This window comes from Argiope bruennichi, chromosome 7, assembly GCF_947563725.1.
Source record: "Argiope bruennichi chromosome 7, qqArgBrue1.1, whole genome shotgun sequence".
In the NCBI taxonomy this organism is placed as follows: domain Eukaryota; kingdom Metazoa; phylum Arthropoda; class Arachnida; order Araneae; family Araneidae; genus Argiope; species Argiope bruennichi.
In genome coordinates this window covers 126,551,547-126,666,775 of record NC_079157.1, presented here as the reverse complement: position 1 = coordinate 126,666,775, position 115,229 = coordinate 126,551,547, and the positions used below count along the sequence as shown (strand labels likewise).

At 27.6% G+C, this 115,229-nt stretch overlaps 4 protein-coding genes across 4 annotated transcripts; 2 read left to right on the top strand and 2 right to left on the bottom strand.

Moving 5' to 3' along the window:
• Positions 1-4,894: 4,894 nt before the first annotated feature.
• Positions 4,895-31,917, bottom strand: LOC129975138 (protein ERGIC-53-like). Its single transcript, XM_056088091.1, has 15 exons — positions 31,687-31,917; positions 30,630-30,686; positions 25,037-25,134; positions 23,914-24,021; positions 22,750-22,811; positions 22,072-22,171; positions 21,599-21,722; positions 20,596-20,654; positions 12,786-12,874; positions 12,196-12,259; positions 11,918-12,068; positions 9,666-9,789; positions 8,669-8,843; positions 8,112-8,218; positions 4,895-6,690 (listed from the first exon to the last, which is right to left on the bottom strand). The coding sequence occupies exons 1-15, from the start codon at positions 31,832-31,834 to the stop codon at positions 6,654-6,656; spliced, it is 1,503 nt and encodes a 500-aa protein (XP_055944066.1). The 5' UTR covers positions 31,835-31,917; the 3' UTR covers positions 4,895-6,653.
• A 582-nt stretch (positions 31,918-32,499) lies between these two features.
• Positions 32,500-53,939, top strand: LOC129975139 (queuosine salvage protein-like). The gene is made up of 9 exons (XM_056088092.1): positions 32,500-32,654; positions 33,877-33,972; positions 38,138-38,365; positions 38,807-38,956; positions 39,689-39,812; positions 39,892-40,006; positions 43,353-43,423; positions 44,994-45,061; positions 53,605-53,939. Exons 2-9 carry the CDS (start codon positions 33,877-33,879, stop codon positions 53,767-53,769), a joined length of 1,017 nt encoding a protein of 338 aa, XP_055944067.1. The 5' UTR covers positions 32,500-32,654; the 3' UTR covers positions 53,770-53,939.
• Positions 53,940-54,044: 105 nt separating this feature from the next.
• Positions 54,045-99,233, bottom strand: LOC129975137 (xaa-Pro dipeptidase-like). Its single transcript, XM_056088090.1, has 16 exons — positions 99,052-99,233; positions 95,197-95,377; positions 93,316-93,443; positions 91,857-91,920; positions 91,639-91,686; positions 84,798-84,859; positions 82,342-82,386; positions 80,063-80,138; positions 79,264-79,310; positions 79,076-79,144; positions 78,314-78,391; positions 75,804-75,952; positions 74,910-75,094; positions 70,310-70,420; positions 59,823-59,906; positions 54,045-54,333 (listed from the first exon to the last, which is right to left on the bottom strand). Exons 1-16 carry the CDS (start codon positions 99,072-99,074, stop codon positions 54,169-54,171), a joined length of 1,515 nt encoding a protein of 504 aa, XP_055944065.1. The 5' UTR covers positions 99,075-99,233; the 3' UTR covers positions 54,045-54,168.
• A 12,650-nt stretch (positions 99,234-111,883) lies between these two features.
• Positions 111,884-114,442, top strand: LOC129976184 (ubiquitin-conjugating enzyme E2-17 kDa-like). Its single transcript, XM_056089622.1, has one exon. It carries the CDS (start codon positions 112,053-112,055, stop codon positions 112,494-112,496), a length of 444 nt encoding a protein of 147 aa, XP_055945597.1. The 5' UTR covers positions 111,884-112,052; the 3' UTR covers positions 112,497-114,442.
• The last annotated feature ends 787 nt before the right edge of the window (positions 114,443-115,229 follow it).

Below are 115,229 nucleotides of genomic sequence, written 5' to 3'. Positions count from 1 at the left end.
AAAAGTTTTCGTGGCCTTTCTTTAAAAAATTTTTAATAGTGACTTATATACATTTGCCCTTATATAAAAGAACTAGATATAAAAATAAAGATAAAGAACTTATCCTTATCCTAGAAAAATATTCATCATTTAAAAAAAAAAAGAAGAAGAAGGCAGAAATTAGATATTCCACCATTTGCCATTGTCCCACTGATGTTGTCTCAACTGTTCACACGATTGCAATATAGGGACAATTATATAAAAACTTGTTCCAATTGCATTGTGAAGTGATTAACTCTTTCATAAATTTCTCTCATTCTTTATAGAAAAGGTAACAAACTCATATTAAACAAAGTTTATATAGAAGACAAAAAAAAAAAAAAAATGTTTTTATTTCTGGAAATGTTGGCCTATTTCAAAAATGTCATATAAAAGAAGAAAGACAAACTGATATCAATGCTTCCTTCTTTGCACGAGGCATCTTCAATTACCCTCATTCCTATTTCAGGAAATAAGTTGTCAATAGTATTAATTTCAAAATGACACAAGGTGAATATCAATAATTCTGTATCTGACAGTGAACTTATTTCATGTCAAACGAAAATAATAGCTCTTATCTATAATTACTTCAAAAGAGGGAAATAATTTTATATTTCAATTTTCAAATCTGTCTGGGAAATATACATTCTATATCTATGAAAAAAATTTCAAGAAATGAATAAAACTATAATTCCAAGGATTTTAAATCCTGAAACTTGTTCCATATACAACTCTCAGCTTTAAAATGTTTTTTCCGTGTATATTTTTGATACCATGCAGTTTCTATTGAACTTGATCTATTAAAGAGTTTAATAATGAATTTTAAAAATTACAGTAAAAATGTATTATCTACAATTTTATTATATACTGTCATGGCTACTGGACCATTAACATATTTACTGTGGCTCAGACTTTTGTTTTGAGGAATAAGATATGTGATAGATTAAAAATGTATAATTTGTTCACATTTTTTCATTGAAATTTCTAAAACCATTCAATAACAGAATTCAAAAACTTGTATGATTAATGTATACTTGCATACTTCTAAAAATACTCATCAAAAATGATATACAATGCAAATAAAATTATTCTAATCATTATCACTACCACTGCTTTTGCCATACACAAAAATTGTTATTAATAAAAATGTTCTAAATTATTTAATGGGGTTTCTCATCTTGAGTGTTGAAAGAAATTATAAAGTAACGAGCATATATATATATATGTGTGTGAGTGTAGTCTCTTTCTTAGTGATTTTATTAAAATTTTATGTTATTAATATAAACATTTTTACAAGACAATTATTGATAGATGTGTTTATGAGAATATATTTTCTAAAATAAAGTCACATTTCTGTTATTTGTTAGCATGCGTGCAGAAGTTTTCTCTTAATATTTCACCTTTCTTATTTCATGCCATACCATTTAAATTAGTATAGCACATATAAATTTAATTACATTATACAGAGCGCAACAGCTGGCCGCATGTGAACCCACCTTTACTAAATCAATCTGGGATGTATTATTGCACATGTAATTGAAAAATGAAAGGTTAGATGAAAAGACTATCGAAAGATGGTGTCTAGTTCTTAAATGAATATTTTTGTACTATTAAAATATCAGTGTTAAAATGATTATAATAAAATTCTTTATTCAATTATTGTATTAAACAAATAGTACATAGAAAAAAAATTGTAATCCACAGTCTATATCACATATGAAAATAGAAATGGTGAAAGTTGACAAAATCTATAGTATTTTAATCGGCGGAAAGATTATTTATTTTCCTGCTCCTCAATTATTTTAATATTAACTAATCAAGATTTTGTCTGCCCATAAAATTCTTAACCCCAAATGGAAGCTAGATTATTCTTAGCTAAGGCTCTTAACAGGCATGGGTATGTATAACAAGAATTTGACCTTTATTCATCATATGACCTAGTAGAGCCTTTCCTTGTTCCAATATCCAGTCGAGTGTAATCGTAGTATTTCATGTCAACTAATATCCTATGCTGGTAGTGCTCTATCAGACACCTTGAGAAAGGAACTTAAAATTTTGGTCTCTACTCACATTTGCATTATTTTTAGAATTTTATGCACATCCACCTCCTAATGCTCGAGTACGGCTAATTACAGATCACTGCCAGCTTATTAAATTTCATTTAATACAAAATTGAAATGCACTTCAGCTGGGATGAACCACACTGTTAAGAAATTGTAATGCTGCTTCCCGAAGCAATTAGTTCCATCGCAAGCAAGACAATTTTCCATAAGTTTTTCTTATGCACACCGGATCAATGACATTCGGTCTTGGGAACAAACCACTTGACGATAGATTTATTAGAACACGAGCTATAATGAACCTTCTTTTCACTGTTACGGAAACTATAAAGTTTGCAGACAGCTGAAGTCAGTCGAGCATTCAGATAGCACCGATTCGTGAGCTAAGCAGTCGATCAGTAGCCGAGAGTTGTTAAATTCTCCCTATACTGTTGAACTACCGATTTGCTTCTTGTGTACGCTTCGGCTATGTTTTATTGTCTGTGTGTTCATGCAGTATAAAACGTGGTTCTTTATAGACTGTTTTACTGTACACCAACCACATCGAACGAGTCGATTCCCCCCCCCCCGCAGTGCACACAGAATCAATGTAACAGTGCGTGTGTTAGATGTGGTGTATATATAGTAATTATCTCATACTTTTTAAATGATAAAATAAAAATCAATTATTTAAGTCCAAAATAGGGTCAATATTTTGAAAGATCGCAAGAGAATACGGTATTTGCCTCAACCTTGCAGTGTCGTCAGAGTAATTTAGCGCTTTTATTCACTTTATTAGAGCTGTGTATTTGAAGTCATTTTAATTCTTTTATCTTTCTTTTAAATTCTTGTACATTATCCTAACAATATTTCCAATTACTTTGTAAAAGTTTTATAACTTTAAAAAATACCTATGTTGCTTCATAATTTTAAAAAATGACTGATCCAATAATTAAAAAATATTTCAAATGTGTTAAAAAGTTAAAAACTTTTTAAAATAATATAACTGAGGTACTGGTACTCACTGGTGATGGCAACTGAAAATTATACATTTCATTATTTCAGTTCAAAATTTGCTGTCTAAAACTCCTTATATAGTGATTAAAATCAATGAAAAAATATCTTATTCAATAAAGTGAGGAGGTGAAAAGAGATGCCTCAAGTCTGGTCTTGCATAAGGTCCTTTAAGAGTATTTAAACTGACTCTGGTCCAGAAGTAAGATGTGAAAGAATAATGAATTTTTTTTTATATACATTAAATTAATGCAACAATAACAGTAAAAACTAAAGCGTTTAAAAATGGAATCATTTGGTCATTAAGGTTAACTTTAGTCATCTTAAAAGTTAAAAGCTTGCTTTTCAATCAAAATTAAATGCATAAAAATTTATCTAATTATTTAAACAAAACTTATCAAGCAATATACAATCTTATTTAAGGGCTGAAAGACCTAAGACATGCCAACCAGATGCATTAATATTTAAGTTTACTAAGAATCGAAGAAAAAAATTAGTGCCTTGTTTTAGTATAATTTATTTTTTTAGTAAAAATCCAGACCATGTTATAATAACGTTATTAGTTCAATGAAATTTAGTGTTTTGTTAGAATACATCTTAAATAAAGATTTTGTGTATTTATAACATTTTGGAATAAATGCAACAATTTCTAATATAGATACATTTGTATTCGTTATTTCTGAACCTTAGTATAGAATAAAAAAAAGATTTATTTCTGTATGAATTGTAAAAAAATGAATAGAATCGCAAAACAATTTTATGCAAGAAGGACAAAATTCACATCTTTATACAAAAATGCTATTAAGGTAGCATTTATATTAAATTAATAAATAACTCGGTTCTGATGAATATCCTGACTACAGCAATTTAATATGACTTTAAAAAGCAAATCTAAAATATGGTAGACTAATAGATAGAAAAAAAAAAAAAAAATGGCATCTCAAAAAAGAAATCAGAAAGGATGGATAATTTTCTAACTCCACTTTCAACTAATAAAAAACTCACAACAATTATATGGTAGTGTAAACGAAAAATTTGCAAACAAAAATGAAAATATATCTACATAACTGTAAATACATTAATAAAAGTTATTCATTGTTTTACAAAATCAAATAAAAAATTTCTTTTTAATTATCAGACTACAAAGTTTTCACAAAGGGCATGTCAAATTATAAGATACTATTTTGGATTAGAACCCACAGGTTAAGAGGGTTGTTGTTCTTTACCAGAATAATATTGTTTTATGTAGAACATACACATAATGCAATTTGTGCTTTTATATCATCTCGATTTCATGCCTGCAAGTTCCGATAAAAGATTCCTTTCAATTTTTATTAAATATAAGCATGCTGGTACATAAATGAGAGATTTTTCGTCGCAGAATTCAGATCAAAGGTATAATATTACACCTTTTGAAAATTAAGTTAGATATATATAAAAAAATTTAATGCACATTACATTTTTTTTTTTTTTTACATAGGCTTATCAGTTTGTAATTTCTAAGGGCCTGCAGTAATAATAATAAAACTAAATACAAAACTTGATTTTATTTAGGATATTATTCATCTAATTTGATTGATCTTTCTATCTTCTATAGTAAAGAATTTTGAGGAAATTTCGAACTCTCATGGCTTCCAATTACTTTCTTTGATGTTCCCATATTTATAAACTTGGTTAGGATATCTTCCTACAGTCTCTACTCAAGCAATCTTATTTATAAGTCATCATGGATACAGCATTATTCATATAAATAACTTTAGAGGAAGGGGTAGTTTTGGATTCTATTGGATTTGACATATTGGAACATTCCATATTTGTTTAAATTTATGTTTCCTTTTTTTTTTTTTTTTTTTGTAATTTTAAATAGCTTAAATTATCTCAAGATCATGCAGCAGTATATATTCTGAACAATAAGAAATAAATGATTTTTTCTGTAAAAGCTTCACATGTTCAAAAAAATAAATACGCTTCAAATAAATGTGCATGCAAAGGATAAAAGGTGATTGGTGAAGAAATGCAGAATTTCTCTGGCAGTCATATCATGAAACATCTACAATGGCTACGCCCCCAACAAGGAATCTACTGAATATATAACACACAGAAACTGCAGCCTTATTTCTAACTTTTACTCAATTTAAATAACATCCAAAACACAAACAATTCCTGTTGCCTTTTAACTAAGGAATTAACCTGATTATAATTTTATGCAAAATCAATTGAGGTCAATCAATTAAGTCCGTAACAAACTTATAAAACATTTAAACAGCATTAGCATAAAGTCACAATACTAAACAACAGAAAAAAAGAAATTTGATATATAGTTAAGCTGTATTTAAGCTGTCAAAAATTTTTAAATGATCAAACAAACCTTAAATACATATACAGCTAACAATCTAAATAATTTGTGAAAAAAAATAGATGAATATTTTTTATTATTCTAAATGTATTGAACACAAAACAGTTTTTCACAAACATTTTAATAAAAACTTACAATATAAAAATTGGTTTTACAATATTTTTAATCAGCCATGTAAACATTTTGAGCTCATTTTCTTTAACTTTCAACAGCCTATATAAAATGATCACAAAGAACCATCCTTGGAAATACTAAAGAAAAACATTTCACAAGAATAGGAAACATTCTGAATCATTATTTTAATAAGATATGTTAAAAAGAGTAGGAAACGCTTAAAAACAGCACAATAAGATTTATCTAGAGATAATTAACTTCCATTTAGTAGCGTTTCACAAAATAGTATTCAGCTGTCTGACATCAAGTAAACATTGATTTATCAAAACAGATTCAACTGTGTAGTACATAACTAAAATAATACACAGACTCAACAAGTATAAGAATCATGCAAAACTGATCTTTTCTTAAATATATGAAACGTTTTCAAAACAAACTTTGGCACAACAATACCAAGAGAATGTTTATAAATGAAATTGCAATTTTATGTAAAATTTTAAGTATATAATCTTAAAAAAAAGGGGGGAGGGAGGCTTCTATGCTATGCTGCATTAAGTATACATAAAATAAAAATAATAAAAGTTAACAGTAGCATATGAGGGGGGGGGGGAAATAAAAGCTCAACTTTTGCTTAAGTCTTTAATTACCAACAATAACACATAAGAAAATTTTGCACAATCAACAATACTGCTTTATCAAAACTTAAAATAAACCCATCTCATGAGCAAATCCATATTAAAATAACAGATCATCAACAAAGGATAATTTATAAAACTACATTTACAATGAAGAAAATGTGCGTAACCAAAGTATCTGATAAAATAATTCAAATTTTTTATCTCATGTATTAAGATCTTTTTAATAGATACATATTATATAAAGACGTTATAACTGTTCAATTTATAAATATTTTCTGAAATTCATAAGGCAGTTAATTTTGTCAAAAGAAACATTTTTCTCTTATTCCAATTCTTTGAAAAATAATTTTATTAAGAACATGGGTTATTAAAGTAATAAAACACTTGTGCTTGAAGTGTCTGAAAGGATGAATAAATGCAGTCCAAACTGCCATGATAATGGAATGTCTTGAAATTCTTTTTACATAAATTTTTCTAATAAAATTTCTTTGCTTGCGATTCTTTGCTGCTCCTAAAAGAGAAATAACTTACTGTAGCAAAATTTATTAAATAAAATTAAAATGCAGCATAAAATAATAATTATAAAAAGGAAAATACATAAAGGTTATCAATATATTCAAAAGAGGCGACACAGATTCTTTCAACAAAATTATTCCAAAATTCATGAATATTTTAGGGTTCAAAGTATCTCTTAAATATGTAGACAAGCCTCAAAACCGTAGAATTAAACAAATATTTCTAAAAGGCATTCAATTTGTTTTTACAATTTAACAAATGTAAAAAAATTAAGTTATATCATTCTTGTTCACTGATATGCATAAAAGAAAAAATTGCCCATTGGTACAGGCAATTGAGTTCTAATAGATTTGAAACTAACTTGAATATATTTACATATGCAAGAGATTGACTATTTCTTAAAAAAAAAAAAAAAAAAAAAAAAAAATCAAAGCAAATTTTTTTACACCAAATAATTTTTTGCATAATTTAATAGCAATTATCCAATCTAAATGAGTTTACATAATCAAATGAATAGAAAACTATTTTTAAAAAAGGTATATCGTTCTAAATGTGCAAGCTTATATTAAGAATCACTAATATTTTTAACTGAAAGAATAACAGGAGCAATTACTGTTTTCATAATTATAAAAATACTTTAAAATTATTTATAGACCATCAGCAGAATAAGTTATTAGTTAATACAGCTGCATTCAAAACAATGATACTTTGCACTTGTATTTCTGTCAGAAACAAACAGGTGTGCTGGTGATAAGAATGTCTTTGTTGATAAAGCAATCTGATAAATTTGAGAAAAACTTCAAACATAGCATTCTGCACATGTTACTTAAAAGCAAATTCCAAAACATGTATTTATTTTCAAAATGGCTACTTAAAAAATCACCTTTTACAATGATTTTTTTTTTTTTAAATTTTTGACAACAATGAATTCTTTCTGTTTCTAATATCTATATAATTTTTTTAAAAAGTAAAAACATAATCTGAACATTAACATAATTTGAATTACATATTACGTAATAGGAATGTATCCGAGAAAGCTTTCACAATTTCAAGCAGTTCATTTAACAACTTTCAGGGGGAAAATATACACTAGTACTATTTTAAGTACAACAAGAAAAACTTAATTCAAGCAAAAAATAACTGCTATGTTATTGTGCAATAAACCAATAAATAAGAGCTTAATTAATCACTGACAAGTTAATTAACAAACTTGAAAATTAATTCAAAATACAAAAATTAGAAGTGTTGTAATGCATTTTATTGAATAGTAACTTTACAAAATATTAATTCAATTTTAGATATATTTTTTAAGAATTTTCAATATAAAACAAAATCAATTCAATTATAATAATTAAGAATTTTTAAAGGAACATTTCTAAAAGGAGAATTTGATAACAAAATCGAACAAATACTTACTGATAAGTAATATAGCCTATAATAATAATTAATTGTAAGCCCATAAATATAAAGAAATATGCTGGCGTGAGACAGCTTACAGGTTGAACAACTGGACAAGGACCACCCTACAAAACAAAAACAAATATTGTAATTACAGAAACATCAGATCAATAAAAAATTTTGATGCAATAAAATTTCATTAAAAAATAATTTCACAATTTGGGTAAAAAAATTTATCCTAAAGATCACATCTATATATAACAAGAAAAGATCTTGGAATGAGATTGCAAAAACATGGATATAAAACAATTGATAACATTCTCATTTATAACCTTATGTATATTTTCAATAATTTTTTAATGCAAAAAATAATTATCCTCTTAATAAGTTAAATAAGAAAATATTATAAAGCTTTCATATATTCATCTGTATCACTTAGGTTTTAAAAAATCACTAAGCCAGAAAAAATCTGATACACCCCTGTATTATTTAAATATCATATTTTGCAACTTCTTTTTTTAAAAATTGTATTCCTCATCCTTATGCATAAATGAGACTTGGAAAAAATAAATCACCTGATTTTTTGCTGCAACTGCAGCTAGATCTCTTTTTACTATGTTCAGAGATTCTTTCACTTCATTAAAAAGTGCATTGGCTTCAAAAGCCAATCCACCTCCAGAAGGCTTGCCTTGATCACTTTGTTTAGCAATTATTTGTCCTGTTCTTTGATGGATGTCAGTAACAAAAGACCTTTAAAAAAAACAATCCACCTATTTTAACAGTTAGATAAAGAAAGTAAATCATAAATTTTGGCAAACATCAAATTTAAAAGATACACACTTTATCAAATACTTTTCAAGAACATTATAAGACATGAGTCACTCTTCAGTCACTCTTAGTCAAAAAACAATTCAATGACTGCATTAGTTTAAGTGGAGATAGAAAATATTTAACTCGCAAAGAAAAAAAAATTAATCTGACATGAAAAAGACTTTTTTGAATTCCAGTTTTTGGAGGAAGGAAATGATTAGTTCAGATAATTTTTTTACATACTAGTGCATATAGTGTACTAGCATATTGGGTGCATTTATCACTTGCATTTTTTTATATATCATTTATAAGATTTATATAACAAATTCAAAATAACAGTTATTACTTTATTTAATATTTTAAAAACATTATAACTAATTCCTATGTTTAGCAGAATTTCACAATTTTTTTTATAAATATCATTTTTAATTAGATAACTGAGATTTTCCTCATAAAATTTCACCTGAAGTTACAATTCTTTTAGTAGATATTTTAAAACACTTCATTATTTACTAAATGAAGAAAAAAATACGCAAGAGCTGACTATTAATTCTAAAAGGAATAAACTCACTTAAAACAGGAAAATGAAAACCCTAACAAATCATACTTCAGCAATTTGAAATTAAATAGTGTATACTGTATTGAAAATAGTTAATTTAGTTAATCTCCTTCAAATACTATTCCACACTGAGCATTACTAGAATAGTAATCAATAGCAAAAAAGAAAAAAATAGTGTAATGGGTAGAAGGGCAAATACATACTTTATGTCTCGAGCAGACTGAACTATTTCTCGCTGGCCTCCAAGGAGAGCTTCGATTTCATGCCTTCCTACACCTCCTCCTGCTGCAACCTGTGGTGGAGGCATTCCCTGACCTTGAGGTATACCTTAACACAGTTTGCAAAGTTTGTTAAAACATAAAAATTATACAATGTTAATTATTTTAACTGCACAACACGTAAGAAATTAATGAGGAAAAAATACTTCCATATCAAATATGGATTTCGAAAATGACAGGAAGCAAATAATAACATGCAATGTCAGATGGTATACGGAAAAAGGAACATTGCAGCCAACATTCATAAAAAACTTTTTTTGTATTTTAAGTATTGAATTTATATTCATATTTAATTTATTTTCTTAACTGCAATAAATAAATGTTATAATAAAAAATATATAAATAATAAATGTTGTAATAAAAAAATATTTTTTACTATAACATACAATTCATTTTCATAGTGAGGCAAAATATATACATACCATACATTTCAAATTATAAGCCATCTTATGTATTTCAAAGTAAAAACTAACTGATTTATTTAGTTTTTTTTTCTTTCCTTTATTTATGTATTGAAAATTTTCTTTTAAATACTAAAAAGTATAAATTAAGAAAAATAATGCAGAGAATATAACATCTGGTCCAATAGCCTTATCAGAACAAACAAATTATAATGAGGCACCTACATTGATTTTTCTTTGATAATTTTGGCTATCTGCTACAAATTACTACTGCTATAAGTAGAAAGATATGAAGTTCACATCATTCTTCTGTAAAGCATAAAAATAAGCTTATCATACCTAGGCAGAGCTTTTAATACCAACTCTGAGACAGAATCCAAATAATTCTATCTTCAAAAGTGAATTAATTTGTAATGCTAGTTTTGTTTAACTATGAATTTAATTTGGTATATTTTTTTTTTACACATTGATAGTAATAAATAATGAGCAAAGAAAAAAGCAAATTAAATGTTTTTCATAAAAATTAATACACAAATGCCAGAAAATTCACATCTAGGTAAAATCGATGTGGATGCTATAGTATTCTTTGTATATAACTATCAAAATTTGCAAATCACAATCTATTTAAAAATTATCATTTGCCCATTTTTGAAATTCATTGAAATTTTTAACATCATGAATGTGTTAAGAATGTCACTAACCAGAATACTAATTTCAACCATAAATGTTATTGTTCAAATTTTTACCTCAAAGATAGCATTTATCAGCTTTGTCTTGAGAATAGAAAATAACAGTTTTAGAACCAAAGTCTCACATAGCAAAACAGTGATATTTTTAAAAATAAGGAAGAGTGTTAAAATATTGTCTTTACAAAGATTTAGAATACTTAAAAAATTTTTAAATCTTATTCTAATCAAAAATTCAAACATTTTAGCATAAGCATAAATAAAATATCATGGAAGTAAAAAAATTGCAAAACCTTTAATATATTTTTCTAAATTTTTACAAGAGCTATTATTCAAAAAAGGATGGATTAAAAAAATAACCTTTCAGTTTTAAAGTACTATAAAATTACTAAACAACCAAAAACTACTTCAGATATCATTCAGATTTCAAAATGTTTGTTAAATTAAAAGCAATTATATATATTAAAAAGGTTTATAAGAAGCAAAAAGCTAGACAAAGCAGTTTTATGATGCAACTAAAAAAGGCCATTCATACAAATATTCCAAGAATGAAGAAGGTAATATAAAAAAAATGTTTTGATAAAATATTATAATATAAAGTTTCAGAAAGTATTTATCATTAATGAATTAGTCCGTAACAAATGCTTCTTAATAAGTAAGAATTGTAGTAAAAATTTCAAATCGGGAATTGTTTAATCGTCTTCAAAATATAAGGTATCTATACAAGAAATTCGAAGAAATAATGCTCAAGAGAAATCCAAATGAAATAGAAGATGACTAAATGTTTAAGATAATCACATGCATTTTTTTTATTACTTGCAGATTTGGGAAAAGGACACAAATTAGATGGTAATAAAATTATACAATATTTATTTAAAAAGTGTAAGATGAAAAATGGACTTATCTTTCCCACTCGATTTCATAAAAGCTTCTTAAGAGAAACTTATAAATTTGGGAAAATAAAAACCTTAACTGCTATGCTTTGTAGGCACAATTTTTCTACAAATGAAAGATAGTTTTTACTCTTGCATGTATAAAACTGAATTGATAAGCATAAATGGCAAGCCATTTTATATCAAAATAGATGTACCTCCAGTCTGAACAGCAGAAAGCATCGATAATGCCCTTTCCTGACGTCCAATCACTTCATCTATCTTTCGGTGCAGACCTCTAAGGATTTCAAAAATGGAACTTTGTCCTTGGAAAATCTGTTGCAACTCACGTTGTTGGGATGTCTCATACTGAAAATTAATATTTAATATGAATTTTACTATCAAACAGAAAAATAAAAAGTTCCAAAATTTATTGCAACTAAAAGATAAGATGCCAATTAAATTTAACTTTGAGAGCACAGAATTCAATACATACTGCATCATCAGGGTTAAATTCCATTTCCCTTCTTTTGGCTTCATCGGGATGTTCCTTTCGATACCTTAAAAAAAAAATATATTTATATATATATTCCGACACGGTTGCAAATGCACTGAAATACTAGACAAGATTTGATAAGTAAAGCTAAAAAGATTTCAAATTTAAAAAATATATGATAATGTTCTTTTTTACTTGACAGTAACAATAAAAATTGGTCCAATGCTTAATTTACAGTAATAACTTTACGAAAAAAAACAACCCGATATTGGATATTTAATTTTTTCCCCATTGCATTAAGTACATTCACATATCTATTCTATTTTTACATTTGAATAAGAATAAATTCTGACAATCTATCCCAATATAAGAAATCAAACATATTTCATGAGATGAGGATATTTTCATTTTCTTATTGCTTCAAATTTCAACACATTTAATAATTCAAATTTCAACACGTAACTAGTGCTTATGGAAACACTTAAATTTTCACATTGTCACTGAAATTTTCAGACAACACCTAATGTAATTTTGACATTTCAAAACCATCTAAAATTACAAAATTAAAATGACAAGGTAGATCCACTTACTCTTCTTTTTGTTTTTCAAGTTTATCCTTATATTCTTCATATTCCTTAGAGAATTTTTCTTTTTCAGCATCTCCAATATTTTGAGATGTCTGTAATATGGGAGGGAAAAAATAGTAATGCAGAAATTTTATTTTAAATAAGAGGCAAAAGTAACATTCTCAAAACAAGATATATCTTTTAGTATGCTAGAAAATTTTAAAAAGCTTTGATTTCTACAGATATGTTTACAACAAATTATTTGGAAGAGTAAAACATTAAGCTGCCTAAGAAACCTATTTGCAAATACAGAGAAAACATATCTGAATATTCAATTTGAAGCATTATTTTCTAATAAAATATTTGAAATAAAAAATAACATTCATACAGTTTAAAAGTATATTAGAAAAAAAAAATTTAAGCCATTTTTGAAAATTTCAGAATTTCTATAAGTTTTTAAAAATTTTATAAATAATATCCATCATGCTTTTAAGAAAAGTCACAACAGACTTCTTGAACAATTAATCAAGCATTATCATCTGAAACCTCTTTACTGTGAGATATAAATAAATATACTTTATGAAAATAAGGAGCATAAATACATATATTAGTATTTATTAAACACAGAATAGCAGTCAAATTTTTTTTTAATGAAAAATCACAAGTTATTGATGAATAAAGTTCAAAGCTACATAAATAAAAGAATTTATTAAAATTAATTATTTATAATAAGAAATTAAAATTCTTAAACAACATACAACAAACAGAAAAGAATGATATCAGATACACTTTAAAGAATGCAAAGTGATCTTATGTAAAGAAGATAATTCTCCTCCTAATTAATTTTAGCGATTAATCTTAAAAGTTTAATATCTTAAAAATTAATGAGTATTGCAATAATCATTATAAAACATGCTAAAAAGATTAAAAATTTACTCGTCTTGCAGTAAGCAGTAAATTTTTTTTTAAAAAAAAGTAAATCCTACAAGAACATTAGAAACCTCTCAAGTTATTGAGTTTAGGAATCATACAAGGTGAAGCATTTCATAAGTGAAGTGTTGACGTTCAGTGGACCATCTATTAGACACAATTTTTTAAAAAATCCACTACTGAACACGTTATACTGAAAATCAAGTAGAAGATAAAATAATGAAGAGGAAAGCAAAGAACAACGATTGATAGTTACAATGGAAAGTTAATGAAAATCAACACATAGTGTTGTTGACCTGATAACCAATGTATTTTTCTAAAGCAGCAATCGAGCTCACTGAAATGCGTTGTTTCCGATCCCAGGTGGTATAGCGCAGCTATACCACTTGCATGAAACCAAAGATCTCTAAAAAGTCCAAAAACAATAGCAGATTCCTTAAAATCTCAAAAATCATAAAATTTAAACATTTAAAGAGTTGTTTGCTGTTTTCTACAGATATTCAGATGGTGACACCAACCGAGACTCTAACCAAAGTAAGAAGGGTGAGCAGGTGGATCTCTCCAAAGTGTACGCGACTCCACCTTTTTGATAGAGGAGATTTCAACATAAGTTAGTATTGCATCACCATGAAATATGTTAGCTGAGGCAGTCTTAGCTCACTGAAATTTTGAATCATTAATAGCATTTTTAATTTATACAAGATAAGGATATGAAATAATGCATGGATGTAATCTAAAACATGATTTTACAAATGGAATTACTTTTACTAAACGAAGTACTACTGCCATTAATTCAAAAACTGAATCTGCATTTACTGAATGTTATCTCTCGACACAATAACATAAAATTCATGATAATGCAACAGCAAATACTATGAATAATTCAGCACTTTAACATCATTATACTATGCAGCAATAAACTGATTTCTCTTTAATATCAAATAATTTAATAATCAGTTAATAAAAATTAATAACTGTCTTTGATCGATATTAATGAGTTTCTGATAAAGAAATTTTATTGAAGCAATTACTATTTTATAATCTATTTTAAATAAAAATTTCAGGCCTAAGGAATTAAAGCAATAAACAAGGTTAAAATCAACTATATTTTTATCAAGGGAGAAAAAAAACTTTCTTCAAGTCTATCAACAATTTATTTTTAAAATATCAATTAAATTTATTAATTACTTATCAATTATTTCTTAATGATTTACTTATATATAGTCTGTATTTAAGAAAAAACTGCTGGATGCTCAGTTTTAAAATATCAAGTGCTTATTTCATTTCAGCATTTGCTGGCAAGTCTTTTCAAATCATTTGTTAATTTTGGAATCACACATATTCATTACTTAGACTTGCCCACAAATAGTTTATTTTAAAAATTTTATAAAGAGGCTGTTAATTTCAATTGTAATGCACATTAAATTGATTAATTTTGGCAAACTTTCATATTGGTTAAGACTTTCAATTTTACCTTTAACATTTAAAAAAAATTTTTTAACCCATTTTGCTTTCATAGTTCAATCACCAGGTAACAATGATTTATGGCTTTTCAAAGGATTTCAAACTAGATCAGGCAACATACTAAGGGTGCAAGTTAAAATTTTTTGCTTTCTTTGCTTGATAATAATGGTAGCAAAGATTGGTTTAATCTCAGTTATTTGAGATTGAACCAATTGCATTTAGTGACATCAGAAGGCTGTAGTATACCAAGAGTTTCTAAATCAGGGAAAACAATACTATTCTCTACCAATAACTAATAAATTTAACCAGTTAACTTCAGAAATTATTTTTAAACAACCTTCACATGATGCAAGTTTGCAGATGGAACTGGATGTTCCAACAATAACATCGACAATAGTAATAAAAAAGTTTTTAAAACTTACAAATATGATGTTTCAACGAACCATAAATCATTAAGGACTTCCATAGTTCATGCATGTTATTTATCTTTTAGCAATATTATTGGGAAAAATCCCAATATACAAATAAAATGTAGGAAAATCCTGATAAACATGTACGGTACCGGAAATACTTGATTCATTGTCAAAAATACTGAATTCATTTTGTAATAAGCATTGTATTGTATAGAAAAATTATTCCTATACAAAAGAATTTAACCAAATTATTTAAATTTATTGCAGGTTTACCGGTATTTTTTTTTATTTTTAAATACTATTAAATGATATTTTCACTATTCTAACACAAATATTGAGTTTTTATATCAAATGGTATTTTTTTTTTTTTTTTTTTTTTTTTTACACATGTACACACACTAACCATACTCAAATGAAGATTGGATTGATGTGCATATATACTGGATGCAATTAATTGGTTAAACCATGCACTGGTCAAAAAGCATTCACAGTGGATAGAAGAAACGAAACAGAAAAGTGATTGGCACTTTTCACTTTCAAAAAATCCCTTTTTTCATTAACATTTCACCAGCAGCAATTATAAAGAATAGGGAAAAATGGCTTGCTTGCTGACTGGATCACCACAAAATGTGAACAATCTAGGAAGACATTCACTATTAGAACAAATAGTTAAATGTATAGTGCATACTTTAAATAAAGCATCTGTTGCCTTTTCCTTAAGGAACAACTGTTTTCTTTAAGAACTATTTAGAATTATTAACACCTATTCATTGATTAAAATTCATTCAAATGATTCTACTCCAGACAAGAGAATGTGTAATCCATCTTTTGTGAAAATCGATTCCTAAATGTTTTCCTAAAAGCGGAGCAAGAAATTCCAAGAGCATCAATCATTAAAATTAGTTCGAAATGAAGGACTAATCAGTAGGGTGAAACAAAAATGGCCTTAAATTTTTTTTCTCTATTTTTGTTTGAGAATAGTGGGGAAAGTTGCCTTTTAGGTCCATAAAGAATAATTGAACATTTGGTTGAAATATTGCAACATCTTGAGGTGCCGCAAAAAGTTTGAAATTAAAAAGTAACAAATTTTAAAATGCGCCTTTAAATTTATTTTTCCCAGTTTCAGTTTTGTAATAGAAACAAAAAGGTGCCTTTTGGGTTTAAAAAAAAAAATAAAAAATTTGGTTGCAATACTATAGCATCTTAAGGTGCCGCAAAAAACTTAAAGTTTATAAAAAATTGAAAAATTACAAACTTTGATAAAAAGAATTATGAATTTTTTGTGGATATGATGTTACAAAAGATTTAAAATACGTATATAAGCACTACAACTTGAAAAATTCTTTATTGTAAAATATAATATTAAAAAATATATATATATTGAATGTTAAATTTTGTATTTTACTTTTATATCCTTAATGATTACAAATGCTACAGTTCAAAACCTTTTCTACTTCATTGCCACATTAACCCTTTAAAGGGCCATTTTTTTTCAGTCATATTATGTTAAAATATTTTTAGGCTTGAAATTAGAATAAGAAAAAGGATTCATTTAGCTTATTAGATCAATTTAATTTGATTAATTAATATGGTTAATTAATTAAGTGACAAACCAAGACGCATCATTTTGTGTGAGATAAAGAACTGTTTTTTTTTAAAAATTTGTCAGAACTTATGCCAATCTACATAATTTCATACAAAGATTGATAAATTTGGCAGGAAGAATACTTTCCATGGCCTTAGAAAGGGTTAAACTGTTTTTTGTATTAAATTTTGACATATTCACACATGAGTCGATTTTTGCTCTTAGTATCTTTCTGTTGCAACTGAACCACAGACATTTTGGGTCAATTCAGCCACTAGTTTTACAGCTTTTTCCACAGATTGCATGTGACAAGGAAGCCAGAGAAAGTCAATAACCGAGTTCACTATATTATTTGGTTCAACTTCAGATGCCAACAGTATAAAGTTTTCGAGAGAGAGTCACTGGAAACATGTTTTAACAAGGGGGGCTCAGTTGCATCATTTTCAGACCCTGATATCATTTCCGTGTAATCCTTTGCATTAAAGTTTATATTTGGAACTTTGAATTTCTTAACTATATCTCTACTTTCTGCTCTTGCTTTTAAAACACATTGTAAACCAAGTTAACTTTGAATTTTAAGTTCATCACTTAGATTGGATAAAAGGATATTTTCTGGAGCAGTAAAGTACCTATTTCTTTGAATAATCGGTATCTATAACATTTTTGAGATCACCCAAGATATAGTGTGAATATGAGAAGATTAAACAGATGTTTGTAAACCATACATACACGATGGTTTTAACTTAATATTAAACTACACAGGCACATACACTTTCACAATGTACTCAGCCAGAATCTTAAAATTTTCAATTGCCACATACAATCGAAGCAAGTGATTGGTTAATATCAAACACCTGGAGTGAGCAAGTTTTCCAGGGTTTCTTAAAGATAAATCTAGTGAGCATTTTTCACTTGATATAGCGATACACATATCCAATAAATATTTTTGATACATACTTAAATCTTTTTTTTCTCCCAGAAGAGCAAGGTTATTTTTAATCGGCAAGAAGGTAACCACAGGCACACTAGCACAGTTTTCTGGCTGCTGACCTATTTCGCCTTTAAACTCATTGGGTCCTTTCGTTTTATCATCCAAATGACAAAAAGATGTCGCAATGGTAGCTCATTGCAATGGAACAAACAGATTAACCATTGTAAAGGTCTTCCTATTTCTTTTTCCATCAAAGAAATCACACCATTATTATACCCATTGTTTACAACGGTTCCATCACACCCAACAGCAGTAAAGTTCAAAAGTTGTCTGTTGTGTTCTCTATCTAAGAAATTCCAGTATACTGTCTGTTATGTCTTTTTAGATGCCAGACTTAAGTGTTACATGGCCTAAAAACTTTGAGTTTGGTTACTCTATTAGTGAAAAGTGCACTTCTGAAATAACCGTTTTATACAACTTACTATCACTCTTTTTCTTGAACAATTACTATGTCTTTCTGCCATCAAAAAGCAATCCTCTATTTTCGGTTATCTGAATATAACGATTGTCTTTAATGAGAACTCTTCAATTTGTTGATCTTGCTCTTCCAATTTTAGTCCTATTATATGGGTTTTGCCTTTTGTGATTACACCCAATTCCTGTAAAGCACCACTAGCTACAGCTGCAGCAACTATCTGATATGGTCAGCAATGGAAGTTAAAGATGGCAATTTAATATGCATTTAAGTGCTTTTCGCTTCGTTCAGTTTCGAAGGGTCTGGTAGTTTTATCTCTTCTCGTCTATTTGACGGATCTGGTTGGTCTGTCTCTTCTTGTACATGCTCTCTTAAAGAATACTGTTGTTCTTCAGCTCCATCAATAATCATTTCTGATACACTAGTATTTTTTGCCCGTTCTTGATTAAACTTAACTATTCTCTGTAGTTGTTTACTTTTTCTTCCTCATCTCTTCCGCAAAGTGCTTGTGGTAGCTACATCAATGTTACCTATAACTATTTTCCTGATAGAGCATTGATCGTTTAGAAACTCTTGTTCCATAACCGGTACTTTGTTTTCTTTTATGCAAGTGCATATATTGTAATTTACACATTTACAGGCAGCAATATTAAATAAACGTTTAGCTTCTTCTCTAAATTTTCTGAGGTTGGAATCAAACTTATTTGAACCTTCTCTGCTTTTAGACTTTAATAAATTCCTGTATTTAGCATGATAAGGTTTTATCATTTGTAAAATTCTTTTGCTAAAAATAACAGGAATAGAAGCCTTTGACCATATTTGTTCCATTTTGAAAACTAAAGTGTCACATATTTCACTTATAAAATGATCCTTTTCTGAAGCAATTTTGAGGTTATATCTAATATAACAATAGCATATCATAACAGATTCATAAGTAGGTAGTTCAACTTCAAGCAAATCACTAAATTTCCCAAAAATAGGGTATTCCGATATTTGTCTTGTCTTCACTAACTTAACTTGAGCCATTTTTACTAACTACAAAGTACACAAGCGCATAAATTCCCAAATCAGTTACGTTAATCATTACACAACAGACGGAGCGAAGACTCAAACTCAACTGAACTCAGTACCAGCTCTGATCTCGTCACCAAACACAAACATGACTCTGCTTCCCCCCAATAACATCTACTTCAGTGATGACTCAACTTCCTGGATGCCATACCATTGCAAGATAAATTTTTTTTAAATACTTCTATTTATATTATAACACCTATTTAAAATTTTTTATTTCTTAATCAAGGCTTGCAACATCTTTAAAAAGTTGCAAAAAGTGCGTTTTTATGAAAATTTAGCATCCTTGTGGCAGCACAAGATGTATTCTAATATTTTTTATTTGTCTTATGTATACCAAAAGACATTTTTGCTACATTACAAATTAAAAATCAAAAATTGATTATTTCATTAAAAAAAACCCATTTAAAATGTTTATAATTTATTTTATCTACACCAAAAGGAAACTTTTCCACGCTATTCCAAATTAAAAAAAAATCAAAAGTCCATTTTTTCGTTTCACCCTACTGATCAGTTTTCTATTTTAAATCTGATAACATGAAATGATGCACTGACCACACTAATTGATTTTTTTTTTTTTTGTATATATTTGAGTACACTTATTTGGAACTAGAAGTTTTTGATAGTATAAAAAAATGATAATATAAACTGTATTCACATTAAGTAACATTGATTATAAATGCATTACATTTGCAATATTTCTTACTATTATTTATATAGATTTACATGACTGCAGATGAACAATAAAAAAGCTTTCCAATTCCTAAATAAGAACTAAAAATTTTTCATGGTTAACTACCACACCAATACTTATATCATCAGTACATAGCCATATAATACTTACAGTATTATCTTTTTTTAAACATAAATTGCAGTTTATTAAAATGAGTATTATGATCAGATAATTCTTTCTTGGTGTAGATTTCCTTTAATCAAAATAGGCAATACTAAAAAATTTTACTTACTGGTTGTGTACCAGGTGGGTACAGACTATATGTTAGGAACTTTAAAGCATCATGATCATCTAAAATCAAAATAAATATTCTATCAATATTGTCAGGAAATTAAGATCAGATTAAAAAAGTGCTAAAACAAATGAGCTACATTAAGATACAAAATAAATATTTCAATGTAAAATGCAATTTTATATCTCTCAATAAAAAATTTAAAAAACAGCTTCATTGGTTAATGTAACCTTGACTAACAGCACTAAAATACTAATTAGCCAAAGCCAAATAAAATAAAGAATCAATTTTTACATATTTCTGTAAGAGTGTGTGTTTATAAATATAGCTAAAAAAAGTTTAATAATACAGAGGGGGAAAAAATCCAATTACATAGATTTTTTACATTTGGAAAATTAAACATAGATCTCAGAAATCTATTGTTCTGTACAAGTTTGAGAACATCGTGAATCTCTGATAGGGATTAACATGCAAAAGGTACAAAATATTAAAGATTGGAAAGGGACGATACTTAAAAGTAAATATTGCACTAATAAATATCTAACATTTCAGATATTTAAAGAACATTCAAATGGATACAGAAAAACTAGGACCAGGATAAAACTACATAGTAGTGAAAATAAGATTCTAAACAAGATATTATAAAAAAGTTCACAGTTTGTATATATTATTTCATTGGTTAATTATACAGTCAAATAAGAAGCAATAATTGAAATAAAAAAATTACAAATGTTTGTAGATAGCACAATGAAATATACTATAAAAGAAAAAAAAATTCTAACACTTCCCATATCCTGATTTAAATGAATATATCAAAAGAACAGAATTTCTAACTGGTGTCCAGAGAGCAGAATGTTAAAGAACAATTTAAGGCAATTACAAGAATACTGTTAATATAATACAATTAAAATAGTGTTCTGATTTATCAACAATTAAAACTGAATTGAAAAGCATAATTTTTAATTAAAAAATAAGCAAGACAAGCAATTAAATGAAGATATACCAGCAAGTCCACCAGTAGCAGCTGAAAGTCCGAAGTATCCATGCTGTGGCAGGTAAACATTTTCTGCTCTGACACATAGCTCAAAATCTTCATCATTATTCGAATTTCCATTATGAAAAAGTATCTGAAAATTGAAAGTTTAATTTGAAATGCATAACATTTTAAATTAAAAGAATGAAAGCATGTTGGCTAATTTATCAGGAACTATATATCAGAAAAGTAGACTTGTGTAATGATAAATTAGCTTTCAATTTAGCCACAACATTTAATTTAAATAAAAAATAAAATACAAATAAGAAATGTTTGTATAAAATGTTTCAGCTTTTTCAATATAGTCAAATTAAATTCATTTAATCTGAAATGAATTTTTAATAAAAGTTCAGAGTATTAAAATAATACTTTAATCAGATAACTTATTATATATTTTTACATTCTATTGGATTATTTCAGAAATTTTATAAGTTAATACTTACAGTTAGCACATTTTTATAATATTCAATTTTAGCTCGAACTGGGAAGGGCTTATTACGAAAATCACGCTGACAGCCAGCTAATTGTTGAGCAACACCATCACTATAAAATTTTATATGCATCAATATATTAAATTTTTTTACAACTAATAAAATTTAATTCCATTAAAAATGAAATCTATAACATAAATCTTCAGCTTAAACATAAAAATAAACATAGTTGTATAAAGGATGTCAAATTTACTAACCAGTTCAAAATATCTTTATTAAAAATAAAGTGATTTTAAATGTAAAATTCTGATAACTGAATGCAATTAAAAATATTTATAAAAATTGATTTGGAATAATAAATTATACTAAAATTAACTATCTAAACCAAAAATTAATTTCCTCTTGAACTCTTCTTAAAACTTCAAAGCATAAAATTTTCACACAAATAAATTTTGATAAAGAATTCAGGTAAAAAATTAAAGACAAAGATATTAGCCATTTTTAACTAAATACTCTATTTTATTATAAATTAACTTTTAAACAGAAAAAATACATAGTTTGATTAAACAGTTTTTTGTTAAAAAGATTTTATTAATAGGATTTTAATTGTATCGATACACACATATAAACATGAAATGTTTGCTTTTGAAATATAAATTGCACAGAAAGGGTGAAATAAATAATTTGTACCTTTGATGATCAAATGTTTTAGATCCATCATTATACATAGCCATAATATAAGGATTATTCCCCTAAAAACAAAGCCACAAAATTTTATTTACATAGATATTTGCATATGTTGTTAGACAAGAAATTCCAAAATTATTCAATATAAAATGATAAAACAAACATTTTTTTTATGTGTGTATGTTGATTATAAAGCAAGTTTTTTTTTTTTTTTTTTTTTTTTTTGTGTGTGTGTGTGTGTGTGTATGTATGTTAATGTCTTGAAGTCTATTTCTTAATAAAAATTTCAGCTAGTAATTATTTTTAACGATATTAAACTATTTTCATATAATTAATATATAAAAATAAGGAATCAGCATTATTAACATCAATATTAATTAGAAAATAAATGTAATGTGACAACACTTAAAATGGGGATGATTTGCAGCATACAAAATTTACATCAGCTCTTTTTCACAGCCATCTAGTTTCTCAAATTTAAATCAGTATTATAATATTTTTATATATTTCATTCTAAATAAGTTCCAATAATATATTTTCCATATATAAAATATTACATTTACGTAATAAATACATAACTGTTTCAATTCTTCTATAAAATCTCAAAAAGTGCAATAATCTTAGTGTGAAGTTGTCTATGGGGGGGGGGGAGTATAGCAGGATATACACCATGAAGCTATAAAATTTCTCTACCCATTAATTTAAAGACCCTCATCATCAAAAAAGTACATTTTAGATTTAAAGATGTCAATGAAAATGAGAACATTTTTTTAAAAATTAGCTAACAAACAATCTACATAACAAAAACGCCTTTAATGAACTGCACTTGAAGAATAATTCCATTCAGAGATGAATAAGTTTTTAACCCACTTTTCTAAATTTTAAGAAAATTCTTTGTTGCATGTAAAGAGGGAATAGGATGTTATCATCAATAAAAATTTAAGATAATGAAAAATTTTATTGAATTTTTTTGAAGAAATATGTAGATACCCTATATCTGTTAAAAGAATTTGAAGAATTTAAAGAAAATTCTAATAAACAAATATGTAATATTTTCCTTTAATTAAGTCAATTTTTATATACATTAATTAGACAAAAATTCTTGAAAATACATATTCTTCAATAAATTTGTAAATACAAAATATAAATAATATATATTTTACTTACTCTGTTGTCATTATCAAATGAATCAAAGAAAACACCCAATCCCACCCAATGGTCATTGCTTCCAAATACAGGACCTTCCACTCCTTTGTTCTCAGTATACCAAAAAGCCTGAAAAGAAAAATAATAATCAAATTGAAAACTTTTTTCCTAAAAATATTTCATAAAGATTTTATAACTTTGCAATTTAAAAACATAACTTTAAAAAATAAAATAGGGTTTCATTCGAATATTAAATAGGATTTAATTGTTTGTAAAATTAATATTTTATATCCTATAAACAACATAAAAGGAAATAACAAATAATGCAAGTTACAACAGTTAATTTTTAATTAACTTGCAGGGGTCCTCAGTTCCATAAGCAGCCAAACTGTTTTTATTTTTTAACACTCAGTTTAAAATTTTAGTCTCTTGCAAATTTTTTGAATTTTTTTTTCTTTCTTTCCTTTTATGTTAAAATTTCCTGCGATTTTAAACGTTTGACTGCATATCAAAAATTCATCTGCTTCAAAATCTTATTTCTAGGAGTGTAAATTATTCAATCAAAATAATTTAATAATAATTTTACATCCTGGATCGTATCCACAACAAAGGTCAAGTGTATAAATTTGGGAGTCGTAGACACATTGACAAGGAATGTTCAAAACCAGTGAACAAAAATAATTATAAAAGGAAATTTTAAATTTAAAATATACATTCCACATTTCAAAGTATACACATGTTAAATTCCTTTCAGTTTATCATAAAGTAATTATAATTTTTCAACTAAAATAATTTATGGATAGATAAAATTTAAGAAAGGTTATATAAACATATTGGCATGAGTACAAGAAAGTTTGATAATCATACAATCATCACAAATTTACAAAATCAACAAAAAGGATAGATTTCTATTTTATAGTTGATGAAGAATCTTTAAATTTTCTAATTAAAGATAACAGCCAAATGAAAAATGATTATCCAAGTAAAAAATAAGGATTTAAAAATATTTTCATAAGCTAACAATCAAAATTATATCTAAATTAATACTTATAATAGACCAGGATTTTAAAAAGAAATTTTATATTTAAAAAACATCAAAGTGATATTCTAATTAAAATATGGAATGAAGAATAATAAAACTTACGAAACCGTCTGCTCCGAGCCTTCCTCGTCCATTTACGCGAAAAACTACTTCTACCTGCCACCAATCAAAATTAGTTTTGTTTTTGGTCCATATGGAACCTATATACAAAATTATTAAATATCAATAAGATATATGTGTTTATTATATAACTTATAATAAAGATATACGTGTTAATGCGAGTTCCACAGACAAACCATTTGACTTAAAGTAGCAAATTTGACACAGATATAATTGAGGGTACAAATGTGCATTTCACTGGGTTTTTTATTTAACTTTAATTACAGTTATAATTATAAGTCAGTTACATCTTAATATTTTTTCACAATAATGTCCAAAAAATATTTCTGCTCAAAAATGATTTTTTTACACTATTTTATAGATGATTTGAAAGTTACCAATAAAAAAAAGTTGATATGTATAGTCATGGTGGAAAAAATGCCAATCAGTTTTATACTAGGTTCATTTAATCGCACAAGAGTGTCTCACAAAATGAATTCTTAAAAAATTTACACTTCAAAAGTTTTCCAAGGAGCAATCTAGATACCGAAATAAGGACAAATTAAAAAATTTCTAAGAGCAACACCCATTTTTCTTATCAAATTATAAGACTGCAACAAAAGTTCATCCGTCTAAGTTTATTTGTTCAAAATTATGAGCTAATAACATTTTAACCTTCCTATATTAAAATGTAATTTTAGACTTCTATTCATATCATATATATGTAATGATATTTTAAACTTTAATTTCAACTTAATTAATTTCCAAGTTTTTATCTTAATTTAGCCCATAGTAACTTCATTCTAAAAATATTCTCTTATTTCGTGATCCAATTCCACTTTCTCTACTTAATTAATTCAAGATAAGCTTTATAAAACTGCTGAATCGGCTAAACGCCGATATTTTCACACGCTCGGCGTGAAGGGGTAAAAAATGTCCAGTAAGCACATTCTTTCTTAAAAGATCCCTGTGCTTCCCTTACATGTGATTGACATGCGTTAGAAAAAGAAATATTTTCTCTGTCAAAATCTAAGGTTATATAAGGCGAGGGATAATTTATTTCGGCCCTTCTTCCCTACTTCTGCTTTTGCAACGCTTTGTGGTGGACGCGCAATGTCCGCGTCTTTGCTTGTAAATAATTATGCTTTCCTGATGGATTAAAAAGAATTTAAAAAGATAAAAAGTCTCTTCACTGTCATCAAAATTACACCATGCTTCACATAAAATAATGTTTCATATTAAAAAGCCGACAGGATTCGAATTTGTTACACACACACATATACATACATACATACATACATACATACACTCACAGAAGTCAACACATTTTTTTGTTATGAAAATATAAGATATTCTCCATATTTTTAGCTTGTAAAAAATATTCAAAATTAGAGTTTCTATATTTTTAAATAGCAACATATAAATTTGAGCATAAAACAAAACCCATTTTATAAGAACATACAAAATTTCAACCCTTTCCAATAAGAAGTTTTGCTTTTTGCATATATTTAGGGATGCATTCACAAATTTTCAAACATTGATAGCATTTTATTTGGTGTCCACATTACCAATGCATTCCTTAAATCAAATATTTTCCAGTTGCTGCATTGTAAAAATATAAAATATTAAATCAAATCAAAGTTAACAAATTACTGAAAAATGAGAATTTTATTTCCAAATAAATATTTAGAAGATAGTAACTATTTCATTTTACAAACATACTGATCAAATTATTCCCTTTTATAATTTATGTAAACGGATATTTTGTAACAAGAAAAGCAATTTCTATTTAAAGCTATAGATATTTATTTATGTGCTCAATATTTCTTACAAAATTCTTAAGTTTCCTAAAATTAATTTATCATAATCATTATAATGCTGTATATAAACATAAATGGAGTTAACAAAATTCAGAAATCAAAATGTTATAAGATAAACCATTTTGTATTAATCACTTAATGCAAAATACATTTTTTTCCCTATACAAGTGGAGGTGAAGAATTCCATGTTTCATAACAAGCAATTAATGATTCACAAAGCACTGATTAATATTTTAGTTCTCTACTATTTAAATAAGAGAAAAGCAGATCAAATAAAATTTTAAAACAAGTTTCAATTCACTTGAATGTTAAATAAATGAATTTCTTGGAAAATAAAAAGTTTTGCAAGTGTTTTCCCCCCCTCCCTTGATATGCAAAAATATTTTATGATAAATTCACAAAACTCTGAATAAAATTCATTTTGTAGCTATTCTTCTTCTCAATGTTTGATATTTACAAAGAAGAGATTGTAAGCATTTTTTAAATAAAATATTTGCCACCATTTTTTATTTGCTTACATTTATATGAATAATCACTAGTTGACAAATAATTCTACTTACGTGCATTGAAGTGCTGTTCTTATATTCTTTTAAAGAGAATTTTAAACTTTTAAGGATAAATTTAAGAATTTCTATATGATCTAAATTATAAATTATTCTGTTCTGGATAAATTACATTCTGATATATTACAATTTGTAACTTTTTTTTTCTCTAATCAAATGTAATTAATCCCAGTATAAACTTATTAGAATGGCTACTCTTTTTTTACTCTATGCAGCATACTACCTTTTAAATTTTAAACTCAAATTAAAAAGTTGTAGATGGTTTATTTAAGCCTAAAGGAGTAAGCAAGTAAAATTTTGTGAAAATTTTACTAATTGTTTAGATTCTGTGGGTGTTCACAATAACCAACAGAATCCAAAAATTACAGGTGTACACATCTACAGAAAAATTACCCATATATATTTAAATAAGAAAGCAACCCCTTAACAGAATATGTCAAATATCTCCTGATGTAACTATAATATATTAACTAAAATGTTTATTCTGGAAATTTTTTCCCCACAGGGAAATCTATTCATAACTTTTTAAAAAGTTGCCACAAGAAATTTCAAAGTTTGTACAATTTAAAATATGCAACAATGCCCTACTAATATTTTAGACATATCTTTTAGTATACATTACTAGCCTTAAAATTGTATTTTAAGTTTTTATACACAGGGATCGACAGCTGAATAAAACAGGATGGCTCCTTTTTTCTTTCCCCACAGATGTATAATGAATAGAATATATGCAAGAGTATTAAAATAATTTTAATGCCTGGCAATTTGACGGAGTCAAGGACATACAGTTTTATCCAAATTATTTGACTAAAATAAAATATAACCAATATCTCTAAGGAACCAGCCAGTCGCCACAGGCAATTAGTGACAATTAAAATCTTTTGAATTGGAGAATTATGTATCTACAAGACAAATAGTTAATACTTGGGGAATGAAACAAATTTATTTGATCATTAACTACTACTACTACTACTATACAACTGCAGAATACATTACAATAAAAATCCTTATTTCTTATAATTTAATAAATTCTGAATGGTTAATCAGACAATCTTCAATCAACTTCCCCTTTTAATAATAAATTCCAACTTCTGAAGCGAATTCTTCCTAGGCAGCTGTGATAGTTGAAAAGTTTCAATTTCTATCAATATTTTACAAATTCTTCAAATATGACATATTAAAAACCAATAATTTTTCCTCTCTACTCTTTTATGACTCTTCAATTACTATTACAGGGGTGTTTGTGGGACCCCAAAAAATCCCCTGAAACTTTTACAAACTGTATACCGGCATTTTGGAGTTTCAAGAAGAGGGGGGGGGGGAGAAATGAAAAATTACAATTATGAAGTATTGAATGACCTAATTATAAAAGTTCAATGAATTACTTTTTTTGCAAAATTAATAACCATAAATTTTCAAACATATAAACTACTACATTTTATGCAAATATTTAAATTACCTGAATTAAGTCTTTAAAAAAAATTATCTAATTTCTGCTGCTTTTTTTTTTTTTATTTTCTGATGTTTGTGGGCTTGTCTTTCTTTTGTGGTGAACTTCATAATTGCAGGAAGGTTGACTTTTATTTTCCTCATTTACAGTTGAAGAAATTTGCATAGAAGAAGCATATGCAGAGGTAGAAGCAGTTTGCTTTTCTGCTAATGTAGAAGGTTTTTCAGAGACTTTTATAGGCGACTCATCTGAAATACATGTTTTTAAGTCCTCTTGATATGTTTTCCAACTTCTGTTCATATTCAGTAAGAGATCTTTGTGAATTGGATCAGTCATTGGATTTTTTTAGCCATATTTTTCACATGAGGTTTCTTTAGAAGCCATTAAATCATATTTAATAGTCTGCACTGCATCTAGGGAATCAATCTTAAGAGAGGTTCTATAGTCAGTGACAAGTGTATCCATTAAGTTGAATGCACTTTCCACTAATGGGCCATGGAAGCAGCTAAGGCAGGCTTTGACCAATTTAGCCAATGTAGGATACTTATAATCATTTGTGAAATCATCTTTTAAATTAAAAACTTTAGACCAATATTTATCAATTGTATACTTGACTTGATTTCCACTTTCATCAGATGTGTAGAGCATTTCTTTGGCAATATCAATATCACTCTGGTATAACCTTATTTCAGCTTCTACTTTTGACTTTTCATTATCACTAAAAATATGGGACATAAAAGATGATAATTTTTCAAAAGCTAATATTGTACTGGTTTTACCTCTTAGCTCTGGATCTAATGCTGTAAAACTAATTAGATATGAATTTTTAAGGGGTAATTTCTGTTTCATATGCTGAAATTTCAAAGTGAAATTCTCTTGAGTACATAAATAAAAAAATATTTCAATAAGCGAAACGAAAAATTTACACGTGCATCAATAAATGAAACGAAAATTTTACACAGCGGAGAAAAAAAAATTGCGAAGCGATCAATGACAAATAGCTAATACGGCGAAAAATCCCCCTTCTCTACTTATTGGCGCCACGCCAGGAGAGATAAGACCTTTGAACACAGAGTCACGTTATCGCACATCTGGTCGAACGAAGTCTCTCCCTTTTTTTTCTGCCACGCCTACTTGCCGAAAAGAATCCAGAAGAGAATGTCCGAGAACCGGGGGAACGAGTCATAACTCGCAATAAGGAAAGAACAAAAAAGAAGTTTTTTCGACCTTTTCACGCATTATCACTGCCTTTGGAGAAAGAGAGGAAAAGTTTTCACCACACACACTGACCTTGCGTTTTCTGCTTTCAAAGCAAACAAAATTACCCAGATCAAAATAAATAATTCATTATTATTCCTACTTCCTTTTGAACGACGATCCCCGGAATTTCCGGGTATCGAAGTTCAAAATCCCCGGAATTCCGGGGTTTCCCCGGAGCACAAACACCCCTGCTATTAATATTAAAAAATAAATTTTCAATTTCCTGAAAAAAAAAAAAAAGTAGAAAAAGCTTTCAATCTATTTTTGTTGAAAGATTTCAATTTGTAATTAGTAGTATTTTAAGAATTACCAAGACTTTCCTTATTGTCATTTTAAAATTTTCTATGGTTATAAATTCAAATATTTTGAAAATCTTTCAAAATATACCAAATGTTAAAAAAAATACTGAATTCTTAAATTCAATAACTATACAATAATTTAAGATATAAATATTTTTAAAAAGCTAATCAGCAAAATAACAGCAGATTAAACAAAATTCTCACCTTTTTTGCTACGGAGAGAAGGTGTGATTCTGACCATCTCTTCGCTGGCAATAGCATCTTAAATATAAAAATTTAAAGACTTTAATAAATTTACAAAATATGGTAGATGTTAATTAAAAAAATATTAGATATACACAATTCTGAAATAAGAATTTCCAAAGAAAGAGGTACCGTAAAATCCTTATACAATTTTGAAACGACTTCTAATAAAATAATAATCTATAAAGCAAAAATTTAAAGTATCAAAGAATTAAAAGACATGAAATACACTACACTTTATGATAAATTCAAGGCATAATTTATCAACAGATAAATTGATATTTCAAAGAAATTTATTGTAATTTTTTTTAATCAAAGGTGAACAAAGAGGATTTGAAAATGATAACTCAAAAGAATTTAAAATATTATTTAAAAATACTAATTAACAGACTTTAAAAGTAAATTGTATAAAACAGTTCGTTTAATGCAACTAAAGTGTAGATTTAGCAATGGTGGAAATTTAAAAAAAAATTTACATTTAGTAATCCTCTCTCATCTATATCTGATTAAATTAAATACATTCATCCAATTACAATCAAAGTTATTACAAATAATGTTTATAACTAATTAGAAATTAAAAACTTATTAACAGTAAAACTAAATGAAATTTACATCAAAAGTAAATATTTTCACTTAAAAGAATATTTTGATCAAGATGTCAGCATGAAACTTCCAAGTTTTCTTTAAGTAGAAACGCTTGAATGGCAAATAATATAAATATTAAACTGCAATTAAAAAATAAACATTTCTTCACTCTGCCAATCTTGAAAATAGCGAAAAATTGCAAATAGCAGGGCCCAATGTAAACTTATAACATATGGATTTCAACAAAAATTTAACACTTAACAATAATTCATAGGTTATACACATTAAATAAAATTATCATATTAATGAAGTATAGAATTAATTTAATTCAAGAAAACAATTTTTTAGATAAAATAAAAGAACTAATAGATTTAAAGGCCACGTGTACGAATATACGGGTCATTACATATAATCATGATTCAATATTACTTACTTCCAAAATGTTCCCAAAACGGCACAGTTCCATCCTTTTGAGCCAAATATGGTCCTTTAAAACTATATTTATACTCAAACTTTGAATGAGGAAGTTCGCATAAAACCATATATATTTGAAAGCATATTAGCAAAAATATGTACAGCATTTTGACAGCATGAAATGCACCGGAAAGATGCCGAAGGCCGCAATTGAGCTGGTCGCAGTTTCTGTAAGTTAAAAACCAAACTAACCTATGAGCGTGTTTTACGTCAGCACAGAAAATCCTCTGATAAAAAAAAAGTTACAAGTTATCTGATAAAAACAATGAGGAGAATCCACTGAACTGAATAGGATTTTCCTCCAATTTAATCAATCTTTTATAGTTCACAGATTTAAAGCATAGGGGCTATATTATCAGAATATAATAAGAGAAAGAGGAAATAAAGAAACTTTGAAAATGTAAAATGCCCATCTCACTTTTAAAATTTTCTTTAAGAAGACGCCAGACTTGTAATATATATATATGAAAAAAATCCTTTAAATTTAATTCTCCAAAAAAAAAAAAAAAGGAAGCCTGTCTTGGATATTATAATCTAATCTACATTTTCAAATTACATGCGCTAGTATTCGAAAGGGAAGAAATTTATAAGAAAAGTTTACTCAACAACAAAGAGAACATTTTAGGCCAAGCATTAAAAAATAATGAAAAGTAAAGTTAAAGAATTTGCACACATTAGTTCACAGTGAATGATGTCCCTTTTATTAATTGCGCAGACGATTGTCGTTTGGGATCGCTGGCTTACAGTCCGCAGAAAAATACAATACAAATTTTCTTTCAAAATGGCAACAGAACCAATTTATATATTTTCAGTAAAATTTTGGCGCTATGGCATTTTGAATAGAGCCATTGTTGCTGTACATCCTAAACTTTCATTCATTATCTATTACTACTTCAAAGTCCAACCAAAAATTGTCTGCTTTTGAAAGTACGCAAAATTTAATAACTTTAAAAATAAAATGCCTAAGTTATCTTATATATCATGTATTCTATTTATTTCAGAAACAAAATAAGTTTAAAAGATGATTTTTGTATGACTAGCTTAAAATCTTTTCTTAATTTTTTTAATGTCATACATTTTATTTTACTCACTTTGTATTTTAAGAAAAAAATCCTGTCTGGAAAATAATTAATGCTTTTTATTGCTGATTACATTACATTGCCTCATTTTTGCATAAATTTTATAATTTTGAAACTGTCTGAATAGCAGGATAAATTTTATTCCCTTCCAACAAATATCGAGTTATTATTTTCTTAGTTCATATAGTTAGAAATTTCGAATTCATTAAAAACTTTTTTGATGAAAATGTTTACTATGTTTTCTGGTCTAAACAATTATGCTGATGTTAAAATATTTTCAAGCTTCAAATTGTAATAGCCATTAAAGCTAAGATACTGTAATAGCCTTGCATCTGTTCTATTTAATGTGTATTTGAATGTTCTATTTAATGTGTATTGAACGGAATATCTTCTATGACATTATAGTATCTTAAAAACTTAACTATTTTGGGAATTGCATGTTATCATTCATGATATTGTAATTTCACTTTCTTATTTCTCGTCTAAGCTGTGTAGTTAATAAACAGATTCTTTTTAACATTTCAGCAGTTAAAGATAATAATGCTATTATTTGATGAAACAATGAAAGCATTAATTTCATTGCAGCAGTGAAAACAGTGATGAAAATTGTGCTAACAAATATTTTTATGATATCAAAATTCTAGAAAAAACAACAAAATTAATATTCTTTTTTGTGTTTTGAAATGTCACAAAAATTATACATGAATATTTATGAAAGTTTTGTAAAGACATATTAAAATGTTACTTAATTTTTAAGTTCCCGAAATTCTTATTAATTTTCTTAAGAAAACAGTATGATATACATATTCACTTTTATATATTTTATTTGTGCAAGATTTGATAACAGAAGATCAGTTTGGCCTATAGGATATTGATCATTCTGCCCTGTAGGATACTAACAATTAGACATGCATTCTTTTATTATTTGTGGAGACAGGGAAAAATATGAACTACATTATTATTAACAGTTTCTTTAATTGGAAATTTAATTTTTAACTAATTGTGCTTTATAATCAGTTGTATGTAAAGTAATGGGACAGATTTGATTTTTTTTTCATTATTATTTTCAGATGGTGTTATCACCCAGAGAATCTGGTGAATTTATTTCTAGTCATGCAAAGCATGTTATATTACCTCCTGAAGGCATAGAAAAAGCTGCTGAAGTGGTTTGTTATATCATATAATGTTTTATGAATTTTTAACTGTGTTTTCATAATACTGTTTAAATATAAATTATTTTTGATAAACTTTATAAATTTATAATAGATACTATCATTAATGGGATATAATTATATAAATTTTGGATTTTTATGTATATAATAATTTTATTTTATTATTTGTTAATTACTTTGAATTATATTTATATATTTTTTCCATTTTTTTTTCTTATAAGTAAGCATTAACAAAAAATATACAGTTTATAAGAATTTAAAATAAGAACTCTTTTTTAATATTTTTATTCAAAATTTATTTTAAAATATTTTTTACACTGATTTTTTTACACAAAATCACTTTTAAAATTGATAGAATGAAACTAATGTTTTAAGTTAGGAAATTATGTTAAATAATAATCAGATTTTAATTTCTTAGAGTGTTAATGTCTATATCATTAATAGTTCAATAAAGCATTCTGATTTTAACATAAGAACTTTCATTTGCTAAATGAGAAAACTAGAGTGTTTCTTTATTATAGTTGCTCACCATCTTTTTTGACAACCTTAGGATTGCTTCAAGATTGCAACTATAAAACTGCACCACAAATCTTGCCAATATATCTAGATTATTTGGGAATTTAATCTCTACTAATAATCTGTAATAAAGGAAATATCAAACTATCATTTTTTCCATGGAGCCTTGTTTGTTATTTTAATGCTTTATTTTATTTCCATTATCTTAATCAAATTTTCAGATCAATAAAAGTGTCTTAGTTGTAAGCTGGATAAAACAAACAAACAAAAATATATGATATATTACTCTCTGGAATCAACATTTTCATCATTCTTGAAATTGCTTTATAAAATTAATAAAATGTACATTTATTTTTTAAATAAAAAAATCAAAAGTAATTTATGACTTGATTTTGAAATTTAAATTCCTCTGAAAAAGATTTAATATGGGAGAACTATTAATCATCAATCTCTGCAGTTTGTGCTGTTTATAAGGGAGGGGGCAAGCAGTATTATTATACAACTATAAGAAATCTTGAATAGATCCATATGCTTGAGAGAATGACTATTAGGCCACTAATCAATGTACACAATACTTAAATGCATGGCTTCATAATATCTTGATACAGAATTTTTATGGTCTTTGCTGTTATGAGTAAAGTTATTATTCTTCAAACTTCTTTCAAGAAATGTTCCCAGATTGCATGTTGCATACAAATTCTTCAGTAGTGTAACAAAATACTCTTATTTAACTTCATTTAGCATTGTTCTTAAAATAATATATATATTTTTTAAATTGAAATGTTTGTTTGATCTAACCTTATGCAGATCCAAATGTTTGATGAAACATTCAGCAAATCTTTGAAAATGAAGCAAATAGATTAACACATTCAACTTTAAAATAAAGTAGAAAAGAAGAAGAAGAAAAAAAAAAAAAAAACCCTCTGAGGTTGGAATTTAGTATTCAACTTTCATGGACTATTCTACAGCTGAAGTTATTTTCTGGTACTTATGTAATTCTGTGAAAAAACGATTTGAGAAGATTTTTATCCATTCCAATGGATCAACTGTCAATAAATTGGAAGTTTTTGACTTTTTAAATTATGTAATCTGAATTTTTTTTCAATATTGCTATTAAATCTGACTGGTTGTAGCCTGTACATTGTCAACAATTCATTTAGACATAGAGCAATAGTATAAATACAGGATATTTAATCTCTTTTTATCTAATATGTATTATTTATTCAATTGTTTGTGGAAAGGAGAATTATCTGAAATTTTTATAGAATAGAAAACTTTCTTAAGAAAATTTTTTTTAGAACTAGAGATCTAGAAAATGCAGCTGCTATTGAAAGAGCCATTGAAATAAGAAACAGTGTTATATGCTGAGAATGTTTTCTACATCAATATCTAAATCATAAATTTATTGTTTAAGTATAGCAAAGATCCTGTCCTATCTGATTTTTCTTGTCATTGACCAAATTATTCAACCATTTTTTGCATTCTACTAAAGAGACTATTGAGCTTTACCATTTTTGCATAAGTCATTAAAATGATGTTTAGTTACTGTTTGAAGACTTGTAATATCTTGTAAGAAATGATGTTCCTATGGCCAATGTCAATGGTAGAAGTTTGATTTTTCAAGCAAAGATTTATTTCTGCTATCAGTAAAGTTAGTATGGGGTTCTTTAGAAAGAGGATGCCACAATGCCTACCAATGACAAAAATATTTTAGAATAGCCAAAAAATTTGCAAGATGATTATCTGAGCCTTATATATACCATCATTCATAAAGTTTTGAAAAAGTCTCTTTTCCACTATTAACTTCTCAGGAGTATGAATTGGTCTAGATCTGAAGATATTGGCAAAAAAAAAGCTGATTCCTGCTTATAACAAGATTGAAGCCATTCTTCCTGTTCTTATGAATTGCAGGCTACTACAAGAAAAAGATGCGATTTTATTTTAATAGAATTTAACATTTTTTTTAATTACATGATTTACAATTCAGTAGAATTTGAGGTGTAGGAACTATTGAAAAGTCAAATTGATAAGTTTTTATCAAAATGAGTAGGGCAGAAATCGCTTGAGGTAATTAAGATTTCAATAATAGAATATGGGATAGTGTGAGGTTCTGTACCCAGATTATGCTTGAAAGATTTTCCTTAAATAAAAATATTGATATTTGATTTAGAAGTATTGAAAAAATATGGTGGAACAGAGAATTTTGAATTAATAACAGAATTTAGATTATATGCAGAAAATCCTTTTTTTCAGTCTGTCAAATTTTTTTATGTTACAATCTGAAAATGATAAGAAAAAGAAATACATTACTATTAAACTAAATGATTTAGAATAGAAAAATGTGAAAATTGAGGAAAATAGATTTCTACCTAGCTGAAATCTACAATTAAACTAGTTGTAATCAATAGAAATTTTCAAAGCATAACAAATTCAAATAGTTTAGAAATTAAGACTTTAACTGAGTAACATGAAATATAAATTTACAATACCTTAATGGTTCATTGCCTTCAACTAATTTATTTAAATACAAATAAAAGTTTTCTGATTTATTTCTGTCTTGCATCCCCCCCCCTATTCATTCTGATAAGCACTGATCAAAAATAAGAAAAAAAAGATCCTTTTGGGATTAATTTTTTTTTTGGGGGGGGGGGGGGAGAGATTTTGTTTTATCTAAAGTGTGAATGTGAGCTAGTAATTGTAATTTAAAAAATTAGCATCTAATAGCAATCGTATATGGGGCTGAATTGAGCATTGTTGGAGCCCCTAGACAATACAATTTTTAAGTTTGCTTTTTGCCTCCTCAATTTCCAAAACCATATAAAAAAATTTGTTGATAGTATATTAGTTTTGATGTAAATAGTTTTTTAAGAAAAAGGATATTATAACTAATCAACATAATAATATATTTCTTTCTGTATTTTTAATTGGTATTGCTGAATTTTAATGTTATTTAAGAAACAATTGAAATAAAAATATCAGCTTTCTGGAATATTTATTTTAACACCAAGTTTTGATTGTGATATTACTGAATGTAAGAGGAAAACCATATGGCCACATTTGAATGCTTACCACTATTTTTAGTAATGCTATATGCAAACTTGGCTTTAATCGATTTTTTATATAATTATAGGCATTACTTTCTTGAATAAGGAAATTGACCAATTGAAATGATTTAAATGTTTTGTAACACAATAAATTGTTTCTAGTGAAATTCTTCCATATCTTTAGCATTTAATTAAAATTTTTATTATTTTTATTTTTAAAATATACATTGTTACGTGGTGTAAACCAATGCTTTTTTTATACATTATTTTGGATAAGGATTGGTTTTCATCAGAAAAGAATTTGTTGATATAATTTTATATATAGTGGTCCATATCTAACTAAGTTAATGCACATACTTTTATTTTTATAGAATTAAAACTGATGATGGTAGAAAACATAAAGCATAATTCCTTGGATACTCCAACATTAATTACAAGGTTTTTAATAAAATTTTATTAATCTTAAAATTTACGCTATTGGTCTTTCCTTCACCTTAAGAATTATAAATAAATCTAGTATTTTTTTTTATTATTTTATTTTTTTTATTTATTTTTGTGTGTGTGAGTTTACATAATTTAAGAAGTTATTACGATTGCAGGTTCTGAAATGTTTACAGGAAAAGCAATTCACTATAACTGGTTGGTGGAAAAGCCATGAATTGAATCCTCAATCATCCTCACCTTTTGCTCTTGACTGGGTATTTTTAGCAGATACATTAAATTTTTCCTTTTGGGCTGAAAAAGGAAAAGCATATAAAATAACATTTAATGGTAAAACTTACACTGGCTATTGGTCCTTGTGTGCAGCTATGAATAGAGCAATGCAGGTAACTGTTTTATGGAATTTTTTTAAATAAGTAATTAAATTAAAAATTAAAATATACATCTAATTTTTAAGAAATTATTTTGCTTTTCTAAAATGTAAAATGGCATGTGTACTTTTTCATATAGCTATTATTACTACATTAATGTGCTGCAAAAACCACTTTTTTTATGTTGAAGCTGTGCTATTTACATTTATTTAGGGGCTACTATATTATTGTGGACAATTTTGGAATGTTTAAAGGATTCATGAGACAAAATAATTTAAATCTTTTATGTGTTTGAAAATTATGTTGCAAATTACCTATCCTGAAAAATAACATATTTTGTGGTCAATTTGTATATTTTCCGTGTACTTGATTTCCTCAGAATATTACAGATGTGTATTCAAAGTTCTGATAATAAATTATTCTTTATCAAAGATTTTTCACATCATTTATTTTCAGGAAGGTTATGACATCACTTCGCCAGCTTATTATGCTAGTATATCGTTAAATGAACTCAGCCATATATTCAGATCAGACACTGGAGTGGAAGTACCTTTGCTGAAGGAAAGACACAAAATTCTGCAAGAGACTGGAAAATGTTTGGTTGAAGTTAGTAGCCTTTATCCTTTCTTTTCAATTTGTAACTTTTAATATGAAAATATTGATTCTTTAATTTGAATTGAAATGTTAAAAAAGAGCTTTAGTTAGAGTTATAATACCTTCTTTTTTTAACAAGAAATGAAAAAAAATCTGGGATATGCTGCTGCTTTATTATAAAAGAAATTGATATTAAACTATTTGGTGTTTCTAATATTTTGTTTGTTACTCATAAAAGCATACAAGATTTTTTATTGTGAATTATGAAAAATCACTAGATAAAGAACTCATAATTCCAAAAATGACAAAACAAATAAATGAAACTCTAAAAAATTCAAATTCAAATAATTATTAAAAAAGTTTTAAATGTACAAGCTATCTTTATTTAGACGTATGAGTGCATAATTTTAACTGATATTAGTTACAATAAAAAGCAAAATTTCTATAATTATTGATAATTTTAACTATCTCAATAAAACTATATTTTAGAAGTTATTACCATGAACATCAATATAGCAGTAGTTCTTTATAAAATTATTTTAATTATATTCATTCCAGTTAATATAAATAAATATTGATAATGACTAATGTAGAATTAAGTGTATTTTAAATATTAGACTCCAAATATCTAATCTAATCTAAACTTTAACTGAAATATAATATTTTGACATGAAAGATATGTTGAGAATATATGATATTTGAAACATATATTTATATATATATTACGGGATTTTTTTTTTTCAGAAATTTAATGGCACATTTTCTACATGTGTGGCTATGGCAAATAATAATGCTCAGAATCTTTTAAAAATTGTTCTGGATAATTTCCCTTCATACAGAGATGTTGCAACATTTGATGGACAAAATGGTATATGTCTTTGATATTTATCTGTTCTTTGTTTAATTCCAATTTCAGCAATTTTATATATATAATTTTTATTTTTCAGTAACTTTCTACAAGAGAGCTCAAATTTTAATTGCCGATATATGGCTCTGTTTTGAAGGCAAGGGTTATGGTGCCTTTAATGATATTGATAGTCTTACTATATTTGCTGATTATAGGTAATGATAAATTTATTTTTAATAAAATTTTAAATAAATGGTTTTTTATAAATTAATATTTTCTTGTGTATTATTTATTGTATTGGAATTTTTTTGATAGGATAGGAAATGCAGATTATATTTTTATAGAATTTAAAAATGATAAGTGGCATATTTAGTTCTTACATATTTAACCATGACTAGAGAAGATTTACAAGAACTATAAATGATTTTATACCTTAAATTAATATTCAAAACTACTGGAATCCTATAATCCTATGTAGTGAATCATTTTAAGTAATTAATCATTGTTGTAACATAAATGATCCTAATTTAGAAAGTCAAGGTCATGTGGTAAATAAGAAATGTGACAACTTCTATTGGTTAAGGTGAGCTTGAAGTATTTAGGTATCCCCTGAGGTGGACATTAGTTCCAGTATATGGAAATAAATTTCCTCTTTTTTCAGAAAAAAAATGGGCCCACTTGGAGGAAAACCAGCAGCCAGCCACATGAAAGAAAAAAATTCTCTTCACTCACATCTTTTTACTATTAAAGGCATTTTGCAAATTGAGCAAACAACCTTTTGATTCAATTTCTTTAGTCACAAAGTTTGCCAAAAGTTTATCATGGTTTTGTTAAGACTATTTGTCATATATTTTAAAGGATAATATCCATACATTCTTTCTTGATTTTATTTTCTATGATTTTATAAGGAATTGGAAGTATTTAAGATTTATTATCTCATGATCATCCAATTTTATGAATAGTTTGGAAATTTTAAATCTTTTACTGTGAATTCAGGTTTTCTTTACCCTTTCAATAAGAACAAAATAAATAAAAGATTTAAGGTAGAACAGAAGATTCAAAAGGTGAATAATTTTTGGCATTAACTGTCATTTTTTTTATGTCCATGTAATTGAAAGCAGCATTATGCTATCTTCCAGACAGTTATTAAATGTTTGTGTTTTATCAAAAAAGTAAATTAAAAAATACGCATTTTAAATACTCTCATCAGCAATTGGTTAATTGATCACTTCAAAGGTATTTAACAATATATTATTTGTCTCATATAATTGCTTCAATGTTTTTTTAATATTCCAACATATTGTTTATAAGTCATTTTTGCAAGCAAAAAATTTTCCATCTTTAATTTATGACATATTTAATTTTTAGAATATGTAATAACACATAATTTAAATAACTAAAAAAAGCTATTTAATGACAAAATTAGTATAAATTAAAATTCTTTTAAAGAAACATTGTAAGAACTTTATGGTGATGCTGGAGGAGCAAAAGATTTTAAATTATAATTTATAGTTTGGGGTGGAAGAAAGTTATTATTGAAAATAAAAGTTCTTGATTGTGATTAAAGATTCATGATCTGTATACATCTTTCCTAAAGAATTTTGTAAAACAAAACAAAAAATGTTTTTCAAAGTATTTAATCATCCATTCATTAACTAATAAATAAGCAGCATTAAAGAAAGAGTTTTTCCATTACAAAAAAAAAAAAAAAAAAAACATATTAAAACTTTTGTGAATAAGTTTTTCAAATTATGATTCACCAAATAATTTTTAAACTATTTGCATTTCATTTATAAATGCTCCATTTTTTTTCTTTTTAGTTTTTTAATTTCTATAGCGAGAGTTATTCATAATTATAAATATGTACAGGATTGTTCAAATAAAACATCACCAACTCAGAAAACTGTGAGTGATAATTCAAATGATGAGAATTAGAACAATAGATAATTCAGAGGATATTCTCATTATTCATTAAATGAAAATAATAATGTATAACTTTGAGGAAGATATTAAATATTAAATAAATAGAAAATTGAAGAGAATGTGAAGCTCTTTGGATATCCCAGTGGTTGCATAATGTATAATCGTTAGCAAAGTGGCAAAACTGTTCAAAATAATGGCTGATCACCATTTCATATGTGATAGTCTGCTTATTAAAGCAAGTTATATGGGGAGATGCACCATTTTGAATGCATATTTTGACCTGAGAGCAGCAGTATTATCGAAATTCCGAGATCACAAAACTTGTCAATATTTCATTACCAGTGTTAAGTAATGGAAAGTTTGAATTCTCATAAAAGTAATTTAAAAAATAATTATATATCTAAAAATAATAAAATATGAAAAAATATAATATACCTGGTATTTGAATATAAAACAGACTATAGTCAATAAGCACATCTTCATTTTGAGTATGAATGGAAAATTCAAGGGGGGGGAGAAAAACTTTGTGATTAACAATTGTTTATGCATTAAAAATAAGACTGATGACATCAATCTGGTTTAAGTGGATGGAAAAATTTTCTTCTTTCAACATATCCCCCTTTTGTCGATTCATTTACGCTTATATAGAAAGCACTTAAAATTCAAAAGCAGTTTGGCAGAACTACTATAAATTTGTTATTGGGCATTTTGTTAGAATATCTGGAAAGTATACATATCCAAAAATATAATTAAGTGTAAATATTTAATTTTTCCAAAAAATCTTTTACAAAGAAATGTCATATATATATATATATATATATATATATATATATATATATATATATATATATATATATATATATATACTTACAGTGAGAGAGAGAACTTTGGCTGACATAATAGATAATTAGCACTGAATAACAAATTTTATGCAATAATCAAAAATTTATAAAAGCTAAATTTTTTTCAACCCTCCCCCCTGCCAAAGATATGAATTGGTTTCCATCCATACAAGAATATACAGTTTTGCTTTGACGATAACCAGGATTCAAATAGACCATCTATTAAAATTATATGATTTTGTGTCCATTTTGTCTACAGATCAATTTGCATTGACATACATGATACTATTAAAATTGATAGTGCTTCATATACAATATCAATTGAATTTTATTTAAAAATATTTTTACCACAGCAAACTGTTATTCATCTTGTCAGTTATTACCATGATACAAGCATAGAAGCAAAGAATAAATAAATAAACACAATTTTATTCTGAGTAAAAATATTGCAATCAGAAAATGTATATCGTTTACAACTGCTTAAATATTAAAAACAAAACTGACATCATTCATATACATAAACGGATAGGAAAATTCTCATCTTTAGAGAACTTTCCATCGTAATTAATCTCTTGAGTCATTGTATCTGTTGCTGATGATGATTATTTTTCAATACTTTTGAAATGTTTATTTTATTTAATGAATGGTGAGCATATCATTTGAAATATTATTAAAATTTATATAACTTGGAATAATGGTATGTTCTTTTTAATCACTGAAAATGTAAACAATTTTGTATTTTTTTCCCCTTTAATCTTCTTTGCAAATGTGTTTTTATTTTATTTTCATTTTTAAGAGTGCCACAAGCCCTCGTCTATTTAGGAGCAATGAAATACTCAGATGAACTTCTAACCAAATTGAAGAGTGGTAAAATAAAATTTCCTATATAGTACATTTACAATTTTAAATGTTCCTTTTAATTATTTATGATTAAAAATACAAATTGTTCTGCATTTTTTTAAAATCTATCATCAAAAATTAGGTTTCAAAGCTGAATTTTTTTTTAATTATTTGACATACTACATGAATATTTTTTTAAAAACTGGTATTCTTTATAAAAAAACGATTTAATAATCCTTTACCATTTAAGATAAATTAAATAAAAAATAAAATTAAATACCTTATAATTCCTCTATATATTATTTATTTCTCGATTATCCATCTTTGGTGACTAGTTGGTTCACCAAAATTATTAATGGTTACTTCAGAAAAATATTTTTAAGCTTTCAGTTTTGATGGATACTACTCATACATATTCTATAGGTACCATTCATACAGATTCACTATAGATGCCTTATGCCATTTTGTTCATTTTACTATTTATTTCCTTTATATTGTGTCAGCTCCTCTAAAATTTGTAAAAAATGGATGCACTTTGCTATTTCTAGGCTTTTAACAATGGAACTTAATTTCAAACCTGAAACAATATAAAATCTGATATTTTGTTTGTGTTAATAGTAATTTAAATACAAAATTAAGTCTTATAGAGTAAGAATTACTTATTACATTTTCTTATCAGAATTAAGTAAATCCATTGCTTACTTTCCTGAAATCTGCTTTGCCAATAATGATTAGTATTGAAGACAGGATAATAGTTTGATTGCAAAACAAAATATTTGCAACTTTAATAATTACTTTTATCAATAATGATGTTTCTAGAATTTCTATGTTTTTGATGTTCTTCCAGAATTTTTATGTTTTTATATATCATGAATAATAATTCAGAATTCTTATGCTTTTTATTGGAAAATATACTTATTTTTTAAAATTAATTAAACATAGAAAAATATTTATATAATAAAAAATTGTATCATTTAAATGATAATTTTTGAATTTTAAGATGATATAAGAATTATTTTTTACTATTATATTTTCTGAAGTTATCGCAGAAAAAAGCCAAAATGTTGCTTAATTTTTATTTTATATTCTAATCAAAATTTTGAAGAAAAAAAAATCACTCTGAAATGCATGTTCCCACCCTTCAAAGTCATATTTGGTAGTTCTAAGTCAGGCAGTCTAACCTGTAGATCACCAACATCTTTATTATAAGTAAAGATAAGTTGATAGGGGCATTGAAAAACTGCCTAGTGTATCTTTTTGCAGAAAAATATTGGCGATTTAATTACTGAAACCTTATCTTAGTTTACGTTTATGTTATATGCATCATAAGCAAATCTAGATCTTGTACTATAAGATCCCAATTATCGTTTGGTGTTTTGAAATTAAATGAAAATTTCTCATTATGTTTATTTCATTATTTGATTATTATTACTTTGAATTATTGACATGGTATTAATGTTAAAATAATATTGCTTTACGTTTAATCAGAGTTACTTCTTTAAAAAAAGGTATGCTTGCATATATTAAAAGAGTACAAGGTTACATAATCTAGAAAGTTAGTTTTTTTTTTATATTTATTATTATTATTTTTTTTTAGATGAACTATTGGAAAATGGTGATCGGTATGAAGTAGAAATAAGAGGTTGTTCTATCCAAGCTTGTGAGGTAAATATATAGTTTATAAATCCAGATCTGAATACAGTGTAAGCATATTTATTAGGAGTAGCTTAAAAATGTATAAACATATGTTATTTGCAGGTTTTTAAACAATTCATACCTTTTAAAATAGATTCATTATGTTATTGAATATGAAAATTCTTTACTTTTATAATTTGAAAAATTAAAAAAAAAAATCATTACTTTCAAAATTCACTTTTTTTTAATGATTTTTTGTTAAATCATTAGAATTTCTTTTGAATCCCTTTCTGTATTTTTTTGAGAAAGTTGGAGGGTAGTATTTGGCTTCGGTGTCTGTAAGGCTAGTTTTTTAGGACAGTCAGTGATAACGCTTGACTAAACTTTTGATTTTTATTTACTTGTTCCTATTCTTCGTTGAATTTTAAGGAATGTCTTTATATTTTCAAAGAACATTTCTGAAAAGGTATCTATAGAATATATTTAGGTTGGCAAAAGTTGGCACTGGTATATTTAGATTGGCAAAAGTTTGGACCAAAATTTGAACTGATGAATCTACAATGGCTTAATCATGCATGTGATATGAATGAATTATCACACTGTCAATGCCAGGTGAAAGTAGGATTTCATCATTAGTAAAATTATTCTTATTAAAAGAAACAAAACTTATAACATTGAACCTTTTTTATGATGTTATTTGGTCTCAGATTAAGTAATCGAATTAGCCATGTTATATATGGTAATAGGTTTACATATGTTACCATGAAGTTAGCTTCCCTTTCTCCATTGCCTTATTGTAATAAGTTTCGAATGAGCCAGATACATCCTTGTCTAACAAAGCATTCGATGATTATTGTGAAGATAAAATATCATGATAATCGCACCATTTTCTTTTAATCATATCAGTAAGAAGAATTATGGGAATTCTGTAGATGTCAAGGAGTAACAGAGCAGATTTTCAGGATTTGGTCAAATATAATCGATGAAGTGCTTAAATGATTGAAGAAATAGGTCTTGTGAAGTAAATTAATCATTGAAAAGCAGTCTACAAATAGAAAAGTAGTCTCATAAGAAAATGATCATAGACGAAAAATAACATTAAGATTCAATCACTTAAAATTAAGACATCATTAATCAAATTATGGATGAAGTGTGCTTAAAATTTAGAAAGATTTTATTCTTTGTTCAAGAGTAAACTTACAAACTAGTGAAAAGGCTGAAGATAATAGAGATTTTCAGGGCATAATCAAATAGTTTTGAAAACTGAAGCTTTAACCATGTAATTTAAAACATTTTAATGGTACACCATTCCCAGATTATTTCTTTAAATGTGTATATATATATAATATGTGTGTGTGTAACATATTTTTGGTTGAAGCAGAATGCAAGTGTGACAAGCAGTGAAGAGACTTAGTATTTTTAATTTCATTTTATTCCCTCTTGGGAGACAGGTATGATTTATTTACAAGAAGGCGCAGCGCAGCACAAAAGCAGAAGTAAGAAAGAGCACGAAACAAATGATCACTAGTCTTATATAATAAGGGATTTCTGGCCACGCGCTAATTAAATGCACGTGGTGACCTTTGACAAGGGCACTGAAGGGATCACTTTCATTTGATACGTAGAAGTGATTGCGTAGTAATTTTTACACAGCTTCAGTTGAATTAATTAAACAGAAAGTGGAATTGTATCAGGAAATAAGAGAATTAAATTACTATGGGCTATCATAGATACTATGTGGTGACTAGTTATAAATATGTTTGCATTATAATCTCAAAACTCACTTTGAGAGGTAAATTTTGGGTTATTAACTGAAGATGAACATAGAAAATCTCTTTAATGTTCTTTCTTTAAGCATTTAGGAGTAGTAAGCTAGGAAATAATTATGAATTTGAAAGTTAAATAGTGAAAATATTTTATTTAAATTTATTATTTGCATTCCTATATTTAAAGTATGTAATTTTATGGTCCTTGAATTTTTTCCTTCGATAAGAGTGGGGAACTTGAACTGTTGACTTGCTAAGGGCCAAGTTTTCTCAAAAATATTATTATATCCTTTAAAAGATGAAACAAGTGATTTACTAAAAATGGAATTTTTGGCACTTATGTTTTCTTGATGACAATTATTATTTATTTTCAAAACTTAATTAATTCAATTAAAAGTTTGATTCTTATTAGCAATTGAATTTGTGAAAAATTGATTTCAATAATCCCTAAATTCACATTAAGGAATGTAAGAGCTAGGCTTGTAATGCTTAATATATGAGCTATAATGATAGTGAATTTTCCTGAAGATAAGCAGCATGAATGGTGCAATTACTGTTCAATTGAACAATTACATATATTCTGAAGCAGCAATGGATTCTGAAAGCTAATCAAACTCTCAAAGATTTGCATATAAGCCAATATGCTATTCACCACAGATACATTGGGTCATGCTGAGTAAAGTGCAACAGCATGTTGAGAACTGTTATTATAAATTTGTAAAATTGTTTTTCTACTCCGTAAGTCCCCTGGAAAGGAAGGTAGTTGACTCTGATAGATGGCAAATCTATAAGTTCTGTTTTTTTTTTTTTTTTTTGCAAATATAGCAACAAAAATTTAAGATACAGAATATTCAAGAAACTTGGTGATATTTCTATTTAGACTCAAGTTGCAGAGTTTGCCCTTGTAGCTTATTTGTCCTCTCATGATATTATAAGCCAAGAAACAGCTGAAAAATCAGTTAGCTGAGGTGAAACCAAGTGGATAGTTGAGTGAAGTCTCTCTAGCGAGTGCTGTCTGAGCTCTTTCTGCTGTTATGGTTGTTCATTACCGATTTATTGCTTGTGTGCAGTTTTTTACGACTTGCTATTGGTTTTGTTACAGTATATTTGTGTAGAAGAGTCTATCCATTATTGAGACTTGTAAGTTTTTACCATACAATCTTCAAATGGAATTTAGATTTTGCTGCAATATTGGTGTCAGAAGTAGGATTTTGTGGTGCATGGAGTTACGAGATCTAAAGAGAAGACGGCTGAAAACGTTAATTGTAATGCTTTGCTTAAAATTATATAAGAAAAATTGAAGAAATTTATACAAGAAAATATATCAGGGGTGTTTGTGCTCCGGGGAAACCCCGGAATTCCGGAGATTTTGAACTTCGATACCCGGAAATTCCGGGGATCGTCGTTCAAAAGGAATAATAATGAATTATTTATTTTGATCTGGGTAATTTTGTTTGCTTTGAAAGCAGAAAACGCAAGGTCAGTGTGTGTGGTGAAAACTTTTCCTTTCTTTCTCCAAAGGCAGTGATAATGCGTGAAAAGGGGGAAAAAACTTCTTTTTTGTTCTTTCCTTATTGCGAGTTATGACTCATTCCCCTGGTTCTCGGACATTCTCTTCTGGATTCTTTTCGGCAAGTGGGTTCAAAGGTCTTATCTCTCCTGGCGTGGCGCCAATAAGTAGAGAAGGGGGATTTTTTGCCGTATTAGCTATTTGTCATTGATCGCTTCGCAACTTTTTTTTCTCCGCTGTGTAAAATTTTCGTTTCATTTATTGATGCACGTGTAAATTTTTCGTTTCGTTTATTGAAATATTTTTTTATTTATGTACGCAAGAGAATTTCACTATGAAATTTCTCGATATAAATAGTGATATTATATAATTAGAAGAAGGTGTCCGGAATGCATTTAGGTGGAATTGGATTGAACGGAGAGATGGTAATGGGGATACCATCAGCACATGGTGCAAGAAAATAAATGTTGCTGGACAAGCATATTGTGTTTTTTGTAACTCACTGCTGAAGTATGGTAGGGAAGGATTCAAGGTTTTCACAAATCATTCTAAAACTGTGACGCACATAAAATATTCAAAGTGCATTAGACATTCAATGACTTTAAGTAATTATGCTAATTCAAAAAATACTGATGACTTACTGGAGACTGATGCTCGACCATTGGATATAGTGACAAGAAAAGCACGCCAAGAGGTATTAATAACTTCGTTTATCGCCGAGAATTCTCTTTCTGTCAATGTAGCTCCCAATTTAATTGAACTCTGCAAACAGTTGAGGCGCGATCAGACGGCACTAAACTCGTTGGAAATGTCCAGGACTGCTGCATGTTATAAGATGAAATATGGGCTCGCAAAAACTATTAAGGAAAATATCATTAAAACTTTAAAGGAGACTCCATTTTCTCTAAATTTGGATGAAAGTACTAGCAATGCTCAAGAAAGTATACTGACAATATTGGTGCAGTTTTATGACAACAATCAAAATGAAGTTGTAGTTCATCATTTTGCATCTCTAAAGATGGAATCTTGCAATTCAGAAGCTGTTTTTAAAGCAGTTGTTAATACTGTTGAAGATAATAATATTCCATGGGCAAACTTAATTAGTGTATTAATGGACTCATGTAACACCATGCATGGAGAAAAAAAGGGTATTGAAACCAGATTACGATCAAACAAAGCACCCCACTTATTAGATATTGATGGTGACACATGTCACACAGCTAATAACTGTGCAAAAAAATTTGCTTCTTGTTTTGATAGATACTTAGAAGATTTGTTTGATGACATCTATTTTGATATGAAAAGCTGCAGTAAAAGAGAATTTTTTCAAAATCTGTGAATCCCTTGCCATTAAAAAGCCCTTGAAGAGACCAGACCATAGGTGGGTGTACATTTTATGTGTTTTAGAAAGAATCAAAGATCTGTGGGATGCTCTTATTGCATTTTATTTTCACTACTTGGATAAAACTGATAAAGGGGATTATTTTTCTTATGTTGAAACTGTATACAATAAAAGAAATATTTCTGCAGCTCAAAAAAAAATTGTTGAAGGGGTTGTATTCTTGCTTGCATTTCCAACAACTCACAAAGGATGCTTTAGCTCGGATAAAAAGAATACTAAATGGGTTATTTGTTATGCAAAACAAAACTTTATTGCATATGGCATTATATTCAGCAGTATTACCAGAGTTCAACACATATATTAAATTATTTGAAACAAAAAAACCAATGCTTCATTTAATACATTCTAGTATTTATAAATTGATGGCAAAATTTTTCTCTTTTTTTTATGAAGCCAGAAAATACAGAGTTCACATCTTATGATGATTTATTAAAGGTTGATGTCACAAATCCAGAATTCCATCTACCTAGCAAAGTAATATTTACTGGTGCAGAAGCTTCCACTCTCCTGAAGAAATTATCAAAAAATCATCCAATAGCAAAAGAATTCCAAATTTCTCTGATGAAAGCTTATACTAATACAGCACAGCATATGAAACAGAAATTACCCCTTAAAAATTCATATCTAATTAGTTTTACAGCATTAGATCCAGAGCTAAGAGGTAAAACCAGTACAATATTAGCTTTTGAAAAATTATCACCTTTTATGTTCCATATTTTTTTAGTGATAATGAAAAGTCAAAAGTAGAAGCTGAAATAAGGTTATACCAGAATGATATTGATATCACCAAAGAAATGCTCTACACATCTGATGAAAGTGGAAATCAAGTCAAGTGTACAATTGATAAATATTGGTCTAAAGTTTTTAATTTAAAAAATGATTTCACAAATGATTATAAGTATCCTACATTGGCTAAATTGGTCAAAGCCTGCCTTAGCTGCTTCCATGGCCCATTAGTGGAAAGTGCATTCAACTTAATGGATACACTTGTCACTGACTATAGAACCTCTCTTAAGATTGATTCCCTAGATGCAGTGCAGACTATTAAATATGATTTAATGTCTTCTAAAGAAACCTCATGTGAAAAATATGGCTCAAAAAATCCAATGACTGATCCAATTCACAAAGATCTCTTACTCAATATGAACAGAAGTTGGAAAACATATCAAGAGGACTTAAAAACATGTATTTCAGATGAGTCACCTATAAAAGTCTCTGAAAAACCTTCTACATTAGCAGAAAAGCAAACTGCTTCTACCTCTGCATGTGCAGTTCTCGAGGAAATTTCTTCAACTGTAAATGAGGAAAATAAAAGTCAACCTTCCTGCAATTATGAAGTTCACCACAAAAGAAAGACAAGCCCACAAACATCAGAAAATAAAAAAAAAGCAGCAGAAATTAGATAATTTTTTTTTAAAGAATTAATTCAGGTAATTTAAAATATTTACATAAAATGTAGTAGTTTATATGTTAAAAAATTTATGGTTATTAATTTTGCAAAAAAAGTAATTCATTGAACTTTTATAATTAGGTCATTCAATACTTCATAATTGTAATTTTTCATTTCTCCCCCCCCCCCTTCTCGAAACTCCAAAATGTCGGTAGTAAGACCGTAAAAGTTTCAGGGGATTTTTTGGGGTCCCACAAACACCCCTCATATATACATTTCGATCTTGAAACGAAAAAATTGATATTGGATACAAAAAACTAGTAGCTGGATCCGAAGAAAATCCAAGCTATAGATGAAGAGATGGGAGTTTTCATTGAAAGATAATTAAAAAAAGTTAAGATTATGTTGATGGATTTGTAGAAAGGTTAGAAAATGTCCAAAAAATTAATGATGTGAAATCTCATGCAAAAATACAACCCTTGGATGACTGCTGTAGGTATATTAGAAAGATAAGGCTACAAAAATGCAATGGCTGCCTACCTTGTCTGAGAATCTCCAAGAAAGGACTATTATTCTCAAGAATCCAGATGTTGTCCAGATATTATTAATCCAGCAGATGGGAATAGATTAGGAAGGATGTGATGGAAATGCCACCATTTGCAAGACAAGAGCTTTTTTGATGCTGTGACAATGAATTTATGCTCTAGTTCTCATCTAAATTGAATGCATGGATAGTAAAAACAGTCCGAATATTGTTTAATAGTTTCATGTGAAATGACTATCTTTGGATGTAAATCTAGTGGATACCAACATAGAAAAAAAGTAGGAATCTCTGTATTCTTGGTCTGGACTTTCTGCAGAAATTTATTACTACTATGGACCTGAGGGAAAATATAATATGGGCCTGAAATGTCTTTGTCTTTAGGCAAAATACAGCATCACAAAGGAACTTCTAACAGAAATGCAAAGGCTCTCTCTCTCTCTCTATAAGATCCCATATTGAGAGCTGTAATCACTCGAACGCCTGAGAAAATGCCAGGAATGGACAAGGATATTTCTGTGAAAGTTTTAATGAGGAAAGAAATGGATTTCTGGTTTTCGAGTTAATTTCAAAAAGCACAATTGGAAGATCCAGAGGTTAAGACTGATTCTGGAGAGGAAATTAAATGTAGCCCCTTGACCATCTTGGCAAGAATTCGATCCAGATAGTCCTATTACGAAATGACACTTCCATCTTTGGGGCTCCTTATATTTTAGGGAGTAAATTAGGATGTATAACACAAAACGACAGACAGAACCGAATCTGAAACTGCAGCAGAATTGGGAGAAACCTTATACTATCATCAAGAAACTAAACATAGAATTTGGAGCTTGCCAATTATTCTGCTAGCCCTATACTGGATTGCTGATCATAGTTCTGTCTAATCTAAGAAGACTGTCAGCGCGTCAGTCTTTGAAAATAAAAGCAATATTACAAATTTGTAACTGTGATTTCTTGCTTAGTAAATCATATCCTTACTCTGTAAAAAACCAAATCAAGATTATATTTATAAAAACATGAAATAAACAATGAATTGTAGTTAAATTTATATTATAAAATTTAATTACAGTTATTGCATCATATGTAAAGTTTGTTTTGTAAAGAAAAGTTTTGTACAGCCAATTGCAGATGCATATTTCTTACTAATGAATCTAAAATTCAATAAGTTAGTTCCTTATTCCTAATACTTACACAAATTTCAAGTTCAGTTTTAAATTTGTGAGATTATTCGAATCAGTAATAATTTTTATGATTACAACATTAATTGCTTATTGAAAAATTCAACTTGTAATTTTATACATATAATTAAATTTATTACAGAATAAATTTAAAGTATATCAACAAATATCATTAGTATATGCATAGAGCATAAAAAAGAGTAAATTTAATTCATTAATTTTAATTTTTTAATACTTATATATCATTCAAATTTTAATGCTCATATATTAAATGTATGGTTTTAAATATACTTTATCTAAGTGCTTTGTGTTGTTACAGTTGTTTATTATCAATTTTATTCTTACATCCATCCGCGTTTTTCTATTGTGTATTTGGATAGAATAATCTTTATTAAGCTTGTTGGAATATATAAGACAATCCACAAATGGGTTTTGGATTTTTCTACAACACATGTTAAGTACCATTTCTTTAAATTTAACTCACCTTAATGTGAGGTAAATTTAAAGTGAATAATGATTTGTATAAAATAATTTTGTAGATATTTAAATATTAGACAATTTTTGTGATGAAAATAAAATAGTTCACCAAATGGAAAGTAAGGAAAATTTTCATAATGAGTTTTGTTTAATTCTTTAAGAGGATACTGTTAAGAGGATAAAAAATATCCATTCTTGCTGTAAACGGCTGCTTTTATGAAAATGTTTCCAGATATTCAATTAATTTTAAATCAACAAAATCCATAAGATTCAATTTATTTTTGTAATTGATTGTAATGTCTTTTATAGCTTATTTGTGCCAACATCAAAGGTAAGAAAAGTGCAGGCACAGTTCCAAAAGATTTGTATATCAATTCTATACTTATTGACAACTTTTTATGGGAGTATCGAAGAAGCCATGCAACAGAAATGGAGCACATTCCATTTCACAAGACACGCTGCATTTACTACTAACTAGCTTGTCAGTCTATTGTACTTTATTTTGATTATACTTATTAATTATAAATATGTATATCTGTAGACAAAAAAAATGCTCATATATGAACTGTTATTGCTAAAAGCTTGGATATAAATTCTCTCTATATATTTTTTTAAATGTTAATCAAAAAAATTTTATGTAAGCTTAGAATTGCATTTGTATTTCACATAATACAATTTCTTCAGTGAACATTATTTTTATGAAAATTGAATGTAAAAAGTGCTTTAATAAATATGAACATGCTAAGCAATTAAATTGAATGCTTTAATATTTTAATTATTGATATTACACATTTTACAAAATTACTTTTTATATATTCATTAATCACATATTACATTGTGCAAAATATTACTTAAAAAATAAAATGCTTTTCTCTAGTCATACAAGTTCCCATGTGTTTTGATCAGTTCTTGTGGGAAAGGGATCTCCATCTTTCGTCCTGTCCTCATGATATCTTCAATTTCTTCAACGGTCCTAGGAACTCGTGTCATAAGTTCCATGCCAACATCTGTTACAATTATATCATCTTCTATTCGTACCTAACAAGGAAATATAGTTTTTAAATAAGTGCTTTTTTTTTCATTAAGTGGGCCATGTATGTAATGATATCTTTTAAAAAATTAGGAAAATTAATTAGACCATACTTCCTTATTCTCTTTTTTCCGTATCCAAATCCCACTTTTTAATTTGATGACTATGCAACTTTGAAAGTGCAAGTGAAGAGATAAAAATCCTTAATCCTTAGGCATTTCTCCTAAACATACCTAAGCAAGGTGAACAGCATTTCTGCTGTTTGATTTTCCCTCACTTTTTTCAGAGTTATCTAAAACCTTTACAAAAGATTTCGTTTTATTTTTTTTCTTGCGTATTGCACAGTACATTCTTAATAGTATGCAAAAATTGTTCGACTTTTTCTTATAAAAATTTAATGTTTAGAAAACAACTATTTTCAATCATTAGATTTCAGATAAGCATCTACCCACTTTTTGCTATCAACATATACAATGCACTAGAAGACACGTGCTTGTCCAGATGGGCTTTTCTCAAAACTGATTATCCTAATTTATTCATGAAATACAGAATACAAAATTGCATACATCTTGGCAGAGTACTTAAGAATGAAATTATCTATTTCCTTTAAATGCAATCTTCTCTATTTATACAGTTTACTAACATCCAAATCAAGACTGAATAATAATAACAGAAAAATTAGTACTTACTAAATCAAAATAAATAATAATAATAAAAACAGCTACAAGAAAATATTAGCAATAATAGTATGCAGTTTTAAACTAAAAAGAGGGTAGTACAGAATCAAAATAAATTATTCAGTGACAACAAAATTGCATTAACTGCATTGCATTGCCAAGCATAATAAAAAATAATTTTTAAAAAATCACCTGCATGGGCAGAATGATTAACCAAAGAAAAGTGGGAATTTGGTTCTTATCACTAAATTTTTCTTCATTGCATAAATATATTAAAATGTTGAATTTCTTGCATTGTAATTTATAAGGACTCGCCGGTCACCTCCATGGCAGCCAAGGTGTTAAAAAAGATGGAATGAATGCTGTAAATTTTATCATTTTTATATACGGAAAACCTTTGCTCTAATGCCCATGCACCAGAATGCATCGATTTTATCTAAATAGGGATGAGATGAAAGATGGGAGAGAAATCTACATACTATTTAACAATAAGGCAAATTTCGCTAATCAACTGTGGATAAATTGCAAAAATGAACTAGCCAAACTAAGATTAAACACATGTTTCAACTTAAAACAGTGTGGATCAAAATGGCAAGGGAAGAAAAAACGTAGAAAACGCATGTAGTGGAACGAGAGAAAGATGAAAATTCACTAATATTGTTCAATCATCAAAAAATGATAGTCTAAGGTTTCAGAAACGACAAATATATCAAATCATGTAAGAAAACAGTTAATATTGCTTTAATATTATTTTGAGAAAATGAAAAATACTGAAGAAATATATATTTGAATAATATATGAAACAACAAAATTTAATTTAAAATTTTTAGTATTATTTTATTCAGAAGAATTTTACTTAAAGCAGGAAGATTTTTAAACATATGCAAAATAAGAAAAAAGGAAGAAAACATAAGCAATAACGTTTGTATGATAGTTTGAAGATTCCATAATTCTACAAATGATTTGTATTATTTCCCAATACTAAACATTAAAACAGCATACACAAACAAAACAAAAAAGAATGCCCAAAGAAAATATCAGCAATACCCAATTTAATAAAAAAAAATCGCCGAGAAACGGAAATATAACGGCCTAAATTATAATGCTAGGCAATATTTTTCATGTAGTTTTAAATAACTTGATATTATCAACACAGAATTCATACTTTCGTCATACGAAGAAGAAACTAGCTGGATCAGTCCCCTGAAACTTACTCACATAGGCTAAATTTGGTAGAAATCTACAAATTTGGTGAAAAGACCAGACTCGAAGAGGTCATGAAGATATATATGTATTTTACGGGAAGCAGCATGCAGGTGCGACAAGCAGTGGAGAGATTTTGTATTTTTAAGTTCGTTTTATTCTCTCTTGGGAAGCAGGCATGCTTTGTTTACAAGAAAGAGCGGACAAGGCACGTCCGCTCTCTGCGCGTCACAAAAGCAGAAATGGGGAAGAAGAGAGAAATAAATTATCCCTCGTCTGATATAACATGAGATATTGATAGGGAAAATATTTTTTTACAGTACTAATATATTAAGATTCTGATAGAGATTTCTGACGCATGTCAATCACAAGTAAGGGAAACACAGGGATCTTTTAAAAAAGAATGTGCTTATTGCACATTTTTCTAGTCCTTCACGTGGAGCGTGAGTAAGTGCAAATGTAAGCATTTTTACAGAGCTTCTCTTGAATTAATTAAGTAGAGAAAGTAGAATTGGATCAAGAAACCGGGTTCGTTTGTAGTGGGTGTATATTGTGAGAACACAATCAGCACGCCTCAGTAGAAAACAACAACGACGTTTATTAAACACAAAGACACAGACGACAATTAAATACAGCCGAGACGTACACACTGGACAGCAAACAGTAGCCCACAAGTAGTAATCGACCACAGCACACAGTTGCTACACAGAATCCAGCAGGAGAGGGGATCCTCGGAGCTTCGCTCTACAGTCTCGTCCAAACGGCTGAAGTTCTCACTATCTCCTCGCTTCAGCTGCATCCGACTGCCGACTCACTACCACATTACCGGCTACTCTACACACGATGCTGCTTCCACAATAGACAACAGGATTCGGCACACAGCCCAGTGCAGCAATAGCTTGGGCTCCACACAACGCTAGCACTCCGCCGTTGCTTCGCTATCCTCTCGAAGACTCGTTACTTGTCTATGATTCCGATCTGGTTCACTGCAGCTTGAGACTGCCGACCTTTTATAGCTCCCGGGAGGCAGGCCGAGAATCTTCTAGGCCAATCAGGCATATCTCGGCCCCTAATGGATAGATCGTTAAAATTCTCAAAGTTTCCAGCATTATCTACTTTGTCGCAAAGCTCTGGGATCACTGGCTCGGCACCCGAGCAGTATCCAATACAGATTATTGTAAATCGGTCTTTCCGGTGATAGAACTAACCGTGCTGAGAAGCAACATTATAGGTTTATAACAATATCATGGGATTACCATGGTAATATGAATTATGTAATAAATCGCAAATGAAGAATTAATCTTTTAAAACAAGATAAAGTGCATAATATAAAATATAAGATAAGTTAATGAACAAAGTAGTTTCAAAATCAGTCAACAGAAGCAGAATCAATCATAAACTAGATGCGTGTATTTCAGAATTGAAAGTACTTATGAAGCTAACGATCCTATCTAAAAGAAAATTCCAGTCTCTCGAAAATTTAAATAACCATATAAGGCTGTTAGGCGTATGCGCAGAAACGCCGATGCCTCAGGTTCTGACTTCAGTAAATGGCTGTCACTAGTTGCCAATGATGTTCCATTTCGATGTTTATGAAAAAAGATCAGCTAATTGCCGACTACGATAATAATTATTTTTTAAAAAATCAGTTTTCGTAATAAATTTCCTTGATTTTTCCAGATTTCTTGGAATTTCCGATTTTCTTTGTTTTCTGGTCGGCTGGCTACCCTGCTAAATTTTACTTTCCTGAATCAACATCCTAAGGAATCTGTATAAGAATCTCTCAGTAAAAAGCTACGAGGGAAAATCTTCACATATTTTTTTCTCATCAAATCCTTGTATAAACATGCCCTCCAATGAAAAAATAATAAATTGAAGTTAAATCCCAAATTGTCAACCTGACACCTGGAAACATGTTATATATATTTTAAATAAAAGCTAAAAAATTTTTTTTAATAAATTAATTTTTTGTGAAATATTTATAAGGATCACATATTTTTCTAGATAAGCAGATCTTTATTATTCGGATTTATTTCAGATTGTATACGAGTGAAATATGTGTTGGGAGGTTTTTTTTCCTTTCCCATTTTTTAATTCACATGTTTTTTTAATTAATAATAATATATATATATATATATAATTTTCCAAAAGTTTTACTTTTAAAAATACTGCTTCATAATATTAGTCTAAAAAACAGTTGTTATAAACAAATTACCAATTATACCGATTTATAAGCATGAATTAACATGTAAATGATTATTATTAGCATCTGTATAACAACTTCTAAATAAACCAAACCCTATTTTACTTTAAATGGATTAAATTTTAGGATTAAAAAATAGATTTTAAGACTTATTTCAGTTATTGATTATATATAAAAGCCTAAGCGTATTTTTCAAAAATGCGATATATGTAATAAAAAAATGAAATTTTCAGTAAAAGATACATACTTTTTAAGAATTAATATAATGAGAAGATAAAGCTGCTATTTATTTATGTAACAAAACGTTTGAACTGTGTTAAGAAAACAAATATAATCCATTTTGTATGTAATATATTAAAACATTCAAGTATTCTTTTCTTTCTTTTTTGAAATTGCACACCAGTAGGATGAATAAAGGAACAAATGAACACTTTTCTATAAGAAAATATGAGCAACTAGAGTCAAAATATTATGCATAAATCGCTACTTTAAAGAAGAAAAAAAAATACTGATTTGTTAGAAATATAAAAAATAAAATGAATTTCAGATTACAATGTTCATACAATCAAAAGAACTAAATTGATGGTCAGCAATCCATGAGAAATTTATCTCATGTCAAAAATTTTCACATTTCAAAATAATCGTAGTGCAGCATTCTATTCATATCAACTAAATAAATTAACATGAAGTTCACAAATTTTGATTTAATAAGCTAAATAACTGTGTATTTATGTAGCAATAATAATAAGAAATCATATAATTTAATTATTATCATAATATTTAATTTAATAATATTTTCTGAAACAAAGATTCAAAAATATTCTCAAATAGAAATATAACATTAAAAGAAGTTTATATATATATTTTAAGCATTATTTTATGTGAAGCAGGATGCAGTTTTGAAGACAGTGAAAAGACTCAATTTCGTGAAGTCGTTTTATTTCATCTTGGAGAAGCAGGCATTATTTACAAGCAGGAACGACGAGCAACACAGAAAGAAATGAGGGAAAATCTCTTGAACATTTTATCCCTGATTTTATACAACCTGAGATTTTGAGAGGAAAAATATTTCTTTGCAGTGCTAATATATTTTAAAAATTTCGATAGGGATTTTTGTTACATGCATTGAAGAGGCAGGGGAAACACAGGGATCTTTTAAAAAAGAATGTGCTTATTGGACATTTTTCTACCCATTTACATGGAGTGTGGGAAAGTTAGGCTTTTAGCCTATTCAGCAATTTTACAAAGCTCTCTTGAATTAATTAAGTAGAAACAGTGGAATTGGATCACAAAATAAGAGAATATTTTAGAATGAAGTTAGTATGGGCTAAATTAAGATAAAATCTTGGAAATTAATTAAATTGAAATTAGAGTTTAAAATATCATTACATATGTATATATATATAATACTTACTCCACCAAAATCTCTGTACTGTGCTATTTTTTCAGGTACTAAAAATGGAGCCAGTTTTGGGTCCTTGAGAGCATTGTCCAGCAACTGAAAAGATTTACAATTAATGATTATTTCTACCAAGCATGTTTGTCTTTTAAATGGATACAAAAACATATAAAGTATATTTCAATTAGTTGTAACTGAAAGTCCATTTTTGGATTATTTGACTGAGCAGACTTTGAGAAACAAACAAGCTTGAATTCAACCTACCAAAACTTGCTAAATTTATTATGAAACGTTTCTAAAAAATAGATAGGTCACAAACAATTTTTTCTAAAAATCAGCAATTTGGCTTTATGTTGTAATAAGATCATCATAAGTTGCAAGTAGATGTCATATTTAATACATTTTTGTTAAGCTTTTATATTAGTAAAATGAAAAGATAATCAGAAGAAACAATAATCTTTGTTTATCTATAATTTGCAATATTTTTCGAATAAATAATTTTTAATGCTATTTTTTTCCATACAGTTAATTTAATCTTAACAGTGTATGCTTAGGATTCGATATCTTTAAAACAAACAAAAATATAAACATTTCAACTGACGACTTATTTATATTTCAAACAAGTAAATTGATTTAATAAAATAATATCAACATTCAAGTAATATCCATTTGTATTTATCAAGAGACTCTTTATATCTCTAAACTTTAAACAAAAGAAAAAAATTACAGCTGTTTGGAGGGGGAAAAAATGCAATCTAATGTTAACAGAAAAATTAAAAAAAAAAAAAAAAAAAATTGTCAGTTCCGAATTCTTTTGCAGGACATATTAGCTTAACTTGAAAAAAAAAAAAAAAAACTTGGAAAGTAATGTAATAAAATGAGTATTGGATTCAGATTATAGTTCTAGTTAAAACATAATTTGTTTATATTTTTATAGTTATTAAAGTATTTAATATGTAAATGCCGTAAATGAATAAAGACTGGAAACAGACTGGACTCATTAGTAGCCAGCAAATTAATTGAGCAGGCTGTAGATCAATATAATCCACCAGAAATTAATATATACTTTAGCTTAGATATCATTTACATTTTCTTGTAATCAAAGAGAATTTAAGTTAATTTTATCATCATATCTTTAAGCTCCAGATCTTGATCTAAGTTTTGAAGTCCTGCAATTTTTTCCTATCTTTAAATATTGTCACGTAGATGCCATAGTATAGAACTGAATGGCACACACAAGAGGTAGAGATAAACCAATTCATTAACTGAACTCTGAACTGAGAATACAGTAACTGACAAATCTTCTGCTTTTATACAAGCAGAGAAAGTTCCAGAATACTCTTCTGGAGACTGTAAGAAAAGTCCAGAACACTTGTCTGGTAAATTAAAGAAATGTCCAGTATCTTCTGGAACATGAAATAAAGGAAAACATAATGACGAGGAATCAAGTATTTACATATACTATTAATCGCATTGTCTCCAGTGGGATTCGAACCCAGGTCTCTTGATCATGAGGCCAGTGCCATGACCATTCGGCCATGGATATTCGACTGTCTTTCTTCAATGCGGCAATATGATTACTCATATAACTACAAATTAGATGGAATGAAATTTGATAATCAGTCTTCAGAAAATTATTGACTAAAAGAAAATGTGTCTATTTGAATGCAATAACCCAAAAATGCAAAAAACTAGATGGATGCAATTTGACATATTATTTTAGAATTGTTAAATTTTGGACTGCTTACATGCACAAAAAACAAGAGGGATTTAACTATTAGAGGGTTACCTTTCTTGCTTATTCACGCATATAGTTATGAAGTGGTCATTTCCAAAAAAAAAATTTAGAGGAAGAATGGGCTTTTAGCCATACATAACAAAATAAAGAAAGAAAAAAAGAATACTGAAAACCTGCATGACTCTCAAAACATTTTGAGCATATGGCTCAGATTCAATTAATGATCGTGAAGTATGAGGAAAGTTACATTTCACTTTGGACGCTTGGTTTTACAACTTATTTTGGATATGACCATTTTGCAACAATCCAACTTTTAAAGAATTGGCACCAAACTTGCAGATGGTTTACTTGTTATCGTCGATTAAAAATGGATGTATTAGAAGAAAATACGGATGACGTTATGTAGTTATTCAGGCTTTATTTTGTGCAACCGCTTTCAACGGGTTACAGCATTCGAATGTACAAGATCACATTTGTTGTAGGTGGCGCTCTTGCATGCCATGACGTAACATTCCGCCCGGCGTTGAAATATGCAAGATTTCAAAACACTTTTAATTATACAATTAGCTTACATTTTCTAAAACCAAATAAATAAACTATTCAGATGAAATATTTACAAGTGAACAACAAAATTGCAAAATATATATTAAATTTATATTAATTAATTTATTAAATTTATATATTAAATATGATATAAATACAATTATTATGTACATACAATATATACAACTATCTTAACTATTTTAATTTTCAAAGTTATCCCTTATTGGTAAGAGACAAATTTTTGAAATAGGGCGTGTAAAAATACCTGTGTTAGTTTTTAATTTAACAACTCTTACTCTGCCTTCATTTCCATAAATTATCTCTAAAATTCTAGCCATTGCCCATTTGCAAGGAGGCAAATCATTTTCCTTTAACAATACTAAACATCCGACCTTAACATTATTTTTTTTTGAATTGCCACTTATTTCTTTGCTGTAAGTGGTTCAAATAGTCAATTTTCCAGCGTTTCCAAATTGTTTGAACACATTTGGTAGTATATTGCCAGCGCGACAACCTATTGTCAGAAATGTCTACAATTTCCGGTTCAGGTATTGAAGTTATTGGGCGTCCAATGATAAAGTGTCCAGGAGTTAAAACTTCATATTCATTAATATTATCTGATAATGGAATTAAGGGACGTGAGTTAAGTATACCTTCAATCTGAATTACTATTGTTTCAAATTCTTCAATAGTTATTTTACTGTTAGCTAAAGTTCTATAAAGATGGTGTTTAAATGATTTTACTCCTGCTTCCCATAAGCCTCCGAAATTGGGAGAAGAAGGGGGAATAAATTTCCATTGGATTGATTCTGCGGATAGGTAATTGGCTAAAGTCTCATTAGTCTGACAAACTAGTTTTTTTAAGCGATTTAATTCTGAAGCTGCACCCTTGAAATTAGATGCATTATCCGACATCAATGTTGCAATGCGGCCTCTACGGGCGCAGAGTCTCTTTAAAGATGCAATGAAAGCTTCAGTCGTCAAATCTGTTACCGTTTCTAGGTGAATAGCTTTAGTTGACAAACATACAAAAATCGCTACATAAACTTTTGAATATATTCCCTTTCTTTGGTTTTTAAACTTTATTTGAAAAGGACCACAAAAATCTACCCCAGAATTTAAAAACGGAGAACTAGGAGTTACTCTCTCTGAAGGTAAATTTCCCATTAACTGGTCTAACACCATAGGCATTTGCCTAAAACATCTAATACAATCATGGACAATTTTTCTTGCAATACCTTTACCATTTAAGGGCCAGTATTGTAGTCTAATTTGATGTAACAAACCTTGTGCACCAATATGTAGACATTTTTTATGTACATGCTCAAAAAGTAACTTAGTGAATGTATGCTTACTGGGTAAAATTATTTGATGTTTAGATTCAAATGGCAAGTCAGAATTTTTAAGTCTACCGCCAACTCTAAGTAATCCTTTTTCATCTAGGAATGGATCTAAAGATCTTAACTCACTTGTTTTAGAAATATTTTTACCTTTATTTAGTGCATCTATTTTTGATTTAAATTCACTCAACTGAGCTACACTAGCTAAATATTCAGTACTTCTTTGCAGCTCCTCAGTAGTTAAATATTTACTTATCTTATTACGAGACTCCTTAGCTTTAGTGTTGTTAATAAACCTGAAAATAAAGCTAACTATTCTAATTAGTTTTATGAAATTATTTGTATGATTAAAGAGTTCATCATAAAAATTTGAATTAGAGTCATTAATGTTCAGAGTCACAACACATTTTAGTACATCAGCAAAGGCAAAATCCTGCATGGATTGATTGTCCACTGGTTCATCAGCAAGTTCATCTGGACCAGCAAACCACATTTTATTTCTTATGAGTTCATCTGCACTGCATCCTTTAGAAATAATGTCAGCAGGATTGTTTTTGCTACTTACATGTTTCCAATGACAATCTGATGTGAGCGTTTGGATCTCCGCAACCCTATTGCTGACGAATGTTTTTAGCTTATAGGGCTCAGTCTTGATCCACGCCAAAACAATAGTAGAGTATGTCCACAATGAGATAACATCAATGGGTAATTGCAGAATTGGAACTATCTTTTTCACTAATCTAGATAACAGCAACGCAGCACACAGTTCAAGTCGGGGAATGGTAAGTGACTTTAATGGAGCCACTCTGGATTTGCTGCATACTAGACTAGTTTTAAACTGTCCAGATTGGGTGAAGCACTTTAAATAGACAACAGCAGCATAGGCACGTTCTGATGCATCAGAAAATCCATGAATCTCAATGCGAACTGCATCAGGAAGTAGAATAAACCTTTGAATTCTGAAGTTGTTTACTTCCCAGAGTTATATGTAGAACCTTTTCCATTCTGTCATTGCATCAGATAGTAATTTTTCATTCCAGTCCTATTTTATCTTCCAAAGTCCTTGGATAAATATTTTTGCCTTTGTAATGAGAGGGCCTAAAAGTCCAAGTGGATCATAAAGACTCGCTATTTCTGACAGCACTTCCCTTTTTGAAAAAGAGTCCTTAGGCTTGATCTTTACCTTATATGTAAAGCAATCTTCTTTTGGATCCCAAAACATACCTAATGTTTTTACAGAACTAACACCTTGTTCTTTCGAAAATGAATAGGATGTGGTAGACGGGTTTTGTAGTAAATTAGAGTTATTAGCGACCCATTTGTGAAGCTCAAATCCAGCTCTTCCGAGGAGTTCAGAAATCTGGGTTTGAAGATTTTTAGTATCTTCTAGCGTTGCATCACCTGACAGAATGTCATCCATGTAGAAATCAGAACAAATCACATCTGCAGCCTTAGGAAAGTCCTTTTTTTCCTCATCTGCTAAAGCCCTTAAGGTCCTGGTAGCCAAAAATGGCGCAGAAACTGTTCCATAGGTTACTGTAGACAGTTTGTAAATCTTCACTGGACCATCAGCACTTGATTTCCAGACAATACGCTGTAAGTCTCTTTGAGTGGGATCGATCAGTATTTGTCTGTACATTTTTTTAATATCTGCACTAAATGCATATCTGTGCTTTCTGAATCTACTTACTATGGAAAAAAGATCTTGCTGAATAATACCTCCATTTAGTAAAATGGAATTCAGAGAATATCCACTTGTTGTTTTTGCACTTGCATCAAAAACCACTCTTAAGGGAGTTGACGTTTTCTCAGGTTTATATATCGCATGGTGGGGAATGTAATAGTTCACATTGCTATCATCTTCAATTTTTATCTCCTCCATGTGTTCTAAACTCTCATATTCTCGCATAAATTCCTTATATAAGATTTCCATAGTAATATTTTTGTTTAATTTATTCCAGATACCATTTAGGCGCTTGATTGCATTTTCTTTGGAATTTCCTAGTAATGATTCGGCATTTTCCTTTATGGGTAACTGAACTATAAATCTTCCCGTTTTATCTCTTTTATAGGTTTTAACAAAATGCTCCTCACAATAAATTTCTTCTTCACTCTTTGTTATTTCTTTAACATTATCCAGCAATGATTCCAATTCAAAAAATTGTTTAACTGCTTCATCTAAATTTGGTTCACTTACGAGATAACAATTGGCTTTTTGAGGTAACTGGGAAAGAATGCCTGTAACTAAATAACCAAACTTAGTATTTTGTAATATTACATCTCCATTTTGCAGACAAAGTTGCTCAGGTTTTAAAATCTCAAAAAATAGCTCACTTCCTAATAGTATATCAATTTGACCTGGTGTGTGGAAATTGAAATCAGCTAGTTCAATTGAACAGGGAATATTTAATGCAGATATATTTAATTTCGATACAGGAATCTCATCGGTTATTTTAGGAAGAATAGAATATTTCACCATGTGTGAAAATGAATAATCTCGATTTGATACTTCAATGTTAGCAGCGTGTTTAATAAACTGCGTAATTCCATTTATACCAGTTATACCTTGTTTTATTGATTTTAGTTTGATTCCCAATTTTCTAGCTACATCTTCTCGAAGAATACATAAAGTCGAAGCATTGTCTAAGAGCCCTCTTAATTGAACTCTCCGACCATCTGCAGTTTTCACATAAATAAGAAGAGTGTTTAATATAACTGATTTATTCCCTTATATCGCCTGTTTAGTCTCTCTCGGATTCAACGTCAAAGCAGATACTTCGGTTAGTACGTTTAGTTTCGATTTCGTTTCTGCAGCTGTTTGGCTTTCGCTCGCCCGTGCCCTTGAATCTGAAGTGGTAGCGCGATTTTCAGTTGACTCATCATGTATGAGTGAGTTATGCCTTTTACCGCAACTTGGAATGTTGCAAGAATATTTTGATTTGCAGATCCCCGGGTGAGGTTTAAGACAGTTAATGCATAATTTGTTATTCCTAACAAAGTTCTTTCTGTCATCGATAGACATATTTTGAAAAGTAACGCATCTAAATAGTGCGTGATAGTTTTTGCATAAAATACAAGCTTTAGCATTGGAATTTTTATTATTAACTATAAGTGTTTTCGCTCTTTTAAATATGCTCGTATTTTGTGGACGTTCGTATTTACTAGGAATACGGTTAATACTTTCTAACAAAGAACTTCGCTTTTCTAGAAATTTCATCAAATTTTCAAATGTAGGAATTTCTGCCGTATTTAGAGAAAGCTCGAATTGCTTCCTTGTCTCTTTATCTACTTTCTGTAGAATGATGTTTACAAGCATTAAATCAGATAGCTTATTTTGTTCGAATGTAAGAACCTTTAACGCTCTGATGTTTTTATTAACGCAGTCTATTAAGGCACAGTTCTTTAGCAGATTCGCTACGAATTTTCTCAAAATTTATTATTTCTAATATATGAGAGTCTATCAATTGACGTTGATTTTCATAACGATCTGATAATGCTTTAAAGAGTGATTGAAAGTTATCACTAGACGATTCTAATAATTTAGCTTCTCCTCTTAAGCATGCACGGAGATAATACAGCTTTTGAGAATCATTTAATTGCTCATTGTTGCTAATTAAATTAACAAATAAATTTTTAAAATTTGCAAAATCAGCTATTTTTCCAGAAAATTCTGGTAATGGAATTTCCGGTAGTCGGATTTTAGTTACTGCATTATCCTTTGAAACAGGGTTAATTTTAAATTCATCTTTAATTGAATTTAATAGCAATTTCAGACCTACCTCTGTTTCTTCAATCCGTATATTTATTTGATCAATATCTTCTAGGATGGTTTCTATATCTTCCGACGTTTCAATACCGCAATATTGTTCGGATATCTTGTCCAACTGTGCTTGCAATTGTCCAAGTTTCCTTAATTTCACTTCTAATTCCATTGCGTTAATGTCCTTGGAAGCTGACTTTTCGGCATTAAAACTTTCGATTCTTTTCAAAGTAGTTTTTATCGAGCCTTTCAGTTTATTTAGTTTCTCTTCTGAAACCGCTTCTTGGTCATCGCTTTTTTCAACTTTTTTTATCCATGGTATTTGCTCCGGCTCACTTTTTGACCAATGTTATCGTCGATTAAAAATGGATGTATTAGAAGAAAATACGGATGACGTTATGTAGTTATTCAGGCTTTATTTTGTGCAACCGCTTTCAACGGGTTACAGCATTCGAATGTACAAGATCACATTTGTTGTAGGTGGCGCTCTTGCATGCCATGACGTAACATTACTGACTGAAGATAAATTGTCTTGAAATATTTTTATAAGAAAATAATGCAATAAAATTTTAAATAATACTTTTTCAATGTGCCAACATCTTATATAATCTCACACAAAATATTCATTCTGGTCTTCTTCTTCCTGCAAATTTTCTAAACTTTTCTCATTCTTAATATAAAATCAATTTGTTATCACAGTTCCATTTCAGTTCAAAGCACTTTTTCAATATTTTTTGAATATCATGAAATTTTAAATTGTTTTACAATTAATCTTGGAGGCATAACTCTAAACTTACTAATTGTTACAGTTTTCTTACTCCTCAAAACTAGTTTCTTATAAACTTCAGATCTATAAAAGATAACACTAACTCTCATAACACTAATATATGAGGAAGAACTTTTAATATTTTTTTTCTCATACTTGTTGGAAATGGCAATAATTAAGAAAAATAAACATTACATTTATTGCAATATCCACAGTATGAATTGTGCAGGACTGCATTCAAGAGTGATCAATATGCTGCTATCATGCTATTTGGGAAATTTGAAGATGGCTAGTTTTGAACCAGTATCAATGAAAGAAGATGGCCACAGTATATCTTGATTTTTAGCATATTTTAAATTTGAAAATAATATATTTTTAAATGTTTTTATGTTGCCAAATGATAAAAACTTAAACCTTTAAAAATGTATCTATGAAAGAAATGGAACTATTTTATAATGGTTACTTTTGTAACTATATAGCTTATAACAGGCATTTTAATTCAAAAGAGAGAGAATGAGAACAGATTAGTTTTTGAAAAATCAAAATAAATGAAATATGGTATGTGTTTTTGTATATTAAAGTTATAGATCTCTATAGTTATAGCATTTTGGACTTCAATGGATGCAAATTCAATGGATGGACCATTCAATGGATGCAAATGTATAACCGATTTTTCTTCAAATATTATGAAATTAAATGCATAATATAAATTCATAATGTGAAAAAATGAGTGAACATATATCCAGTGAATTTCAATACCAAACTTGTAAGACTTCTTAAGTGATTAATTGCAATTATCAATTAATCTGTCTAACAATGATAAAAGTAAAGGTGCACTAGTAAGCATCAAAAGTTGTGCTAGTAAACATCATTTACTAATCACTTAGATACACTGAATGAATTCTAAACTTTCTTAGGACATTCTATTAGAGCATTAGAAAACTATGTCAATTGTTTTCCTTATAAGTAATCAACAATCAAAAAATAAATTCAAAAATACAAAAAGAAAAAAACTAAACTAAACACATACATACATCTGAAATTTGGCATGAATTAATTGTCCAGTGTGAAACAAAATATAATAACTATAATTTTTTTACCAGACTTTCAAGAAAAGTTGGAAATAAAATAACAGTTCTTAGTTAGAAATTATAATAAAAAATTTTTTATATTATTTCTATGTTTGAAACTTTGGAATGAGGACTATTCAATTATTTATTATTGATTAAGGAAGAAAATTATTGACTAAACAGGGTGGAGTTACAGAAACTCCTAAAAAATTTCCCTGGTCTATGGATACTAAATACATTAGTTTTCTGACTTTCTTCCTACAAAGAATCACTGTAATATACTTTATTAAAAACTTTTACAACCTCGTTTAATATGAAAAATATAATATAATAAACATATAAAAAACATAATTTTCATGAAATTCCATTTTTAAAAAATAGAATAAATATCCCAAAAAAACTGTTAAAATAGTATATTATTTTCCTTATATGGAAGAAAAAATTCTGGAAATTTTAACGAAATACTTTGTTTCTAAAACTGTGTAAGAATCCTAAGAAGCATTAAAACTGCTCTTTGTAATGCATGTTAAATTGTGTTAATAACGAAGTTATTATGATCTTTGATGAAAATTTTAAAACAATTCAATTATTAATTGGAACTCTTTCCATAAAAACCATTATTACATGTTGCAGCATAAATATAAAAATAGTAGGATTATATGCACTTAATAATATACATATATATATATACCAAAGATTTAAACAAAAGATACTACCAAAATATTGTTTCAAGTCTTTCTCTTTTCCCCTTCATAAGAAAATAAGAATTTTTGCATAAGAAAAAATAAATTATGAAGAAATTACTTCCTTTGATCAAAAACTAATGCTTTAATAAATGAATATATATATTAAATCCATTTATTAATGATGCTAAATGTACATAAGATACTGATTTAAAGATAATAACTGAAGTAACAAATAACAAATGTTTACTATTTGCAATTTAATTATAAAATTCACAATATTATGATTCAAAAGATTTTTAAATTTTAAAAGCTACATTTTCTCTATTTATACGTGTAATTTAGGTTAAAAGGAATAAAAAATTTGAAGATTTTGTATTCTCAAAATATAAGGATCATTTGTCACCAGCATGTTGTTACTATAACAAATGATACTATTACCTAAATGCAAGGAAACAAAACAAAATAAAAAGTTTCATCATCACAAACGACATCTACATTCTGACAGTAAAATATATTTGTAAATAAAAGAATATTCATACACTTTATTAATGAAAATCATATATTCAAAAAAAAGAATTAACTAAAAAAGGCTTACTTACACAATCAATGAAATATATTCCTGGCTCAATAGTCAAAACCATTCCAGGAGCTAACACTCTAGCAGTTCTAAGCGACTTTAAACCTGCTTCATTAGGACGTTCTGGATTACCCTATATATCATAAATTTTCTTCATTATAAGTGCTTCAACTTAAAAATCTACTTCATATTAAATTTCATGACAACAAAAAAAAGTGAAATATTCCAAAGAAACCTTTACACCTGCAGCTGACTTTTTTTCATAATCAAAATGGTACTTCACGCAATCTAAATATTGTCACAAAATAATCTTTTGAAAATGACTTTAACAATTTAAGAGTTTTAAATTTATTAGAATACTCTATTCTCATAATCAATAACTGCACAAATTTTTAAATTCTAATTCATGAGAAAGTAATTAAAAAATCCATTACAAAATTCCTTCCTAACAAACATGAAATATATAAAAATAAATAAAAGCATTTAAAAATAAAAAACGGGTATTCTCAAAAACAAGTATTCCATCAAAATTTCCCAAGAGAAGCAATTTGCCCATAAATTCTTTCATGCTAAATCTATCTTATATTTCTACATGACTCAACTAATAAAAGTGATAAATGACTTACCACTGACCCTCATAACAAACAAAAGATATCCTCATTTCCTTCTTACTATGCTTTCAAATTTATCAGCCTAAGCACAGGGTTACCACTTAAATCGGGAGGGAGGGGGAATCCCTTGTATTTTCCCTGTGCATGTATGCAATATAAGGAGAAATGCACAAATAGCCCTCATGTATTAGTTATAATGGAATAACAATATTTCATAGTTCATAGTGGGAAAAAAACAATGAAAGGAAACAATTTAACATTGCTTGAAATAATAGTATATTAAAAGAAAATTTACATTTACATATATAAAAAAAACAATTTTTTTATTTATTGCCTAGAATTTAGCAAGGCAAAATTTATATATTAAGGGAGGGATACTAATAATGCTCTTTAATTACAAGTCACCCAAAATTTAAGACTTGGGTAAATAAAAAACAAAATAACAGTTTTGCTATCACAATTCAAATCATTTAATGATTATTTAAGAAAAAAGAGAAAAAATTAAAAAGCAAGATTATTATTATTATTTTTTTTTTTTTTTTGCCAACTCATATGTTTTTTCAGTCATCAGTTTTATTTTTTTCTTTTGCAACAATTTCATTGCAATGCTGCTTTGTGTTTGTTGGACTTATTTTCTTCTTTTCCCTGAACATTTTTCTACTTTTTCTAAAGCTTCATAAGATTTCGTATATGCTAATTCAGCGTACTAAAGCAATCTTTTGGAATCGAAATATTAAAAACACCTACCTAAAAGTATATGACATTATACACAGTTTTTAGATGAATTAAAAAATCCTCTTTCAGATTTTCAACAAGCATATCTTTGTTGATGCTAAATCCCCTTTCTACAAATACACTGCCATGTAACAACATAAGAATTATTTTTACAACTTCTCCAATATCAGGAAATTCTTTGGACATCAAAATATTAGAATAGAAATCACCTGAACGATTTTTTTATTTTTAATAAATCAATCAAACAGTTCTTCGTATTAAGTTTTTAGTTTTTTCAGGAAAATTTCAAAATGGATCTTTACATATTTTGAACATGCTGGGGAAATTTGTGCATTGGAATAAAGAAGTTGAAGCAAATCGACCCTTTATTTTTCATATAATAATGCATTGGTTCTTCAAAAAATGTGGATTTAAACATAATGTAGCTTTAAAAACAGCAAAATTTTTGGACATTCATTCAATTGATTTTTTTAATGTATTCTTTACAACTATACAGACTTTGCAAAAAAGCTTTTTTTTTTCAGCTTCAGTAGCTCCACTAGTTATCAAGTAATATGTAATCACTATTTCAATATCAGTATTTTTTTTTTCTTTAGTTTTAGAGTTTTAGGATTATCGAGCACTATGAAAAGTAAACTGTTTCGTCAAAACATATTACAAATTTGTTCTTTTAAAAATTTCAAAAAATGGAGCAGAGCAGTAACAAATAACCTACAAAATTTTTGTATGACCTAATGTAGATTGTTTGGCTATTTCACTATTAGTAAACATATAAGAACACTTCCAGTTAAATTACTGAATGATTTAAAGGATGAATGTAGCACAAGACATTTTAATGCCCATAAAAGTTCAGCTTTAATTACTGGACTAAAAAATTTGAAATTGGATTATTTTTGGACATTAAATTTGATGCATTTCAAATCTAACATCAATTATGCCTTTTTTGAACTCGCAATTAATTTTATATGTTTTTCCTCTTTTGGTATAACTAGTAAGTGCAGGCTTTCTCATATTGCTGAAGGTCATTATCTTCCTACAAAGCAAGCAATACACAGCAAACAGATTCTGCGGAACATTCCTAATCTATTCAGCAAAGTCAAAATTCATATTTTTATCCATCCAATCCATGTTATATACGGATTTTGAGCAGATAATTGTTAAAAAAAAATTCTTACTCCATTCAGAATAAGTTCACAATTTCTCAAATAATAAACAAACCATTCAATAAACTAACATGTAAGTGACTAGGCCTCACAGCATTGCTCCCGCAGATTGAATTACTATTCCCACCAGAAAAATTTATTCTATTCTGTCATGCAGTTATAGTAGTCTCGTGTATGCTCATTAGATGTAATCAGAGAATCTCATGGAAAAAAAACAACGGGTAATTTTTGTTAATTAAAAATATATGCACAGAATAATAAAGCAATCTAGAATTTGAAAGAAAAAGATCTTCATATAAGATATTTGAAATTGATTCAGACATTTGAAATTTTAAAAAAATGGCTGAAGAATATTAACAATATAAGAAAAGAAACCAATTTTAACCAGAGTCTATTTATCCTGCCAAGCATTTATAATATTATCATTCATGGCAGAACCAGTTTTTTTAATGAAATCTATGTATTACTTCATGCTGTCAAAAATATTTAAAGCATGTTCTGCAAACACTGACTTCTACCCAACAGATAGAATAAACTTAGAAGAACCTGTAAGTTTCAGGTAATCAGCACTTTAGATGGACTATCATTAAATACTCTATTCTCTTAGAGAAACATCTACTTTTCATCCAGAAGATTTCCTTACTGAAACACTTCATGAATTATGTATAACAAGTACCTAGATTTAAAATTATACTCATTTTCACATGAAAGCTCTTCTTAGACATATAAAAATTTTAAATTTACATTTGGCCAATCTGTATTAATTTGTAACTGTATGTACAAACTTGATATAACTTCAAAATTTTCAAGCAGCTCTTGAGCTGTGTTATGTTTTTTTTTTAGAAATGCAATTTAAAATTTTGTCAAAGCATGCTACAAATTTTTTATTGTTTAAAGATTTCTTAAGAGATTGCTAAAAAATATATATAGTTCATCTGTAACAAATAATGCACAACAATTGAGAATAGATTAGATAATTTTTTTTAATAATGAGTTACACAAAATCTGTATTTAATAAGAATTGGACGGATAAAGAAAAAATCAATCCTGATTTTGCCAAAAAGGCTCGAAAAGTTCCGCCAAATCCGCTTGTGTATTTTTTTTTTTTTTTTAAAGAAGATAATAGGCTTTAGTAATATGAGAAAACCAGCTTTTACTAATCATGCCAAAAGAGGAAAACATACAAGACTTCATACCACTTCAAAAGAGTCATCACTGATTTGCATTTAGTATCTAAATGGAACACAGGAGATGACTTGTCAAATCCAAAAACATAAAATTTGATATCGGAAAATAAACCGATTTCGAATTTTTTAGTTCAAGAACAATAATTTAAAGCTGAATTTTTATGGGCATTAAAAGTTGTTGCATCACATTTGTCCTTTAATGCATTCAATGATATATTGGAAATATTTTCATCTATGTTCACTTATAGTGAAATAGCCAAAAAATATGCTTTAGGTTGTACAGATAGATTCTCAAGTAATAAACAAATAATTCAATAAATTCATGAAAAGGAGACTGAATAACACTGTGCTGTTTCTGCAAAGTGAATGTTGCTATTCCTGCTAGAGAAATGTATTTTATTTTTTCAGAGAGTTATAGAACTCTCATGCATGCTGGTTAGCTGCAATTCAGAAATCTCATGAAAAAGAAACAACTGTTTCTCAAATCGAAAATGGATTCTTCTATACAGAAAAAAAAGGGGGGAGAGAGAAAAGGAGTGAGTTTCTGTATAATATAACTGTGAATGGTATTGGTTCATTTTTGGAAGCTATGACTAGAATCTTTTATTCTTGCAGTCTTTAGAGATCAACATTTTTTAGATGGAGGGAAAAAAAAGAAACTTAAAATTTCTTGCATCTTCCCAGTTTTTAGGAAAGTTTTCTAATTTCTATGCATTTTCCCAGCTTTTTAGATGATTTTCCAATTCCCTGTATTTTTTCAGTTCTCCCAGTTGCATGATAACCCTGTGTATGTATGTATGTATGTATATATATATATATATATATGCTGTTTTTTGACTAGCTCTTCCTGGACATTTTTAAACGATTATATATATATATATATATGGATTTTAAAGGCATTAAAATAGTAACTAAATAAAGCATACTTCCAAATAACCTCCAACATCATGCACATCAAGGCCCATAAAATGTCCCAGACCATGAGGCATAAAAACGGCCCCTAACCGGGCTTCCATCATATTTTCAATTTCACCTTTCAGAAGACCAGCAGCTTTCAGTTGCTTCAAATGCACTTCATCGGCTAATTTGTGCATATCCACCCAAGACACTCCTATAAAATGTTTTATGATTAATAAAACAATGACAGTAAAACATTAAAATGAATTCAAAAAGATAATGTACGATTGTCTATAATAGATTTAGGAATTTAGAAGCTGTATTTCAATAATTGATCAATTTATTTTTCATATATTGAAAATTTTACTTAATCAGCATGTTATTTTAGTTTAATTTTTTAAATCAATTTTGAGAAAATATGTTTCTATTTATGTTATTTCATTTAATGTTCAACTGAGAGCTCATAGTATATAATTTTTAATAATAAATATATTAGTACTTATGAATTCATTTTTATTTAAATAATACAAAATTATTTATCCATATTTTTTAAATCAAAACATATAATTACATATTTTTGTTGTAAAATTATATTTATTCCTAATTTGTCATAATATTTTTTTTTTAACAGTGACAAAGTTAAACTCCTAAATATATTTTAAAAATTTTTGTATGTAATACATGTTTTATGTAAATGTTTAGAAGAAAAAAATAGTTATAAAATTTCTAAAGACCAAAACATAAATTTACAGAAATTCCAATTTAGTAATTCTTATTAACATAATACAAAATTATATAATTTTTGCGAGTAATTTTGAGTAGTACAAATGTTATGTAAATCTTTACATGTGGGGGAGGGAGTATCTGAATCCCATAAATAAAATTTCTAATATCAAGATTAAAATAAGAAATTTTCTTCTAACCTGGTTTCACTGCTGCCATCACAGCTCGACTTGAATTGTACACGGCTTCATAAATTAACTTTTGTTTGTCTGTAAATTTTCCATTAGCAGGAAATGAACAGGTGATATCTGATGTGTAACAATAGTACTCTGCACCCATATCAAACAAACTATAATCAAATAATAATACATACAAGCTTAGAAAATTATTCACAAAATAATAAACTGATTTAACTTGATATTCAGCACATTTTTAGATAGCATTTCCATAAGAAACTGACAAAATATCTATAAATAGAATATGCTTTTCATGATATAAAATGAAAAAGGGACAGCAGACATCTTATTTTCTAACACTCAGTTTTAAAAATTCAGCAAATCCCAACATTTTTAATTAGGATAATTGAGAAATATAGCCAATGTTTTAGTATTAGAATAAAATTGAATTTTGGTCAGCTGGATGATTAGGATGGCATTTGCATTCCAATAATTCAAATTAATTACCAATATAGAAAATCACTTCAATAACTTAATATAGAAGAACTAGAAAGACAACTCAATTCTGAAGTATACACTGATAAAAAGACAAGTCAGAAATGATAGGGGAAATCAGCCCCTCCCCCCCAAAAAATCTTTTAGATGCTCCAAACTAACAGACAATTAATACTACTTTCATCTGCTATATATTTACTTTCCCATTCCCCAAAAAATGAATAGCTTTAAGATTGATGAGAAATTTCTTTTCAACAAATTCTACCCTTTTTATAATTACTTTTCATACTTTCAAGCAATTCTATCAATTGAATTAGTATTATTCCTTTAAACTTTGCTTACTATTAGGCGTGTTAAACATTTGAGCACAAGATTTGCTAGACAATGGCCACTATACTCTACATTTGCGGCAGAAATTGGGGGGGGGGGGATTCCTAAATACATTTGCAACATTACAGCTACTTATTACATTAATTTCCTGGCTTTCTCCCTACACAAAATTACTTTATGTACAATATATATTATTAAAAATAGTTTTATGAATTATTGAATACAAAAAATATTTTTTATATTTTATTTTTAAAAAAATGGAATAAACATCCACCTACTTACAAAAAAAAAAAAAAAAACTATTAAAACAACATAATACATTTTTTATATGGAAAAAACTGTATTATTTTGTTTCTTTTACATATTTGGCTCATGAATTCCTCACACTTAAAATCAATTGTTTTTACACCTTAAAATTACTTGTTCCACTATTTGCTTGAATGCCGTCAATCTTTACTGATTGAATATCCTCACCCAACAATACTGCAGCCATGAAAAAGTATCATTACCAAATTTAATAAAGATATGGCATCATTGCAAGGTTTTGAGTTCAGAGTAGGTCGAAATATAATTTATTTGTACTCTTATTTTTTGAAAAATGAAAGCCGATCTTTCCGAAAGTTTCATTACGATTCCTTTAGCTATATTCATCAGCTTATCTCTCTTCTTATCTTTATAAAATTCCAAAAAGTTGCCATACCTTTAAAAAAAAGGCTATCCTGAATTGCTGCTGCAATGATCATTTTGGGACATTACACTAAGAATGTAAAGAAATGATAACGCGAAATCGTTGATCACGTGAAAAATGAGAAGCAAAGATTGATGCGAAATCTTGTACACAATTTTCAATGATTTTTAGATGTTTTTACGAATCTCCTTGAAATCCCTGATTTTCCAATTCTGTCGCCATCCTGCAATTCTAATCACAAGATTAAAAATACCTTTCTTAAGATGAATTTTTAATAAAAGCAATGTAAACAAAAAATATATGTCCTAACCTAGCAAAAGTCTTTAAAAGAAAGTTTCATTAGAATTGTACTTCTTCCTCAGGGCAATTTGAAAAATAAAAATATTTAATTTAAAAAATACAACAAAAAAGAGGTCAAATTGCTGAATCAATATAGAGATAGCAAATCACACCTTATGGGAGAAAAATCTACATATTTATAAAATGATTCCACAATGACAATGCTTTTGAAAAAGTAACTTTTTTTTACGTAACTAATACAGACATAAATAATTTACTTCCTTTTGGAGTGCATATTACATGCAGTAAATCATCTCACTGAAAAGTTTAGAAGAAAGATGGCAATAAATATAAGTGGTTGATACTGATAGAAGTACATAAATAAATATTGCTTACTGAAACATCTATTATCTTCCACTCTTTAATTCAAGCAAAAGGTGTTGCAAAAATGTCTGCTAGGATCATTCAGAAGACAATATTTTTAAAATATTAAATGGCATTAAAACATTAATATAAAAGGCATTAATAAAAAATAAATATCAAAAGAGAAAACTGTGATATTTCTTTTTTTACCACAGAAAACTTTTTTTGATGAGAAATATTTATTTTAAATAGTTAAATGTTTCTTTTTTTTATTGCTTTACAAATATTTCATTCTGTTTTATGAAAGCAAACATTTGATTTCACCATAAATTGTATATAATTATGCACTAATTTAAGGCAAAAGAGAACAAATACAAACCACATATCACCATCCTCAACTGTTTTATCATTTGGAGCTCCTGCATGCCCATAATGCAAGATTGCACCATTTGGACCACTGTTAAAATCAGAAAACAATGCACAGTTACAACAAAGCAAGACAAAAATAAATAAATAAAAATATTATTAATAAATCTATATAAATGCGCCATTTCATTGAATGATACAGAATAACTTGATAGTTGTAGGGAAAACAACGGAATTGAAAGTGAAACACAGCATGAAATGGCTATCTTTGAGAAAATATGATTGGATAAATTATTCTGATTTAAGACAATTATATAAACTGCTAAATCCAAATATTTTTTTAAAAATCATATTTAACCTCAGTGCTAATTTTATTCGGACAAAGGAATTATACAAATCAATATAATTTATGCACCAGAAAAAATCGTTTTAAAAGTTTAAAACAAGAAATATTAATATACACTTTAATTATATATGAACAAAATAAAAAAATTCAGTGATGACCTCAGAAATGAGTAAATTATAAAATGGCATAAAAGAACAAATTAACAAATTCCTATTTCTTATAAATTCTTATTATAAATATAAAATTCTATAATTCTTTCTTATAAATTCATAATTTTCACAAGAGTTAAATACTAATAATTACTAACCTAATTTAAATATAACCTAATGATTTATAAACAAATCAAGCATAATAAAAATTAGATATTTATAATGAATAATTTTTAACATATAACAATAGTTAATGAAGAATAAAGATGAGTTACTTTACCTTCCACATATGCAGGTGTATGATGTATGACGAGCACCTCCCATATAATAACAATAGTGGGTGAAAATACTAGGAAAAATAGATATAATTAAAAAAAATGAAAAAATTAAATAGATCATAAATATAAATACAGCAGATAAGAAATTCACAAGAAATACTATGCAACAAAAATATCATGAAACATTTACCTTTCAAGTTGGTACTCCTTCATCCCTGGACGTATTTGGCGCATAACCTAAAAATTTAAGTGTATGGCAAAAATAAGCTTCATAAAAAATGAAAAAAAAAATTAAAATACAATGATTGATGTATGTTTGATATACAATGATCAAATAAAAACATACATTATATATTTATACATTACAGCATTTATATTAGAATCAAATAGAAATTTAAATACCTATATATTCTCTTCTTAAAATTTTAAAATGTATTTAATTATTATAATATGAATGCATTATTTTTATTATTTCATACCAGTTGTCAAACCAGTAAGAATAAGACTTTCCATTTTTCTAATTCCATATAAAATAGACACATTTTTGAGGCCTTATTTCCCCAGTAATATTTCGCCCAATACTAAAGTTGGGAGATTAAAAAAAATAATAATAAAGCATTAATTAACAGTAAAATAGACATTTGGCAAAGTTTAACAAGATCTATAACACCAATATTATTTTCTTACTCATTTCTGCTCCTTAGGATTTCCTAAAATTTCCATGATCCTATTACTGTTTTCCACAACAAATATTACCAAAATTACCAGTTTTAGAAATATTAGCTTATTTAAAAAAAAAAAAAATAGTGTTTCAAATTTTCATCATGTCTTGAAATATTTTTATTGTAAAGAAATTAAGAAATATAATTTCAAAAAACATTTTCCCCATTAATGCATAATTTTTTCCATCCTCTCTTTCACTGCAAAAATACTTTAAAAATTACTTGCAAATATTCATCATTAAAGATTAAAAAAAACATATCATTTACCTCTTTGTGAGCTTCACTACTAATCTTATTAATGTATCGCAAAACATCCAATTCATAAGAAGTTTTAAATACACGACTGAAAAATAAAGAAGAATTAATATCTTTACCAATATTTTATGCAAAATTACAAAAGCCTGAATGCAAAACACTTCAACTTTAAACAGATAAGGGGAAAAGTCTATATCAATAAAAAATTTTAATCAGAAACCTGAATTGCTGAGTCTTTTTGAGTATGAATATTATATGCACAGTAAAATTTTACACAATTTAAAAAAAAGGTAATTATGGCCTATAATTAAATATTTATATGACAATAAAACCATAAAAAAACCCTTATAATATGCAAGATATATTTTTTATTATGGATAAATTATTAATACATTAGAATATGCAAGACATTTTTTTATTACAGACAAATTATTTTTTAAAATAATACATTATTTTAAATTTTATTTTAGACAAGGTAATCAATCATCTCTTATACTATACAAATTTTATTTCTGAAATAAAAATAAAAACTTAATTAAAAGTTTAGAAAATAAAAAGCAAATAAAAAAATTGAAAGGATATTAGAAATTAATATTATCTGCACATAATAACAAAATTTAAAATAAAAAAATAAGTTAAGATTACTTTTCAGTTAAATAACCAAGTAGTTTATAAACAAATTTCAGAACTTATAAATCTCAAAACATCTTTCCTATTCTTCACCTTAGATTGCTAGATGTTAAACAACTATTCTAAACCATTTCTAAAATTAATGCAGATTGAAGCTTTACACTATGGTAATAAAATCCAGAAGCAGATGTTATTCTTTATCTAGATCATAAGTGATGATAAGAGTTAGCAACAAGGTTTTGATAGTGATGAAATAATTAATTTTCTGACTTAATAATTGAGGACTTTTTTCAATGCTTGCAAATTTATATTTCTTTTTGGGCAAAGAGAAAAACAAACATACCAAAAACAAAAAGCTTTTTTATACTTGGAAAGAACAAGCTCAATAAGTAATCAATCATTTGAAGAAGCACATTTCACAAAGTATTTTAGAATGCTTTCATCCTTCTATAATGTTTTCCAACACCGGCAAGCAAGAATCTCAAATCTCAATTCATATGTGGTCAAATCTGAGCATAATAAATCTCTATATGCTGGGCATTTTTTCGCCAAAAAATTTGGGCCTTCTTTAAAATATACAAACATATATATATATATAACTACAAACTAAATAAAATTTACATACTTCCACATTAGTTTTCACATAAAAAATTTGTATACCTATTGCCATCAAAAAGCATTTGTGGATTGTTCATGAATGAAGAGAAAACCCCCAAATTGATTTTTATTTAAATGTAATTAATTGCACCACTAATCAAGGGAAATTGGATGATTACTTTTATCAGGAGGAACTCAAAGATGATGGAGCAACAATGGATTAATTTAAAAACACACACACACATCTAGGAAACAAGCAGAGGAAGCATTCAGAACTATTCAACATGATTTGAATTTTATTCTTAACATTCTAGAAGAAATTTTTATGTCACTGAAAGAAACCGAGCTTCACATTGGAACAAGAGGGGCAAAAGATTATGCTTGAACAGACAACAGTGGTTACTTTGTTTAAAAATAAATAAATTTGATATTATTTCTTTGTTGTAATATTGTCAGCAATTAAAAAAAAATGTTTCAAAGAATAATTTTTAAAAATTAACTTTGCTTAGTTTGTTTTTACTAAGAAAATGATAGAAAATTTGCAACATCCATTTCTGAACATAAAATCTTTTCAAGGAACCTTCAAAACATAGAATTTTAACTAATTTTTTTTCTGGGAAAATATTTCTTCATCCTATTTCCTTCCCTTCTATACATGTAACATTTGGGGCCACATCCCCCCCCCCCGCAGTCTTGGAAAAATTAAAATGAAATATAGTTACATTCAATAAGTGGATATTTCATATTCATTCATTATGGAGTAGATTAGGTTCCAGATAATTCTAATTAACTTCAGATTGATTAACTTGTTAATTTTTAATTAAGATTTAGAAGGGTAGCTACATATGTATAACTTGGAACTAATAATCCAATAATGACCCTGCTTCAGATTTTTAAAAATTATTTTATAATTAGGAATCCTTTATCTTTTGTTAACCTTAAAACAACATTTCAAATTCACTTAAACTGTATGCATGCAAATATATAAAATACACTTAAAATGCATATCATCACTAAAATTGATAACTTAATCCTATTAAAAGGCATTAAGATATGTATCTTACCATTCTGTAATGACTGGATATAAAATCTTATTGTCTACTTTAAACCTGAAAGGAAAGTAAAAAGAGATATTGAGAAATCTTATTTTTAAATTTTGCATAGGAAGGGAAAGGAGGATAATCTACATATCTATGTATGCATATACACAAAAAAAAGCAATGTTCATTTGAACGTATCCTCCGAAGATAAAAAAGTCCGGAGTCCTGGCCTAGAAGTAGCACATCTTCTACTGATCAGGGCATACCGGGTTCGAATCTTGGTTCAGGCATGTTTTTTCTTTACCTGTATTCTATTAGTGAGATGTATGAAAGAGCCCCCCCCCCTCCTGCAAAAAGGGGTTGTGCAAGCGAGTGTGTGAGTGTCATCTTCATATGAGCAAGAAATCAGACTTCCACTCTCGAGTACTCAGGGGCCCTTACCCTCAGAAGCTACTGTACAAACTCGGCTTAAAATTGCTGACTTCATCAGAGGACTTGTCTATGACAAGTGCCATAAGTAACAACAATAACAACACAGATAAAAAAAAAATGCTACACAGATTTTATTCAAATTTTGCACACAGATGTATCTTAGAAAATTTCATAACAATTAACTGAATGATTGTTTTTTAATTAAAAACTATTTTTCATGTCTTTGCAGTTTGTCCCTCTGCCTCAAATTTTTCTATTTCTTTTCTAATGGTAATGGAAAAAGGTAGCTGATTTTATTTTCCCCACTCCAATTAGACAAGGCTTTGATCAAGTGGAAAATTATTCGTGCATGTACAGTGTATTAAATTATTCTTCCCACCTATAGATTCTAGAGATTGTATCTTTTTTTCCCCCTACGGCAATGAGAAAGGGTTTAAAAAGTGTTTTGTCTTTTGTTTCAAAGGAAAATGTTTTTTTTTAAGTGCTTTATGCATTGAAAACTAAATACTGTTGCATATTGTTCAGATTGATTCTGAGATGCTTCTGAGTTCAATTTAAAAAGAATTAAAGAAAAAAAATCTTCAACTTCAGTTTTTATTTGAACTCTTAAAGACTTAGAAAATTAAAATCTACTTTCATGCTATTTATATTCTGATTTAAAATGGGAATATTAAATTTTATAAAATTTCATAATGTCCAGTTATTTAATGTCTTGTAAGTTTCTTCATGTTCAGTACCAAATGTGATGATTTTGCAATTATATCTCTTTTTACTAAAAAGTTATTTTTTCTTTATTTAAATTTGGTGAAATATTAATAGTGATTTCTTATTATTTAATCTTATTTCACTGATTTTTGAATATGGTGCAGTTAATTTGAATGAAATAGAATTTTAATTCAATATTTTCATTTTAATACACATGATCAAGTTTAAAGATTATGTGTATTAAAAAAATTTGCATACTGAATAGTACTGACTAAAGGCAAAGCCGGATATGTCAACTAGTAATGAATGAATAAAAAAAATAAATTGGCCACAAAACACATGATGTCAGGGATTTTTTGTGTGATGTTAGTTTTCACTTTCACCTCCAATTTGTAAAATATGACAAATTGGAATATAGGTGCTGAATTAAAAAAAAAATTGTTAGCAAATGTTGTTCTTTATTAATTAAAGAAAAGAAACATCAATACTCCTGTAAATTTACAATGCATTAAAATTAGAAATGGAAAAAGATATTACAAAACAATCTTTTTTAAATATTAAAATATTAATTAGTTAGTATATAATAATTGTAACTTAAATGCATCATAAATAAAATTTGGATTTGGGTCTTTTTCTTTTTTTTAAATTCTAGAAACTATTTAGCACAATTTTTTATTTTATAGTAAAACAATGATTCAATGAATGAATTCATTAAGGTTTATTTTTAAGAAAAATAATAATCTAGATTGAATAAGAATTCTTTCATCATCATCAATATTATTAACCATATATTATCAAACAGCCAATAATAACATGTAGACGTAAGTAATATATTTTTAAAGAAATAATTACAGTTGATTTATTGTCACAACATCCACTTTGGTGAAGTTGTGTCAAACAATGTATAAAATAACATACAGTACTGATATAAAAAAAAAAAAAATCCAAAATCTATGTTATAGTCAAGCCTAAAAACAAACTTAAAAATTAACATTAAAAAATAATTTGCAATATATTTTTAGAGCTTTACTGATTTTAGTAAAAAGATTTAAGATAAAGTTATCTCTTAATTAATTTTCAAATTATCCGTTTGAAATTTTGAAATAATTCCTAGAAGAAAATAGGAGTAGCAGGTCAAATGAATGACAAAATTTTATTGGAAGTCCATCTGCCTTCTATCTCTAATGAGAGTGTTAAAAAAAACTATTTTTCTACCAAACTTGTATTCAACTAAAACTGTAAATAAAGTAAAAAAAGTGAAATAAAAAAAAAACTTTTGCAAGTTTTGTGTTAAAATTAATAAGACTTTCAGTTAAAAGAAAAGTCAAAGAAACAAAACATACTCTCCAATGCCTTCAAATACAGCCTCTCGTGTATCTTTACCACTGTCAGAATTTTTTCCATGCTAAACATAAAAAAATAAAAAGTTCAGTGTGAAGTCTAGAAATATATATCAATTATTTCACTCAAAATCATCATAAGAGAACTGAAAATAGGGTTCTTTAGAAAAGTCAAAAACAGTATCCCTAAATGTTCTTTAATAATTTTTATACATCAATCAGGTGAATTTTATTATTTTTACTTTTTATCTAATAATTATAACAAATATTTAACTATACAATACAAATCGGATTCTTAAAAGATTCTTCAAAGTTTTACAAACATTAATGTCATAAATTTCTGATAATATTGTTTAATTAGAATTATTACTAAATGAATATTTAAAACCATCATGCTTAAAGGTATTAAATTGCAATTATTAGAAACGGTGAAACAAAAAAAACATATTGACAAACCAGAAACTGAAAATGGTTTCCTGTTCATCTCCTGACAGAAAGAAAAGAAAAATTTACCTCATCATTATTCCTGTCCAATTTTATTAGAACATTTTATTTCTGATATTAGAAATTTATTTTAAAAGGTTAAATTAAGATCAAACAAACATGATCACACTTCTATAACACTGATATGATTATTAAAAAACATTTAAAAGATCTATATTGGTTTTGGAATTTTCTAAAACTAAAAATTTCTGCATGATGTTGTTAATAAACCTTCCAACTCCTTTATTCTTTAAAAAAAATTTTTTTTCAAGCTATTACAATCTAGTTAGTCTGCATTTAAACAATTTGAAAGCAAGAAAATAAAGGAAGAGCAGAAGTTTTATAATTAGCTTAATCAATGAGGCAATATAAATCATGTGAAAAATAGTTGAAGTTAAGGGTTGAAAATCACTTTTTGCTTCTAATTTCTTAGCAATTGCAGTTACTGAATAACTTCTAGTACAAATGTTGTCAGTATTACTGAAATGTTACTTTGTCTAATTTGAATTATTTTCCTTAGTTATGATGAAATGAAAATTTTGACCCTCTGCCATTTCAACAGGCTTTAAACCGCCTGACTCATTTATGAACTCATCCAAGTTTTTACACTTCTTGCAACACAATCCAGGTTAGTTCAAATTCAATCGAATTGCTCAAGTCAATTGTATTCAAAAGATAACATGGGCATAGCATAATAAGTATATAAGCAAATAAATTTTCACTCCAAAAGGGGTTTGTGGTTCTAGGAATCATGGTCAGTGAAAATTTGCAGGAATTTCTCCAAAGTCGTACCATAAGAACTATTGCAATAAGTAGTATTCCTTATTTGGGGTTTTATGACATAAAAATAAAAAAAAATTCCATAACCCCGTATCAGATATATTTTTTTTAAAACTCACATTAATATATATTTGCCATCGATTTTCTTATATTATAAATATATATTCACATACAGGTTGATAAGCAACAAAGCAACATTTCAATGTGGCCCAAAGTGCTCACATAACCTGATAGTTATGAAGAAATCCATGAGAACTGACAGATCAGAGCAAGTAAATAGTCTTGTGTTGTGGATGTCATGCAAACTAAGTAGTCTGGTATTCAGAGTAATGAAACAAATTATTTATTATTGTTAATTTTTTTAAAAAAACTCAGAAGATAATGAAAGTCTTTTTATTTAACCCTACACTTACATTAAATGGGAGCTTCAGCCTTAGAATCACTTGAAGAGCCAATATGCCATATTATTATGAGAATTGTAATTGAAAATCGACGAATTAAAAGTATTAATTTTAGTTTGAGCAGCATTAAATTATGTTTCAGAAATTTGAGATGTCCGGGTAAAAAAGAATATTTCTCTGAATGCAACTAAAAATTTTTAGGCTATACCAGAATAAAACATAACTGCAGTTCAACAAAAAAAGTCTATGACCTATTCACTCTATGATATCTTTATCTATGTGCCTGAAATTCTCGATGAATCAAATATGCACAATGCGGGTCAAAGACGAAGATACCTCTTAAGTGGTCAAAGCATACCCCCCAAAACTGGTTACCCAGTCATCTGTAGCACTTCTTACAGATATATTACATATAATATTCACAAATTATTGAAGAATAGATATTTCCAAAGAATTTTAATTAATTAAAACATTCCTCAAAAATATTTAACAGACATTTATTATTGATTAAATATATAAGTAAAACAATTTTACTTACAAAAACGCAATACAATTTTGTTGATCAAATTAATTAACACTGTTTGTCACACATTTACAATTTTTAAAAATTAAAAGGCACGCATTTGTACTTTTTAAAAGTCATAATTGCTCAGTTTAACGTCATAGCAAACTCCTATATGCATTTTGTAATAAGGAGTGGCTCTAGTGTTTTTGCAATCATACGGAAATAAAATTCTACTTTTTTAAAACTATGTCAGAAATGATTTTTGCATTAACCATTAGCACTGCTGTAAATGAGGATTTAGGAAGAGGGGTTTTCGTAGTAGTTCAACTCAAAAGAATATAAGCAGAAAAATGCAAAATATTCATTTCATCTCATTTAATCATTGTAGAGAACTTTTTACACCTAGATTTTTCTGAGATGCTGCTGAACTCTGCAATTCAATTTTCTTTTTATGAATGAACTAACAACATGACATGTTATGAACTGACATTAATATATTCAACAAATTAAACCAAATGATTAAAATCCCAAAACTAAAAACAGCACTAACCCAAATAAGTGGAAAAGAACCCATTCATTCTCCTTCAGTGAAGACCCCTTTCAAGTTCCACTATGCTATAAACAGTTATTTAAAGTGTACGTTTCTACATACTTGCCAGTAAATCAATCTATGTTGTCTTTTGTTCTCTCTTTAAGAAATGTCAATAAATACATCCTTTTGAAGCCAAGTAAGTCTTTTGATTATTTCACTGACTTCATAAAGAGCGAACCAGAATCATATTGCCTGAATGTTTTTCAGAAACTAGTAGTTGCTAAAAGATGCTTATAAAGAGCACCAAAAGAACTTTTTCCACAATCCACTGGAATAAATATTTTGAGCAAAAATTCCCTGTTTTGCATATTCATAAAAAGTTAGCCCAATACTTTAAAAAAAAGATGAAAACTGTTATATGTATTTATTAAAATGTGCAATTAGGCAAAAAACCAATATTAATGAATAATCGGTATTTCACCATGTTATAAACTGATTCTTCCAATAAACTGTAATTATACGATTAATATTCTTTCGAAAAATTGAAACAAAAATTATCCGTATTTGAGAATCATTTTCCACTGAATCAAATTTTCAGAAGGGGTCAGAAAATTTTTCTCAAAGAAATTTTATACAGACAAAGAAGGATAATCACAATTTTACTCTAACTGATCAAATCAGCTATCACAAATGTGATAATATTTTATGTAAAGGTACTGGACATGAAATAATAAAGGCAATTAATGATAAAAATAAACCAGCACGAAATCCAGATAATCATAACACAAATTAATATACCATTCTGTTAATCTCAAAGTAATATATATATAGATATTTCCATTTGTGATGTCAAAATATCTGCTTTATTTAGGGTTCATACAAAAACCGACTTTTCAAAAAACCGGTTTTTAAATTAAATATTTCCACAAAAAAAAAAATCGGTTTTAGCCGGTTTTCGAATTTTTGTTAAAATAAATAGAATAGGGAAAAGTATTTTATTTAATTTATATAAAATAACAAAAAACAAAATCAATATGAAAGTCAAAATATCAACAAAAAAAATAATAATAAATTAGGAATTTCATATACATATTATTTACGCAAAATAACGAGAAAAAAAAATTCAAATAATATTTATATTATTTTCACTAATTTTAATTTCGTCTAAGAAAATAGAGTTTTAAAAAACATAAAATATCCACTGAATATGTGACTTTGTTCTCATTTTGGGCACAATATTGCCTGAAACTGAAAATACTCGTTCACTAGCTACTGAGCTTGGTTTTATAGTTTTCGTGGCATCAAATAAGAAATCTAAGTTTTTTGTTCTTTTCGTTGACTCAAATAATGAAAATTCACCTTTCATTATCTTTGGATTTTTAAGTTTTTTTTTTTTCCAGAGTTTTCAAGAAACTTTTGAATTGATTTTTTAATGGCTTCTTTTAAAAAAGCATTACTCTGATGAATAGTTTCTTCGATTTGCTCTTCATCAGAATTGGTCTTCACTTAAGAATTCGGAAATATTCTAGACAGTATCTTTCCAGATAACTCCATAATTTCGGTTTTTGAAGCTAAAAAACGTACACTAGATTTCTTCGCTGAAGTAGAAATGTGCAAATATAGCTAATGAGTTGCTAATTCTACTTCTTTCTTGAATTCGTTCTCCTAAAGCATGTAATAATTTCAAACTTATTTCAGTGTTTAAATTTTTTAGTCCATTTAATAGAAATTCAGATATACCTTTTCTTGTTAATAAATTGGTATCTCGTCGCCTAAGCCTTCAGTTACTAGACGAATCGATCCTAATTGATAAAATTCAAAATATTTTATTTTTTTTTAAATATCCAGGTGCTTAGAAAAACCGGTTTTCTTACTTTAAAAACCGGTTTTCAAATGCGGCAAATTTTCTTTAAAAAATCGGGTTTTTTTAAAACTGGGTTTGAAAAACCGTCAAACCCTAGCTTTATTGGACACAGAATCTCAAAATACATTTTTCGAGAGTCTACACACAAAAGAATTGAATCAGCGTCTCTGCAGTCATTTAATATAACATTCACTGGATTAAGAACTCAAGCTGTGCATCTTGTTAACCCAATGATAACTCAAAATGCTCTGCAAAAACTACAACAGCAACAGTCAATATTTTGAAATCCCATCAGAATTATCATTGTTTATACATCAGCATCCCTTCAAATGAATTTTAAAATTACTGCAAAGAAACAAACATCAACCTTATTCACATAACAATCAACATTTCTCACAGTAACGATCAAATAGAAAGAAAGCTAGAAACTGTTATCCTTGTTCTAGCTAAACTAAATACTGACGACCAAACAAGTGGTTTAACTTTGTACCAACTGTGCAAAGAACACTTAATGACAGTTAGAGTAATTTAGGAAATACCGTTTGAGCTTCTTACTGGCCTTTCCAATAAGTGTAAAAAGGACACCAAAATACTACAAATCTTTGACAAGAATACCAGTCATAATTCGCAGAACAATGAAAACAGATGCATGAAGATGTAAAACAAAACAACCTAAAGATTTAATAACATATCTATTGGAAATTTTAAAAAAATGAAAACCAACATGCGCTTACAAAATAGGAGACGAAATCGAAGAATCACAGAATCAGAAATACTGAAAGAATTCAATTTGATGCAGGCCTAAAATTATGACATCAATTTTTTTTAAATTGTAAACATCAAACCAATCGAACAATATGATGTCCAAAAAAAAAAAAAATTAAATCATCATGAACTTAACATCATTGATTGCAGATCATATGAATTTATGGACTTCATCTTTATCCTGATTTCATGTTTTCCCTATTTTCATTTTTGTTTCATAATCTTGTTTGCATTCCTTTATTTTCCTTTTCTCTCTCTCTCTCTCTTTTTCCCTTTCCCCTCTATGCTTCAGTCCTCCAACCCAGATTACCCAGCATTTGGAACTCTGTGTTAGTCAATGGCTAAGCATTAATAAGTATTTACCCGACACAAACTTCAATGTGAATTCACATTAACCTCATAAATGTATTTTAAAATTATTAGCATCAGTAATATGGTGATTAATAGTTAATATGGTGTTTAAACTATAGTTCAGAACAATATATTAAACCAATGAATACTAGATTTGTTTTATTCTTGATTAATAAAATTCAAAGCTTCCTTCTCTTTGATGAAGAAATTAACATTTCATGAGAGAGTTTAATTAATAAAATGAAAAACAATTAATTATAAATAATAAAAAATTAACCTAATTAATTAAATCTGATTTTTTTTCCTCTCAAGAGAATTGAAGTGGTCAAGAATAGTTTTTACTACATGATGAAACTAACTAAAATAAAAATAAGCAAATTAAAATAAAACTACACTTTTCCTTTCAAATAAACAGTTTAAGAATGGCGAATATCAAAATGGATGGAACTGTTGAACCTTGTTTTTAACTCATTAACAGTGATGGTAGGTGACTGAGAAGTTCATCTGTACATTTTTCATTTAGAATGTGACATTAAGATAATTTATAAATAGGAATAATTATACTATAATAATATAATCATTCAATTATATATAACAATGGAATCACACAAATATTAGATATAGAATAATTAAGTCATATTCAGATCATTTTCCTTCAATAAATTGAAAAGTTATAAAGTACAAGAAATCAATGTACATAGACTAACATGGATATTTTACAATTCCACTAACTGCTGAACAAAAGAATCATACACAGCAGTTCTATATTTAGAAAATTTAGCCCAATTTTTTTCTAACCCATTCTTTGAATGATGACCTTCATAAACCAATGAAATGACAAAACCAATGAAAATTAAAATTATTCTATACTTCACAAGAAAATGAAAACATTTTAGTCCAAATATTTAAATTTAGCATTTATTATTTATAATGTTTTACTGTAGGAAAGTCCCTCTTTTGGGGCATTTCTTTTTACCCTTCCTCAAATATTCCATACTGAACAACATCAAAAGGAAAAATGAAAATTAATTCTAGTATTTAAAAATTACATATACTATTAAAATTATTGTAAAGACAAATTAGTTCAAAAGAAGAACTGGTGACTTAATTCAAATATTTTCAAAGAGAATGTTGCCTTATGATTAAAGATGCATGATGCTTACCAATGTCAGGAGCATTTCAGGTTTCATAGCACTCAAAATACTTTTTATCTGAAAACAATAATTAACAAAATAATTTTTAAAAAATTTTTTTAAACTTTTTTTTAATGAATAAGGAACAAAAAAATGCAAAATTAAGAAAATTTGAAAACTTTTTTTCAAATAACTGAATGATTCAATTAAATATTTATTAAAAATAGATGGACTAGCATTATACTGACATCAGTAACGTAGTGCACCTCATCAACTCCATATCTTTTTCTAAAATATTCCAAACTATGTAACCTATAAAAGAAAAATTATTATATAAAATAGCATACACATTTATATTCAATAATCAGTGTGAAGGGTCACCTTGTAACTTTTCATATTCTAATGAATATAAGTCTTATTCCTCCTCACCCCCTACATAAAATTTGTGAATCTTAGACAGGGCTGTGATAGCCACGAGTGCTCAAATCTTTATTTACAAAGTTTCAAATATGAGAGTTGTGCTTATTTTATCAATTAAAACAGAAATTTGACACAATACAACAATATTAATGATACATACCAAATTCCAAATATTTAAGTCATTGCATTTTTTAATTATCACATTTATATGCATACAAAAGGGCAGGCAGACAAATGATCAACCCTTTAGTAATTTTAGTTAAAATTTCATAAGGATCAATACATTGCTAAAACTGCATACCAAATTTCCTTTACTTAATTTTTTGCATTTTTGAGTTATTATGTTTGTGTGCATGTGAAAATACAGACCAATAAATAGTCAACTCCTTGGTAGATGCAGTTCCAAATCTCATACGGATCTGCATTTTAAATGATAAACCTATTATACCAAATTTTATCTATCAAAATTTATACATTTTGTAGTTATCATGTTAACTTGTACTAAAACAGCCAAATAGATTTCCTTTGAAAGGATTGCATTCAAAATTTGACAGAAATCTACAAATATGGTATAAAAACCACAAACCAAATTTCATCATCTAGCTCATAGAACAAATATAACAGTAAGTACTTTGTAATAAAATATATTCATATTCATTTAACAAAGACATTTAATTTGTTAATTTTTATTATAATAATAAGTACTACCATAATATTTCATTACATGAAGAACATAGTGAGAAATTAGGATAGAATTAGATACAAAAAAAATCAATATGTTCAAACTACCAAATTAAATGTTTCATATTTATGCATATTATTACAATTAATTTATTGTTTCCAATTGTGCTTACCAAAATTAATTTTCATATTCAGAATACAACATGACTGCTTATATATTCATAATAGTATTCATTATATTTTACATTTTTTACCTCCAAAACAGTCAGTTCCTGGTATTTGATTTTAACTTATATAAAATATACTTTCATATATTAAATTGGAACTTTGAAACATCAATAATATGCGTGTCTATGGATTTTGTAAATATCTATCTATCTATCAATATATACTGATGAAATATTTGTTTTAGTATATACAGAAAAAAAAAATTATTCAACCACTCAGGTGGTCCAAGAAAATATATCTATTACTCAACAATGAGGATTTATAAAAAAATTTACCAAGAAACAAGATTGTTAGAATAAAAGAATTCATTTTAATTAGTTTCCATAAACTAATATCCATCATTTCAAATAAAGGAATACGCTAATTTATTTTACCTACCTTCCCATCCAAATAGCATAAAATTCGGGTAATTTAGGAACAAACAAATGGGATCGATTATTTTGCACTTCAATAGCACCATAGCAGTCTGGTTCCAAAACTCCAAAAGCCCAGTGAAAATATGATTCCTATTTTTTTAAATAATAAAACAGAGTAAACATTATATGATACAGGAAACACAGTTACCATTAATAACATTGTAACACATAACAAATACAGTATTATAATTCCAAAATTATTTACATACAATACAAATTTTTGTATAAATTATAATTCAAGCTTCATACTACTCTAAATACTAAAACTGATTAAAAAAATTTCCAGATGCCTTTAAAAATGCATATGAATATGATAATTTTTAAATTAAGAAACAACCTATTAGAAACACAAATATATCACTAATCATACCTATCAAGACTAGCTGAATTCAGCTGATACACATATTAAATTTGTCTTGGAAAAAAATAAATTTGCAAGATTAGAAATAAAAGATTTGTGTAAGTATGTTAAAATAGACAAAGTATGTTAAGAACATAAATATATAGGCTTAATAAAATAAGACAAAATTGATTTAAAACAAACAAAAAAAAGTACGATGAAACTTTTTTTAGTGATCATTTTCTATATAAAGAACAAAGATCAATTAAATATAAATTGTTCCATTCACTTGGTATCCATTTTAATAATAATTTTATGTCAGTGATGGGTATGAAGACAAATTAAATTAATTTGCAGTTTATTAGAGATAAATTGAACAAAGAGCCAATTTTTATTTTATCTAGTCAAATGTTTTATTGCACAAGAAGAGTAAGAGTTTGATCATAGGACAATGGGAAAATATGGCAATGAATCCCTTAGAATGGAATAAAATATTACTATATTCCCCCACATAAGATATAAAGCTCCAATAACTTTTAAACCATTTGCACAAAAATTTAACTTTTAGAAATCAATTTTGCACTGTTGTGATGGAATGCAACTTTACATGAATGATAAGCTATGGAATGTTCAGTGAAATGGATTCATTCAAAATTTTCAACTCTTGATAAAATACATTGCGACTGAAAGTTGGTTCCCAGATAGGAGCTTACAAAACATGGGATTTGCTATTGATGTTACTAGTGACAAATTACTGTACAGAAATCAATATTTTAAGTACATTCATAAATAAACCACCACAAGATGAGAGCATAAAATTTGCCTATTAACAAATCAATAGCCTTTTCAATAAAGTTAGAAAATGTGCATCTTTGCAAATTATTTCAAAACTATCAATGAATGGCTATCTTCTTTTCATTTTCCATGCAAGAATATTTCTATTGTTAGTAAAAATTTTTATAATATGATCACACTTAAAATATTTTTTAAATAATTTAAACCTTCTTAAATGTAGTTTTACAGCAGCAAGTATTTGCAAGCTGTATCAATAAGTATATTGAAATTAGTATATTAGTACATGGTACTTATTTAAATATTAAATGCACAATTGCTCAAATTATCTATAACATTTTTTTTATGTTACAATAATATTGCTACAAAAGGTGTTACAGAAAATTATATGAGATCACCAGCAAATAATTAAACAAGAACATCAAGAGTATTAAGGGACTTTATTATAAAAGTTTAAAGTAGTTCTAAACAAGAAAAAAAGCTTTATAACAAAATTTCTTATTGAAAGCCATTACATAAGTAATTAGAAAAACAATAAAATATAGAATAATTCTAAAAACAGATAATCTACTTATTTTAGGAGCTCTAGTGGAAAAATTAGAACCTCCAATAAATAAATAAAAATAAAAACATATAATTTCACAATTTCAGTTTGATTTATTTATCAACATAGAACTAACAACAAACTCGATTCAGGCTCTTTTTCCATACCTGTCTAAAAATGGGCTCTCTATCTGAGCAATATAGAGTGGTTGATTCACCGCCTTGTAAAACAATTATACTGTGGTGAAGATCTGGATTTTTTTTTAGTTCTTGACAAACTCTTTTACGATTTTCTTCATGTAATTTCAAGGGAACGTGTAAGGTATGCTCACCCATAGTAAAATATGGCCTATAAGAGTTTCAAAAAATAAATAAATCATGTTAACAAAATATAACAATGTCTAAAAATGGAGACACAAAATTATACAAAATATATAATATTTTACATAACATATTATTTATACAACAATAATTAAAGAAAATATTGCTTTAGTATGTGGAATACCACCTTGAAAAATGCTTGAAAAATTAATCCATAATTTATGAAGTAAAATTCATCCTCTACATGTAAAGTGATCTTATAAGATGATTTTTTTACCCCCCCCCCTCCTTGAATTTTTTTCAAATTAAAACATCAAAATCTCCTAGGGAAGCTTTTTTTTTTTAAATATTTTTTTCAAAGTAGCAGTATTTATATTCATTTCTTGAAATGAAAATTTTGATTACTGCTTTGCTAAGTAAATTCTAATTCTAATCTTCACCAGCCTCCTTCACCATTAAGGACAAATCAATATTTTCTTTTTTAGCAAGCTGTGTTTTTATATTAGATACTAGTGCACATGCAGCAGTAGTTTCATACTAGAAATTAAAAAAGTTTTTTGTCATTTATTAATAAACAGAATTAGAGCTATTATTCTTATTCAATTCTTATCAACAAATAATGCTATTTATAAAATGTACTACAATCATTTTTTTAATACAGTATATGAAACATGATTGAAGCACAAATAAAAAACTGTTTACTCTGTTCACAAAAGCCAGTAGCAGTCTCAGCTTTTAAAGTAGATGATAAATTCATTTAAGACCTATATCCAAAGTTAAAGAGGAGCTAATACATGTGAAACCCATCAGGTTCAAATGTCATTCCACTAATTTTTTGAAGTTTACTAACTATAAGGTCAATTTCAATATATCCTCAAAGTGGAAAGCTGAACTAAAATACACAAACTATTTCATTTGAAATAATCATTTTCTGTCAGCAAAAATTAAACAAAAAATGTAATATGAAGGAAATTTTACAGCATTATTTTATCTTAGAAAAATACCTTTAAATATAATATTTGTTTGAAGAAATTTAATAACAACATCTATATGAAAATTCTTGTGTCGTACTCTTTTCTTAAAAATAATATTCAGATTCAAGATTTTTATATGAAACAGTAATTCCAATATTTATTCATCCCATTACTTTCAGAACATAATTCAGCATGTAACAGAGTTTCAGTAAAATTACAGTTTAGATGAATGGGGGGAAGGGGGGAGAAGAAGTAAATCAATAAGGAGTTTCACTGAAAGCTGTTTAATTCTTTTAGAAATTTTTTTCATATCTTTTTCTCTTTATATTCTATGCAAGTGAAGAGAATAGGTTCTGAATCAGAAATATTTAATTGAAATATTTTTTTTTCAAATGATTTTTATGTCAGAAGTAGGGACATGATGGTCAAATAACCACCTCCTCCCAAAATTACTTTACCTAATAGCTATTTAAATTAGATTAAAAGATTAGCGAGATGTATATGTCATCCTAAAAGTCAAAGGTTTAATAGTACAATCAATACAAATGATTGTATTTATCAATTTTAGATAAGGATTTGAAAACAAGGAGAATTTTAAATGCAATCTTAAAAGAGCTTATTACTATTTGATTTTGTAAGATTTAAGATTGCAAAATTGACATTATCAGTAGGAAAAGAGAAAGATAGCAATTATATGAAATGAAACAATTTATTAGTGCTTTCTAATGCAAAAGCACCTTTGGCTAAGCTATGCAACCATTTAAAAGAGAGCTACAATTAGAAAAAGGATATTATACATATTTAGAAGGAAAATTTCAAATTGTTAAAATACAGCAAAGGAATATTTTTCATTTTGTATAAATAGATAGCCATAATAAAATAATAACAAAATGATCAGTATTAAAATACAAAGCAAAAAGAATAAAGTAAAATACAAACATTTTTAACTATAAAATTTTAATTTGAATATCACTATGATAAAAATAAGATAGTAATAAAAAAATTTATTCATAAATAATTAATTTAATTGTTTTAAATAATTTTCCAAGTAAAAATTAATGCATCCTAACTAGTCATAAACAACAACTAATAAAAATTGTATACTAAAAAAACATTTTTTTTTGGGGGGGGGGGTATTGATTGCAATAAGCATGGAATCTTTAAAGAATTGTCATTGATATGTAGTTAATACACAATTAGCAGTAAAATTTGCAGGGAAAAGTACACCGGTAAATGTGCTTAAATTTCATGCTTTCAACAATAACAAATACTAAACATTGCAAAAATTATTATTTGATAATGAATTGTACACTTGAAGGCCTTAATTCATTTAATGATTTCCTTATCTTTCTATAAGCCAATTTTGTGATATTCAATAGGAAAAGAAAAATCCACATTGAGCCTGCATCTTGCTTAGGGCAGTCACTTTTGTGCATGCCCATTAAAACTGGGGTCACCCATTAATTATAATGAATGCAATATTGATAAGATTTCAATGGCAGGATTTTCCATATGAAAAATGACAGATTTTTATTTAATATATGCTGATATATGTTGCATTCAAGAGCATAATCGAAGCATAAAATTCTGTACATATGAGTTTACAAAATTCTCATGAAGGAAAGTCACAAATATGAATACAGATCACTTAATATGAACATAGAGAACTTAATTATAAAAATATGCATGAGGAAGAGATTAAATTTCTGTTTGAATAAATTAATACTTTTTTATTAAAAAAATTATACAAAACATAAATTCACTTATTGTACGATATTTTTTCTTTTAAACAATATAAGCAGGTATTATGATTAATACTTCTTGAATTAATAATATTAAGAACCCCAAGAATTGCATGCATAATACATACTTACACATTTAATATATCTGGTATTGAAACTTTTAATATTTGAATTAAACTTAAGAGAAATCAACTAAATGTCTTTTAATTAATTTCAAAAATATTGAAGCTTTATTATTTATATTATCACTGACAATCACAAAAAAATGTGATCAAAATATTTTCTTAAATAATATGATGTGAATTCAATTTTAAAATTTACATATAACAATAGCAAAGAATTTAGTACGTCTTTTCTTAAAAAGCACATCTGAAATGAAAAGTTATTTAGCAATGAATTCTTGCAAGTAACATTGCTAAAAAACTAACCAATAATTAAAAAAATAGATCAATCATGGCAGGAAAAATAATTAGATATTAATTAAAAATATACAATTATTCTTTAAAAAAAACATGCCTAAAATACCCTAATGAAAAACTTATCATATGTTCATTTAATAAGATAAAATAAGAGTTAATCAAATTCTAAATGCAGATTAAATCAAGTAAAATTTTTTTCTCTCCTCAGATGGACATATGCAATAAGTTATAACTTTTAAATAAATTTTTTCATTAAAAATTCAAACTAATATCTCATAATTAATTCCAAAAATAACTTCTAATGAAACCCTACTTTCTTATTAAACACTACAGATGTCATTATATATATATATATTTGTACCAGAAACCTTTGACTGCATTCTTAACAGTAATATACCTGCGCCTTCAAATATATTAAAACTCAGAATGCAATTTCAAAAAAAAAAAAAATCAAGAAATTTGCGTTTTATTAAAAATAAAGCATCATTGTTTTTCTGGAGGGCATGTAAGTGTCAGTAAATCAAAACTTTTTTAAAAAGTAAGAAAATTAAATAATTTTTTTCTTACTTGACATCTTCATCTGCGTTCATGATTACTGAAATCTGATATATTAATCTAAAATTTGGATAGCCTGTAATTAGTAAGAAATGTGTCAACAAAGCTTGCTTTTACATATCACAACAGATAAAATTTATATCAGCTGACAACTGAAGCAGCTGACGTTTTCTGAGACAAGATTTATCAACAGGATTAAATATTGTCACGAGGTGTAATGATAAATATCAAAAACATTGCTTCTTTATTACTTTTGGTTTGAAATGATTAAATATTTTTTCGAAAATTTTTCAGAATATCATTTATTATCAGTAAATATGTTTTGATAGTTTAAGCTTGTTTCGAAATGCTGAAGTAAGTTTTGTAATGGCTTTGATTTTTGTATAAATGTGACGGATTGGATCTTCTCACTCATGGATCGTATCACATGACTCGTTCCAAAATCTGAATTTTTTTTTTTTTTTTTTTTTTTTTTTTTTTAAAGACGACAAGTAGACAGCGCATGCGTAGAAATTCTGAAAAATGCCGTTCCGATCACGAAGCGATAAATCGCAACCCTCTGGATAATCCCAAAGTTCATTTGTTCAAAATACTTCCGGCTCATGCGTGTATCATCAGTTCTTTTCCGATTTATTTGTTGTCTATTTTGAGTCCGATAATTCTGCTTCAGATTCAATAATTTTTTGAACATTTTAATATCCCGTGGTCGTGCGAAAACTGTGTCGCTGAGTTGAATTCGATGGCTGCGTATTATAGGCATCGTTAGAAATTTTGAGGCTGGACTTCGCAAATTTTAGAAGAGTAAAAACGAAAGTACCGGGTCACCAGTTTGGTGCGTGGTTTAACACGCATTGCCAAATTTACTTTAAATTAAAGTATTAAAACATTTTTACTTAATGAAAACTGCCAGCCATGTAAATAACAAAAATAAATTTTAATTACAAATTAAATTAACAAATATATAACATGATACATTGGCCGTAATTCCATCGACCAGCACGAGACAGAAGTTCTAAGCCAGCTGGCGAAGGCAGGAAGTGAGTCACTCGTATTCGTTGGAGAGCAAAGTTCATCTCCATCGGTATGATTGATGCTTATCGCCAGTTGGCGAAACAAACAGTCATTTATCACCTGTTTGGCCGCTGCAAGGCATTCCAAAAACTATTTTTAAAACTTGTGATTGCGGAAACCCTTTTATAGCAAAACAAGTTTCTATGCTCATAGGAAACAATGTAACGAAAAGAAAGAAAAAAAAATATTTAATAACCTGTTCGTGTTCGATCCATGGCAAATACTTGTCCCGACGGACAAAAATATGTCACTGTTTTCTCTCTCTCTCTCTCTTTTACTACGCGTGCATTTGTAGAATTTGGTGATTTTTTTTGGCGTGAAAAAATTGATCAATGGGGTCAATTCACGGTCACGTGTCAGGTACCAAACAAACCGCTTCTGTTCAATTTTCAACCGTTCTGCGCATGTCGTGATGTCTGCCGATAACGTTGACACTGTTTACATTGTTGTTGACATTGTTTAGTAAATATTAAGCTAGCCGATCAATTATTAAAAACTTCTGATTTTTTTTAAAGATATTATTTTGAATTATTTTCTCCAAATTTTCTTAGTTATATATTTTTATTTCTTATATTAAAATTTTAATTAATATTTTCAATAGAATTATTGTTTATGCAAAATTAACTAACATCGCTTTTTAATTCGTCTGGTGCCGCTTTATTCTTTCCTTTCCCATATCCCCCCACCCCCATTTTTTCATCCGAAGGATACATTTTGACAAATGACTATGGCAGTGTATTTGATATCATAAAATAAAACAAAAACATATAATAGAGTAAATTTAATAAACAACAATAAGGTCATGATATATATACATATATATAGAGAGAGAAGTTAAATAGGATATAAAGAGGAGTTGAAAGAAACACTTTTATGCTTTCACAGAATTTTATAATTCAAAATTGATATGTTAAAGAAATAGAAAAAAAAAAAAAAAAAGTGAAACATGCATGTAGCAATGAAGTTGGGAATAAAAATTATATAATAAATGCTGATATGGAAATTGATTTTCAATGAAAAGACCTTTATTTATTAAAACAGAAATCACTGAGGTACACAGTGTTATAACAGTATATTATGATAACAGTCAATTTCAGTTTAAATACAATAAACTATTGACATTTCATTTTGAACAATAGAAAAGGTGTTTGATATAAATTCACTTTGAATCCATCACAAATCTGCAAATGTAATTAGAAAGCTAGTAATATTCACTTCCACCTAAGTTTAGCATTATAGCAGTTGTTATTTTTGCAATAGGAGTTTGTTTACTTACGTTAATTAAATTTAGATAAGATTTTGTAAAAAAATGCAATGTAATACTCATGTAAACATTTTAAAACCTTCTAAGCATATTCAAAATTATCAGAAATTTCATCAAATGTGAATGAAGTAAATTAGAAATGCATTCATGATTTTGTTTGATTGTTTTTGGTGGCAAATCGCTTACCGATTTCTTTTTCTTCGAAGAGTTTTTCTAACAAATTACTGGAACAGCTATATTTAATAAATTGACACAAACTGAAGGAATTCTTCAAAATGATCGGAGCATATCATTGACTTCGAAGGCTTGAAAAAATCTATACCAAAGCTATCAACCCAAGTCAGGTTTGTTGAAAGGAAAATAAAAAAACATTTTATCATGACAGTCACTCTTGTATTTCGCATTAAAGCATGCATCCATCAGCACACCAGTATTTCCTCTGTTAACACATAATAAGAGGAAAGAAAATGACTCAATAATTATAACTTCAAATGTAAACAAAAAATCCGCTTCATACTTGGCGGAGAACGTTAATGGCAGACTGATCGACGAGAGCGGCGCGGATGAAACTTAAATGCCATGCGCAAGAGGTACATGACATGTGACTTTTACGTCACATGAATTGACCCCATTGTCATAGATTAATTCCGACATTTTTTGCTCTTTTTTCTTTCTGATGCGAAATTGTGATTTTTTTTTTTTAACTTCATTTGCCATTTTTTTTTCTATAGTTTTCCAAATTTAGGTGTGTTTACATTTTTTTAGCATGTTTCTTTGTGTAAATATCCATCATTTTAATACGATACGCAATAAAAAAGAAAAAATTCCAGGACGCCAAAACGGCAGTTTATGACTTGAGTACGAAATGTCTGAATCTATGTTAGGAAATTGTGGCAAACTTAAACCAGTCCCTTTCTGTACATGCGTCTGGCCATCTTATAACGATAAAATGTAAACCCACCTGTACTTTGAACTAGATAAAAAAATTAGAATAATATGGTTCGGCATGAAAAATTGTGAAGAAGAAGAATTTTCTGATGACATTGATTTTAGTGAATTGCTACGAAAACGAAAGTCGATTTTATTTTATCAAAAAAGAAGGAAATAGTGAGATTCCCAGTATATTAAATTAAACAAAACGAAATTTTCGCTTTTCTAAATTGAAATTAAAACGTTTTGACTCCGATATGAGAAATTAGCTCGAATTCAAGGGACAATTTTTAAAAAATTCTCGATGATGATAGTATAGACTCGGATGACAAATTTCAGTATCTTTTGCAAACGACAGAAATTGAGTAATTGTCAAGGGATTTAATAGAAAGTTTTCCACCGTCGGGAGCAAATTATAATTTCTGTGTTGTGTGTTGCATGTCGCTCCTGCGTGTAAATAATGCGTACTTATTAAAACGACGCCTCGAAATCGAAAGTCTCTTCACTGTCTTCGAAACTGCACTTGGCTTCACACACACACACACACACACACACACACACACACACACACACACACACACACACACACACACACACACACACACACACACACACACACACACACACACGCGCGCGCGCACGCACGCACGCACGCACACACACACACACACACACATATATACAGGGTGTCTTCAAAACCTTGACCGCGGCTTTTATTCCTTAAGTATTGATCGTAGACGTATACTGTAAATTACAAAATTGTGTAAAAAAATGTGCAAAATGTTATGAAATCGATAAAAATTTTCAGGGGATTAAACTTTAAAGAATACAAAATTTAAATTTTTATACGGACTCCGTACAAAAAAATTCCCACTGAGTAAAATGTGCTCCATCCTTTAATAAGGTCATGCACGAAATTTCAGAATTTTATCATGAGAAGTCTCAAAGATATGTTAAAACAAAGTTGGAGAAAGATCAATCCCAAATTAAAATGCAAATGTTTACACCTTCAGTGCAGATGATGCGAAGCAGGAATGCATCAAAAGAAAATTAAATAGGCTTCATATCTTTAGTTTTAATTTTAACAAATTTTAAAATCTATGTTTCCTGAAAAATACTTTAAAATTTTATATCATGAATTACAGACATGAATAACAATAGCACAGTAAGTGAACTGGTAAAAAATCTTATGTAATCTTGGATTAAAGCAATCTTTCTTTTAAGTTACTATTTCTACACATTTTTAATACTTAATAAATAGTAAAATTATTATTTATTTATTCAAGCATTACTTTCTTTGTTAATTTGTGTACGACCCCTAAAACACGAATATCCGACATGATTTTTTTCTCTTTGCGAACTCATATCCAGGCATCCAAAAGTGGTTTAAATCAGCATTTATGTAGTTTCATATCTTTCAAACGTTTTGTGATAAAATGCTAAAATTTCGTACATGACCTTAGGATGTCGCACATTTTACTCATCGGGAATTTTTTTGTACAGAATCCGTATAAAAATTTAAATTTTGTTTTTTTTTAAAGTTTAATTCCCTGAAAACTTGATTGATTTCGTAACAATTTGCACCTTTTTTAACGCAACTTTGTAATTTACAGTATATGTCTACGATCAATATTTCAGGAATAAAAGCCGCGATCAAAGTTTTTGAGACACCCTGTATATATATATATATATATATATATATATATATACACAGTTAAGATATACAGCAGAAGATATTCTTGAAATAGATTAATTAATAGTAGCAGATTATTTGGGTGCATAATCAACCGAATTAATTAAACGTATTGATAAAAATGTAGCAGCCATCATGAAAGCAAGGCTTGAATGAACACTTAAAAAAACAGGTAAAAAAACAAAAGATTCAAAACACCTTAGAGAATATTATTTATGCTGTCAATCTAGACTTGATGGAATTATGGAGCCTGGATGACATCGGTATGCGTGCTCCTGTAGGAGTTATGTAAGGCATTAAAAAACAAGCGATATGAAGTATGCTTGCACAAGAAAGCAGGATATGCAGAATTAGAAATCAATAAAGAATTAGCCACAAAACATCTAATGTCAATTATAAGAAATCTTATTATACATCTTGAAGATAAAGATAAGAATAAAGGATACTATTTACCAACATCAACCTGTAATAAAAACTGGAGATACAAAAATTCACCAGTTTTGGATGCTTCAGCAAAATACTCTAAATTAAATAGCTTGAATAATTATTTAGAAAAAGTTCCAATTCATGAGAATTAGTGTTAAAATTGATAATATAATTCCACAAAAATGCAATTGGCATAACATCAAATATTTAAAAGGCCTTTTTACAAATCAATCTTAACCCAAATCAGAGAGACAGTTTTAAGTTTTTATAATGGAAAGAGTTTTCAAGACGAAGGAAATTGATCACCCTGAGACATTGTCGAAGGAATCCCTCTCCTAACCCATTTTTCTCATTTCATAACCCATTTCTAGCTCATCATCTAGAGAATGTTCCAGGTAGAACATTTCAACTATAAAAGCTCTATTATGTAGATAACTACATTATTAATTTAGAAACTAAAGAAGAGGCAGTCAAATGTATTTCTGAAATTATGGAACTGATATCTTGAGTCGAATTTAATTACGAAGTTTGGTTACTTCTAAAATAATTATAGAAGAAACGCACAAGAGATTTATTCTAACTTGTGTGATATATCTAGAACTTCCCCGGAATACTAAAAATTTTGAACTTTTTTGTAACTTTGTAGTTAAATTTTAAATGAAAATATCATTAAACGAACATTATTATCTGTTGCTCAACAAATATATGACCCAATATGAATGAAGAATCAAATTACTCAGCTTTCAAAGTTCATTCTTCAAAAAATTTGGAAAAGAAAAATTCACTGGGATGGTGCGCTTCAACCAGATGTATGTAATGAATTTTTAGCCTGGTACAAGCATGAAAATTTGCCGAAAAATGACGACTTAACGAACATTATTATCTGTTGCTCAACGAATGTACGACCCAATAGAATTTACGAGTCCAACTATTTAGATTTCAAAATTCATTCTTCAAAAAACTTGGAAAAGAAAAATTCACTGGGATGGTGCGCTTCAACTAGATGTATGTAATGAATTTTTAGCCTGGTACAAACATGAAAATCTGCTGAAAAATTGTAAAATTCCATGAAGAGTCATGTTAAGTCCCTTTAAAAATTAACAGACAAGTCTTCACTGTTTTAACCCCTTCCGGTAAGATTTAATAATGAAAATTTGTGCATGAAATAACCATTTAATTTTTATTTTAAAAACTTGTGTCATTTTATAATTCTTACATATTGCTAATTATTATTGATATGGATATTATTGTAATTCGTAAGTTCATATTCAATATTTCTTCAAAAACCTTTAATGACTTCGATTAGTACTTAGTTTTCCCAAAATCAGAGCTCCCGTAAATTACGGGGAGCCAGGCACTCCCGTAAATTTCTTTATATCAGGTACATTATCTATTTCCTTTTATATTTCTGATGGCGATTCCAGAACATTCACTAGAATCACTTTTTAGTCTCCTAGTGTATCTTCGTTTTCTTGATAATATTTCAGTATCATGAATTTCAATATCAATTTTCAAGGGAAACGTATGCTTATTTCTTCTGATTCGATGTCCACTCTGAATGTTTATACGAATGAAATCCCACTGACTAACAACAATTTGGTCGTGCTTTATATCAAGAAAATCTAAGGGTATACAATGTGTAATAATCATCTATTATATCAACATAAGTGATAAAGAAGTGCTGTCGGATTCAATACACCAGAAATTTTAAAACAAATTTATAATCACATTCAACAGTAAGTTTAGTCACATGACGAGTGTAGCTCGTCATCTTGCTGCTGTACTCGTCATTTCACTGGAAGGGATTAATGACGCTAGTGAAGTCTTATGCAGCATGTATTTTCTTACGTGCTACATAAAATGGGAAAATTTCAGTACAGTTAGTAGAAAAATCAAGAGTGTCACCAACAAAGGAAATAACAATTCCTCGATTGGGAGTTCTTATATTATCCAGACAGTCAGGTGACAGATGAAGTTGAGATAAAATTTATTGAACTATACTTTGGATTGACTCGACCGCTGTTTTAACTTGGATCAAACGGGATAGTTCTTGGAATATATTTCTTTAAAAAAAAAAGGGTCACAGAAATAAGAAAACATATCCATTCTAATGACTGGCATTTGAAGTCAGGTCATACGAATCTAACGGACCTCCCTTCAAGAGATTGTGATGCAGATTTTATTTAATTACTTTACAAAATTACTTCCCATTAATTTTAAGAAATAACGGGAAAATCCGGAAGGGTTATGGAAGTCCCAAGAATTTTGGCCTTTGATTGAGAAACAAATTATTGATTAAAATTTAGTTGAATCGGAGAAGAGGAAATAAATAGTCAGTAATGTGGAGCAAAAGTTTAAAGGGAAAAACTTTGAAATAATGTATAAATTATATAGAAATAAAATCTGTATACTCATAAGGATTCAATGATATACAATTCTCCTTTTCTACACTCATATTTTTGAAAAGCATAGTTGGTTCAGCAAAAACATTTTCTTATTAATTAAAGTTTATTCACCTCCTTTCAAATTAAAGTTCAACTAAACCGGTTTTCATCGTTGCTTGCACTCTTCGCTTTTTCACTTGGTATCATTTATCAAAAGGAAATGAGAGTTTTACATCAAAGCAATAATTAAAAAATATATGGAGTTATACTAGAACTGCACTTGTTTCTAAAATCAGATGAAATTGCAGTGTTGTCACCTGATGCAGAGAGAACACGATGTTTGTAAATAAAGGACAATTACAATTGCATTAAAATTGGCATTTACAACTTTTTAAATTTTCCAAATTTTTTAAAAATATTAGCCATCTTTGGAGATCAATTAGTTTGCAAGTTTTAATGGTTCTACGAATTTTAAATGTTTTGCGTAAATGTGTTTTGATGGTTTCTTCAAAAAAAAAAAATATTTCTTAACTTCAAATTTCTATAAACATGTAATTCTTACTATATTAGGTGCCTTATACCATTTTATCCTATGTGTTATGAATTTCTCTGATTTTCTGTCTATACCTTTGAGCATTCATTAATATCAAAGGAAAGAGCAGCAGTATTTAAAAATGGGCGCATTAAAAAAATTTTACTATTACTCCATTTTGAAATTAAACTTTGATTATAAGTAAAAATGAAGGAATTAGAAATAAATTATGCAGTTTTTGTAATTTTCTTTGATTTAGAGATATTATGCAATGGAGAATAGGCCTTAATTTATTCCAGTTTATAAAGATGCTCTAGAGATTTCTAATAATAATTTTTTCTAATTAATCTATAAATTAACTAGTCTTAATAACAGTAATGCTCATAATTACTCAATGTTGCCAATTACCCCCAAAGATTATGAAGTACCTGGCAAGCGTATTTTGTCTCTTGACTGCAGTAGCAGTCTGTTATGAAGGGAATATATTCGATATGCTCATTGCCTCAGAATTTCGTTTATTGTCCATCACCAGCTATCCCAAAGTACAACTCTTTTACATTTTTTCAAAACATATTTCATGGAATATAATCATAACTATTAAATAGTTATTCTCCATCTCGTAATATTTCTTATAATCATCTTATCTCCAATTTTGTGGAGAAAAATTGGAAATAAACTTTTATAAAAATAGAATATTATAAAACATCAGAAGAAAATATCCAAGAATTAGGAATGCACTTAAAAATAAGTAATAAATTTAGAAGTAGAAAGTAAAGCTCTTATTTCTAGTAGAATTTTCTATCCCTAAAGCATAAAATAGCAAGCATAATTTTTGAACATATTAGAAACAATACTTAATATTTTAAAGGGCTTTTCTTGTCAATTATACACAAAAGAAGTGATACAATTAAGAAAGTGAAATTTCATTATAAATTGCCAAAGAATATGAAAAAAAGGGGAATCAGAATTTGCATTCCTAAGCTTTCAGTAATGGATGAAATATGTGATTAAATATTTGAAGAAATAATAAAAATGGATTGAATTTCAAAACATTGGAAAGTATTGCATAAAAGTATTTTTTTAAAAAATTGTCAAACACCAAGAAAAATGTTTTATGATGGCTAAATTGGTAACACTGAAAAGATTTTTGTTTTTAAATTTTACTTATTGTAAACATGATTTTTATGTGATATTTCCAAATGTCAAAATTTTACTTAATTTTTGATGAAAAAATTATTCTTAAATGCACATTTTCTCCTCTAATTTACAACTGTGCCAAATTTGCTAGTGCTAGATTTAATGGTCTGTCCTGCATAGTGCCCAAAGATACACACATATTCTCGTATATCATTATTTTAGATACTTCATTTTATATGGTTTATTTAATACCTATAACTTTCTTATTTAAAGTTTTTCTTTTAAATAAATATTCCTTTATTTAAATGCAAAAAAAAAAAAAAAAAATTATATTTTAAGCATACTATTTTATTTGTATTCTGATATTTGAGAGCAAATAAAGTGATCTTTTTGGATGGCCATAATTCAAAGTTAATATAATAACTATATTAACCTTGACTTAACTTAAAACAGTGAAACTGCTGATACATATTTTTTTTCAATATTTTACTATTTTTCATCATAATTTGATAGTAAAAATCAATACCATCACTAATGGAATAGTATAATTCCTAAATTCAAGGTTGGCAATAACTGGATTCTATTAAGAGAATAATGAATTTCTTTTCATAGTAGTAAGAAAGGTTGTTACCCAGCCTTTAAAACAAATTTTTAAAAAATTATCTTGCAATTGTTTAATGTTTTACCGCAGGAAATTGGAAACTCATAACTGCACCTAACAAGCCAGATAAAGAAGAAAAATAAAGATTAAGCAGCTATGAAAAAAAGCATAAATCTTAAAAAAAAATTAACCAAAATCTTTTGTTTTAAGATCTATAACAAAATCATTTTAAATTTTACTACTAACTAAAGGTTGAATTTATTAAACTGTAAATATTACATTCATTTTGAGATTGTCGATACCAGATTACATATAACATGTGTAAAAGTAAACATATATTTTCTTTAATTATTCACACAATAGATGCTACAGTTAATTGAAATTATGAAATTAAGTCTTGTATTAAAAAGCAAAAATGAATCATAACTTAAAAGATCTAACTGGCAAATAGCTTTTTATAAATCAAAGATAAAATCATTACATAATTTTTATATTATAGGGAAAAGAAAAAAAAAAACAGACCAGAATATAAATAAAACTGGTTATTCTTTGTCACTTTTGTGATGAAATTACATTGCAGCTTCATATGAAATTGAATGAGAACTCAAGTTAAGAAATAATACATTTCAATGCCTATTTTATAAATTTTGATTTTCTTGAAGAAAAAAAGGAAATTTATATATAAATGCAAAATTGCTTATTTTATTATCTAACATAACTATAATCAATAATTTGAGGATGAATATTTCTTATAATGAACTTTATTTATATGGAGAACAAGATATAGTAATGAAAACTTAATACTATATTTAGTATTTTTTTAAAAAGTAGCAGTAAACAATCTTGTTTTAAAATAATGAAAAGAAAAATAATTGATGACTGAAAATAGTAATAAATCAGGAACAGTAACTGTGAATAAATAAAACCCTGTGCATTATTTAAAATATTATATTATGTAAAAATAAAAATTTTACAATTTTATGCTTTATTAGTTACCAACTATTTACTATTTCTGTTATCCAACCACTTACTATAGCAAATTAGAGTATTAGACAAAAGCAAATTTGAATTACATATTTTAGGATAATTTCTTTAGATAAAAAAATTCAATACATAATTCTACACAAATACGATAGAAATAATAAAGCATTAATGTATATTTTTAATGTGCATCCCAGAAGAATTTTAAAGAATTTAAAGAACATAGATTTCAAACTTTGAATTAGTATTTTTAATGAATTGCATTTGTTTGAGTAAAATGACATGTTTATTAAGTGCTTAGTAACTTAATGGAACATTTATTTTTCAAATGATTTAATTTTATCTTGAAACTCCTTATTAAAGGTTTCACTGAAGACTAACAAATTTTTTCCTATATTAATTCTATCTTTTATGATTTTTTCCAGTTTTAAATTTAGCTTAACAACATGTTTTGAAGTAACACAATTGGTATTTTGTGACAGACCTCACAGTTCTAAGAAACAGAGGCTACCTTAGTCAATGCCCACCTTCTAAATCAAGATGAGCTGTTTGATCCATGAAAGCAAATTTAACATGTGCCTAGTTTCCATAGATGATAGCTCTTTTGTCTCAGGTTTCAGATCTTTTCTTCCTCAATCCTGAATCCTATTGCACTTCACCATTTTCTGAAAATTTGGTTTTATACCTTATTTATTAAGCAAATCTTTAAGTAATCACATGTAAAAAAAAATAACACGCATAAACTAATTTTAATGAAATATTTATTGTTATACGTTTAGTATGTTATTTATTGTATTCTGTAATTCCTTAGACCTTATTTAAATAAAATGAGAAAATGTTTATATAAATTATTAAAATAATCAAGCCCGTTTATATAATGGAGAAGTATCTTTTGTACGAACGGAACCTAAGATACCATTAAAAATATAAGTAAAAAGAATATAAAATTTATTAAATCTCTCCTTGCCAATTGAACTGACAAAATAATTATTTCATAATAATTTTTTACCACCTGCGTTTACGGTTCTTATTAAAGTTCCATTCTATTCATACATTTAAATATATTATATAAAAACAATTTTTCCTCCTAAATACAAATAAGTAAAACACATTCGATTTGTTATTATCATGAGTTCCTCCTCAATAACCCTCTTTTTAATTACAGACATTTGTCAGAGACCTTCAATCAAATAAATGGGTAGCATCTTAAATTTGAAAAAATTTCTTCTTCTCTGTGTCAAATATTCGCTGGGATGTTTCTACAATGACTAAACAATTTATAAAAATTATTCAAAAATCACAATGACATTCGCCACTACTTTAGGAAAATTTAAATCTACGGTGTCGATAAAACAGATGTTAATGAAAAAATTTTGCTGCCACATAGAATCGAAATGAATTTATTCTACGATCAGCATTCTACTGACAGTTTCTATTTATTGACTACTTTACTTTCATCAATTGATGTTGCCAGTTTGAAGTATCATTTCTCTGCTCGGCATTGTCAAGCAGTTTTTAAACCGAAAACAATAGTTTTATAATTTATTTATGGGAATTGAAAACACCTGTAATGTAGTTTCATTTATATAACTGGTATAATTACTTTACATATAATGACTTGTAGCTTCATCTTTTAATTATTGTTTTTAAAATCAGATGAAAAAATTCTGCATTATTTCAGATGAGTTGGTGCTTACAATTAAAGAATTTCGTAGAAAATATATCATCTTTTAATACAGTTTACTCCTATTTCCATGCGTGTTTCCAATCCTTTTAAGGTGATATATATATATTTTTTAAATTTATGAGTGAAGAATCTGGCATCCATGTTAACTCTCCATAAATTCATCGGCCTCATCATTTCATTTCTAGTTTTAAAATTATGAGTACTATTTAGATTATTTAGCTTAAAAGTTTCTAGGTGATTATACAAAATTATTTATTGCATTGCAATTACTTATTTAAAGTGTTATTTTTCCCAAATCAATTTCTAAATGGCTCTTAAAAGAATCAAAAAGGAATTAGAAGACTTGAAACGTGACCCGCCTGCTCAGTGCTCTGCCGGGCCTGTAGGAGATGATTTATTTCATTGGCAAGCAACTATCATGGGCCCTCCTGACAGTCCTTATCAAGGTGGAGTATTCTTCTTGACCATACATTTTCCCACGGACTATCCTTTCAAGCCTCCAAAAGTAGCTTTCACAACACGCATCTACCACCCAAACATCAATAGCAATGGGAGTATTTGTTTGGACATTCTTCGTTCTCAATGGTCACCTGCCTTAACTATATCTAAAGTTCTGTTGTCCATCTGTTCCTTATTGTGCGATCCAAACCCAGATGATCCTCTAGTGCCAGAAATCGCTAGAATCTACAAGACTGATCGTGAAAAATACAATGAACTCGCTCGAGAATGGAGCCGAAAGTATGCCATGTGAAGACACATGAAGCAATTGCAGTTTTCTACGTTTGATGTATTTTAGACACATTATCTTTTTAGCAAAATATATCACGTTTCATCTTTGTTTATCAATTGCGTTTTTTATAGGTCTTCTAAACGTCCTTTTTATTATATAAACTGTGCATATAAGGTGCTCAGGCTTGTTTGTATTACGCATAAAGGGTTCAACTATTGATATGGAGTATGTAATTAAAGCATGGTTTTTGTGTGGGAGAATTGATGATTCTTAAATAGCTTCATTGAATTACCCACATTCAAAGTTTTAGGCTCTATTTTTTGAATTCTAAACAGTTATAAGTCAATGATTAAAATGCTTCACATTGCTAAAATATATACCTCCTCTTTGTGCCAAGAAATGTTTCTTTGTTAAAATTTTTAAAAATTCTTTTTCTTTTTTTTTACATGATTTTAGAGTTGGATAGGATATCTAGGTAAATTTGGCTATTTGCCAAATTATTATCAGAGCCTTGATTTTTAAGATTTAATTCTTAAGTGTTTTATTTATTTTGTTCAAAACCTGTTCTAGCATTGTCTTCTATCAATGTTTTTACTTTCTGACTAATGATCATACATTTTTACAGATTTGATTTTATGTACCGGTGCCATAACAAAATGGAATTTTTTAGGGAAGAAGCAAAGTTGTGATTTAAACCATTTGTGTTTTTCTGATTGTTTTTTATGGTTTTAGGTTTGATTAATTTTATTTGTCCAAATATTCTGTGAAATTTCTTGTGTTTTGATCAGTTTCTGTGATCTTAAAATATTTTTCTTTCTATTACATTGAACTTTTTGCTTTTATTTCATTTTAATATTATGTTTTCCAACTAAACATTTCTTTAAAGAAATTTAGGAAATATCAATTACATAAAAGAAATATTATTTTTTTGCATCAAGGACATATTGTTAAAAAAAATGTTTCTATATTAATTTTCTCTTTTCCATTGCGTTAAAATTATATTATATAATTGTTTATTTTTATGGCCTTTGGGTTTATTTAATGATTTTCAGATCATGCCAAGCTCTTTTATACATAATGTAACTAACTCTCTTGGCAATATATCTTGATTGCTTGGCTGTAAAAATAAACAAATACCTTAAATTGCCAATTTATTAAAGAGTCATTTAAAACTTAATAATTAAATCTATGTCTTTTGAAAAATATTTATATAATCTTTGCATATGAATTATCTTTAAAGTATTTACATTAAATTGTCAATCAAAAAATGATGGATATAAAAAAAGGTCATTTAATTTTAAATCAAAAACATTTCTTTGAATCGCATATTATTTTTATCGAAAAAAGAAGAAAATTTACTAATCTAATTACAAATAGGTATTGCTTTTATATTATTTCAAGAAAAAAATTATCAATTCGATATTTGTGCAGTATCAAAGTATATAAGTGTATCAAAATATATAAGTGTTTTTTTTAAATCTAAATTTATTTATATATTTACTATTAACTTGAATGAATAGATTCCTTTTCCAATTCTATACAATGCTGTTATTACACAAGTATATGATATGATTTATATAATTTTTATTTATACACTATTGTTATGTAATTATAAATCTACTAATCCAAGTTTCATTAAAAAAATGTTAAAAAAATATTTTTATTTTGAATTTTTCAATTTTGGATTCTTTAACTAATAACAATTTACCATTCTGCTTCATTTTTTATCATATTTTAAGGAATATAGCTTGTCTTTAAAAAATAAAGTTAATTTCCAATAAAGAACACATGTATTCTTATTCAATTTTCTTATCAAGTAATACCTGGTTAATTAACTGTTTTAAATATGTTAAGCAAGACTGTAGTTGGATTTGCACTCACTGTTAAAAATAGTTGTGTGATCTGTGAATGTTATGAATTTGGTAGGCTGAAGAATAAATGTTTAATCTAATTGCTTTTGGAATATATTTTTGTCTGTATCTCAATTGTTGTTTTTCTGTTTTTATATTCACAAACAAAATAACCATATAATTTGTCCTTTAGAGATTTTTCTAGAAAATCTTCCATATGTTGATTTATTAAGAGTTTTAAAAATACATTGGAATTTATTTTGTTTTATATTTTTTAAAAATTCCTATAACTTTAGATTTCTTATTAGGTTGACTATTTTGCTTTATAAATTTTTATTTTGATTGTTAATTAATTTTAAAGAAGTTATTCTAATTTCTCAATATCTGATGCATTATAAAGATATGCCTTTAAATGTATGTCAAACCGAACTTTTTTCCTGATAATTATAATTAAAGAAATTTTCCAAAAATGATGAATTCATCCTGTAAGATTATGCAATTTTTGAAACTTTTTAAGATTCACTCTAGATTATGTCAAGCTTAAGAAAGTTCAAGAATTATTGAATTATTATGAAAAAATTAATGCTCATATTTAAATAGCTACAAACTGCAACATTATTTGCTATTTGGATTCAAATTTTAACTTCTTGACACATTGCATATGGATGTGTTTTGGCTCAGACTTATGTGTACAGAAAGATTAAATTTAGTCAATATGTACTTTTACACGACCTGCACTCCAATGACAGACTGTGAAAAGCATAAAAATGTTTTCTGCATTCAGTGTGTTAACAACGTCAGTTTGTAAAAAAATTTTTAAAGGATTGTAACATCTTTTTTTTTTTTTTTCCATGGAAGGAGCATCAAAGATTTTTTTTTTTTTAATAAAATAGGATGTTTAACT

Bases quoted from the DNA above. Each gene is read 5' to 3' on its own strand.
- LOC129975138 (XM_056088091.1), bottom strand. From the start codon at position 31,834: ATGCTGTACATATTTTTGCTAATATGCTTTCAAATATATATGGTTTTA. The intron at 12,875-20,595 runs GTAAGTAAAATT...CCCATATTACAG, and splicing joins ACCCACCTGGTACACAACCA to ACATCTCAAAATATTGGAGA. The intron at 8,844-9,665 runs GTATGTATTTGC...TTTTTTTTAAAG, and splicing joins CAGTCTGCTCGAGACATAAA to GTCTTTTGTTACTGACATCC.
- LOC129976184 (XM_056089622.1), top strand. From the start codon at position 112,053: ATGGCTCTTAAAAGAATCAAAAAGGAATTAGAAGACTTGAAACGTGAC.
- LOC129975137 (XM_056088090.1), bottom strand. From the start codon at position 99,074: ATGAACGCAGATGAAGATGTCAA. The intron at 80,139-82,341 runs GTAAGATACATA...TTTATTTTTCAG, and splicing joins TATCCAGTCATTACAGAATG to TCGTGTATTTAAAACTTCTT. The intron at 59,907-70,309 runs GTAAGTAAGCCT...AAATCTTTTCAG, and splicing joins GAATATATTTCATTGATTGT to TTGCTGGACAATGCTCTCAA.
- LOC129975139 (XM_056088092.1), top strand. From the start codon at position 33,877: ATGGTGTTATCACCCAGAGAATCTGGTGAATTTATTTCTAGTCATGCA. The intron at 38,366-38,806 runs GTAACTGTTTTA...ATTTATTTTCAG, and splicing joins CTATGAATAGAGCAATGCAG to GAAGGTTATGACATCACTTC. The intron at 45,062-53,604 runs GTAAATATATAG...TGTCTTTTATAG, and splicing joins GTTCTATCCAAGCTTGTGAG to CTTATTTGTGCCAACATCAA.